Source organism: Vulpes vulpes, chromosome 9 (genome assembly GCF_048418805.1).
Source record: "Vulpes vulpes isolate BD-2025 chromosome 9, VulVul3, whole genome shotgun sequence".
NCBI lineage: Eukaryota > Metazoa > Chordata > Mammalia > Carnivora > Canidae > Vulpes > Vulpes vulpes.
The window spans coordinates 108,698,799-108,834,028 of record NC_132788.1 but is presented as its reverse complement, the minus strand read 5'-3'; the positions used below and the strand labels follow the sequence as shown (position 1 = coordinate 108,834,028).

The 135,230-nt window shown below is 63.6% G+C and overlaps 5 protein-coding genes and 3 long non-coding RNA genes across 40 annotated transcripts in view; 3 read left to right on the top strand and 5 right to left on the bottom strand.

The window, feature by feature from the left end:
• Positions 1–5,747, top strand: part of PLK5 (polo like kinase 5 (inactive)) — a 5,977-nt gene extending 230 nt beyond the window's left edge. Inside the window, 14 exon segments of the mRNA XM_072721962.1 lie at positions 485–598; positions 728–844; positions 1,305–1,434; positions 1,515–1,602; positions 1,704–1,799; positions 2,405–2,603; positions 2,701–2,827; positions 2,992–3,068; positions 3,238–3,322; positions 3,573–3,650; positions 3,997–4,109; positions 4,112–4,153; positions 5,244–5,351; positions 5,436–5,747. Of these exon segments, the coding sequence (XP_072578063.1) occupies positions 485–598; positions 728–844; positions 1,305–1,434; positions 1,515–1,602; positions 1,704–1,799; positions 2,405–2,603; positions 2,701–2,827; positions 2,992–3,068; positions 3,238–3,322; positions 3,573–3,650; positions 3,997–4,109; positions 4,112–4,153; positions 5,244–5,351; positions 5,436–5,627 (1,566 nt within the window). The 3' untranslated portion in view covers positions 5,628–5,747.
• A 14,609-nt stretch (positions 5,748–20,356) lies between these two features.
• On the bottom strand, positions 20,357–27,193 carry MEX3D (mex-3 RNA binding family member D). Its single transcript, XM_072721961.1, has 2 exons — positions 26,557–27,193; positions 20,357–21,917 (listed from the first exon to the last, which is right to left on the bottom strand). The coding sequence occupies exons 1-2, from the start codon at positions 27,080–27,082 to the stop codon at positions 20,521–20,523; spliced, it is 1,923 nt and encodes a 640-aa protein (XP_072578062.1). The 5' UTR covers positions 27,083–27,193; the 3' UTR covers positions 20,357–20,520.
• A 7,945-nt stretch (positions 27,194–35,138) lies between these two features.
• Positions 35,139–47,085, bottom strand: MBD3 (methyl-CpG binding domain protein 3). Of its 6 annotated transcripts, XM_026019190.2 has the most exons (8): positions 43,226–43,752; positions 42,590–42,794; positions 41,987–42,146; positions 40,138–40,275; positions 39,153–39,243; positions 38,604–38,781; positions 36,610–36,813; positions 35,139–36,449 (listed from the first exon to the last, which is right to left on the bottom strand). In XM_026019190.2, the coding sequence occupies exons 3-7, from the start codon at positions 42,086–42,088 to the stop codon at positions 36,615–36,617; spliced, it is 708 nt and encodes a 235-aa protein (XP_025874975.1). In that variant the 5' UTR covers positions 42,089–42,146; positions 42,590–42,794; positions 43,226–43,752; the 3' UTR covers positions 35,139–36,449; positions 36,610–36,614. The 6 variants fall into 6 exon arrangements, with proteins under 6 accessions (XP_025874975.1, XP_025874974.1, XP_025874971.1 ...); XM_026019189.2 differs by lacking the exons at positions 42,590–42,794; positions 43,226–43,752 and adding an exon at positions 46,869–47,085; XM_026019186.2 differs by lacking the exons at positions 42,590–42,794; positions 43,226–43,752 and adding an exon at positions 46,773–46,996.
• Positions 47,086–52,511: 5,426 nt separating this feature from the next.
• UQCR11 (ubiquinol-cytochrome c reductase, complex III subunit XI) lies at positions 52,512–54,613 on the bottom strand. The gene is made up of 3 exons (XM_026019345.2): positions 54,469–54,613; positions 53,285–53,429; positions 52,512–52,667 (listed from the first exon to the last, which is right to left on the bottom strand). Exons 1-2 carry the CDS (start codon positions 54,516–54,518, stop codon positions 53,309–53,311), a joined length of 171 nt encoding a protein of 56 aa, XP_025875130.1. The 5' UTR covers positions 54,519–54,613; the 3' UTR covers positions 52,512–52,667; positions 53,285–53,308.
• A 120-nt stretch (positions 54,614–54,733) lies between these two features.
• LOC140593993 (uncharacterized) lies at positions 54,734–56,195 on the top strand. Its single transcript, XR_011994542.1, has 3 exons — positions 54,734–54,950; positions 55,368–55,596; positions 55,867–56,195. It is a non-coding gene; the product is annotated as an uncharacterized lncRNA (long non-coding RNA).
• Positions 56,196–58,400: 2,205 nt separating this feature from the next.
• Positions 58,401–89,767, bottom strand: TCF3 (transcription factor 3). 26 transcript variants are annotated; one of them, XR_011994538.1, is made up of 20 exons: positions 89,631–89,767; positions 88,043–88,156; positions 85,077–85,149; positions 73,788–73,861; positions 73,489–73,567; positions 71,587–71,654; positions 70,405–70,534; positions 69,680–69,729; positions 68,661–68,763; positions 68,409–68,578; positions 68,197–68,329; positions 67,687–67,745; positions 67,507–67,585; positions 66,768–66,841; positions 66,346–66,507; positions 66,146–66,266; positions 63,046–63,181; positions 62,649–62,849; positions 60,519–60,745; positions 58,401–60,361 (listed from the first exon to the last, which is right to left on the bottom strand). XR_011994538.1 is itself a non-coding variant. In XM_072721938.1 (19 exons), exons 2-19 carry the CDS (start codon positions 88,112–88,114, stop codon positions 60,219–60,221), a joined length of 1,962 nt encoding a protein of 653 aa, XP_072578039.1. In that variant the 5' UTR covers positions 88,115–88,156; positions 89,631–89,767; the 3' UTR covers positions 58,401–60,218. The 26 variants fall into 26 exon arrangements, 20 of the variants coding, with proteins under 20 accessions (XP_072578039.1, XP_072578044.1, XP_072578045.1 ...); XR_011994537.1 differs by having other exon boundaries at positions 59,656–60,361; positions 62,649–62,884; XR_011994539.1 differs by lacking the exon at positions 60,519–60,745.
• A 4,876-nt stretch (positions 89,768–94,643) lies between these two features.
• Positions 94,644–101,071, bottom strand: LOC140593992 (uncharacterized). Its single transcript, XR_011994535.1, has 3 exons — positions 100,671–101,071; positions 98,741–98,804; positions 94,644–96,300 (listed from the first exon to the last, which is right to left on the bottom strand). It is a non-coding gene; the product is annotated as an uncharacterized lncRNA (long non-coding RNA).
• LOC140593991 (uncharacterized) lies at positions 100,039–111,596 on the top strand. Of its 3 annotated transcripts, XR_011994534.1 has the most exons (4): positions 100,039–100,121; positions 102,841–103,018; positions 103,221–103,273; positions 104,161–105,087. It is a non-coding gene; the product is annotated as an uncharacterized lncRNA (long non-coding RNA). The 3 variants fall into 3 exon arrangements; XR_011994533.1 differs by lacking the exons at positions 100,039–100,121; positions 104,161–105,087 and adding an exon at positions 111,395–111,596 and having other exon boundaries at positions 101,152–103,018; XR_011994532.1 differs by lacking the exon at positions 100,039–100,121 and having other exon boundaries at positions 101,152–103,018.
• Positions 111,597–135,230: the final 23,634 nt, after the last annotated feature.

Genomic DNA, 135,230 nt, shown 5'->3' with positions numbered 1-135,230 from the left:
GATCGCGGCCCCGGCGGGCAGGGGCGCCCCGGGTTTTGCTTCTGCGAGTCTGGGGCCTGGGGCCGGGGGCTGGGTCGGGCGCCGGGCTGTGCTGCACCGGGGCGCGGCGCGGGGCCCCCGTGCGTCCCGGGGTGCGGGTGTGCACTCGCGTGTCACCGCTGTCCGGCCTTTGTAGAAACTCGGTGGCGGGGTCCCCGCGTGCGTATGTGAACGCGCGCCCCACCCCTGCGGTCTGTGTCCCGGTGGGGAGTGGGTCGTGCTCCGGTGCTGTGGTCCCTCCGCGGGATGGATCCGGAGGTGGACACGTCTGTGTACGTGGCCTTGCGTCTTCCTGTGTTCCTGTGGCTGCAACGCAGGGATGAGGGTGTGAGCTGTGCGTCCGCGCATCTCCTGTGTGTGTGTGTGTGTACGTGTCCGAAGAGGCCTGGCTACCTGTCCGCACACCTGTGCTCGCCGCTGAGCCGCCGCCCCCCCCTCCCGGCAGGGCGCCTTCAGCCGCTGCTACAAGCTGATGGACATGTCCACCAGTGCCGTGTTTGCCCTCAAGGTGGTGCCTCGCGCTGGGGGCGCGGCCGGGCGCCTGCGCCCCCGTGGTAAGGTAGGCCCGGACCTTGAGAGCCCCGGGGCCCCACAGGTCCCCGGCGGTCCCCAGAGAGGCCCCTGCACGGGGTGGAGGCTCTGCCCCTGGGCCCGAGCCGCGGGCGGACGTGTGGGCCCACACCTGCAGGTGGACCGGGAGATCGCCCTGCACAGCCGCCTGAAGCACCGCAACATTGTAGCCCTCCACGGACACTTTGCTGACCGCGAGAACGTGTACATGGTGCTGGAGTACTGCAGCCGCCAGGTGCGGGGGGATGGGTGCAGAGGGAGCCGGCATGCCTCTGCCCCCCCCCCCCCGCGTCTGCTGTGCTCACCTGTCTCTCTGTACTTACCTGTCTCCACCTGTGTCCACACCAGGCCCATCTGTGCTCATCCCTGATGCACCTGTGCCCATCTCGGCTCTCTTGACTTGCTTGCGTCTACTCATCCCCAGTTTATTCATTGGCCCATCTGCGTCTGTGGCCCTGTGGGACCACCTTAAGGCAGTAAAGCCCACCTGAGCACACCTGTGCTCCCCCCCACCCCCGTGCCCCGCATGTACCCACTTTGGGTTCATCACAGATCCTCTGGCCCTTTTCAAACTTACCCACGGCCACCTGGGCCCACCTGAACTGTGTTCCTCTTTGGGCTCACCTGAGCGTACCTGTGTTCACCTGTGTGTCCTTGCGCTGCCACCACCGCCGCCCCCTGCCGGTCACCTGCAGTCACTGGCCCACGTTCTGGAGGCGCGGCGGACTCTGACGGAGCCCGAGGTGCGCTACTACCTGCGGGGCCTGGTCAGCGGGCTGCGCTACCTGCATCAGCGGCGCATCGTGCACCGTGACCTGAAGCCCAGTGAGCATGGAGACGGGTCCTCGTGGGGGACGGGGACGCTGGGATGTGGCTCTGCCCTCATAGCCCCTCCCCTCTGGCAGGTAACTTCTTCCTGAACAAGAACATGGTGGTAAAGATTGGAGACCTGGGGCTGGCCGCCAGGGTGGGCCCAGGGGGCCACTGCCACAGGTAAGTGAGCAGCTCTCAGCAGTCTCTCTGCGGAGACACAAGTAGGACCAGATTGGCCTGTGGGCCCCGGCCTTCCTGAGCTCCCCATTATCCCCCCCCAGAGTGCTCTGCGGGACCCCAAACTTCCTGGCCCCGGAGGTCATCTCCAGGAATGGGCACTCCTGCCAGTCAGACCTCTGGGCTCTTGGCTGCATCATGTGAGTGGGTCCTGGGGAAGAGGGTCAGGAGTACCCAGGTGGGGACAGGTGTGGGCAGGTGGAAGCATGCACAGGACAGGTAAGGACAGGCATAAGTATATAGAAGGGAACAGGCGGTGAGAGTGTGCATAGGACAGATGTGGACAGGCGTGTGCAGATGTGGGGCAGGTGGGGGCACACACCTGCCATCATGCAGGTGTGCAGGTATGAATAGTGCATATGGAACATGTATGTGCAAGGGAAGATAGGTTTGAGCATGCACAGAGGTGTGGACAGGTATTTGCAGGTGGTCGACACACAGGCAGTTCTGGGTATACACATACAGTTATGAGGTATATGCAGGAGTGGGACAGGTGCAAACATGAGTAAAAGAGAACTGGAAGGTAAAGGCAGGTGTACAGACATCTGGTGGTGTCAATCGGGTAGACAGGAATGGCCAGGTGGGAGCAGATGTAGGGCAGGTATGGGGAAGTGGATGCAAAGCCTGTGCAGAGTAGGAGAGTGGGGTGGGTATGGCCACGTGTGCATAGGTGTGCGCCAAGCCTGGACACCGAGGACAGATGCAAGCAGGCACTCAGGATCCTGCCCCCCACCCCCCGGGTCAGGTACACAGTGCTGACTGGCACCCCTCCCTTCATGGTGGCTCCCCTGTCCGAGATGTACCAAAACATCCGAGACGGCCGCTACCCCGAGCCCGCCCACCTGTCACCCAACGCGCGCCGCCTCATCGCCCGCCTGCTGGCGCCCAACCCAGCGGAACGGCCCAGCCTGGACCACCTGCTGCAGGACGACTTCTTCACCCAGGTGTGCGGTGTTCGACGGGTGGGGCACACCCTGGGATGGCGGGGCTCAGAGGCCAGGTGGCCTGCGCCGGGTGCTGACCCCGTGGGCCCCCCCGAAGGGTTTCACCCCGGACCGGCTGCCAGCCCGCTCCTGCTACAGCCCACCCTTCTTCACCGTGCCCCAGCCTCTGGGCAGGCTCTTCCGGAAGGTGGGCCGGCTGCTCCTGCCCCAGTGCCGGCCCCCCTGTGAGTACAGCACCTGCCCACCCCTCGCCTGCTCCCACCTGCCTGGCCGGCTCGCGTCTCAGCACCTGTCAGTCCTCCCACCTGCTCTGCCGCTCCCCAGCGATGGCCGAGGAGGATATGGGGGGCCAGGCTTTGCCCCCCGAAAAGCCTTGTGCTTCCCTCAGGCCCCATCACGGCTAGCGAGGCCTCGGGCCCAGGAGAAGGTGGATCAGATCCTGACCCCATGGAGTGGGGCAGTGAGGTGAGAGCTCCGGGCAGGGGAGGCTGGAGGCTCGTGGAGCACATTCTCACAACAGGACTGCGCGGAGGGGAGAGTCGGGGGGTCTCCCAAGCGAGAGGATGGAGCCTCTCACCTACCTCTGGGCTCTGGTGGGGGCCAGGGCCTCCCCTCACCCCTGCTTCTTCCCCAGGCCACCCTGTTGGACACAGGGGCTCCCCACCCGGAGGTCCCCGTCCACCTGCTCACCCATGGGACCCTCAGGAGCGACCCAGCAGGTGAGCAGACACTCCATCCTAGGGCCTGCTGGTGGGGAGCGAGGGTATCGAGGTCCTGGGGGCGATCACTGGGCCTCGCCAGGGTCGTGCTCCCTCCCTGCCTTCAGCTTTCACACCTGTAAAGCAGGAGGGGTGGCCAGAATCCTTCTGGGTTTAAGAGAAAGTTTTCCCAGATTCAGCAGTTTGGGGCAGGGCTGGTGGGGGGCATTGCGGTGGGGGTCCAGGCCTGCCCGTCCCCCTCCCCACCCAGGGCCCAAGGGGAGCCAGAGGCAGGAGGTGGAGGTGGCCATCAGAAACCTGCGGCTCTGCCTGGACCCGGGCCTCCCAGGTAGGAGCCCAGCGCAGCCCCGGGGGCCGCCTTCCTCCTGACGTCCGAGCACAGCGTCCTGCTCTGTCCAGGGACCCTGCGTATTTCTGGGGCTCCCTTGGGCGGGGTGGACAGAGCTGAGGGAGGCTTCAGGGCACAGTGACACCATCCTGCTCCCCAGAGTCTGGCAACCCCTGCCCTTCTTCCTTTCTCATCCACCCCCGCCCCAGGGTCCTGTCCCCCCCCACTCGCTGTCCTTGGAGCCTCTTCTTTCTCGTGGGATCCAGTTGGATTCTCTTATTCTTCTGTTTTATGCTCTGGGCTTCTGCCGTTCCTCCGCCAGACCCCCCTGACACCCCTTACCCAGCCACACAGGACCCCCCAGGAGAGCGGCAGCCCATCCTCTGGGCCCCCAAGTGGGTGGATTATTCCAGCAAGTACGGCTTCGGCTACCAGCTGTCGGATGGGGGCAGCGGTGTCCTGCTTCGGGATGGCACGCACATGGCCCTGCGCCCCCCGGGGGAGTAAGTCATGGGGCTCCTGTCCACCCTCCCATCTTTCTGCGCCCCTCCCTCGAGCACTTAGTGACGTGCACGCCTGTGGGCACGGGCTGCCTGCTGGGCCGCATGCGGCGCTACGCCAATGACCCAGGAGATTTTGGGAGGTGGATTTGCGAAGGCAATGAGCTGGGTGAGGTGACCGATGGGGGGCAGGTGGAGGTGACCCCCAACCAGCCTGGTAGTGGAGGGGCTTTCTGAAGAAGTGACACTCAGGCGAGACATGGAAGGTGAGAAGGAGCCCATCAGGAACAGCATCTGTGCAAAGCTCCTGACGTGGGGCCCAGCCTGGTGGGTTTGAGGGGCGGAGTGAGGTGGGGAGGCAGCGAGGACGGGAAGGGTGGGTCCAAGTCACACTTTTTTTAAGATTTTATTTATTTATTCACGAGAGACACACAGAGAGAGGCAGAGACACAGGCAGAGGAGAAGCAGGCTCCCTGCGGGGAACCCGATGCAGATGCTCATCCACTGAGCCCCCCAAATGTCCCCAAGTCACACTTTTAACGTAACCTTTCTGGCAGGAGTGACACAAGGGACCGCAGGCAGGTGGTTGGCCTAGCCAGGCAGGGAATGGCAGTGGCCAGGGTGGTGGCTGAAGGACGCAAGGGGGCTGCAGCTGGACTTGGGAGGTCGGAGCAGCCACGAGGCCAGGTGGGACGATGGCAAAGGGATGGGCTTGGGGCCAGGATCTCAGGATGGACGGGCCCCGCGGGGCGGAGGCATGGACGGGGCGGGCCTTCAAATCCCCGTCCGAGGGGCGCAGCTGGGGGGGGCTGTCCGCGGGCGTCGAGGGCCCAGGGGAGAGCCCGTGACGGCCGGCACCACCCCGCACCCCATCCCCAGCCGAGTGTGCTACGTGCCCAGCCGGGGGGAGCTGGAAACGTTCACCCCGAGGGACGTGCCCCGCCCGCTGGCCGCCAAGCTGGCCGTCCTCCGGCTCTTCACCTGCTGCCTACGGCGGCGTGTGCGCCAGGTGAGGCGGGGCGGGCGGGCCAGGTGGGGCGGGCCAGGTGGGGCCCCTGCTCTGCCCTGAGACCGTGGCTGGGCCTGTCTGCAGGAGGGGGCCCGGCCCTCGGCCCCCCCAGCGGCCCCCAGCCTCTGCTTGCTGCGCTTCCTTGTGTCCGAGCGGGCGTTGCTGCTGCTCTTCAGCGACGGGACGGTGCAGGTGAGCGCCGGGGTGCCCTGGTCCTCGGGGGCCGCGTGGGGACCCTCCCTCCCTGACCCGGCTCCTCACCACCACACCCCGCAGATCAGCGGCAGGGGCAGGGGCGACGGGGCTCACCTGGTGCTGAGTGGCGGCGGCGAGGAGCTGCGGCTCACGGTCTGGGAAGGCGGCCAGCCCCGCACCTCCTACCCCCGGGGCGCCCTGCAGAGCCCCGGCTGCGCCCCACAAGCCCGCCCGCGCCTTGTCCACGCTCTTCACATGCTGCAGAGCATCTAGTGGCCCCTGCAAGGTGACCGGGTCCCCGGCCCCAGTCCCGCTTCTGCTGTCTCCCCAGAGGGGTGTCCCTGGGGGCAGCCTAGGAGCTGGGGGTCCTTGCCTGTTCAACCCCCACTTTTCTTTGGCTTTGCTCCTTTTTCATTAAAAAGAAGCTGACTCTGTAGCCTGGCGTCTCCCTCCCTTGTGCAGTTCGAGACGTATTAGCAGGGGGACACTCAGGCCGGCGGGCTCTTGGCCCACTGCCCTTTGTGGCAGAGCCGGAAGGGCCGGGTCCCCAGGAACCCGAGCGAGAGTGGGGTCGCGCCGTGGCCAGAGAGCTGAAGTGGGTGACGACTGCTCGGTGCCCGAGCTGTAAGGAGGGGGTGTCTGGGCCAGGAGGGGACACCTCTCTCCGAGAGACCCGGATTCAAGAAGGACGCGGCCAGCGGGCAAGCAGAACGCGGGGGTGCCTGAGATCTGACACCTTGGGGTTGGGGAAACCCAACTGGTAGGAGACCGGGTTTTAAGTCCTCCAAGTCAGGTTCCCCGGGGGAGGGAGGTGACTCGGCAGGCGACAGGCCTGAGCCCCCGTCTGGGGAGCTGATGTCAGCAGGTGACCATAGAGGAAACAGGGACACAGAGACTGGACTCCGAGGGGACCAGAATGAGGGCGGAAAGGAGGTGTCGAGGCCGGCAGCACTGGCGACAGGGCACAGCCCGGGTGTGCGGGGGGCTCGTCGAGCAACCACTCCACCCCGGGCTGGGTGACCCTGACAGGCACAGCCGAGCCTCAGTTTCCCTGTCTGTAGAGGGGGGACGTGTCCCAGCGGTGTGATTCTCTGGGACAGCCAGCCTCGAAATCTGCGTTGTCAACACCCCCGCCCTGGGGGGGATCCATCATGAAAAAGCCTAAATGGCTGCCGAGCTGGGGGGTCCCGAGCCGGCTCCCCTGCCCCCCAATACAGGTGTGCACTTGCATGGGAGGAACTCATGGGAACACGCCCGGTGCACATCTGTGGAGGTGGAGAATTTTTGAAGCGTGTGATATGATATTGTTAGAGTTTTCTTTATAAAATGTGCTCATCCTTAGGCCTTCCTGACGGGGTGCCGCCCCAGGGACCCCAGGCGATGGCTCCAGACCTCTGTGGTTGTCAGGCTGGGGTGCTGCTGGCACCCAGCAGGTGGTGGGTGGGCCCAGGGAGGCTTCTCGGCGCCCCCAGCGCCCGGGACCCCCGATATCCGCAGTGCTGGGGGGAGACCCGCTTTACAGATAGAAACTGAAGCACTGACAGGCCTGATGCGGAATTTCTAAGAGCACGTTTCCTTTGGAATCGGGGGGAAAAGCAACAAAGATGCAAAGAGACGGTTTTGGGAGAAGCAGGGTGTCCGGTGCCCACGCAGCACCTCACGCAGCGTGAGCCCGTGACTGTCCCTGTCATCGTCCCTTGGTGGGGGCCCCTGCCGTGTCCATCAGGAGAGACGCCACCGGGCCTAGGGGCGCCCCTCAGAGGAAGCCGCAGCACCACGCGGGGTCCTCCACAGCCTGCTGAGGACCCCCTGCCCTGGGGGCGCACCTGCCTGCGGGGGGGGGGGGGCAGCCCACTGGGGGATGGACCGTGCGGGGCCTGGACACCTTCCAAGCAGGGCTTTCCCTTTTGAGCTACTTACCATCAATTCCAAAGTAAAATGTGGACGCCACCGATTTGTGACAAATTGCAAAAGGACAGAGCCACAGCGCTCGCCGGGAGGTCACAGGGCCAGCTGGTTCTTTTCCGTTTACCCACACCTGTGCTCCCCTAGAAGAGAAGGAAGCCATCCCCGTGACCTTGCCCCCCGTCACCCCCCGCCGCCCCCCACGTGCCTGGGCGTGTTTCTGCACCACATGGAGGTTGGCCTCGGGCTTCCCTCGCAGGGGCGGGATGAAGGCAGCGGGCATTTAGGGCCTGGGGAGGCCACGGAGGGTGGGGAGGCCACGGGCCTTGTGTGGCCTGACATGGGAGGAGAAATTGCTCTGTGTAAAACAGGGGCGGGAACTGGAAGGGCGGGTGGAGCCTCAGGGAGGGGGGGAGTGTGGGTGGAAGAGGACCGCGCAGGGAGAGGGCGAACACCGGGTGCTTACATCGGGCCTTTTGTCCTTTTATTATTTTTTTTTTAATTTTTATTTATTTATTTATTTATGATAGTCATATATATAGAGAGAGAGGCAGAGACACAGGCAGAGGGAGAAGCAGGCTCCATGCAGGGAGCCCGACGTGGGATTCGATCCCGGGTCTCCAGGATCGCGCCCTGGGCCAAAGGCAGGCGCCTAACCGCTGCGCCACCCAGGGATCCCTATTATTATTATTATTATTGATGAGAAATTCACATAACCTGCAATTAACGATTTTAAAGTGCACAACCCAGTGGCACTGAGTGCATTCACAATGTTGTGCAACCATCGCCTCTATCTAGTTCCAGAACATTCCATGAGTCCAAAGGAAACTGCCCTCCCATCAGCCGTCACCTCCCTTTGTTCCCCCCCAGCCCCTGGCCCCCCCGAGCCCCCTCCCCGTGCGTGGACGAGCTCGTCCTGCACGTGTCACACACGTGGACTCACGCCCTGTGGGGCCTCCTGTGGTTCCCTCCCTGAGCACCGTAGGCTGGGGTCTGTCCCCAGGGCGGAGTGGGGGCCTCGCTCCTGCTGGCGGCCGGGGACATGCCTGTGGGGTGGGACGTGTTGTGAACCGCCATTCCCCTGTTGATGGCATCGTGTTTCAAATGACAGGAGCCCCTCCTAACTGTGAGGACAACGTGAAGGGCTGGGTCCCGATGCAGGTGCGTTCCGGTGACCCACAGGGCTCCCCTGCCGCCCTCTTCCCCTCTTCCCCGCCCTCCCCGTCTCTTGTTTGGACAGCGGGCTCCTGCGGCCCGGTGACAGGGCCCGGGCTGGCGAGCGAGCTCTCAGCACCCTAGCGAGGAAGGGGCCAAAGCCTCCCTAGGTGCGCAAAAGTCGCTGGGGAAGCCCATTGGCCAGGCCTGGGCCAGTGACACCCCCCACCCCGGACCCCCCAGCCAGCTGGAGACCTCGAGTGAGACCCCCCGGCCCAGAAGGGGCAGGTGCCGACCTCCCGGGTCGCGCTGCGCCGCCGTTTCCCGTCACCAGATGGTCTCCTGTGTGCAGCCCGAGATGCCCCCGCCCAGTGTCCTGGCGGTCATGCTGCTGTGGGGATCCTGTACGGGGACCAGGCCTGGCTTGTGTCTCCCAGGGACCTGGCGGCCTCTGGGGTCGCTGCTGGGGGCGAGGGAGCGGCTGGGCCCTGAGGACGCTCAGGCAGTGCTTGGAGGGGCCCCGGGGCCGGGGGTCAGGGCCCCAGCCCAGCCAGCAGCCAGCAGCCCCGGGGGCGCCCGGGAGCGGGCCCTGCAGCCCCAGCCGGGCCTTCAGACCAGGCAGCCGCGAGGCCCGCGTGTAGACCTGAACCTCACGAGGCTCGGGCAGCCAACCCGCTTCTGGATGCCTGGGCCGCAGAAACGCTGACGGGAGGACGCGGGAGTACCGCGGCTTCGAGGCCCTTGGCCCGGGCTCATTTGTTAGCACGCAGCAGCCGCGGACTAGCTCACCTGCCAGCACGCAGGGGCCGCGCGGTCCTGCCCCGGCGGGTGTTTCTGGGGGGAGGGCCGGGCACCCTCGGCTTGCGCAGTGCGCAGCCTAGAGCGCCACCCGCCTGCCTGCGGAGCCCAAGTAACCGTGCACACGTGCACACGACAGAGAACGGTGCGCCCCCGCCCCCCGCAGCTCTTATGTCAGGGGGAGAACTTCAGGAGGGGGCGAGGGCCACGGCATCCCCACCCTGCGAGCTTCTGGAATCTTCCATACACAGGGAAACCGGGCCCCTCAAGAAATCAAATCATTAGCCTCCCTTTTGTGGGTGTTTGCAAAGGGGGCGCTTCGGGCAACGGCCGCGAAGGCGTCCCAGGCCGCCGCCTGTACCCTGGAGAGGTCCGGCTCACTGCGGGCGGCGCGGGACCTGGGCCCGTCCGCGCCCCGCGCCTGGACCGCGTCCCCATTGGTCCGTGGAGCGCGTGAGGCAACGGCTCCTCCAATCACCAGCAAGAGGGGCGGGCCAGGCGGCACAGCCGGGCAGACGTGATTGGCTGCTGCCATGGCAACCGTGAGGGACGTCACAAAGCGATGCAGGGGCCCGGTCCCGCGTGCAGGCATCTGGTTCCCCGGCTGCCGTTTGCGCGCCTCGGGGCGGGGCGGGGCGGGGCGGGGGGGCTCTCCTCTCCCCACTTGACAGATGAGGACACTGAGGCACAGCGGCCACGTCGGGTCGTGACAGCTGGGAGGAAAGTGTGGCTACAGGTAGGTCCGCCCTGCGCCCTCCCAGTCGAGGAAGTTTTAAAATCCGGAGGAGTGTGCGGAGTGAAAACAGGCCGGGGCCAGAGGGTCACACGCTGCATTTTTGAGATGAGAACATTCTAGAAGTGGAGGACGGAGGAGTGGCTGCCGGGGGTTGGGGGCTGTGGGTGGGGGTGGGTGGGAGGGCGGGGTCCATGTGGTGCTGGAGGCACGAAGTTCCCCAGCTGGTAAAATTGTGGACAATTCAATACACACGCGTGGGTGCAAGTAACGTGAAAAATGTGAGATGGGGTAAGGCGGGGGGGGAGCGCGGGACGCCTGATCTCGGGTGGTGAGTTCAAGCCCCACCTTGGGTGTGGGGATTACTTTAAAAAAATTAAAATTAAAAAAAAATTAAAATAGGTTTTCAAAAGCAAAATCGTCCGCAAGGACGTGCGGGGCTGGCAAGATGGGGGAAGAGGATTACGAGGTACAAACTCCCAGTTGTGAAGGAAGTCACAGGGATGCAAGGACAGCGCACAGGGAATCCACTCAGTCATATTGCAGTGTGCGGGCGCCTGCCTTGGGCTCAGGGCTCAGGGCGTGACCCCCGGGTCCTGGGGTCCTGGGATCGAGTCCCGCATGGGGCTCCCCGCAGGGAGCCGGCTTCTCCCTCTGCCTGTGTCTCTGCCTCTCTCCCTCTCTCTCTCTCTGTGTCTTTCATGAATAAATAAGATCTTTATTAAAAAGTTTTAAAAATCACTGGATTAATGATTTTTTTAAACGTGTGCACCAATATTCATAGTAGCTCTGTCCAGGTAGCCAAACATGGAAATAACCCTAAATGTCCATTGACAGATGAACAGACACAGAGCGTCCACCACACGTGCGGGCTCGTCCCTGGCTGCGAGCAGGAGCGAGGCCCACACACCACCTGGGGACGGACCCCGAGCCCCCGACACTCAGGGAGGGAACCGGACACAGGAGGCCCCACGGGGTGTGAGTCCACGTGTGTGACACGTCCAGGACAGGCTCATCCACCCACGGGGAGGGGGCCTTGGAGGGGGCTGTGGAGGGAAATAAGGGGGTGACAGCTAGTGCAGACATGGCTTCTTTTGGGGTGATAGAATATTGTGGAATGAGCTAGAAGGGACAGTTGCACAACTTTGTGAATACAGTTAATGCCACTGAATCATACACTTTGAAAGGATTAAAATGGTTAATTTTATCTTTTTATATGAGTAATGGCTACACCCATCGTGGGGCTGGAACTCACCACCCCAAGATCAAGAGTCGTGTGCTGTCCTGACCGAGCCGGCCAGGCGCCCCTTCAATGGCAAATTATATCTTCCATGTACTTTACCACAATTTTAAAAAATCCCTGCTGCCCACGTGGCTCCCCAGGCCCCTTACAGCAGAACGGGGGGCTCAGGCTTTGCTGTTTCTTTTTTTTTTTTTTTTTTTTTTTTTTTTATTATTTATTTATGTAGTCATACAGAGAGAGAGAGAGGCAGAGACACAGGCAGAGGGAGAAGCAGGCTCCATGCACCGGGAGCCCGACGTGGGATTCGATCCCGGGTCTCCAGGATCACGCCCTGGGCCAAAGGCAGGCGCCAAACCGCTGCGCCACCCAGGGATCCCGGCTTTGCTGTTTCTTAAAGCTCCCCCTGGCTCTGAGGGGAGGCCGAGGCCAGGAGCCCCCACGGAGGTGACACGGGGTCGAGCCCAGGATCCGGGAGCAAGGAGGACTGTGGGTGGGCAGCCCTGGTGGTGCGGTGGTTTAGCGCCGCCTTCAGCCCAGGGCATGGTCCTGGGGCCCCGGGATCGAGTCCCACGTGGGCTCCCTGCATGGAGCCTGCTTCTCCCTCTGCCTGTGTCTCTGCCTCTCTCTCTCTCTCTATGTCTATCATGAATGAATAAATAAAATTTTTTTAAAAAAAGGAGGACTGTGTGTGCGCAGAGGCCAACAAACCAATGCCAAAGAATAATAGTAACCCAACTGAGAAATTCATTTATTTATTTATTTATTTATTTATTTATTTATTTATTTATTTGCAACTGAGAAAAAAAATTTTTTGGAAGATTTTATCTGGGGGATCCCTGAGTGTCTCAGAGGTTTGGCACCTGCCTTTGGTCCAGGGCGCGATCCTGGAGTCCTGGGATTGAGTCCCACGTGGGCTCCCTGCAGGGGGCCTGCTTCTCCCTCCGCCTGTGTCTCTGCCTCTGTGACACAGAGAGAGAGACAAAGGCAGACACAGGCCTAGGGAGAAGCAGGCCCCCTGCAGGGAGCCCACGTGGGACTCGCCCCGGGAGCCAGGGTCACGCCATGAGGCACAGGCAGGGGCGCCTCTGCTCTCCTCTCTGCCTGGATTTACACCTGGCGTTCCCCACCCTGAAGCGCTTTAGGAATCAAGTACAAGGTGTGTTAGGGTCCTAGTGCATCCGAGGGCTGCCCCAGAGGAAGCGGCGACACTGCGGGGGGCCCCACGGGGCTTGACCCAGCCACCTCTCAGGCACGCTGGTCCTCCCCGGCCCACGGTTCCTGCAGGTGAGTGTTCACTAGGGGAGCTTCGAAGGGGACCGAGACACACGCAGAGCGGGTCACAGCAATGGGGGTGACAGAGGCCAGAGCCCTGCTGCTGGGGCGGGGCGGCACCCCAGGGAGATGTGAGACACCGTCAGGAGAGGGAAGGGGGAGCTGCCCAGCGACCCGAGGGCGGGGAGCACCCCCAGGCCGTGCACAGCCCCCAACGACCCTGGTGTGAGCGAGAGGGGTCCCTGGTGTAACAGGTTAGGGGGAGGAAGACACCGAGGAGCAGAACGTTGCCTTTCGGGGTGCTGAGTGCCCGCCGTGAGCCTGCAGCAGCCCGGCCAGAGGGGCGCAGGTGTGGGCCCCGTGGGGGTTCCAGCCACGAGCCCGCAGGGTGAGGGCCGCAGGCAGGAGGAGCAGCCTCCTGCGTGGACACTGGCCGTGGAGCCCTCAGGGGAGGCACCGCTGCTCTGAGCGGGGCTGCTGGGCCCGGTGAGCATCCTGGGGGCGCCGCCCGGGGCCCCCCATCCCTCCAGCAAGCTGAGCCCTCACCGAGCGCCCCCCCCCCGGGGCCTTTCGGCCAGGCTCTGACGTCACCACAGACCCGGTCTTCCCCGCAGCCGCGGCTGCCCCGAGAGCGTCCAGCCCCGGGTGACCGCACACCCCACGTCTCCAGGCTGCAGGGGCTCACAGGGGTCAGAACACTCACCTGCTCACAGAGGGCCCTCCAGGCCCGGGGGCTCCATGTGCCCCCCAACATTCTCACATCCCCAGTGTCCGTGCACAGCAGGAGGGCCAAGCGCCATGCGGCCACCCGAGCGCTGGGGTCGCTCAGCCTCAGCAAGAAGGAAATTCCTAAGGACTGATTCAACTCAACGTCCCCAAACCCAATAATCCAGGTAACAATGGACAGAAGACCCGGGCACGCATCTCTCCAAAGAAGGCGCACAATGGGCCACAGACGCGTGGAAGGATGCTCCGGGCCCCTCGGCGGCTGGGCAGCGCGGGTCAGAGCCACGGGCGGCCACCTCCCACCTGCCGCAGCCAGGACGCAGGTGGCGGCGAGGAGGCGGGGGGGCGCGCAGGCCGGGCCGCGGGGCGCAGGGCGGGGGCCCTCAACCAGGTGGCCCAGGCGCCCCTCGGCCCGGCAAGAGCGCTGCCGGCGTCACCCCAAAGGACACGGGGACGGGAACGGCAGCCGCCCGTGGAGGAGCCTCGGCGCCCTGCAACCTCGCTGGACAAAGACGTGCCCCGTGGTCACGGTGGGTATGGCTGAGCCTCCCGCGGGGAGGAAGGCTCGCGTGGGCAGGCGGGGCCCGGGGCACGATGCAGGGGGGCGACAGAGAAAGGCCAGCACCTCGCGGTCGCCGCAGGCTGAGCAGACGGACAACACAAACGGGCCTGGGGGCTCCGGCGGCGAGGTCATGATCCCGGGGTCCTGGGGTCGAGCCCCCGTCAGGGAGGAGCCTCCCTCGGCTCTGCCCCTCAGCCCCGCTCAGGCTCTCTGTCAAATAAATAGAATCCTACACACAAATGAGGGGAGAAGAGAGAGACTGAGGCAAAGCAAGAAACAGTCTGAACAGCGGCTCACACAGCGCTGGTCAACCGAGGGCAGTGGCCGGGGGCGGGCACACGGGATGGGGCTAAGGACTCACTCCACATAACGAAAAAAAAAAAGGGACAACTTCCTTGGTCGCATTTCTAAAGGGAACGTTTCCTTCTTCCGACTACTATACACCTACGAATAAACGTTCCATTCCTCATACGACCTCAAAAAAAGGACATTATGTACGAGGGATTATTACGCAGCCACGAAAAATGAGACCTTGCCATCTGCAACGTGGGCGGACCTAGCGGGCGTTACGCTGAGTGCCCTAAGTCGGAGAAAGACAAATACCGCAGGGTGTCACTCACCTGGGGTGTCTAAAAAATGACACCAACCAATAGACTTAACTACAGAGAACGGGGCGCCCGGGTGGCACATCTGCCTTCCACCCAGGGCGTGACCCCGGAGTCCCGAGTTCAAGTCCTGCGACGGGCTCCCCGCAGGGAGCCTGCTTCTCCCTCTGCCTGTGTCTGTGCCTCATTCTCTGCGTCTCTCATGAATAAATAAGTAAAATCTTAAGAAAAAAGAAAAGAAAAGAAAAAAGAAAAAAAGCCAACGCACCAGAGTGCTTTGCGCCACCGGGGACAGGGGCTAGGTTCTCATGGACGGGGGTGTTGGGCTTGTTCGGGGTCACCCCTCCCACCCCCAGCGAGGCCAGATCTGCTGAGTAAAGGGAAAGCTCAGTTCTTTGGCAGCGGGGCGCCCCGTCATTTATTCCATCAACAAACGTTTAGGGAGCGGCTCCTATGTGGCGGCGCTGAGCGGCGGGGCGGGGGCGGCCAAGGTGGGGGGAAGGTGCAAAGGGGGCTCCGGCTCGTGCCCTGGGGGAGCCCGGGCGAGGGGCGGGCGTGTGCGCTCCTGCGGGATGCGTCAGGGCGTCATGTGCAGACCCGGCCACACGGTGGCGACAGAGGACGCGCCGCCCGCGCCCACGGGGGCGGGGCTTCAGGGGCGGGGCCTAAAGGGCGTGGCCTAAGGGGGCGTGGCTTCCAGCTCGGCCTCCCCGCCCCGGGCACACGCGCCCCCGCAGGGGCAGGCAGGCGGCCTCGGCGGCGTCTGCGAATCGGCGGGTTCATTGCGGTTCCCGTTCCGCAGCCCCGGGGCCCGCGCCCGGCCTCACCTGTACCTGCCGAGCCCTTGGCAGCCGCGTGCCCCTGTGAACCGAGGCGTTGCCCCGCCCCCCGGCGCCCCCGCGCCCCGCCCCCCGCCCCCGGCGCCCCCGCCTCCCCCGCGGCCCCTCCCCCTCCCCCGCGCCCCTTACCAAACGCAGCAAATCAAAGCACGTCCCGTTCAGGCTGAGTTTCCGGGGAGCAGCACGGCCCAGGCAGCCCCGGCCTCAACGTAACCGCGTGTCCTGGATCCCGGGGGGGGGGGGCGCCCCGTGTCCCCGATGTGCCCCTGCGCCGCGTCCCCGAGGCTCCCGCCGCGCCCGGCCGTCAACCGCTCACACCGACGGTTCTGGGCTCCGGAGGCCGAAAACCCAGGCGTGGGCGGGGCTGGTCACCCCCAGGTCACCCCCACCCCCGCCCCAGGGAGGCCCCCTCCTGCCCCCACCTTCCAGGGTCCCCGCGGCCCCTCCTCCGTCCTCCCCGCCAGCACCGCCTCCCTGGGGGGGGACCCCCGGGAGCCCAGGGTCACCCCTACCCGGGGCCTGGACCAGCTCCCCTCGCGCTGTCTTAGGGCCGCTCTGGTCAGAACCGCGCACGCACTGGCCACAGCGCGGCTGCCTGGCCTCCTGCTTCCCGGGGTCAGAAGTAGCGCAAAGTCTGCACAGCAAACTGCTTGCCCAGGTGCTGCTTCCCCTTCTTTGTTGGTGGCCATTTAAAGTGAATTAACACGGGGGCACCCGGGTGGCTCAGCGGTTGAGCGGCTGGCTTCGGCCCAGGGCCTGCGTGACCCCGGGGTCCCGGGATCGAGTCCCGCATCACGGTCCCGCAGGGAGCCTGCTTCTCCCTCTGCCTGTGTCTCAGCCTCTGTATGTCCCTCGTGAATAAATAAAATCTTAAAAAGAAAAACAAAATTAAAAGTTCAGTTTCCTAATCACATGAGCCGTGTTTCAGATGTTCAGTCACTCAGTGTGGCTGGCAGCTCTTGCAATGGAGAGTGAAGACCTAGAACATTCCTATCATTGACCCACTATTATTTTATTTGTTCATTTGAAAGAATGTGAGAGAACATGCGCAGGGGGGAGGGCAGGCTCCCCCTGAGCAGGGAGGCCAACATGGGGCTTGATCCCAGGACCCCGGGACCATGACCTGAGCTGAGGGCAGACGCTTCACCAACTGAACCATCCAGGCGCCCTCATTGTCCCATTATTGGACACTGCTGGACCAGAACATTCTAGAGTGACACTGCTCTATGTAGGAGCCATCAGCCACCAGTGGCTGTTTACATTCACATTTAAATTTTGTTGGCCACTGCCGTCCAGCACGGGCTGGCAGGGCTCCCTCCTTGTGAAGGGAGGAGGAAGAGGGGAGGTGGGCTGTGGCGTAATGGTGCCTGCCCTGAAAGGCCTGAGAAACGAGTTCCAAGGCCACCTTCCAGGTCAGGATTTCTGCCTTTTCTCCCACTATTTTAACCTGTCTCCCTGACTGCTCTTTGTTCCCTGAATGTGACTTGTGATCCCACCACTTCCAAGTCTTTCCTACTCTGTCTCCCCCTGACCAACCAACCAACCTCTCCAGCTAGCCTTCCTCTGAATCTCTCAGCAGAATTAGTCCTTCCTCCTCTGTTCTGACTTATCCACACACCACCCATCCATCCACCCACCCAACCACCCATCCATCCATCCACCCATCCATCCATCCATGTACCCATCCACCTACCCATCCATCCATCTATAAATCCCCCATCCATCCATCCATCCATCCATCCACCTGTCCATCCACCTGTCCATCCACCTATCTATCCATCCATCAGTCCAGTCACCCATCATCCATTCATCCACTCCTTATCCGTCTTCCATCCATCCATCCACTCACCCACCACCCACCTATCCATCCATGCACCCAGCAAACGCTGAGCACCTTCCCATTTCCAGGCTCTGTTTGTTCTATTTGGTCTGTTGGTGTTTTCCTGGCCTCAGAAGTCTTGTGTCTGAATTGATGCTCCGCAGATGTATCCATCTGAGGGCAGAGCTGGAGAGAGGGGACGACTAGGGACACCTGCCAGGCTCTATACTCGGCTGCGTGTGGTTAAGCGTTGATTAAGTCCCCACTTTACAGAGAAGACAAGTCAGGGAGATAACGTGCCCAGGGGCATGCAGCAGGCAAGTGGTAGGCCAGGAGGGGACTCTCGTGTCTGTCCCTAGAGCTGCTTTCCCTACACGTGGTCGTGCAGGTGACATGTCACCCCCACTGAGCCCACTCGGTTGGTGGCTCCATCTCACAGATGCGAGCACCACAGCCTTACCCTCTTGTCTCCCTGAAATCTGATGGGACCCACAATAAAGGCTTCTCAGAAGACACTGGACGGGGGCCACCGCAGTGTGCTGAGCCTGTGAACCCACAGACACAAGTGACAAGGGCAATGAAGGTTTGCCTCGGTCGTTGGCTTCCCTGAGCGCGTCTAGTTGTGAAGCTGATTGCACCCGGTAATGGCCTTGCTTTTGCGCAGCACCCCTCACCCCCAGGAATGTAGCCCCCGTAGGTGGCTATGAGTTCGAGTGGCTCCAGCTTACAGTGGCTTAAGCAAAGCCGGAGAGCTCGCTGGCACTCATAACTGGGTGGTTGGGATCCCTGGGTGGCGCAGCGGTTTGGCGCCTGCCTTTGGCCCAGGGCGCGATCCTGGAGACCCGGGATCGAATCCCACATCAGGCTCCCGGTGCATGGAGCCTGCTTCTCCCTCCGCCTGTGTCTCTGCCTCTCTCTCTCTGTGACTATCATAAATAAATAAATAAATAAATAAAAAAATTAAAAAAAAAATAATAACTGGGTGGTTGGGACGGGCTGCCTGCAGGCACAGCTGGATCCAGGGCCCCAGATGGCAAGCACGAGAGCCCACTCTGGCCATCTCTCAGCTTTCCCCAAGGGCCGCAGCAACTGTAGCCTCTCGAGTATCGGCTTCACAGCCCCTCAGCAGGGAGCGAGCACATCCCTCAGACATTTCTGGACACTTCCAGGACGGCATGTCCTCAGATCGGGCCCACGCCCATTGCATCTTCTGAAACCCCTTGCTTGGGCTCCAGTCCCGACCTCCTTTCCCAGGACTTGGTTTCAACCTCCTGGGTGTCCTGTCTCTCCCCTGACCCCTTGGTCCCTCGAGGGGGGCTGCTTTCTCTTTGTCCAAAATGCCAGGGGGACTGGTCCCCACGCTCTCGCCTCCCACTGCCCCCGTAGCCTCCTGCAGGACGGTCTAACTTCAGTCCAGTCGCCCGGGGCCACAGCAGCCACGTCGGGCCCCCTCCCCGCATGGTGGGCCGGCCCCGCCTGCGTGCTGCCCACCCGCCCTACTGGCTCCTGCGGCTGCTGAAACAAATTGTCACAATGTTGGTGACTTAACACAACACGCCTTTGTTCTGTCACCGCCGGCCAGGGGGCTGGTCCAGGGGCAGGTGCTCCCCGCCTCTCCAGCTCGGGGGCGCCGGCGCCCCTGGACTTGCCTCCATCTTCACCCGGTTTCTCTCCCTGCTCCGGCCTCGAATCCTGGCCCGTATGGTCTTATCAGGACCCTCGTCGTGAGACTGGGGCCCGCCCTAAATCACGAGGAGCCACCCCGCGATCCTTGGTTATATCCACAAAGACCCCTTTGTCCAGATAAGGCCCACTCCCGGGTTCTGGGGCCACAGTTAACCACTTCACCCACGACCCTCACCAGAGCTGGGGAAACTCCAGCCGGAGCAGGACCCCCGGGTGGGCGGCTGTTCCACACTCCCCCAGCCCTGCCGCCGGGGGCCGCCACTCAGCGGGAGACCACGGCCGTGGGGCGCCCATCCGCCGCTCCTGGTACCCCGACCCACCTGGCGCCCTGAGCCCCTCGCCGCCTCCTGGAGGCCCTCCGGGCTGCTCCTTCCTAGCTTTCCTCGCAGGCTCTGTGTGCAGACCCCTCCTCCGTGTGCACTCAGGCCAGCAGCCTACGGGCCCCTGGCTCCCCAGCTTGTCTCGGGAGCAGTCCCACGCCTCACAGCCCACCCTCCACGCATCCGGGGCTTTCTTCCCTCCCTTGGGAGCTTCAGTGGCACCCGATGACTACAGACGGTCCAACCCATAGTCCCACTCCGGACTCTGGGCCAACCCCGCCCTGAGTTGCCTAGCGGTCCCATGGGCATCGTCCTCTGCTCCGAGACCCGGAGAGGGAGGGGTGGCACGTGTGGTCATCGCTCAGAGGTCCTTCGGGGACGGACAGGTGTTCGAACCCCTCCTGGAGGTGGGACTCAGACCCGTCTCCCCTTCTGCACAGTGAGACTGGGAGTCCCCGTCACCACACGGCAGAGCCTGGCACCCCATCTTCACAGCGGCCACAGCTGCCCCTGTGCTTGGCCGTCGGCTGGGAGCGTCAGGGGGCCCAAGCCCCAGGAAACGGGGGGCCTGGCTGCACCACCTCCCCTCCAGACCCAACACCCTCATCCTCAGTCCGAATCCCTTCTGGAAGCCTAGGGGGCACGGGGGTGGATCCGAGCTCCCCTCCCCTGATCCTCCCCCTCCCACGCCCACCCACCCCACACCACGCCAAGGGCTCACATGTAGTAAAAAGACTTTATTAAGAAGGCTTTGAAGTCAAAAAATAAAACTCTTGATACAATTTTCTGAACCCTTAAGTCAGCTCAGCAAATATATAATCAGTAATTTAGCTGTGTAAGATTAAAGGTCCGTTACTTTATTTAAAATAAAATATATTTTAGTTCTTAAAATTTATTTCATAAAGTACATATTTCCCTATAAATTCCCTACATATACACAAGAGGTAAAAAGTAAAAGTTAAAAAAAAACACAATTTAAAAAAATTTAAAAACTGACAACAGAAACCACAGCAGAAGGGGATTAATAATTAAAAACAAAAAGTTAGAAATATCTGGTTGGGCCCCCCCGCCCCCCACCCCGCCCCCTCCAGCCTGTCCCCCGCGGACGTACAAAAGGGCAACCGGTGGACCCCAAGAGGGCTCCTCGGGGGGGTTCGCAGAGGCTGCGGCGGTGTCCGGAGCCAGCACTGTCAAGTCAGAAATCCGAGTCCCAGAGGACTAGCGAGAGTTGTAAAAATCATATATATATATGTGTGTGTGTATATATATATATCTTTTTTTTTTCCTTAAAAAGATCACCCTGGGGGGCGGGGAGTCTTAAATAAAAAGTGCAAGCAGACCTTTTCTCTCTGGTTTATTTTAACCTGTCGACTCAATACTGTTTATTTGTTAGGAACTGAGATGCCGTCGGGCAGCCGTCTCCACGCCTGGGGCCGAGTTAAAGCTCGTCTGCGAAGGCTCGCCCCGCCGCCCCCCGCCCCGGCCCCCCGCCCCGGCCCCCCGCTAGGAAAAGATATGAATGGCCTGGGTGGCGGGCGTGCGGCAGGCCGGGCACTCGGGCTCGCTCTTGCCGCAGATGCGGACGGCGCAGTCCATGCAGAAGAGGTTGTGGCCGCAGGGCACCAGCGCGGCCATCGCCTCGCCCTCGGCGCACACCACGCACTCGCGCGCCAGGGCCGGGCCGGGGGCAGCCGGGGGCGGTGCGGCCGACGACGAGGACGAGGACGACGACGACGACGAGGACGCGGCCGGCGGGGGCTTGCGGCCGCCCTCGGAGGCCCCGGGGTCCAGGGGGGCGCACGGCGGGGCGGCCGCGGAGAAGCCGGCGCCGGGGAAGGAGGCGAGGGTGCCCTGCGCGGGCCGCCAGGCCAGGGCGCCCACCGGGTCGGGGGGGCCGGCGCGGCGGGCCAGCGGCAGCTCCAGGGCCAGGCCGCCGGGCTCGGGCAGCGTGGGCGAGTGGCGCGGTGAGCCGGTCCCGCTGCTGCGCCGGGCGCCCGGGGCGGGCGGCGCGGGGGCCCCGTTGACCGCCGAGCAGCCGCTGAAGGCCGGCAGCGGCGCCGCGCGCTCGAACGGGGCCCAGATGGTGGCGGCGGCGGGCACGGTCAGGTCCAGCGCCAGGAAGTCGAAGCCGAAGTCACAGTCCTCGGGGGCGGGTGGCCCCGCCGGGGCCCCTGGGCCGTCGCCACCGAACGTGAAGCCCCCGTTGCCCGAGCCGCTGCCTCCGTAGGGGCTGGTGGGGCCGGCCTCGGGCACTGGCGGCCCCCCACGGCCCCCCGCGTAGAAGGCCTCGGGGCCCCCGGGAGCCCCCAGGGCCGGGTCCCCGCGGAGGCTGGCAGTGGGCGCGGGGGGCCGCCGCCCGGGGTTGGGGGCCTTGGCCCAGAGGCCGGCAGCCGTCCCGAGCAGGTCCAGGCAGACGTCGGTGCCGTTGGCGTGGAAGTCACTGTCGGGGCCCGCGTCGGTGAAGGCGCCCGTGCGCAGCGTGATGTGCGCCTCGATCTCCTCGCGCGCCCGGTCCACGTTCTCGGGCATGCCCGTCACGGCGAACACCGGCTCCTTGTCGCGCCCCGGCGTCACGATGTACGTGTGTGTCCGCTGCTGGATGCGCTTGATGGTGGCGCCCTTGGGCCCCACCACCAGCCCCACCACGCGGTAGGGCACGCGCACCTGGATGGTGGTCTGGCCCGGCAGGTTGGGCGGACCCTGCGCGGCGCCGGGCAGCCCGCCGGCCTTGCTGCGCGTGGCGCGGATCACGGAGAAGTGCTCGGCGGCGGACAGGATCTCACGCTTGGCCATCTCCACGTCCTCCTTGCGGCCGGTCACGATGAAGACTGGCTCCTCCCCACGCACGGGCGTCTTGATGTACGTGTTTGTCTTAGCGCGCAGAGCCTTGATCTTGCACCCTGGAGGAGGCAGGAGGGAGACACTGTGAGGACGGGGACCCTCCCCAGGACAGCCCTTCCCGGGGGGCAGCTTGCAGGGCCAGCCGGCGAGGGGGGCTGGGAGCCCCCACCGCTCTGCGCACCCACCCGGGGCTGTATCCTCAGACACACATCTCCCCGTGTCCCCTCTGGTCCCAGGCTTGACGTGTCGCACGTTGCAAGGCACGTTTAACCTTGTGGGTTAAACAGCGTCTCCCAAAATTCATGTCCACCGGGTCCTTGTGAACAGGACCTTACTGGGACACACCCTACAGGTGTAATTAGGGAACACGAGGCAGTACTGCAGTGAGGTGGCCCTGAAGCCACGACAGGTGTCCCTTAGAAGAGGAAGGACATGAAGACACGGAGAAGACAGACCACCCTGTGAGCAAGGAGCCACCGGCAGCCCAGGGACACGGATGGTCTGCAGAGCCCTCAACAGCACCCCCCGTGCAGCGGTGGGGCAGCCCGGGACTGCAGCATCCACCTAGGATTCTCTCCTGACCAGCGGGCCTCCCCAGCCCACGGGGGCCCGGGCCCCCCGCACCCTGCACAGGGCACCTCCAACGGCCCAGGGGGATCTGCACGGGCGGGCAAGACGCAGGGTGTTTGGTGGGGGCGCCTGTAGGTGTCTCATACCCCCACCCCAGGGCCTTTTGTGCCACCGTGAGTCGGGGCCCAGGAGTCCAGCAGACCCCCCCTCCCGAGGCCAGAGGCACACGGGGCCACGGCGGCAAGAGAGGCTGGCACCGAGACAACAGCGCTGCTGACTTCTCCCAAGGACAACACACAGTCAGGGGCGGCCGGGGGGCAGCCTCACCCAGAGCCCGGGCACAGCACCCCCATCCCCTCTCCGGGGTCCTGGGCCACTGGCCCCCATGGCCTCACTAGCATCTCCCCCTGCCCCAGCCTCACGGTCCCCTGCACAACCTTTGCCATCTGCAAGTGTCCATCAGGTCACTGCCCAGTGCCCCCTCCTCCAGGAAGCCCACAGGGACTACAGCAGGGCCCCTCAGCTGCTCCCATTGGACCCTCCAGCTCCCCGAGGCTGGCGGGCTGTGAGGATCAGTGCGCTGGAGGACGCTGGCCTCCCGAAGGCCGGTCCCGTGCTCTGCTTCCTCGCCCGGAGAGGGGCCCAGACCCCGCACCCCGGGCAGGTGCCTGCCGCCACGAGGCTCCCAGCCAGGGGATCACAACCCCACGTGAGGAGTCCCAGGCCCCGCGGGGGCGGGCAGGCGGGGCCAGGCCACAGGGCACAGGGAAACCCACCGCGAGGGCGCCCTGGCACAGCCGGAGGGCAGCCCTGTTGGCGGTCCCGGAGCCCCGGATGGAGCCCGCGGGGCGGAGGGGACGCGTTCGTTGGGCGCACTCGGCGGGACACCCACGGCGCCAAGCCCCACCCGCGCCACGGCCCTAAGAGGTGGCAGCTGGAGAGGGTGGTGGGACGCGGCTCTGGGGAGTCGGGGCTACGGGTGACGGCGGGGCCAGGCCCCTGGGGGGTGCGGGGGGCTGCTTGCTGGCCGAGGCCGACTCCTGGGCCACCAGGACACGACTCGAGCGGGTGTGCCCGGGAGCGGGGTGACCGCCCGGCAACGTCCACCTCCCTCACACGGGGGTGGCGGGTCCCCACTCAGAACCTGAGCCTACTCACATGCCCTCATTCTGGGGTCCCAACCCCCGCATGCTTCAGGAATTCAGGCGCTGCCCCCAAGGACCCCACGGTCACCACAGGCTTCGCTGATCAACCAGCACTGGAAGTCGTGAGGGGACAAGCCTCACCCTTGGAAGGACGTGGGTCAGGGGAGGGCTCCTGGCCGAGCGAAGGGCGGGCGGAGCCCTGGAAGCAGGACGGGGCTGGGACAGACCTCGGGATGCCCCTGCCCAACCCAGTGGGGTGCTGTCCCCAGAGCAGGGCCCAGGCAGGCTGGGCCGCATCACGGCAGGGTGGCTCCGCGGGGGCAGCGGGCTCATCCCTCTAACAGGCTCGGAGACCCCCACCAATGCGGGGAGGTCGGCGGCTGCCAACACAGGGAACCCCCAACCCGGGCCCAGGGAACCCCTTTCTTTCTGGGCCCCACCACCAGCTGCCAGGCCTGCAGGGGAGGGGTTAGCGGGGGAGAGCGGTGAGCAAAGCGGGCGTCCCCGAGCTGAGGGGGGCCAGGCTGAGCCCGGCCCTGGCCACAGCAGCAGACAGAGGGGCCCGGGGGACGGCCGCCCTTCACCCACTCAGCAGGCAGGGGGCCCCCAGGGACGCCCAGTGGGGGTGCACGCTGACGGGAGCCAAGGTCACACGCGGGGCAAGCGGGCACCAGCCTCCCAGGTGACATTTGCTGACTCCCTTCGCAGTCTCCCTTCTCCTGTCTGTAAAAGGGGGCCGGCACCCCCACCCTGCAGCTTCGGAGGGCACAAGTCCTCTCCGGGGCCGCGCCCGTTCCCTCAGACAGAGCCAGGGCACTAAGGTTCGAATCGCAGCCCTGCTGACCCAGCCTCGGCCCCTCCCGTGACCAGAAGCTACAGAGGGTCCTCTCGGGGGGATCTGGAGGCTCAGCGAGGCGGGGCAGGCCGAGGCTCCCACGCAGGGCACCTCTGGGCCACCCAGCCTCAGGGAGGAGGGCACTCTCGGGGGTGGTAACCACCTGCCCCGTCCCCGGGGGCTGTGCAGACCTGCTGTGGGATGGAAAAAACAGCTCAGAGAACGGCAGGTAAAGTGTCCGGGAAAGGGGAGACCACAGGTCGGGGACTCTGGCCCCCTCCAGGGGATGGAGCGGCCCGCACCTGGGGTTGGGCAGGAGGCGGCGTTCCGAGCAGCTGTGGCCCCGCACTGGTGCAGGGACAGGCTGGAAGCCCCCAAGGTGGAGAGTGGATGGGTGACAGCGGGTGTCAGGATCGGGGCACAGAAGAGAAGATGGGAGCCACAGAAGGTCCCAGAGGTGCTCCTGGAACGCCCCGTCCTGGCACCCTCCCCGGGACCCTGCACCCCACCTCCTACGAGCCGCCGCTGGGATTAGAACCCTCTTACTTGAGAATCCTCACAAAGCACCGGAGGGAGGTGCTGTCCCCCCCAACCCGTCACAGAGAGATCTCCCCTGCCTGGGGTCACAGGGCCAGCCCAGTCTGCACCCCTGGAGGCGGCCTTGCTGTCTGCCAGCAGCAAGACCCCAGGCCGGCACCTGATAAACAGGTGGTGAAGGGCACACCCCACAGGTCGGGGCGCCCCAAGCGTGCTCCTGCACAACCAAAGGCACGGGTTCGGACGTCCTCTGCTCGACTGTCGCCACCACTGGGGTGGACTCAGCCTCTCTGGAGGGCCCTCCCGGGGTCCCAGAACACACGCACTCGCAGGGAACACGCCCTCGTGCTCCGCGCCCCAGCAGCCTGCGGATCAGCCTTGTGACTTTGGGCAACAGCCCCCAGGCCGGTTCCCGCGGCTTCTGGACCGTCAGCACGTGGCAGCAGGCCTGTCACACGTCCTGCAGCAGATAAGGGAGACTGGGGCAGGGGGTGGACGGGGCGGTCGGGCCTGGAGTCCTGCTCATGGGAGGCAGCCGACAGGGCCCAGGGAACCACCTGTCCCCCGGCACTGCTCCCAACTCCCGGTCCCTCAGCCCAGCACCACACCTGCTCCTCCTGCTGTCCAGATGTGGGGAGGGCCCGTGATTGGCTGCACCTTCACCCAAAGCCCCAGGACTCACTGGCCAACCACCCCTCCCACCCAGAACTCGGAGAGGCCAGTGCCTGGAGCATCCCTGTGGTCCTCTGACCCCCGGCGGCAGGGGTGACAAGCCACCTTGCAATACAAGCCCGCCCCACCGGGTCTCCGGCCCCTGTTACGGAGCCCGAAGGCCAGCCCGGGAGTCCTGCAGCTCCACCTCAAGCCCCGCCCAGTCCCCACCCCAGGTTCTAGAACCTGGCCGAGGAGCAGGGAGTGGTGGACAGAAAGGTGCGGGCAGGACGCAGGGGGAAGTGGGGCTGGGGCCGCCGGCTAAAGGGGGGGTGGGCGTGTGTCCGGAGGAGCTCTGCCCACCACCCTCCTGCCCGCCCGCCCCGCGGCTCCCGCTCCAGGGCCAATGAGCGGCGGCCGGCCTGATGTCACCCTGCAAATCTCAGGCTGGCTCTCTAACAAAGAGAACAATGGGGCGGCCACAGGGACCGTCCGACAATGCTGCTGCCGGGACCCCCAGCCCGGCCCCGCGGCCCGGCGCCCCCCGGGCAGGCCCCGGAGCCCGGCCCTCAGCAGGCTCGTGCGGCGGGTCCTCCAGCGCGGCCCCAACTGCGAGCGGGAGGGGACCCTCTGGGCCCGCGCCCCCGCCGCCCCCCGCCGCCGGCAGGGCCTGCAAGTGGGGACCAGCGCCCTCGGTGCAGCAAACTTCTCTGCCGCCCCGCGAGCCCCGCCCTGGGTGCGGGGCGCCCACCCCCGGGTGTCGGAGCCCCGGGGGTCGGGTGCCCGCGGGCGGCGGCGGCGCGCAGACAAAGGCCGCGGGGGCGGGGGGCGGGGGGCGCGGGGCGCGGGGGGCGCCCAACTTTCGGGCCGGCCGCGCGGGACAAAGGCGCTCGGCGGCCGCGGGGCCCGGGCGGGCGGGGCGGGGCGGGGCGGGGGCGGCGCCCGGCCGCGGCCACTCACCCTGGCGGCCCACGATCTCGGCGACGTGCTCGGAGCTGGGCACGGGCACGCACTCGGTCATGTTCACGCTCTTCTTGCGGCTGCCGATCGCGCTCATCTCGGCCAGCAGGCCCGGCGCGCCCAGGGCCGCGGGGTGGGGCGCGAAGCCGGCGAACACGTCGGGCGGCGGCCGGGGCGGCGGCGGCGGGCTCCCGCCGGGGTCCAGCAGCGCCAGCGGGTCGGGCGCCGCGGCCTCGGGCCCCGCGGGCGCCGCCACCTCCCGGCCGTCGGGGGGCGCGGGCTCCGCCGCCCCGTCCGCGCCGCCCGCGCCGTCCCCGCCGCCCGCGCCCTCGTCGTCCGCGCCGCCCGCGCCGCGCAGCCCCAGCCCCAGCCCCAGCCCCGAGAGCTGCTCCAGCGCCAGGCGCAGCGCGGCGGGGCGGGCGGCGGGCGCGGCCTCCTCGGGGCCCGCGGGCGGCGGCGGCGGGGGCGGGGGCGGGCGCGGGCTGGGGTCGCCGCCGCCGTCGGGCTGGCCGGTGGAGCCGGGCATGGCGGCGCTAGCGCTCGGGCCCGCGCCCCCGCCTCTCGCCCGCCGGCCGCCCGCGCCGCCGCCGCCGCCGCCCGCGCCGCCGCGCTCCGCCTCTGAGAGCTGGGCCGCCGGCCGCCGGCATCCAGCGGCGGGGCGGGCGGCGGCGGCGGCGGCGGCGGGGCTGCTCGGGCCGCGGGCGGCGGCGGCGGCGGCGGCGGCGGCGGCGGCGGGGGCGGCGGCGCGACTCCTCTCGCTGCTCGGCGGCGGGCTCGGCGGCGGCGGCGGCGGCGGCGCGGACGCTGCTTCCCTCCCGCGCGCCGCCCGCCGCCCTCCTCCCGCCCCGCCCCGCCCCGCCCCGTGACGCGCGCGCGGCCAACAATGGGGCGTCGGCAGGGCGCAGGCGCGCGGGGCGGGGCGCGGTCACGTGGGGCGGGGCGGGGCCCAGGTAGGAGCCCGCGGGCCCCGCCCCCGCCCGCCTCGGGGGCCCCCCCCCCCCCCTCGGCCCGCGCGCCCTGACCCGGGGGCGCCCGCGGGGGGCGGCGGGGCCCGAGCGGCGGCCACGTGGGCGGCGGCGCTTCCCGGGCCCCCGCGGCCCCTGCACGACCCCGGGCTGCGAGCGTCCGCCCGAGCCCCGCCGACCCCGGCCGGGGGCCTGCCCTGCCGTCGAGCTGGGGGGACACCCCGGGCCGGAGGTGGCAGCGGGAGCGGGCAGCGCCCCCCCCACCGCCTCCCTCACCCCGGGTCGCGGCCACCCCCAGACTTCCCGGCAGGTGCCTCCGAGGAGGGCCCCTCCCGCTCCAAGTTGTCCTTCCTGGCCGCCCAGGCCGCCTCCAGCCGAGGGCCCCCCTCGGGGTCCCGCTTCTCTCTTGTGCCCCTGAACACGCACGAGTGTGAATTACTTCGCCAGAACTGGGCCTACACCCATCCCCATGGGGCCAAGCTCCCGGAGGACCTGGAGGCACCCAGGAAGCGCCAAGCTCCGGCTCCTTATCCCCCAGCCACAGGCCTTGTCCCCGTCTGACCCACAGAACTGTCCACTGGTGCCCCAGGCCCAGCAGGACGCGTCCAGGCCACAGGCCCCTCCCCACCAGCACTGCCCCCGTGGCCATCTCGGGACCAGGTCTTGGCCTGAGCTGATGCTCCTTCCTGGCCCCCACCCAGCCCAGAGGAGCAGGTGGGTGGCCCTTCTGCTGAGCTGGAGGAGGGGGAGGGTAGGACAGAAGGGGGTGGGGGGGCTGGGGAGACATCGGAAAGAGACCACAGGAGAAGGTGTGGCAGTGACAGGTGGAGAACAGACTGGCGTGCATGCCTGACCCGGGATGCACTTTCAGGGGTTATGCACCCACGTTTATGTTCCTTAAGGCGAGCCACAGGGCTGCGGCTGTGTACACAGCTCGAGGGCCGCAGCAGCGGATTCAGGGCCACCCTGCTCCCCCATGGCATCACCTTCACTAATGACACCTGCAGGCACCCTGTGTCCAAGTGGCCATTGCAATCCCAGTGGAGAGGTCTCCAGACGAGCAGGGTGCAGGGTGGCTCATGCCCTCTCCCCTGCCTCTCTGCTTCCCAGTTTCTGCTCTGGGCCAGAGACACATGTCCCCCTGGGGGGCTTGGGAGGGGACACGGTGTCTACTGATGGGGGAGAAACAACAGAGTGGCGTGGGGGAACCTGCCACAGCTCCTGGCCGCTGCCTGGAGACACCAGGGTACCCTGGGGGCCGTGGGGACTCTGCTCACACCACAGGCATTCAGCCAACCGGAAGGTGACGGAGGACAGGCAAGGACAGGGCTTGGGAGGTAGCACAATAGCCGGCCTTTAACTTCAGCAGGAAGTTGGAAGATTCCCGCTGAGGAAATCTAGAAAGTCAGGCAAGATGAGTGGGACCTGGGAGAGGAAGGAGAAACCAGAGGAACAGTCCGTGGGTCCCAGAGACACGGGCGGCATCGGAGGCAAGTTGTCCAGCAATGACAGAAGGGGGAAGCCGGACCCCACAGCTTGTCCTGGGAGGACATGCGAGCTGCCAGGGCCCCCTAAGGGCCCCCTAAGGGCTTCCGGGCCACATTCCAGAGGGTCAGGAAAGGAAGGCCTAGGATCCAGGGGAAAGCCATGGCTGACGCCAAGGTCTGCGTCCAGTGGGACGAAGAATCAGGACGGTGCAGGCCGGCGAGGTCCTCACCAGCCAGCTTGGCATCCCACGGGACGCACCCCAGCAAAACCCGGGGGGCCGTGAGCGACACAGGTGCGGCCCTGGGAAGGGGCGCAAGGGAGCAGGCTGGGCTGCGTGCAGGGGGGCTGTGGGGCCCGCCGGCGGGAGCAAAGACGACTGGCAACTTCAGGACGCTGTTGTGAGAGCCGATGAGTCAGAAGAGGGGGACCCGGGGCTCCGGGGTCTTCACGTCCACACGGTCGGGCTGTGCGAGGCTGACCTGTTGGGTGTTCGTGCGAGTGGACAGGAAGGGCCCCGAGCCGGTGCACTTTAGACGTCTGTTCAGGGGCGCTTGGAGGGCCGAGTCGGTGATCCCGGGGTCCTGCCGCTCCCCCTGGCTCATGCTCTCGCTCGTTCTCTGTCAAAACCTTCAAGGATAAATCCCTCCTGTTCGACGTGCAAGCCGCAGCCCTGCACGCGGCGTGCACGCTGGAGAGTGTAGGAGGCAGGAGGTGGCACCTGCGTGGAGCGAGGGGTGGGCCGCGGGAGGTGGGGCAAGCCGGGCGCCAGTCTGCGGGGTGTCCTGGGCCCCCAGCCTGTCCGCCAGCCTCCCCAGCGCCGCCGCGGCCTCGGCTCCGTGACCCCCGCAGCCACCAGCGCCTCCCGCCTTCCTGCTCTTTCCTGTGCTCGGAGCGGGTGACCACAGACCCCGTGGCTTCGAGCACCAGTGTGTTGTGTCGAGGGCCCAGAAGTCCTAGGTCAAGGTGTGGAGGGCCGTGGGCTCCCCGAAGAGTCCTCCCTGCCTCTCCAGCCCTGCGCAGCTGGCTGTCCTCGGCGCCCCCCGATGTGGACGCGTCACCCCAATCTGTCTCCCGAATCAGGCGGCTTCTCCATGTGCGTTTGTGTGTACATGGCTCGTGAGGGCCGCAGCAGTGGATTCAGGGCCACCCCGCTCCCCCGTGGCCTCGCCTTCACTAATGACACCTGTAGGCACTAATGACACGCTGTGTCCAAGTAAGATCCCACCCACAGATTTAGCGGTTGGGACAAGGAGAGTCTTTTTGGGGGACACAGGGCAGCGCACAGTACCTCCCCAGGCAAGACACCTGGAGTGTCTTCGTGGAGATGCCCCAGGTGCCTGTCCCCAGGTCGAGGCCGCTTACCCCTCGTGCCAGCCCACGGGTAGGGGCAGGGCGCACGGCCGTTGCAGGGCTCCTGCAGCTCCGGCTGCGTCGGGATCCCACGGAAGCGCAGGGGCGGCCCTGGGAGGTGGCCTGGGCCCCCAGCGGCCTCCGTGACACCGGTGCCGGCGCTCGGGCTTCACTGGTCAGCGCTTCAGACCCTTCCACGATAAGAAAAAATACATTTTCATTAAAGATTTTATTTATTGTTTTTTTAAAAAAGATTTTATTTATTCATGATATATAGAGAGAGAAAGAGGCAGAGACACAGGCAGAGGGAGAAGCAGACTCCCTGCGGGGATCCCGATGTGGGACTCGATCCCCGGACCCCGGGGTCATGCCCTGAGCCGAAGGCAGACGCTGAACTGCAGAGCCACCCAGGTGTCCCCCAAAGTATTTGTTTTTAGGTTTTAAAAACTGTAAAGTCAGCTTTACCTTCTCTGTACTTTTACCGACTCAAGTCATCACGACGTAAGGGAACCCGGGAAGGACTCCTCACCAGCACCCCCCGCTGGAGCTGCCTGGCGCTGGCGACAAAGCCCCGGGGAGGCAGGGTGCCAGGACAGCACGCCCAGCGGCTCCCCCCCGCCTGCACCGGGAACTGAGAACTATCTTCAGTGTTCACGGCAGCCGGGCGAGACACACGGCCCAAGTGTCCATCGGCGGATGAGCAGGTACACACAGCGTGTCCCCTGCACACGGGCATGTCCTGGGCCACATGAGCAGGAGCACGGCACCCCCCGCCCCGTCCCGGGGATGGACCCCAAGCCCACGATGCTCAGGGACGGAACCAGGGACAGGAGGTCCCACGGGGTGGGAGTCCACGTGTGTGACATTCCAGGATGGGCTCGTCAACGCACGGGGAGGGGGCTGAGGCTGGGGACGGGGAGCAAGAAGGATAAAAAGCACGAAGGAAAATGTCAAAAGGAAGCAGCAAAACCCGCTCCAGAGGGTCGGCTCTGGGGGTTTTAGCGCTATTTGACCTCTTTGTTTTGAACTATGTGTTTTTTTTTTTAAACAGCTCCAGCTCCTTGGGGCGGCGGTGGGGGGGGGGATGCCCAGTGACAGGGAGCGGGGCGGCCCTGGGGTGGCAGGGAGCGGGGCGGCCCTGGGGTGGCAGGGGTGCCCTCCTCCTCCAACGGCATGTTTGAAAGAGTAAGAAGTCGAGGGGAAAAATTGCCCGAGAACATAAGCCACAAAGCTCCCTTGCGGGGACCAGTCCTCTTTTCAGCCTTGTCGCTCGGGAGGGTGTGGCGTGGGGCGGACTCCCCTTCTGAGAACGGGGGGTGGGGGGGGGCCGCCGTTGTTAGACACATCATTTACAGGCAAGGACACGCGCCTTCCCCCCGCCCCAGGTTTTTTTTTTTTTTTTAAATTTTTTTTAATTTTTATTTATTTATGATAGTCACACAGAGAGAGAGAGAGAGAGAGGCAGAGACACAGGCAGAGGGAGAAGCAGGCTCCATGCACCGGGAGCCCGACGTGGGATTCGATCCTGGGTCTCCAGGATCGCGGCCGGGGCCAAAGGCAGGCACCAAACCGCTGCGCCACCCAGGGATCCCCCCGCCCCAGGTTTTTATTTGAAATCTGGTTAGTTCACATCCAGTGTGACCGCAGTTGCAGAAAACGCAGCTGCTTTGCGGGTCACACTGATTGGTCAGCTCTGCTGGCCCGGGGTGGGGTGGGGCCGGGCGGCCTCTTGTGCCCCTGGCTGTGGGCCCCGGGGACCCCTTGTCTCTTCTGGAACTTCGCCCAGACGACTTGCCCTGTGCTGTCTCTTGTGGCAGGTTTCTTGAACCCAGCCCAAGTTGATTTGTCTTTTTTTCCCTTTTTTTTAAAAAAGAGATTCCGGGCCAGCAGTTGTGCGTCTGCGCTGCAGGCCGCCTGCTGCCCCCCACGGCCGTGTGGGGACCCTCAGCCTCCTTCCTGACTGGCTGGGGTCGCTGCACACGCTTCAGGTCCCCTGACACTCTGAAATCTCCTTTTGCTTGTAAAATTAAGATGTGGTTTATGGCGCATCGACGTTTGCCCTTGCAGACAGTTCAGCGGTTTTTTAGTAAATTCAAGAATCCGTGTAGTCATCACGACTGGGGATGTCAGGACACTGTCATTATCCGAACAAGAAACCCCATCCCCGCTGGCAGCACCCGCACCCCCTAACCCTGGCACCCGCGAACCCGATTTCTGTCCCTGTGGATTTGCCTCTCCTGACCTTTCACAGAAGTGGAGTCGCACACTCTGGCTTCCCAGGGAAACTGAGGCAGAGGGATCCAGGGAGAGATCTCCACAGGGAGCCGAGGGGACCGGACGCCCACGGCCTCGTCACGAGCTGGGGCCCGGGAGGGCCTGTGTGGGATCCAGGCCGCGTCCACAGGCCCGGAGGGGCAGGAGCGGACGGTCGGCTGGGTCAGGGGCAGAGAAGCTCGTTCAGCCCCGGCTGGGTGGACTGAGGCCGGGTCGACGGGACGTGTCTTCGCTGCCGGATAAATGCTCACCTCTCCCGACACCCCCTCGGGCAAACCCGGAACTCACACTTACCAGCTATGGCGGGGGGGGGGGGGGGGGGGGCAGCCTGGCAAGTTGACAGAACATTAACATCACGTTTGGGAAAAAAAAAATCACAGCCGCCTCCTGGGTCTGGGTCCCCCCGGGCGGTGTGGGCTCAGGGTCCGACCCGGGGCAGCTGCTCGCGGCCGAGCGTCCTGTGTGGACACGTGTGATAGAGCCTGATCCTACGGGCAGCGCCTCAGCGGCCCCTCCCCAGCAAAGGCTCGGAGCCCCTGTTCTAGAATGGTACTGGGCCGCGGAGCCGTCTGGGCGATGGAATGTTCTCCATGTGCTGTGGCTCAAGGGCCACCAGCAAGGTGTGCAGGGAATGGGGGTTTAGTTAGTTGTAACCAATCAAGCGGAACTAGCCGTGTGTGGCTGGGGGCCGTCCCGTTGGACTGTTCTAGAAGCTGAGCAAGCTGGTCCCTCTGCCCTGGCCCGGCCGGCCAGGTTTTGACCAGCCAACTCCCAATTTATTTTGCTGTGTTGCCGCCTCAGGTCACCCGTAGGGCCCCTTCCTCCTTGACCTACGTGGATCCTGAGTTCGACCAGTTCCCCAGCTTGTGTAGCAACTGCTCACGCTCACTCCCCTTGAGGGGGCAGCACGGGAGGCGGCGGGGGGGGGGGGGGGGGGGGGGGGGGCGGGGGGGGGGGGGGGGGGGGGCGGGGGGGGGGGGGGCGGGGGGGGGGGGGGGGGGGGGCGGGGGGGGCGGGCCCCTCGAGGTAACAGAGATGCTCAAGGCTGAGGCTGCAGGGCCAGGCCATGCCGGCTGCGCGCTGCCAGGAGACACAAGGAACCTTCGGGGTAATGGCCACGGAGTCCCCTACAGACGTCCCAGTCCTGGTCCCGGGAGCTGGGACGCGTCACCTCCTGCAGCAGAGGAACCTGGTCAAGGCCCTGGGGCGGGGGTGACCCTGGGTCCCCGGGGGGCCTCCCAGAGACGGGCAGACCCCACGCTGCTGGCGGTGAGGACGGAGGAGGGGCCGCGAGCCCCGGAAGGCGGTGGGGGGGGGCAGGAGCAGGCCTCCCTGGGCCCCGGGGAACGAGGGGGGTGACCAGTCCCGTGTGGTTTTCCACAGCCAAGTTGGTGGTGACCCGTGCAGTGGCCCCGGGAGGCTCGCACAGGTGAGGCACCCTAGGATGGTCAGCGGAGTGGGGTGCAACATGGCTCCGAAAGCCTGCCTCGGGGTGGGGGCGGCTGGGCACCAGGTGGAGACGCGGGGTGGTTCTCTGTGGTGTGGACAGCCCTGAGCTGATGGCTCCGGAATCAAGGGGCCCGGCAGGTGGCGTGGGGAGATGTTGGAGCAGCACCTGCCAGGTGACCTAGCTGCGCGGAACCCCTCCTCAGCCCTTGCCACCAGGGATCTCTTTGGGGAGAAGAGAGAATTTGGGGGACCCACGTCTTGGAAAGGTGGCCTCAGCTCAGGGTCAGGATGAGCTCTCGGGTGGGGAGGGCCCTGCTGTGGGCCTGGGGGCATCGGACCCTCACACCAGACCACTGCCCTGGTCCACGGTGCGGACAGACCCTTGGGCTGGGACCCTGACCGCATCCTAGCGTCTGAGGTCCCGAGGTCCGTGACCCCCCAAGGGCTCTCTGGGTTTGCAGTCGGGGAGACCGGAGTTCTCAGCCAGTGGGGCCCCCCTCCTGTGGCTCCCGAGCCTGTCCCCCTTCTGGGAGCTGGGTCCCCAGGAGGGCAGGCTGACTGCAGGGTGGGGCTGGTGCCTGTGGGGTGACCATGTGCGACGGGGGGGTCGGGGAGTGCAGGGCGCTCCAGGCAGCAGGGCAGGGCCCGGGGCACCCACCTGCCTCCGACCCCAGGTGGGCGGACCCTCTGCTGCTTGCGGATGCAGGGCAGGCGGTGGCCGGGCAGGGGGCAGCAGGGGTGAGATCCCACCAGCGCTGGCTCCCCCACCCCAGCCCCCCGCAGAGCCCCCACTGCAGACTCCAGATGGACCCTCGTTAGTCTTCAGAGCCAATGTGGGTGCATCCGGTGCAGAGCCCACTGGGTCCAGTCGGGGCAGCAGGTGGCCCCGGGGGCGCTGAGGGCACTTCTGGAAACCTTGGCCAGACTGGCTCTTTCCGCTGAGGAGCTGGGACCCGGAGCCCGCCCTCCCGGTCCCCTGGAGCCACACAGGGCCGGGCAGGGGCCCCCGACACAGAGGCTCGGGTCCTCGGGAGGAAGCAAGGCTGCAGACCACACTCACCGAGATGGCTTTATTCAACGGTCGCCCGCAGGACGGGTGCCTCCCGGGCCCCGCGGTCCCTCCCGCTGAGCAGGGCTCCGGGCCTCAGGCCCACGCAGGGGCCAGCCCCAGGCACAGCTCCCTCAGCGGGTGCAGCCTCTGTGAGGAGCAGGACGACATCGGCCTTGGGGGTGGCTCCCGAGGAGCTGTGCTTTGACTGGACCAGCGGGATGCTGCCGGCCGGCTGGGGCTGGCGTCCTGGGGCGCAGGGGCTCCGCCATCTGCCCACCCTCTGGGCCGGCCAGGGTGACAGCCACACGAGGCAGCAACCCGGGTCCTGCCTGACGGTCTCAGGCTGTGGGCCGGGGCCACGCGGGGACAGGGTGGCTGCCCCGCCCAAGGCACTCGGGGCTGGAGGGCGTGGGACGAAGGAACTCCACGCTGACGCCGTGCCCAGGGCTCCCAGGGGCTGTGGCTCCGGACACCGGGAATCACCAGGCCGCACAACACACCCCAGGCCGGGGGCTCCGAGGAGCCGCGGCCCCAGCGCCAGCTCTGGCCCCAAGCGAGGGGCGTCACTGTCCCTGCGACACGGGGGGAGGGGGACGCAGATGCCGGCCGCCGGCGCAGCTGCCTTGGAGCCCCGCCGGGCGAGTCAGCCGCGAGTTCTCCGTCCCGGGGGCTGGCTGCCCCTCAGGCAGGGCTGGGCGCGTGGGGACGGCGAGGTTTCCTGGCCCGGAGGCCAGAGCTGGCGTCCACGTGCAGCACACACAAAGGCTAAGCAGTCATGTGGACGTCCAGCCCCACTGGCGTCACGGCTTTATTGAAGGACGCCTGGCGTGTGCCGCTCGGAGCCACGACGGCTTCGCCCGCTGGGGGCGCGCAGGGGAGCCAGCCTGCACCTGGAGGGCTCCTGTGTCGACCCTGGAATATTGTCCCGCAGCTTGACTGTCCCAGAAAAAGTTCCTCCAGCCCCTGGGGGACCTCGCAGGCCGCCTGGGGGCAGCTGTCCTGTGTGAGGCGGCCGTGGGGACGAGGCCGGTCCCTAGTCCAGTGTGGAGTGATGGCTCCGAGGACGGCCTCCTGCAGGCGGGGCCCGGGGGCGACTGGCACTTCCGGACCCAGGCCGTTCAGAGAAGAGCAAATGTGGGGGCCCATCAGGCAGGGGCTGTCCTCCAGCCGTGCCCCCGTGGACCTGGGGGAGGGGACACGCCTGGGAAGGCCTAGGAGGGGCCGCCATCCTCCTGGGCTGGGCCACAGAGCCTGGTCCAAGTGTGGAGAAGCTGGAGTTGGCAGTGGCTCCCCGCAGGCAGGGCTCCATGGGGCCTCTGGGAAGACAGGGAGAGGGCGCCATCAGTGCCCCGACGGGGAGACCGGCACAGCCGCCACCCTGCATGGCGCAGGCCCCAGGACCCTGGGCATGTCCCTCATCCCCACAGTCACCGTCCAAGCGCCAGCTGCGGCCTGGAACCACCAGCCAGCCAGCACCTGCTCTAAACATGCTCCATCTCCTGGTCCTGGTCGGGCTCATCCTCGTCCTCGTCCTCGTCGTCCTCATCATCCTCGTCCGCGCCGGTCTTGTCCAGCGGCGCCTCACCGTCCCGGGCCAGCTCCTCCACATGGGCCAGCATGTCGGCCATCAGGGCCTCCTCCAGCCGCTTGCGCACCTGCTGTACCAGCTCCTCCTGCTTCCTGGGGACACACGGGCTGCGCTGGCCAGAGCTCGTCCCCGCGGTCCCCGCCTCCAGGACAGCAGGTGCCAGGACAGGAGGGAGGGTCCTCCGCCCTAGCTGGTGGCCCTCTGGCTCAGGGTCTGGGTCCTACACTCCACCTCTGGCAGCAGGTCCCAGACCCACATCCCTGGCTCCCTCTGCTGCTGCCCCTCCCAGTGCTCCCTGCGGGCACCGATTCAGTTAGCCCCTACCCGGGCGCACCGGTCGGCTCTCCTCCTGGGCCCAGCGCACAGATGCACGTGAATCCGTCGGCTGAGCAGAGTTTGCAAAGAGAAAGTAGACAACGGGATGCCTGAGGGGCTCAGCGGTGGAGCGTCTGCCTTGGGCTCAGGGGTGACCCTGGGTCCCAGGATCGAGTCCCACATCGGGCTCCCTGCATGGAGCCGGCTGCTCCCTCTGCCTGAGTCTCTGCCTCTCTATGTGTGTCTCTCATGAGTAAGTAAAATCTTAGAAAAAAAAAAAATGGGACAATGGCCTGCTGGGTGACAGGACCCTGCAGATGGAGCAGCTTTCTCAGGGGTTGCCCTCTGCTCTGGCCGCCTAGAAAGCGGTCAGCCTAGGCTGTGAGACCCTCAGCTTTCCTCCCTGCGGCCGAGACCCCGCCTGAAGGTGAATCCGCACCTGCGTCTGTCCCGGGGTCTGGCAAACGCTGGCTGCAGACTCCGCAACCCCCCGGCCCCAGACTCCGCACTCCCGTGCTGTGCTGCCACACTGCCAGCGCCCGTCTCCTCTCCAGACGGGACCAGATCCCCTACCTAACCCATGACACGAGCTTCTCCTTTCCGTGGCTTTTCCTATTTTTAGAAGTTCTGCTTGGTTTTAAAAATCCGTCTAGTCTTTCCAGATGGTTGTGTTCTTTCCTTATACTTTCCATCTCCTGGAGACGAGCTCCTCTGTGAGGCTGTGGGCTATTCCAGGTCTTCACCGCACAGAGCATGGGGCTCCCGTGTGGTACCGGCCTGGCTTCCACACCCCGGTGCCCAGACGGGAAGCCCACCCGCCTCCGCTCCGGGTAAGCCCCTCCCGGCCGCGGCTGCTGTGGTACCAGCCCCGAGTCTGTGTAGGGACCACAGAGCCCCTAACTGTCCTGACCTCAGCTGTGCGCTTATGCTTTAGCCCCAGAGGACGTGTGTTCCACTTTCTGGTGCTTCAAATGCTCCTTGCCCTGCTGCCAGCTTGAACTAGCTCCTCACCAGGACGCCCTTCAAGATGGTTCTGGCAGATGGACGCCTCCTGCCCCGAGCCCACCTGCACCTAGACACTGGCTCGTCGGGGAAGCCCTCTGAGGCCCGCAGCTGCGGGGTCCAGCCTAAACCTGCGCTGGCATTCAGGGCCTGGGGCGTGTCTGTGCCACCCCTCACTCACCCCGTGCTCCCCGCTCCACACGCCACTCTCTGCAGCCCCCTGGCAGGCACCTGGAAGGCCTCATGTGCCCGAGGACGGGCAGGCCACACTGCAAGCCTGTCCACACCGGTGAGGAGCCACTTTCTCTTCCTAAGAACATTCCTGAAGAGCAAGGGTGATTCCTGTTCCCTCTGCAGGCAGCCCCTGGCCTGCCCTCAACTCCAGACACACTGGCAGGCTCCTGCTGATGCTTTTCAAAACTGCCCTCGCTGGGGCTACGTCCGCCGCTAACCCCGGAGAGCGTTAGTAGAGAAATGTGACTGCAGGGAGATGGGGGGGGGGGGGGGGGGGGGCGCATGCTGGCCACGGGCAGGGCTGGCGTTGGGGGCACGTGTGGGCCAATACCTGATGTCCTCGTCGGTCACCATGAAGGCCTTGCAGAGGGGCTGGGCCGTGTTGAGCCACACCCCCGGGTTCTTCTCCACGGCGGCCGACAGCTGCCCCGTGATGGGCATGGTGCTGGTGTGCAGGGCGCTGGCGATGGCCGACAGCAGGGTCTCATCTGTGCAGCCAGGTCCCACGCCTACCAGGGCGGGCAGGGTGGTCACCATCTGGCACCTGAGGCCCTTCTCCCTTAGCCTGGGATCTCATTCCCAAACCCCCCACTATAGGCACTCAGGCCTGCTCGTGAGAAACGCAGAAGCTGAGCCTCTCAGGGACGGCGTGGTTGCATACGGCGCGGGAGCAAAACCACACACGCCAGGTCTCCTCAGGACACCCCGTGCCACACCTGCGGCCCCCCCTGTGCTCCCAGAAACCTGTCCTTCCCCGCTGCCCAGCCCAGCCCCAGCAGGGCCGCGGCGCTCGGCCCGTGGCGTGGTATTTAGGGTTGCTCCCCGTGCTGCAGAGGCCACCGGCTCCCCTGCGTCTGGCCCCCTCCTACCCCAGGGTTACCTTGCAGGCCTTTGGGGAGGTCCATGGTCTTCACGAGCTCCTCAGCGATGTCGAAGGCATTCAGGCCACTCAGCTTCTTCTCCCAGAAAAGCTGCCACCAGACACACAGATGGGGCTGACGGACATGCCTCCACAACAGGCAGCCCTGGCCAGGCCCGCCAATAGCTGGGCCCATGGACATGTGGACAGCAGGTCAGCACGACCTCTGCCCCCGACGTGCCTGAGCTACTTGCTTGGGAATGAGAGTTCTGCAGGACCCAGCGGGATTTCCGCCCAGGCCTGTCCTCCCAGCTCAGAGGCACGCAAGCCGGGATGTGAGCCCTGCCGTCGGTGCTGACAGTCTATGGTTCCCAGAACATGATGCAATCCCACGCAGGCAAAGCGCCCTTTGCTCTGAAACTTCAGGAGTCCACCGTCCTCCCACGGCTGAGTTCGAGGCCCCCAGAGGTCCCAGAGGGCAAAGGGACCTGGTCAGCACCGTCGACAGGCACCACCTGTGCAGGCAGGGGGCCCAGCGCCTCCGGGGGTGCAAGGAGCTCTGCCCGTGGACGGCACCACAGGACTCGGGGACAGGGTGCAAAGAGGCACGGTCCAAAGCACGGGGACAGATGCTCAGGTCTGAGTGGTTATAGTGGACTATGACCCAAATGCCACCGAGGGGAGTGGAAATGACAAGGGGCCTTCTCGTGAGCGGCTCCCACAGCCTCCTGCCCCCGCCAGCACCTGCACGCCAGCTATCTGCTGGGCGTTTGTAAATATGCACAAAGGTACAGATAATCCTCGGATTTTAAGCAGCAGCTTACAAGCACCATGTGCGTGACCTTACAGAACCACGCCCCACAAAACCACAAGCTCTCCCCCCAAACAGTGGCGAGAGGAAGCGTGTGGTGAGCGGGGCCAGGGTGGGGGCTTCCACTGCCGCAGACCCAAGCCCCCACCGCCTCCCTGCCCGCCAAGACCTTGTGGGGGGGGCACGTGGGCTCACCTGCCGAGGCTGCTCCACAGCCTTCTGGGGGTCACTCTTCACCTTGTTGCTGGGGTGGTTGGTGATCTTGGTCACCGGCTGCTTGAAGATGGATGCCGTCTGTCTGACGGGGAGGGCCGTGTTCAGGTCGGGCTTGCCCTGCAGAGACACACAAGCTGGTACTGCAGCCCCAGAGGCCTCCCTGGGCTCTCCCACGCAGCGGACGAGACCCCTCCCCTCTGGGCTTTGGGGAACAGATCGCTGTCTGTTGGTCACAGCGTACCCAGAGGCACCCTGGCTCTGGGGCCACAGTGGGGACCTGGACCACACCTGCCCTGTGTCTGCCTCCTGCTCCTTGCTCTCCATGGAGCACAGTCCAGACAGTGCCCTGGCTGGTGCTGTCCAGGACCAAAGTCCCCCTGGACGCACATCCATCAGACTGGTAGAGTGTCACCAGGCACCCCCATGTGGCCCATCAGCTGTGGGAGATGTGCTGCTTTCTCTCTCTGTCATTTTTAAAGAGTTTATTTATTCATGAGAGACACACAGAGAGAGGCAGAGACCCAGGCAGAGGGAGAAGCAGGCTCCCTGCGGGGACCCCGATGCGGGACTCGATCCCGGGACCCCGGGGTCACTCTCTGAGCCACAGGGAGCCGCTCCACCGCTGAGCCCCTGGGTGTTCCATAAGTGCTGCTTTCCAGCCCCTGCAGGGATGCCAGCTGTGCCAGGCTCGGGGAGAGTGTGACAGGCACACACACCGGGCACAGCTGGGGGCCACCCGCAGGGCCAGCCGCAGGCCCATAGCCTCTCTCAGGGACAAAGTAAAGAGAATTTTTTTCCCTCTTCCTACTCTTCTGTAACTTCCAAATGTCCTTCAAGAGCCAGTTATAACTCTAACACCAGGACAAGAACGTTAATTTTTTTTTTTAATTTTTTTTTAAATTTATTTATGATAGTCACACACAGAGAGAGAGAGAGGCAGAGACATAGGCAGAGGGAGAAGCAGGCTCCATGCACCGGGAGCCCGACGTGGGATTCGATCCCGGGTCTCCAGGATCGCGCCCTGGGCCAAAGGCAGGCGCCAAACCGCTGCGCCACCCAGGGATCCCACAAGAACGTTAATTGTGGAAGCCTCGCTCTCCACCCCAAACTAGAGTTGCGGTTTTTTTTATCTTACAATTTTTCTTAAAGATTTACTTATTGGGCAGCCTGGGTGGCTCAGCGGCTTAACACCACCTTCAGCTCAGGGCGTGAGCCTGGAGATCCGGGATCAAGTCCCATGTCGGGCCCCCGCATGGAGCCTGCTTCTCCCTCTGTGTCTCTCATGAATAAATAAAATCTTAAAAAAAAAAAAAGATTTACTTATTTTAGAGAGAAAGCGCACAGCAGGGGCAGAGGCTGAGCAGCAGACCCCTCAGGGAGCACAGAGCCCGCCGTGGCGCTTGACCCCAGGACCAGGACCAGGAGCTCACGACAAGACCCGACCGAGAACGTTCACTGCCATCCAGCTACCCCGTCAATGCCTGCGTTTTTGTTTTTGTTTTTTTTTAATTTTTATTTATTTATGATAGTCACAGAGAGAGAGAGAGAGGCAGAGACACAGGCAGAGGGAGAAGCAGGGTCCATGCACCGGGAGCCCGATGTGGGATTCGATCCCGGGTCTCCAGGATTACGCCCTGGGCCAAAGGCACGCGCCGAACCGCTGCGCCACCCAGGGGTCCCCTGCGTTTTTGTTCTTAAAGTAACCTCTATGGCCAACGTATGACTTGAACTCAGGGCTCCAAGATCGGGAACCGCACGCTCCACCGACTGTGCCAGCCACGCGGCCCCAAAGCGGGTCTGAGCAGTGAGCCTGAGGCCCGGAGCTCACCTTGACCTGGTTCGAGGAGTCATAGCGGACCCTCTGGCGGCTCCTGTTCATCTTGCTCATGAGCATCTTGCCCGTCCGGAAGTCGAAGGTGCTCAGGTCCATGGAGCCCCCCAGGTACCGTGCCAGCTGGGGCTTGCTCCGGAACTTCTTCCCACTGGGGCTGCGGACGGAGAGGGGGTCAGCGGTGGGCAGGCGCGGCGTGCTGGGCCAACCCTTGCCCTCTCCCCAGTGCGGCCTCCCGGCAGACACCGAGGCTGAGAGCTTGGACGAGCTCTCAGAGTAAATGCCCTGACTACGGAAGGGTGGGGCCCAGCCCCGGGAGCCCTGGGAGCCCAGCTGACATCTCAGAACGTTCCAGAAACAGAATTAGGCTGTGTTCTTGAGAAAAGACCCCAGAAGAGCAGGTTTTGAGGGAGAGCCCCTAACAACAGTCTCCTCATGGGTGCCGTGTTGGGGACTAGGGTGTCCTGGGGTGGGGGCTGTAAAATCTCATGTTAAGATTCAGGGCTAGGACCCCAAATAGCTGCTCAGGTGTGACCTGTTGGGAAATCGGAAACCAGGTGTTCTGAAGACCTGGCTACGAAGCTCTGCCGTCCTGCTCACCTTGTGGACAGCACAGGCCGCCCACCTCTCTAGGAAACCAGTGATGCCAACCCACAGGGCTGCTGTGCCGAGTCAAGGAGGCTGTACTAGGAGGAACCAGCACAGGACCAGCAGGCATTAACCCGAACAGCAACTGCTGCAGCCACTGCAGACGACAGGCAGGTGGCTCCTCAGACTGAACGGCAACCCCACACTCGGGATCTACCTGAGGGAATGAACATGTTTGTGCAAAACATACAGCCGGGTGCCGGGTGTTCAGAGCAGCGAGGCTCACGGAAGGTAGGAGGTAAAAACAGCCCCAAGTGTCCACTGGCGGGAGAGCGAATATACACTGTGTCGTCCCCCCCCCACCCCACGGACATGTCCCTTGGCTGTGAACAGGAGTGACGCCCCCCACCCGCTCTGGGGACAGACTCCGAGGCCTCGACGCTCAGGGAGGGAACCGGACACAGCAGGCCCCACGGGGTGTGAGTCCATGTGTGTGACATGTCCAGGACGGGCTCGTGCATGGATGGGGAGGGGGCTCGAGGGTGACAGCTAATGGGGCCAGGGCTGCTTTTGCTTTTGGGGACATGGAATGTTTGGAGGTTGGCCCTGGTGATGGTTGTAGGGCTCTGTGATACAATAACCACTGACTCGTGCACTTTAGGAGGGCGAGCCGTGTGCCGTGGGGATCACGTCTCCATCCGGCTGTGAGAAAGCACTTGTGGGGGGGCCCGGGGGCCTGGCGCCTTTCCGGACACGGCGCAGCTACCAACTCAGGTCACTCCGCTGCTGCTGGCTCCTCAGTCTGAGATGCTAAGTGCTTGATTTTGTTGATCTCCCCTGAAAAACCTCAGATGAGCCTCTCAAACAACGGCATGTCTGGTCCCCAAACCCCACTCGGGACAATGGAGGGCAGCGTGGAACCTGGTCCAGCCACAGCGAAACCGTCTCCTGCAGCGTCAGGACCCAAACGGCGGGCAGCCGCACTCAGCTCTGGATCCCCCCACCCCCTGCGGGCAGGGCCGGGGTGAAGCCAAGCAAGTCACGGGACCCAGTCCCGAGACCCGGCGCCCCACACAGAGCCCGAACCCTGCTCTGAGGCCACCGGGGACTCTGCGGGGCAATTCCCCCACCCCACCCCGCTGCGCTGCCTGGTGCACACAGAGCCTACCCGCCGGGACGGGCAGGAGCCGGGGTCCAATACGACAGCAAAGAGGAAGGAGGACCCCACGAACCTCGCCAGCGTCCCTCTGCCTCCACTTGCCACCCCGCACACACACTACAGGAGGACAGGAACTAGAGCAGGTAAGTAAGTGGCTGCTTAGGGACCGCGCCATGGGGTACGGGGCATTGACAGTTAAGGGCCTGGGGCTGTTTCGGGGTGAGGAAAGTATCCTAAAATTGACCGTGGAGGTGGCCACACCTGTAAATATGCTAGAAACTATTGAACTATACACTTGAAACGGATGAACTGTATTTAGTACGAATCCTAATCTCAATAAAAACTATTTTTTTTACAAAAGCAAGACAAAAAGTGAATTAGTAGATCCCAGGGGCTGGGGGGGGGGGCATTTGGGGGTGATGGAATGTTCCGGAACTAGAGGTGACGGCCACACGACTTTGTAGGACTGAAATCCACTTGACAGTACACTTGTACAGGATGGACTGGGCAGAACGCGGACTAGATCTCAAGCTTTAAAAACGGTCCTACAGATCCACAGCTCAGTATGGGCACAGGAGAACGTCCCTAAGATTTTATTGAAAACCACCACTACTCTGGACTTAATCGGAGCACACGTATAGAAGTCAAAGAGCAAGACAAGGGCCTCTCTGGGAGCAGGGCCTCACTGGGAGGGCACAGACCAGGAGCTCCAGGCATGGGGATGGGGGCTGTGGCTGGCATGTCTGGGGGCTGGTTGTGGGGCTAGGAGCCACCACTCGGCCTCGAGCCTCAGGCCAGGATGTGGGTATAGGACTGAAACACAGCCTGGCTTCTAGTCTGTAGGAAGGGCTGCTGTGCCAGTTGCCAGGACCAGTGAGTGGGCACCGACAAGAATGAGGCCTGGAGCCCGCGATGCCCCAAGGGGCCCTGACCCTGAGTCCGTCCTGCTTCTCCCGAGCGTTTCCACTTCTGACATGAGATGTCCTGGGGGAGTCCTCTCTACTTTGTACCTGTCCAAACAGCGAGCCCCGAGGTCAGGGTACTAACTTCCCACAAACCCTCAACCTCCTGCCTGGACACAGATTATCACAGTGAGATTATTTTCACAAAGAACACATGGCCGCAGCCTGATGATTCAGCCCCAGGTAACATTTGTGGGGTCACCTTGCAAAGAACACACTCCCTCCCCCACTCGCTGGAGAAGGAAACCAAGGCCCAAGTATTCCAAGGGACAAGGCTTGGACTGCAAACCAGGTCTGTTTGACCCAAAGCCCTCAAGCTCTACTTTCCTCTGCCTTAAGAGAATTAGGCAAATCCATCCACGCTGTTGCCCCGTTGCTGGTTCAGCAGGTGCTCCAGGAGGTGGAGACACCAGAGATCCACATTCTAGACAACACCATGGGTTCCAGGTCACATTCCCCCAAACCTCCCACCCACTGGGAGGGCAGGTGACACCCTCCTGCCTGGTGGGTCACCCAGGTCAGACCTGGGAGTGGTGTCGCTGATGTACACAGAGCCCAAGTGCACCACCTGCCCTCCCCGCTCCCCTCAGGCCCCACCTCTCAGTGGAGTCACCAGAAAGCTTGAATTCCATCTGTCCAGCCTCTTTGGAGCTTTTCCCCATTGCCAGACCCCCATACTCAGGTCTAGGGACTCAGAGGAAGGCCCCATTTGGCGGAGGCCGCCCACGTAGAGATGGGGACAAGAGGTGGAACAACTTTCTCCAGGTGCTCTGGCCATGCTGCCCTTGGCTCGGCCTCCTGCAGCCTCTGCACGGGATGCCCCTGCCCGGACAGCTCCCTTCAGCTCCACTGCCAGGGCCCAGCTCAGCGACACCCTTTCAGAAAGGCCCTCCTTGACCCGCCCCAGCCTCAGTCCAGCATCCCATCACTGGCCCTCACAGACCCCTGCGCTTCTCTGTGAATGTCACCACCTGTAACTACAGGAGTCTCGGGGTCCCACTGCCAGCTCCACGGCCAGGACATGCAGCAGGTGCTGCAGAGGCAACTGTTCAGTTAAAGGACTAGAGCCAGAGAGACCCGCTTCAGCCTTACGCCTAGACACGTGTGGAAAACGAGGGCCTCGGACCTCCTCACTGACCCAGCGGACAGAGCCGCGCGGACCCAGGCTTCATCGCAGCAGAAAAGGGCAGTGCCCGCCCCCTCAGTGCCCCAACAGGGCCGCTGCTCTTCGGGGAAGCCAGCCCCGCGCTGGTCCTGACAGCTGCCCTCCCTTCCCTGCTCACCGCCCTCCTGCAGCCAAGGCCCAAGAGCGACCCCAGTGCGGGGTGCACGCGCAGCACCCCCGCCCCGATCGGCCCCAGCCGGGCAGCTTCTGGGCCCGGGGCCCCAGTGCCGGCCCGCGCCCAGCACGTGGCCGGGGCCCCCTTTACGTGGTCCAGCGACCTGAACGCGCCCCAGGATCGTGCAGCAAGGGGGAGGGAACCACCAGAGCTGGCTCAGGAACAAAAGCATCTTCCAGCAGTCAGGAAGAAGGGGGGGGAGGAGGGGAGCAGCAGGTGGCCGCCGGCCTGCCGCCCACGACTTGTCTCCCCAGGCCGCGGCGGCGAGCCCGCAGCCCCCGCTCCCGCGCAGCCCCCGCTCCCGCGCAGCCCGGGGATGGCGGCGGGCCGGCCCTCCGCACACGCGGCCCCGCCGCCCCGCCCTCCGCGCCCCCGCCCCCGCCCCGGGCTGCGCGCGCCCGGCCGATCCGAGGGACAGCCCAGCCCCCACCCCCGCCTCCCAGCGGCGTCTGGCCCGCGCCCGGCGCCCCTCGCCCCGCCAGCCCGGCCGCCGCGGCCGCCGAACAAAGGCCGCCGCCCGCCCCGCGCCGCGCCGCTCGGAGCTCCACGCGGCCGCGGGGGGGGAGGGGCACGCACGCGCACTGGCCCGGGGCCGCCGCGCGCCGGCACGCACGCACGCACGCACGACGCACGCGCGGGGCCCAGGCCGCAGCCCGGGTCGAGGCGCCCAGGCCGCCGCAGAGGCCGCTGGGAGGCGCCCGTTGGGGCCCTGCCCGGCCGGCACGTTCATTCACCTATAGTAAAAGACATCCCTGTGGCCGGCCGACAGCCCCGACCTTCTGGGCACTTCTTCCCTCTCCCAGCCCTGCGGGAGCGCCGGGCACTCCCACCTCTTCCGCTCCATCGCGCCCGGCTCCTCGGCCCGCCGCCGCCGCCGCCGCCGCCCGGACCCCCGCTCGACGCCGCCGCCTCAGCTGCCTCCGTCGCCGCCGCCGCCGCCACTTGCCGCGGCTGTTCCGGCCCGCGGGCCCCCGCCCTCCGCCCCCAGCCGGGCACGCGCCGGCTTTGCCGCCCTCTCGGCCCCCTCCCCGCGCTCGCCAGCCCCCGCTCGGGGGGCCGCGCTCCGCCCACCCGCCCGCGCGCGGGGCCCCGTGCTGCGCAGGCGCCGCGCGGGACCCGCCCCGTGGTCGCCAGCCCCGCCCCGCGGCGGCGGCTCCAATCAGCGCGGGGCTAGGGGGCGGGGCTGGGCGTAGCACCGCCTCCCTGCCCGCCCGCCCCGCGCCTGCGCCCTGTGCCCCGCGAGCCGCCGGCCGCCGCACGGTCCCGAGGTGGCCGCCCGGTACCGCGCCGTCGTCCGTCCCGCCGCGCGGCCTCCCAGCCTGCAGGCGTTGTTGGTGACCGCCGCCCTGCACGCTCCGGGGCCCTTCCTCCCCCCGCGCCCCCGAGAGCCCGGCGGCTTCCCCTCAGCCCCTCCCCTCCCCGGCCCAGGGCAGGTGCTCGGGACTTGGGGTGATGGAGCCGAGGTCAGTGCCCGGAGACCGCTGGGCCTCCTGTCCTGGCGCCGGGGGACGCGGAGCGCCGGCCGTACCCCCGCGTCTCCCCTGCAGGTGTCTCCCCAGCTCAGGTCCCAGCGGGGCCCGGCCCCCAGGACCAGCGCGTGGGGCGCAGGTGAAGCTCGACGGCCTGCTGCAGGTCTTCAGGTGCACGGCGACTTCTCACGATTCCCCCCGTGCCCTGGTCCTGGACTCACAGATACAGGGCAGAGCGGCCAGGTGGGCGCCCGAGCGGTCACCGTGCGAAGCTGGCTGGGGGCACTGCATTCCCTTCTGCAGAGTTGAGGCCAGAACCCAGAACTTCGGGACACTGACCTTCGTGGAGGCAATGCTGGGCGCTGCTGGGCTTGCATTTCTCCAGCTTGAATGGTTTTATTTAACTTAAAAGTTGTAGTTATAAAGAAACACTTATTGTCAGTGAAACCACATAAAGACACATAAAGGAAAAAGTATTAAGGTTCTTGCGTCAGGGATTCCCATGACCACTCCCAGGTCCTGCTTTCAAGTCTTTGGGTGCATACCCCGAAGTGGAATTGCTGGGTCAAGTGGTAACTGTTTATTTTTATTTTCAGGACGCCTGGGGGGCTCAGCTGTTGAGGGTCTGCCTTTGGCTCAGGGCGCAATCCGGGAGTCCTGGGATGGGGTCCCATATTGGGCTCCCGGCATGGAGCCCACTTCTCCCTCTGTCTCTGTGTCTCTCATGAATAAAATCTTATTTTCAAAGATTTTATTTATTTGACAACAGAGCACATAAGCAGGAGGAGCGGCATGCAGAGGGAGAAGGAGAAGCAGTTCCTCGATGAGCAGGGAGCCCGGTTGTGGGACTCGACCCCAAGACATTAGATCATGACCTGAGTCAAAGGCAGATGCTCAACCCACTGAGCAACCCAGGCATCCCTGCATTTAATTTTTAGAACAGCCACACTTTTTTTTAAGTGTTTATTTATTTATTCATGAGAGAGAGACAGAGAGAGAGGCAGAGACACAGGCAGAGGGAGAAGCAGGCTCCATGCAGGGAGCCTGAAGTGGGACTCGATCCTGGGTCTCTAGGATCACATCCTGGGCCAAAGGCAGGCACTAAACCACTGAGCCACCCAGGGGTCCCCAGCCAAACTTTTCGACAGCACCTGCCCCATTTTACATTCCTGCCAGTGGTACATGAGGAGGAGGCTGGGCCTCCTGGCACCATAGATCCATCCACTCTTCAGTCACCTTTTCCTTTGCCCCGGGCCAGCAAGGGGAGGGGTGAGAAGGGAAGCCACCTGGTCTTTTGAGCTGGGGGGTGGAAGGGGTTGGGGGGAGGGCTCATTTCACCACATTGTCGATGTTTAGTTTCTGGTTTTTGTTAGTACCATGTTGATGGATGTATGGTGTAGGTCATAAGATTTGACCCTAAGAACCACTATTGGAAACGCACCCTAGGAGCCTCCTCTCCGTTCTCAGGCATCCAGCTAGCTGGACCTCACTTGCTTCTGTGGGAATTTGACCCCCTGAGGCCTAGAATGTCTCCAGAACGTATTCAGCTGGCCTGTGGGCATTGCCTGATCACGAGGGGCCGGTCCGGGTGGACATGATCAGGGGGCCAGCAGGGATGGGAGGCCAGGAGCCCTGGGAGGGGGCAGCAGTTGCTGGCACTCCGAAGCTCCCTTTCCCGGGCTGGCTGGCTCAGGCCGCAAGCAGACACCCTCTCCTGCCCATGTACACGAGCTAAGAAAGAGAAACGAAATCTGATGACATAAAGAGCCACTTTGACTGACAGGGCCTCTCCCCTCAGTATTGTGGACCTTGGGGATTGGTGATTGCGGGCGTCCTGGGTGCTGTGGGGGACTGAGCAGCACCCCTCGCCTCACCCACTCAATGCCAGGACTCCCCCAGTCTTGACAACCACAGATCTCCCCAGTCAGCGGTTCCTGAGTTCATGGGAGGCAAGCACGCCACTCAGCTGCGGCACAGAATGTAAAGGGTCCCAAAGACCTCAGCATCAAGATGAATGGCATTTACTGCAGTGCTGTAACAACTTAAATGCAAAAGATCCATGATAGACAAAATGTCAAATTTGTACTTTTAAAAAAAGATTTTATTTAGAGACAGTACGTAGTAGGGTGGGGAGATGGAGAATCTTAAGCAGATTCCAAGCCCAACAGGGGGCTCGATCCAAAGAACCGGAGATCATGACCTGAGCTGAAATCAAGAGTCAGCTGCTTTGACGACAGAGCCACCCAGACGCCTCCAAGTTTGTTTTCCTTTTATTTTTACTTAAATTTTACTTTTTTCTGTAAATCTTGCTATACCCAACGTGGGGCCCAAACTACTAACCCCGAGATCCAGTGTCACATGTTCTCCTGAGCCAGCCAGGAACCTCAATTTATTTAAGATTTTTATTGACTTGACAGAAAGGGAGAGTAAGAACACAAGCAAGGGGAGAAGCAGGCAGAGGGAGAAGCAGACTCCATGATGAGCAGGGAGCCCAACATGGGGCCCCATATCAGAACCCTGATATCATGACCTGAGCCCAAGGCAGACGCTTAACTGAATGAGCCACCCAGGCACCCGACAGTTTACTTAAGTAATCTCCATGCCCAATGTGGGGTTCAAACTCATGACCCCCGAGATCAAGAGTTGCACATTCTACCGACTGAGCCACCCAGGCGCCTCCAAGATGTGAGATTTTTTTTAGAGGTGTTAACAGATTTTTTTTTTTTTTAAGATTTTTATTTATTCACAACAGAGAGGCAGAGACTCAGGCAGAGGGAGAAGCAGGCTCCATGCAGGGAACCCGACGTGGGACTCAATCCCAGGTCTTGAGGATCACACCCCGGGCTGAAGGCAGCGCTAAACTGCTGAGCCACCTGGGCTGCCTATATATGTTTAAGATTTTATTTATTTATTCATGAGAGACACATAGAGACACACACAGGCAGAAGGGAGAAGCAGGCTCCTTGCAGAGACCCCGGGATCATGCCAAAGGCATGGTTGAGCCACCCAGGCATCCCCCAAAATGTGAAAGTTTTAAATAAAGGGTTTCATGGCATCGTGCTGAGCCATTTCGAACCGGAGACAACATGAGAGCTGTGATCTTTTACAGATGTTTTTAATGGTTAACTTTCCACCCAGACTTAAGTGGTTGGAAAGGTATTAAAATACTGGGGGGGAAAAAAAATACTGAAAATTTGTATTAAAGCTCACAGTAGGGGCAGCCCCATGACGCAGTGGTTTAGCGCCACCTGCAGCCCAGGGTGTGACCCTGGAGACCCGGATGGAGTCCCATGTTGGGCTCCCTGCTTGGAGCCTGCTTCTGCCTCTGCCTGTGTGTCTCTGCCTCTCCCTCTCTCTCAATAAATAAATAAATCTCTAAAAAAAAAAAAAAAAAAAAAAAAGCTCACAGTACTTTCAGTTTAATGTATAACAATCTGAATTAGAATTTTACTTTTCTGGCTGTCATGGAAGCAAGCTCACCTGTATTTTCTTTAAAGGTATTCAGCATTATCAAATCACAGTTGTGAGAAGGGGGCCGAGGGTTTCCTTCCACTTCAGGCCACAGGGCTCCAGCTCGGTACTGCCTCGGGGCCGTGGGACCGCCCAGCCCTGCAGGGGCTGGAAACTTAAAAACAAAACAAACTTAGGAGCAACTCCTTTGTCTCGCGGCCCCTCCCTGGTTAGGTTTTAAGCAGCACATCTATTTATAAATCGCTGAAAAGACATCACTGCAGAGAACAGCGAGTGACAGGATTTATTGAGATCAGTTTGAGGGTTGGCACGTGGCAGCCATTTCAAAGCGGAGGACCGGGCCTCAAGTGGTGTGAGCCCCAGGAAAGATAAAGATGCCTTTGGGAAAAAAAATGATGTGCAGAAGGGGTGTCATCAGTGCCACTGCTTGTGTTAAAATCACCCCTGTTGGGCAGCCCAGGTGGCCCAGCGCTTTGGTGCTGCCTTTGGCCCGGGGTGATTCTGGAGACCCGGGATAGAGTCCGGCATCAGGCTCCCTGCATGGAGCCTGCCTCTCTTCCTCCGTCTGCCTGCCTGTGTCTCTGCCTCTCTATCTCTCTGTCATGAATAAATCTTAAAAAAGAAAAAAATAATAAAATAAAAGAAAAAAGAAAAAAAGAAAAATCACCCCTGTTCCGAACACCTGACCCCCTCCACGTGCATCCAGTGAAGCCCCAACCCCGAGGGCGGCTGCTGGAGGTGACCCAGGATGTTAGGTGAGGTCAGGAGGGTGGGGCCGTGTCCCCAGAGGATTAGTGGCCCAGGACACCGGGAGCACGCACCCTCCGCGCCCCCCACAGGGGAATCAGGGGAAAGCAGGATGCAGCAAAACCCAGAATCTTGACCTCAACCTTCTGCCTCTAGAACTGATCTGCTTAAGCTCCCAAGTCTGTGGAGTTTCCCTATGGCCGACTAACACGGGAGTGGGTTTCACAAGTATGCTCTGACACACACGTAGCTTCTAGAATTTTCAAGAACAGGGCAGGGGCCAGAGGGAGGAAAGGGAGTGCCAGAGGTCCTCGTGTACCTGCTCGTTTCTGTATCCTTCAGGTGAGGGCTTCACTTTCCTACAAGTTCTGATCTTTGTTCTTTTAAAACGGAGCCAAGGTCTCCGTACCGTGAGTGTGGGCTGGATGTGGGGGTGTGTTTTCTAACAGTGGAGAAAGTGATGGTGCAAGACTTTGGGGGGAAGGTCCTAAGACACGCAGCTTCCACCCGCAAAGATGCTAGGAGAGGCCCATGCGGCAAAGCATGAACAGCTCCCACCCCCGTCCGGCCTTCCGACCAGCCACCCCGGCTGACACCTTGACTGCATCCTCCTGAGTAACTGGAGCCAGGACCACGTAACTAAACTTCTAAATTCTCACCCCCAGATGTCGAGCAGTAACGGAGGTTTGCTGTTTGACACAATGCCTCCCCCCACCCCGGGTCATTCAGGCCACCAGAGTTACGTCATGGTAACCACATCCCCAGCATGACCACGTCCAGGTGGGGCAGGTTTCAGAGCAAGGTTTAATGCTGTGCGCACTCAAACATGAAAGCTATCTTCAGAAAGAGTCCTCGGTCATGCTATCCGTGCCCCTAAGGTCCATCCTGAGGGCGTGGGCAGTCCAGGCACGGCAAGGGCTCACAGACAGCACCCGCCAACACCTGGAAGGGAGACAGGGCGGGTGGGCATTAGACTCCAGACTCCCGTCCTTGCAAGGAGGGAGGCGCTGAGTGATGAGGTCTACACACTGCAGCCAGCCTCCAAAGTCAAAGCCGGCTATGCCATGTAGTTGCTGCATGGACAGAGTGCATGGGCACTCCGGCTGTCAGGCAGGCGGCAAACCAGAACACCGCCAGGCCACGTGGTCAGCACAGTTGACCGAGGCCAATGGAACCATCCAAGGGGTCGTTAAGGCTCAAGCAGCGCCCCTAGGGAGGCCAACAGCTGTGGGCCAGCTTCCACTTGCCCCGTGAAGTGGGGCACCCCTCCATGACACCCGGGGCTGGGCAGACTGGGATGGCAGGCACCGTGTGGGATGCGCAGTCAGCCTCCGGGACGGGGCCCCTGGGGCACTGCCTGTTCATCAGCCCCACGAACCAGGGATGCTGGTTGGCAGCTTTGTGTTGACAGGCAGGGTTCTCCTGGGTTAAACATCCAGGTGAGCCTTCCAGACCTGCCGCCCTAGCTCTCGGGGCAGGGAAAACCAGCCTCATGGCAGCCCCAGTCCTCAGCCACGTGGGAATCACAGGATTCACCTGCTAACGGCCGCCAAACTTACCAGAGGCGTCCGAGGAGGATCCGTTTAATTGTCCTTCTTAAACTTGCCGTTGATGTAGGGCACCCAGTCCAGAATGAGCCGCCAGTCCGTGGCCCACACCAGCCCCACAGCGCCCACGGCACCCCACATGCCTGCTGTGGGGATCCTGCCAGAGGACAGCAGGGGTCAGGTCCTGATCGGGAATCACCCTTCCAGCTGCATCTCTGGGTCTCTCCCCCTCCCCCTTATCCAGCGCCCACCACACACACCCCCTCCTGCCCAGGGTATGAACACAAGCCTCAGACAACTCCGTGGGGTGGCCGCAAAGCCAAAGACCCCGAGGCGACTTCACTCCCGCCTGCTTTCACACTGGCAGGTTTTTTTGTGGAATTTGCTCAAAAAATTTCAACAATGCGAGCTCATAACCACCCTCATAGAGCCCAGGTGTGCATGCCCGTCGGCTCTGCAGCTCGCGGTTGATCCGTGACAGCTGTGGGACTGAGAGAGGGATCAGGAGCGCACACCTGCCCAAGGACACCCAGGTGCTGGGTGCAGGCACAGGCTGAGTGCAGCTCTCGCCCAGGGGCGGCCCCTCACTCGTGTGCGGTGACGGACTAGAGTCCTCAGTGGCTCCACCGGCCTCATGCGGGTCAGACCCCATGCACCTGCTCCCCACGAGCAGGAGCGGGACCCAGTCTCTAGCGTAGCGAGCGAGGCTCGCGGAGGTGACCTTGTGAACCCAGGCGCTCTGGCTCGTCCGTCCTCTGCAGGAAGCAGGGCCACCGGAGCTGCCCCGCAGGGCTCCGCGACAATCAGGCCTGCGCCGGGAACGACCGCAGGCAGAGCCCCTGGAGGACGCCGCAGCCTCCCGGCGTGGGTACCTGCTCGCGCTTCGGGGCTGTGCGGGCCCACGTGCCCCGCGGCCGGGGAACCCGCTGCAGCTCCCGTGGCCGGCCACGAGCCTCACGGCGGGCGGGGGCTGCAGGCGCTACTTCCACCACCACGGCTCCGAGGGTCCGTAAGGCCCCAGGAACCCTGCCCGGCGTCCGGCGGGAGCCCGGGGCCTGGACAGACGGCGGGCGGCCGTGTCGGTCCGCCCAGGCAGGGGTGAGGAGCCCGCCCCGGACGCGCGCGCCGGACCCCTCTGGGGCCTGCAGCATCACAGGTGCCGACCGGGGACGCGGGGGCCGGGGGCACACGCTCACCAGTTTCTGGCCAGTTCCCGGTAGCGCGGGCCCAGGAACCTGCTCAGCATCGCGACGCGGTCCGCAGCTCAGGGTGACCCCGGCTGCCGCCGGCCGCACAGCGCAGGCGCGGCGGCCGCAGCGCGCAAGCGCACGCGGAGGCCCCGCCCCGGGCAGGCTGCCCAGTGGGCAACGGGCGTCGGCGGTTGCTGCGCGCGCAGACCCGGAAAACCTAGCGGTCACTTCCGGGGAGGGTCGGAAGTCGTTCCCGCGAGGCCGCGGGTGGGCGGGTCCTGCCGAGCGCGGGACCGGGAGTCGCGGGGGCGTCCTCTCGCCGGCGGCCAGGGCGGCTCCCCGCGGCCGCAGCTGCACCCGAGACGCCTGGCTGCTGCGCGTGTCCTGCCAGGGGAGCAGGCCCGGAGGGCAGGGCCTGGCCGGGGCCGCCGGAGGAGCGGCGCGGTCGGTTGGACGCCGCCAGTGGGGCCATCGCCCCTGGGGTCCCGGTGCGGCCCGCGGGCGGACCTCCGGGGGCGGTCCGGGGCCCCGGCGTCGGGTGCAGTCCGGGGCTCGCCTCCCCCCTCGCTCGCCTCCTGCAGGGCGGCAGCTCCGGGGTCGCGGGTCCTGGGCGGGTCCTGGCCCCTCCGCGGGGGGGGGGGAGGGGCAGCTCCCGGGTCCTGGCTCCTCCGCGGGGTGGGGGGAGGGGCAGCTCCCGGGTCCTGGGCGCGTCCTGGCTCCTCCGCGGGGGAGGGGGGCAGCTCCCGGGTCCTGGCCCCTTCGCGGGGTGGGGGGAGGGGCAGCTCCCGGGTCCTGGGCGCGTCCTGGTCCCTCCGCGTGGGGGAGCCCCCCGCCCCCGCGCTGATACCCCGTGGCCCGGGGGGAGGGGGCTTGTTGCTACCGGTGTAGACACCGTGTCTCTGCAGGTGCCCTGGGGCCTCCGCTTGCCTCCGAGCGGCCTGCAGGGAAGGACGGTGGCTCCGCGTCCCGGTTTCAGGCTCTTGGTCTCAGCTCCGGTGCGATCTCGGGGTCCTGAGATCCGGCCCCACGTTGGGCCCCGCGTTCCCTGCAGAGTCGCCTTGGGCTCCTCTCCTGTCTCTTCCTCTCTCGCCCTGCCCGGCTCATGCTCTCACTGTTTTCCTTTCTCTGAAACAGGTAAATAAAACCTTTAAAAAAAAAAAAAAAGTGGAGCTGGGCATGGGGCCTGAGGGCTGCAGGTCTGGACCCAGCAGTTCCGGGAGCCCTGGCTCACTGCCCCTCTGCCTAACGCACCTCAGCTCATAAGGCAGAAGGTTTTCCTTTCCAGTGATAACAAAAACCAGTTTAAGTTAAGAGGTTTTTCGGCATGTTGGATGGCTTCAGGCACCGCGGGATCCAGGAGTCTGGCCATATTATTAGAATCTCCCCCGCATTTCTCCCAATAAGTGCAGAAAATGCCCCGGGGCCTGCTGTGGAAATGGGGCAGGTCAGCCTCTGCCCCTGCGAGGACATGGGCTGGAACTGGAGGGGAGGATCCCCAGAAGGGAGTCGCCAGGATCCTGATACCGGATAAGCAAGAACTGTCAGCGGTTCCCACATCCCAGTGGTCCTCTGCCCGGGGCGCCAGGATTCCCTGTGATACTCCCATCTGGCCTTTGGGGGAAATGGAACTGCTTTTCTTGTTTTTACTGCTGTGAAGTCCCTATAACCAACAATTAGCCATTTAGAAGTATTTCAGGGGTTGAGCATCTGCTTTCAGCTCAGGGTGTGACCCCGGGGTCCTGGGATTGAGTCCCGCATGGGGCTCCCCCGCAGGGAGCCTGCTTCTCCCTCTGCCTGTGTCTCTGCATTTCTCTCTGTGTCTCTCATGAATGAATGAATAAAATCTTTAGGGATCCCTGGGCCGGGGGGGCTCAGTGTAGCACCTGCCTTTGGTCCAGGGCACAATCCTGGGGTCCTGGGATCAAGTCCCACGTCGGGCTCCCTGCATGGAGCCCGTTTCTCCCTCTGCTTGTGTCTCTGCCCCCCCCCCGTATATATATATCATAAATAAAATCTTAATAAATAAGTAAAATCTTTAAAAAAAATTTCAGCAGCGCCCAGTGCATTCACTTGTTGGAACCACCACTCCTACTTGCATCACTTCGGAAAGGTCCGTTCCATCCTCATCAGCCGTCACCTCCCGGGCCCCTGGGCCCCCTCCCTGTCCGTGGATGAGCCCGTCCTGCACGTGTCATGCGTGGACTCCCACCCCATGGGGCCTCCTGTGTCTGCCTTCCCTGAGCATGGTGGGCTCGGGTCCATCCTAGGGCGGCACGTGAGGGCCTTGCTCCTGCTGGCAGCCCGGGGACGTGGCCGTGCGCAGGGGACACACTGGGGGACACGCTGTGTGTACCCCTCACCCGCGGATGGATTCCTGTAACCTCTTGACAACGTACTGAGGTGTGTTTGACGTGTACAAACTCACATGGTGATCGCGTGCAGGTTGCACGTGGACGTGCGTGCCCGTGGGCGCAGCGCCAGGGCAGCCGGGGCAGCCGGGGCCTCGGGCTTCCTCCAGCCGCTGGGCCGACTCGCGGCCCCTCCAGCCCCCGCAACCGCTCAGCTGATGTCTTCTGTGAGTTAATCCAAATTTTCTAGGCCTTTCTACCCAGGGAGGCGCCCAGGGTGTTGAGCTTGCGTCTGGCCTGCCCCGTGGGGCCAGTGATCCCGAGCCGCCGCCTCCTGCCGGGTGGCGCTGAGTCGCTCCTCCGCGGGCCCGTGTCCCCCCCCCCCCCCCCCCCCCGCCGCGCACGAAGCCACGGAGCTTAGCTTTCACAAGCCAAGGTGTCCGTGACCTGCGCCGCTCGGCATCCGCCACCAGGCCGTCGGGCTCCTCGCACCTGCGGCCACGGGGGGGCTCCTGCCCGGGCAAAGAAAGGATGCGGGCCCCGTGTCCCACGGTCACACCTGGTGACAAATAAGGGCCCCAGGGGTGTCACACGGTGCACCCCCTCCGCCCCCTCGCTCCTCGTCACCGTCTGGAGGCTTCTCTCCCCAAGTGGCCACCGAGGCGGCACCCAGCCGGCGCCCAGGGCCCCACGTCGGCCCCTGCCCAGTGGGGCGTCTGCTTCTGGCCCCCTCGCTCCTGCGCTCTCCCCCGCTCTCTCAAATAAATAAAATCTTAAAAAAAAAAAGAAACGTCCACGGAGCTGGTGTCCCGGCCGCGGGCCTCCCTCCTCCCGCTACCGTTGGACGCCCCTCCCGAGGGCCACCAGGCTGGCGAGTGGGCCGCGCGCGTGCGACCCTGGATGTCGGGGTCATGAGCTCGAGCCCCGTGTCGGGTGTGACTGCTTAAAAATAAACCAAAAAAAAAAAAAAAAAGATTTTATTTACGTGTGTGGGGAGGGAGCGCACCAGGGGCGGAGGCAGGGGGAGCGGCCGACGCAGGCTCCATCCCAGGACCCCTACTGCAGGGGCAGGTTCCCTCCCGACCTGAGGAGCTCCGGCTCTGGGACGTGGAATCGCCGTGGGCCTTGTCACCGCGGTCAAACTGCTGTGTGTCCCCCAAAGAGCCATGTTGAAGCCCTGCCCCCCACCCCTTGGGACCTTATTTGGAGCCAGGATCTTTGCAGATCCTGGGCTAAGACAGTCGCACGGGAGGAGGGCGGCCTTGCTACAGTGACAGGTGTCCCCATAATGGGAATCTGGACACGGACACACGGGGAGGTGGCCACATGCCACGGAGGTGATGTGGCCACCAGCTGCGCGACGCCCGACACCCCTGGGAGTGGGAGAGGCAGGAAGGGGCCTCCGGAGGGACCTGGCCCGCTTGGGGGGACTCCTGACCCCAGAATGAGGGAGCGTAGATTCCAGTGGATGTTTACAGCTGCCCCAGGCCCGGGGCCCTGTCCCTGCCTGTGCCCCGCGCCCTGCGCTACCTGCTGCCCGACGGGCACTGCCTCCCCGCCTCCCCCGCCGAAGCACAGGGGACAGCAGAGTGTGGTCATCAAATGTCACCTTTATTGCTACAGGGCTGTTCTACACAGGACGGGGCTCCAGATCCACTTCAGAGAGGACCGTTTAGAACATCCCAGAGAATCCAGCCAGCTGTGTCGACACTTGTATAAAACCATTTTTCTTAAAAAGGTTTTGTTTGGAAACCAGTTATCTTGAGGCACTCAGCACAATTTTCCCGTAATTGTGGCTCTTCCCTCCCTCAGGGCCACTTACATGTAATACAGAATCCAGCAGTAGTCTGGGGGTGGTGGTGGGGGGGCGCAGAGGCCCCTCGTAAGGCCAGAAGCAGAGAGGGAAACTGAGGCAGGTTCCCCAAAAGACACACAAGACCCGCACAGACCAGGAGTCACTGGGGATGGTCCCTCACAAGCCCATGGATCCTCACTGCTCCCGACCAGTCTTGGGGGTGTGGAGCAGACCCAACGGGAGGACCCCAGTGACCTCAGGGCTTGGTTGAAGCCTGGAGCTTCCCTCGGGGCACCCAGCTTCCTGGCCCGGGGAGTTCCAGGCTGGGCTCGGGGGCACAGGCAGCCCCACTGCTCCGGAGCGAGTGGGAGGGGCTGGGGAGACACTGGACAGACTGGTGTGCTGGGGGCGAAGGCGGCCACCCTGGAGTCCCTAAGGCCTGGGTGTTGGGGGGTACGGGGAAAAGCAGCCCCGGAGCCCAGCAGGCCTGATCTGGGGCTGGGAGACCCACGGGGGGGCCACTGTCCTGGTTTCCCAGGAACAGCAGGAGCTCCAGGGTCAAGGACTTTCAGTTTAGGCCTGGTGACACGGGGAGACCTCCCTCCTGGCCTTGCGGGTGATCGGGTGCAAAGCCTGTGGGCTCTTTGGGTTTGGGGGCAGTCAGTCGGGGTGGGGGCTTATGCTGGTCCTCTGCCAGAGGTGGGGACGGGGTGCCAGGGAGGCCCCCAACACCATGCTCCCGTGCCCAGGGACACACGTTGGTCCCAATGAAATCCAATGTGGGGAGGTCTGTAGACCCGAGGAAAATGGGGCGATGGGTTCCCCGAGGACGCCCCCCACCAGGGAAAGGCCTGCCCACCACTCACACCTGAGCGAACCCGGGACACCTCCCGACCTCTGGATAAGCAGCTAGGAGACAACATCCTCCTTCGCGTCCAGGGGCTCCCAGGGTGGGGAGACCTCAGGGTCCAGTGGGCCTTTTTAATACAACTTTTAATAATCTGGTTGATCATGAAATGCAACGCTCAAGTCTAGAAACAGCAGCAGAAATAGCAAGAGACACAAGACTTTTATACAAAAAATTTGTTGCTTACAAAACATATGCAAAAAAGCTTAAAAAAAAAAAAAAAAGAGACCAAAGGCATCCTCCTTGCTAATTTTCTAATACGTTAAAAAAAAAAAATCTTGTAACTAACGTTCTTTATTTTCCTTAAGACAAATGTCAGGCGTAGGCACGATTCACGGCGGCTCCTCAGGAACGAGCCAGTCTTGCGCAGCTTCTCCCTCCAGCGAGTGGTAGGTTTGGACTCTCCTGCGTTTTATACTTAAGGCATTTTTAAATCTTTTCTGACAAAGTGTATATCTTGCTTGCGTTCTGGTTTTGTTTAGAAACAAAACGAAACAAAACAAAACACTGCCCCTTGGGGTCTGGGCCGGGGCCGCGGTCTCAGGATCCATCAGCAAAGTCCCCAGGCGTCAAGGCGGTGAGGCCCAGGGCCGGACAGCCCCGCCCTCGGAGGCCCTGGGGTGGCGCGGGTCCGTGCTGACCGAGGACGTGCGGCGGGGACCGGCTGGGGTCCCGGGTCCCGCATGGCGCCCCTCACATGCGCCCCTCACATGTGCCCCGCGGGGTTGTGGGCCTCGCTCAGGCCCGGGTGGGCGGCCGAAAGCACCATCTGGGGGTCTCCGACCACGCCTGACACCTTCTCCTCTTCTCGCCGCTTCAAGCAAGCCGCTTTGGGGTTCAGGTTACGCTCTGGGGGGAGGGGGAGAGCAATGTGGGAGAGGGTCCCCGCGGGGGCGGCGGGCGTGGGGGCCGTGAGCAGCACGTGGAGCCGGCGCGGAGTCCCCCGCTGTCTGCGCACGGGGAGGGGCGGGGGCGCGGCGCGGGGGCACCTGGCCTGGGAGCCTACCTCGCACCTGCTGCTCCAGGCCCAGGATGACCTGCACGGCCTGCTGCAGGATGAGCAGTTTGGTCTGTGCCTTGTCCGACTTGAGGTGCATCTGGCACATGCGCCCCAGCTCCCGGAAGGCCTCGTTAATGTCCCGCACGCGCACCCGCTCCCGTGCGTTATTGGCCATGCGCCTCTCCCGGTCCCTCAGGTCTTTCTCCTCCAGGGACAGCACCTCCTCCGTACTGCTGGGTCACAGCACCGGGGCCTCTGTTAGTCATGGGCCGGGGCTCCCGCTGTGTGCGTGTGCGGGCGCATGTGTGTGCATGTGCGTGTCTGTGACAACGTGCTCACCTGTGCTCCCAGGGCTCGGTCCTGGAGCCCGGCCCCTGGGCACTGTGCCTGCCCCTGTGCACCCCTGGGAGCCAGCTGTAGGCTACAAGGTTACATCCAAAGGAGGCCAACGTGGGAGGGCTCCCGGGGGGCGGAGGAGGGACCGAGGTCCCCGTGTGCGTATCTGTGCAGAGCTGCAGGGCATCCCTCGCCCCCTGCCCACTCCACACGCCCCAGGACTGGCCAGGAGGGCAGGGGAGGCCCAGCGCCCCTCCTGGGATGGTGTCCCCCGGGCAGAGCTGTCGCTGGCTGGGCTAAGGGAGTGCTAGGCCTGACCTGACGGTGTGGGGGAAGAGGCAGAGATGACTTCGGCTCAGGAGGCCAAAGCCTGGCCCCCACCCCCAACCCCCGCGCTGGCTCTGGGTGGCTCTGGGCTGGAGCATCGGCTCCGCAGGCCCCTCCTCACTGCCGCCAACAACCCCATTTGGCCCTGGGTGGGGGAGGCTACCAGGCCCTGGTCACAGAGACTCTGGGACAGCTCAGGCACCTGCCAGGAGGTCCAGACCCTGGCTCGAACCCTATGGACTGTGTAGCCACACGGCTTGGCGCAGGGGACTACTCTGTGTCCGATCCTCGGTGGGATGGGGGCAAACTGCCATCAGGACACCTGCACATCTGGTCTCGGGGACCGTGGAACAGTGTGGGGAAGGCCCGGCCCCGGTGTGCGCCCCGGAGGCTGAGGAGGGGCCGAGGCACTTGCATGTGAGCAGCTTCGGGGTGCCCTGTCCTGCTCTCGCAGCGGGGGGGCTGCTGCTGCCCCTGCCCGCCCACCCGCCCCTGGGCCTGAGCGGATCCTGCCAGGTGGCGGCGGTGGCCCCCGGAGCCCAGGACAAGCGCGCAGACCAAACTGACAGGCCTGAGGCTGGTGCACCCCTTGGTCCCTTTTCGTCCCTCAAGTCCCAACTGGGGGGCTTTGGGGGAGGAAAGACCCCAAGGTCGCAGCCCTGCCATCCGGGGCTTGGGCAGCAAGTGCGAGGTAGGGAGGGGCTGCCGTGGAAGCAGAGATGGATGGGCTGGGATGGGGGGAGCGCGAGAGGCAGAGAGCAGAGAGGCGGGCGCGGGGAACACGGCGGGGTGCCCACACCACCACGGAAACACGGAACCCTCAGAGCTGAGGGGACAGCAGGCCGGGTGGGCTAGGGCCCCAGCTCCGGTCCAAGCGACAGCGCTGCAGGAGAGAAAGGGTTAACGGGCGCGCAGGCAGGGGAGGCGTTAAGGAGCTGAGCTGGGGAGCCAAGTCACAGGGGGGACTTTCTGGATCCTCACCCAGCCCTGGGAAATGGGGGCAGGGGGACGAACCCCACCTGTAGATGGGGGCTGATGGGCTCAAGTGGCCCCACAAGGATGTGTCTGCTCAGAGCGACAGTGACCTTCGGCTCCGGGGCACATGGGCTTCAGGCGAGGGACTACAGCCTTTCCCAGAAAGGAGGGCTGGGGTGGGTGGGAGTCCCTGGGGTCCAGGGATGGCATTCAGAGCCAAGTGCCCACGTCTGCAGAGCTAGGGGGCCAAAGAGTGTCATCTTCCCATCTGCAGAGGGGACACTGGGGCCAGGCTAGGCGGCCCAGTGGTTAGAGAGGGAACAGGGACTGTGGTGGGGGAGGTCACAGCAGGCAGGGTGGTCACTGCAGGGAGAGGCCACAGCAAGGAGGACGGTCATGGCAGGAGGGGGATAGTCACAGCAGGGGAGGCTGGCTCCAGGAAGTGGGGTGAGAGCGAGGGCGGCAGTGGCGGGGGAGAGGAGCGGCGCCCCCACTGACCTCGCACCTGCTGCTCCAGATTCAGGATGACCGACACGGCCTGGTGCAGGATGAGCAGTTTGGTCTGGGGCTTCTCACTGTTGAGGTGCAGCTGGCACATGCGCCCCAGCTCCTTAAAAGCCTCATTGATGTCTCGGACCCGCAGCCGCTCCCGCGCGTTATTGGCCACCCGGCGCTCCTTCTCCCGCTCAGCCTTCTGCTCTGGGGGGAGAAGGTCGTCCTCGTCCTCGTCCGGGCTATGGGGGGGGGGGCCCGGGGGGCCAGAGGGAGACAGTGAGGCGGGGGGGCAGGCGGGGGGCCCGCCGACAGCCTCGCGGTGTGGGCGCCGTGTGTGTGCGTGTGCGTGTGCGTGTGTCCTGATGGGTGGGGCGGGGCGGGGGCTGAGGAGGGCTGGCACCTGGTCCGGGTCCGGGGGGGCTTCAACTCCTTCTTCTCCTCCTCTGAGTTGTCGGCCACTGATGCATTCTCCTCGTCCTCCTTCTCCTCCCGTTTGATCTCACTGGCACCTGAGACGGCCCCAGCACGCCCAAGTCCTGCAACAGGCCTGGGGTCAGGGTCTGGGGCACCTCCAGGACCACTCAACAAATCTCACTTGGCCCTTAAATGAGGTACAGTGACCTCTTGAGAAATCCAGGCCTTCACTTGCAAAAAAAAAAAAAAAAAAAACAACCATAAAACAGTTGTAAAACAGAGAACACTCCTGGAATCAAGTCCCTACCTCACGCTACACAGTCAACAATTCCAGATAAAGATCTGACAACCTTTAGAAGAAAAGTAGAAATTTTGCTGTGACTCAGAAGTCTGGACTATTTTCTAAAACACTAAATGGGCTGTTTTCAGAAGAAACAAACTAAGAATTTTTGATCACAAAAAAAAATTTTTTTTTGATTACCAGGATACCACCAAGAAAATAAGAAAATACACCACAAGAAAGAAAACACTGGTAAACAAGTGAAGGACTGATCTTCACAATATGTAAAAACCTCCTACAAATAAATAAGAAAAACAGGAAAATAGGGAAAGTTCCCAAGCAGTCGATTCACAGAAAAGGAGGCAGATATGACCCCGTGGAAATCTGTTTACACCCAGAAACTAGGAAATGCATATTGGGATCCAATAAGTCAGTGAGTTGGTGAAACAGCAGAGCCCAACAACCTGAAGTCCTGCCCGTGGAAGGGAAGTTGGCACAGCAAGTTTGGGAATGCCTGGCACCATCTGGAGAAGGTGCATACACACGTACCCCCAGACCCCACCACCTGGAATCGCACCGGAGAAGCTCAAGCACACGCACCAAGAGACACAGTCCAGAAAGCACCTGGCACAAACGTAGAGTTGGAAACAACCTAAGGCTCCACATCAGGGCCTGGGCCCACCGCCTCAGCCACCAGCAGCAAGAGGGTCCTCACCCCGAGGTGATACACACCAGCCGACGCCACTTCTACAGAAGCCCTTCGTTTTTGTTTTGTTTTGTTAAGATTTTTATTTATCTATTCGTTAGAAACAGAGAGAGAAGCAGAGACACAGGCAGAGGGAGAAGCAGGCTCCACGCAGGGAGCCCGACGTGGGACTCGGTCCCGGGTCTCCAGGATCGCCCCGGGCCAAAAGCAGCACTAAACTGCTAAACCGCTGAGCTGCCCGGGCCGCCCTACAGACGCCCTTTGAAAGTGATGCTGAACTCCGCACTCTGTGATAATAACATCGGACCAGGAATGGGGCCTGGGCTTGGCAACAGATGACCCGGAAGGACAGGGGAGGGAAGGGGAGGGGAGAGGATAGGAGTGAAGTGGAAGGGAGAGGAGGGGAGGGGAGTGGAAGGGAGGGGAAGGGAGGGGAAGGGAGAGGAAGGGAAGGAAGGAGAGGGGAGGGGGCAGCCCGGGTGGCTCAGGGGTTTAGCGCCGCCTTCAGCCCAGGGCCTGATCCTGAAGACTGGGAATCGAGTCCTACATCCAGCCCTGCAAGGAGCCTGCTTCTCCCTCTGCCTGTGTCTCTGCCTGTGTGTGTGTGTGTGTGTGTGTGTATCTGTGTGTGTATCATAAATAAAATCTTAAAAAAAAAAAAAAGGAAGCAGAGGGGAGGGAAGTGGAGAGGGAGGGAAGGAAATAGAAAGGAGGGGAGAGGAGGGGAAAGGACGGGAGGAAAAGGGAGGAGAGGAGACGGGAGAGGAGGGAAGAGGGCAAGGGAGGGGAGGGGAGGGCAGGGGAGGAGGAGAACCTGGGGTAAGAGGTTCAGGTCAGGGAACCCTGGCCCCATACACGGACACAAGGCATCCCGGGCAGCGTGAGGGGTCAAGGAGCAGGCCTGCTCCCACCCCGAGCTCCCCAGGGGTGATGCCTGTGGTGGCTGGAGGTGCCCCAGAAGAGACCCTGGGTGCAGACCAATGCTGGTGTCAAACTCAGGCTGGTGCTGAGCGGGTGGGGGGTCCTGAGCAGGACGGAGAACCCACGGGAGCATCTGGGGGCTCCAGACACTGGGCAGCATACACGTGCCTGCAGGGAGGCCCCGAGCCGTCCCCCACCGCGGCCGTCAGCGTCTGCACCCCGCGGCCCCGCTGCCACGAGCGCAGCCCCAGCCCCAACCGAGGCCCCCGCAGGCCCGTCCCCACCTCATCCCTCCAGCCCTGTGCAAAGTGGCATCACCCGCTTGGGTCTTTTCCCCGTAAAATTTGTGCCCACGGCGACCGGCCCCCACCTCAGGAGCCTGGCAAGCCTGCCCGGGGTCCCAGCTCTGAGCCCTGCCACGTGCCCTGGACGCCCGGGCCTTGCCCTGAACCCCAGACCCGAATCCACCTGCATGGGCTCTATGCCTGCAGAACAGGACTCAACCCGCCACTTCTGGTGCCCACGTCACCAGGCTCCCCGGTCTCCCCGTGGCTCCCAGAGGGCGCCTGTGAGCGTGGCAGGTCCCTGTTCTGCCCGCGGCCCTCCAAGGCACCCAGGTCCTCCCCTGTCCCCAGGACCCCGTGTGACCTGCCCTGTCACCTCCCTGACCTCGCCATCTCTTCCCATTTCCCTCACCCAATGCAGGGCCCTCACTCCTCCTCCAGCACCCGGGACGTGGTCCTGTCCCAGGGCCTTTGCACAAGCTTCACTCAAGAGCCTGTCCGCTCCTCCCCAGCCCCACCCAAATGTCACGATCTTGCCCACCACCATCTTTACATCTTTACACCATCTTTAGCACCCCCGCAGCCCTCCCCGTTCCCCCCAGCACCCCTCTTTACGCAGTCCACTGCTGGCCACCCCTAGGGGCAAGCTTTTTCCGTCCCTGTTTCCCGCCCACTGCCTACAGAAGCACCAAGCGCGCAGCGGATGCTGAGTGGAGAACACTTCAGTGGTGAGGCCGGGCTCCGGCTCCTTCAGGAAGGAACCGACGGGCTGAGCTGACCCCTCAAGGGCCCCCACCCAGCATCTGGCACAGGGCAGCCCCAGCCGGGCCTGCATGGGGTCAGGGCGCAGGTGACCCCCAGGCCAGCTGCCCCCCGGCCTCGCGCGGAGGCTTACCGCTGTAGGAGTCCGGCGGCCGGGTGAGGTCAGGCAGGGCACCGGGCTGGCTGGGGAGGCCGACGTGGTTGTGCAAGAGGCCACTGGCCGAGAGGGCGTCATCCGAGTGGCTGCCTCCCACCTGCAGACAGGCAAGCAGGTGCATGGTCAGGGCTGGCCGGCCGTCACCCCCGCCCAGCCCGGCCGCAGGCAGCACTCACCAGGCCGGTGTGTCGCCCGGCCAGTGGCATGACAGGGCCGGTGAAGCTGGGGGCCAGCGCTCCGTGGCCAGGCAGCAGCCCGTGCACGTCCGCCGCGGCGCCCACCGCGTGGCTGCGCAGCACGTGGATGGCCTCATCCAGGTGGTCTTCCATCTTGTTCTGCTGCGGGCCAGGGGGGCGGGAGGTGGTCAGGGTGTGGGCCGCGGGTCCCCGAGGCCACGGTCACGGCTTCAACCTCACACCCGACGAGTACCCATCAAGGGGGCAACTGCCCGCCCGTGAGCTCCGCCCGCCCCCTCCCCAGGAATGCTGTCCCTGGGCCCACACGTACCCCACACCTTGTGGCCCAGACCGCACCCTGGGCGCAGGCCCGCACCAGGGACCGCCCCCACCCAGCCCTGGAGCCGGGGCAGGAAGCTCACCAGGCTGTGAAGACCCCCGTCATAGCTGGGCGATAAGGCACCGGGGGCTCCTGGTCGGGGCCACTGCGACGTCCCTGCAGGGGAGGGGGCCAGTCAACAGGGCCTCTGAGGCTGGCAGGGGGCGCGCGAGGGGCCGTGATGCCTAGGCCCGCCACACGGGGGCTCCCCTGCCCGCAGGGCCCCTGGGCTCAGCCCTGCCCAGGCCAGCCAGCTAGGGGAGCCCCAGGGAATCGGGTTCCCCCAGCCACGACCCACACCCACCTCCCGGGGAAGGCAGCCCAGCAGCACAGCGGTAGGTGTCCCAGAGGCCCGCCTGCCCTACCAGTGGTGCGGCCAGCGGAGGGCACAGGTTCACCCCAGGGGCCCCACATGGCTCAGGGAGGGGCCAGGATTTTTGCCGCAGAGGTGAGGGCCTGCAGGGCTTCTAGTAAAACCACCTGGCCTTCCAGAAACTTCCCCATGAGCTGATCCCCAGGTAGATGGTCTCGGGGATAAGAGAACCTTGGCCCCTTTGGCAGAACTAAAGGCAGGGCACGCCGTTGGTGCTGACTATATACGGGCTGGACAGACGCCAACGTGTCCGTGCTCCGGAGTCCTGTTAGGCTGGCTCCTGGCCCCTACGCCCTGCCCCTGCTGGATCCCACAAGCCCGGGGACGGCTGGTCCACCCAGCTCTCCACCCACCCAGGGCGGCAGGCACCAGATGTAGACCCTGCCCCTCCCCAGCACCCCACACAGACCTGCTAGGCCCTGGGGGGAGCCCACAGGGGTCGAGGGGCTGGAGGAGAAGTTATTGCTTGAGTGATCCGGGGAGTAAATCTGCAACAGGGAGGAAGCAAGGCCACCAGACAGGCGGTCAGGGGCCAGCCTCCTGGGCTCACCAGCCTAGCCACCCTGCCACCCCCAGTCCCACGCCTCACCGAGGCCAACGCCTTCCCGAGGGCATCCCCAGAGCTGCCGGCAGTTGTCCCGCGGGAGCCTGGGAGGTAGAAAGAGGTGGAGCCCAACCTCAGGGACGTAGCGTCCCAGCAGCCTGGCCCAGCTGGCGGGCAGCTCCTGAGCTCAGCTGGGTAACGGCCTGGGGTCCTGCCTCCTGCCTCCACGGAGGCTCCAGGGACAGGCAGGCGGCAGGACCCGAGAACGACTTCCTTTGGAGCCCCCGAGCCAGGGACCCCAGCAAATCGCCTTGTGTCCCTGTGACTCAATGGTGGGAGCATGGCTCTGGGAGCCCCTCCCTGCCCAGATGCGAAGTGGGGACCCAGTGAAGAGGGCCATTTGCAAACATCACAGGTACGGCCTGAGAAAGCCGGGCTGGTGTGTAGGGCAGGCCCAGGGGAGGAAGGGCACACGTGATAAGGCCCAACGCCTGCACCCTGCCAGGGGTCCAGCCCGGGGGCTGCATCTGGAAGTGGGGTGAAGGGGGCCAGTACCCATGAGGCCGTCGGCCCCGCTGACGGGGGGCGTGTGGCTGGAGACGCTGGCATAGGCGGCTGCGGGGCCCGAGGAGAAGGTGGACACTGCCGGGAGCCCGCCGTTCACCTCTGCTCCATGTAGCTGGTAGCCCTGCGGGTGGGGACGGGGTCACAGGGGCCCGACGGGGCGCTGCCCACACGCCCGCCCCCGCCCCCTCATGCAGGCCTACCATGCGCTCGTGCTGGTGCAGGCTGCCGAACCCTCCGCTGCTGCCACTACCCACGGAGCTGCCACCAGCTGGCGGGAGGGGCAGGGGTGACGAGCCCCCACCCAGCATGGGGCCAAAGCCCGCCTGGCCCGAGGGACTCCAGAGCTCGGCCGAAGGGTGTAGGCTACCATCTGTGGGGGCAGACGGTGAGGTGGGCGGGGGGCAGAGGGACCCGGAGCCCTGCCCCAACCATCTCCGGGGACCCCCACAAACCTGCCATGTAGAAGGGGGTGGGATAGGCGCTGCCGGGGGTCTTGGCGGACGGGTAGGCAGCCGTGTCCCTGCTGTAGTCATCACCTGAGCTGGAGGGGTACACCTGCCGGCGGGCCCATGAGGTCAGGAGGGGGCTGGGAGGGACCGGCCCCCGCACCCAGGCCTGCCCTCCACCCGCCACGCGGTCCTCTGCTGCTCTAACACGTCCCCTGGGCCAGCACGGGACGCTCTGGCAGCAGCGGCTCTCCCGCCCGCGCTCCAGCCCTGGGCCTCCTCGATCCATCAGAGCTGCGCTGTGACGCTGCAGCCCTTCCCTCTGCCCCGTGTCCTGGGACCCCCAGCAGCCTGGACGCGGGGCCCCACGTTCACACTGTGCCCTGGCTGCTCCAGACCAGCAGGGAGGTTCCAGGATCCCGCCAACCGGGGCTGGCACGGCCTAGAGCTGAGGCCGGTGGGGAGCGCCTGGCCTGGTGCTAGAGCAGGACGGGGTGGGTGCGGGGGGTCCGGTCAGGCTCAGACAGGGAGAGCAGGGGTCAACGGGATCCCAAACCAGATCTTCAGAGCCCGACCGGCACCACGAGCTGCAGAGCAGAGCGCCCACCTAACTGACCCTGGGCCGACTGCAATCCGGGTCACACTCGGGGCCGAGCCCGGCGTGGGGGCTCGGGGTCCTGGAGGCCAGCGGAGCCAGGCGGAGCGGTGGCTGAGCCGGGGACCCTAGTAGACCGCCTTCTCTCCCCATGACCCTATCTTGGGACCCAATGCCATGCACTGGGGCTGACACCCTGCCAGGGGCCAGGCAGCGGGGCAGGGATGCGGGGAGGGGTGGGGACCCCGTTCCCGAGCTGCTTGGCCACCAGTAACATCCCGCTCTCCTACAGCAGGACTGTGAGCTGGACCGAGGGGAACTTCCCAGGGGCCCTTGGAGCCACAGCCCCGGGGCAGAACTCACCCCCAGCGGAGAGGTCCCCAAGCCCACACCCCTGACCTGCAGGACCCCACTGCAGCCCACCACTCACCGAGGACGGGAGACCAGGCGGCACCTTCCGGACCTTCTTGGGCTGTGTGTCTGTCGGGGCCAGAGGAGCGGTGAGGCGGGAGAGGCTGGCTCCTGCCCCCCAGGCGGGACGCGGGGTCAGGGGCCCACCCTGTGCCTCGGACAAGAGACCCTGAGCTTCCCGGGAGTGAAACAACCAGAGTGAGGTCTCAGGGGCGTCCATACGGTCTGCAGGGTGGAGCGGGGTGGGGTCCGCGGCCCGAGAGCCAGGCCTCCGTGCGGCCCTCCCTGTGCTCCCACGGCCATGCCTCACACCTGCCTGTGGGGCGTGGGTCCCGTGCTCGGCAGGACCCCTCCACGCGGCCCTCCCCAAGGCTACTGGCCGAGCTCCGGCGGCCACTGGCAGGCAGTGCAGCCGCCGCCCCTCGGGTTCTAGAAGCCAGGGCCCTCCTCGTGGACTATCGAGGCCCTGGTTCCTGCGTTTGCGTAAGTGCCGTTTAGAATGCCCCCCCCCCAACACACACAAAATAGAATGTCCCACGCACGGGGCCGAACCCAGGGGAGAGCCCGTCCAGCGTGAGTCCCAGCGTGACAGCCTCGAGCAGAGCCAACAGCGGACAAGGACAGCAGAAGGCCACCGCCAGAGCTCACACGACCCCGCCTGGCACCTCGGCTCCTCGCTCCCTGAGCCCCGCGTCCCCCACCAGCCTGCGCGGCCAGGCCCCCCGCCCCGGGCCCCCCACTCACCCAGTCCGCTGTCCGCGGCTCTCCGCCGAGGGTGGCCGGGGTAGGAGTAATACTGGGAGCCGCCCTTGGTGCCTGAAGGCGACAGGGGCCCGGGGCTGCCGAGGGCCAGCTCGCTGGGCAGGAAGCCAGCCTGGGGGACGAGAGGGCGAGGTCGTCAGGATGGCGGGGCTGCCACACCACGGCCAAGGCGGGGGCTGCTCACACCCTTGCGGGGGGCGACGGGCACCGTCTGCAGGACCCCACCCTGCCCGCCCGGGACGTTCCCGTGACGTACGACACTCCCGACCACAAGCCACCGGCTCTTTCCCTGAACAAAGCCTGACAGAGGAAAACTCTCGTGACAGCCTTGCAACCTCCACGGCAGGAGGCTCAACACGCTAAACCCGTGTCGAGCTGTCGAGCAAACCTGCTTGCCTCACTGCACGTCTCTTTTAAGGTAAGTGGTTTGGCCCCACTAGCTTAATGTGAGATGAGCTTCCTTTCCTCGGGAGCAAAGGGAGTGGCGCCCAAGCCAGTCCTGCAGCTCGACTGAGCAGCAGCGCCATGCCGCAGCCTCCTGGTCTACAAGACGGGCACAGGGTGTTGTGGAGACAGGGGGCACCTTGGGGGCTCCCTTCGCACAAGGCCTGTACCCGGTTGGCACTTGATCCAAGCGCTACCGCTCTGGATGCGACACTGTGAGCAAACAGGTGGCGCCTCCTGGGACGAGGCCTGGCCACACCAAGGGGATCACGCTGATGAGTCACTGTCCACCCCCCACTCTCCCCCCATCAGCCTCTCCGCCTGTGGGGTGGGCTCCCTGGGAGGGCACGGGGGGAGGGGTCAGGGCCTTCGAGCTACCAGGCTGGCCTCGGCATCCCCATCTGCCCCTCGGGGGTGGGCACGGTCTCTCGGGCCCCTCCAGCTGTGGAGAGCCTGCAGCCTGGACCCCAGGTCTAGGAGTCCCGGGGTGGGGCTGTGGCCTCCCCAGCATTCCCCTTGCCCCGTCCACGCCCAGCTGGCCAGCCTGGCCCAGGGCCCGTCCTCCCGCAGCAGACCGCACTGGGCTCGCCGGGGAACCTGCTGCAGATCAGAAGAGGGGGAAAGGCGGTGGGGAAGGCGAGGGACTGCAGCCTCCGCAGCCTCTCCAGACTCAGTGGACCCAGGCTGCCAACGGGCCACGGCCGCAGACACGGGCCTCACCTGACTCAAGCCGCCAACACCTGTGTCTCTCCCGAAGGTGCCGTACGCGCTGCGCTCACTGCCCTTGCCTGGAAGAGGAAAGACTCACTGGAGGCCGACCCCACACCAGGCACCAAGACGACTCTGGTGGGACGCTGGCCTCCCCCTCAGCCTAGGCACAAGCAGGGGTCAGGACAGACACCGTCCCAGCGTGACCTTCAGAGAACTCGCCGAACCACCAGGCCCCCACGTGTCCTGCCAAGGCGCGCACAGCAGCAGCTGATCCTGCCGCCCCTCTCCTCATGCAGTCCTGGGGCATCATTCCCCAGGGAGCTGGGCTCCCGTGCACCCGTGAGGTCCAGCACCTGGGCCCTGGGCTGCACCCCCAGCTCCCAGCCAGCGGTCAGCTGGGTGAGAAAGGGCCTTTCCTCCGTGTGGGCGGTGAGGACACAGCCCAACCACCAGCACCAGTGCAGACGGATGCCTGGATCTAGCCTCACCTGAAGCAGAGGCCCTGGATCAATCAGCACCAGGGGATTCAGCCTTAAGACAGGTGCTGGTGTCCGCAGAGGGCGGACCAGTACCAGCATTGACGTGAGCAAGAAACTCAGGTGCTTGGCCAACTTATTACAACTGCTCTCAAACTAAGAGAGAAAATCTCCCGATTCTTTATCATGAAATTACAATTTTGGCCAAACTCTTAGAGCAGGTGCTGGTGGGGGCCCGGGGGGCAGGGCTTCGTGGGCTGTGCCCCAGTCCCACGTCCCATGAGCCTCCAAGGGCAGGCAATCCTGGGCCTATGGAAGAATCAGCAAACCAGGGAGTAAAGGGCAGTGGGGGACAGGGGGAGGCGCCCGCGCTTCCTTCCTCCCGGGGTCAGCATGCGACGCAGGGCAGGCGCGCTCAGCCACAGCTCTGGGCTCGGTCCAGGAAGGTGGCTTCCCCTCCCAGACTCTTAGCTGCAAATGTCGGGTGTTGGGGCTCAGACCCTGTACACAGTGGGCACCAAATAGGGGCTTCCTGAGCAGCAGGATGAGGGTGGCAAGGAGAGGAAGCGGAGGTTCCACGGGGGGACCCTGTGCAGCCTGCGAGCCTGGCACAGAGAAGGTACCTAACACACGCGCTGGGCCCCACGTCAGGGAGACCACACGGGGGGGCGACGGTACAAAGCCCAAGGGAGGCCCGCACTGCGCCCACCTCCCTGCCAGCCCGCGGGCCGGGCCTGGATGCCACGGGGCGGGCCTGGGACCCAGCTGGACTCTGGGCCCTGCTGACCAGGCCCGGCCGTGGGAAACTGCCCACACCAGGAAGGAGCGGGAGGAAGGAACAGGCTGAAGGGAACCGGAGGCCCTGCAGGTGTACAGGCCACCCCAGGCCACCCGAGGGGCCGGCCCTCGCCCTCTGGGTCTGGCCAACCAATGAGCACAGGCTCCTGCCACACAGTATGTCCTCGGACCCTGCCCCCACCCCCTCCCCCGGGCACCATGCCTGCCTATCCAGCTCCGGCCCCACACGCAGTCACGGGGACCTGCTCAGCCACCCACCCGGGCAGGCCCCGATGGTCCCAGAGGCTGAGCCTCCGCCGGCCCCAACGAGCACAGAGCCCTGGACACGTCCCTCCGCGCTGACCCTCAGCCTGCCCGTCTGCAGGTGGGGGAGGCTGCGGGGCCCTGGGAGCTGGGCAAGGCCTCGTCACCTGGCACACAGAAGGTCCTTGCGGATCCTGGTGGGAGGGACTCAAGCCCAGGCCTGCCTGAATCCTGACTCACGGCCGGCGGCTCTGACCACCTCCTGGGGCTGCCAGGACTCCTGAGCCCACGCTCCCGTGGGCAGCAGGCCACGGCCTCCTACACCCAATGCTCTGGGAGAACCCAGTGAAGCACGAGCACGAGGGGAGGGGGCCGCACCGCGCCGCGCACTCACCTCCAAGCCCGGGGCCCAGGAATGTGGATGAAGAGAGGCTGCCGTGGGGCTCACTGAAGTGAGTGCCGTCACCGTAGGTCTGTGGAGGCAGACGGGCGTGAGGGGTGCTGGGGAGACGAGCTCCAGGGGGCAGGCATGCTCTTGAGTGTCCCAGGCAGGACCTGAACCCACGTCTCCGAGCCCGCTGCCCCGGGAGACCAGATTGGCATCTGACTTCCTGCCCATGAGCCTCAGTTTCCCATATACGCCCCACACCAGAGCAGTGAGCCCAGGGCTCGGGCCTCCTGGAGGCTCCTTACCCGGCTGGGGTCAAAGGAGGAGCTGTTCTGGTCGCCGGCGCCCCAGGAGCCCGAGCTGGGCCGGTCCTCCAGACCTGCGGGCCAACAGAACAGAGTTAGGCTCGCCCTCGCTGCCTCCCTGCTCTGAAGCCTGCTGTGGCTCCCGGCACCCCAGGGCGAAGCCCTCCTGCAACTGAGCAGGCCTCCTGGGTCCTCCTGACCCAGCCTGGCCTTGGGGTCCCTCTGGCCTCACCCAGCCCCTACCCTGCTCGTATTTTAACTGTCAGTGGGGCGCCAGGCTGGCTCGGCGGAGGAGCGTGCAACTCTTGACCTAACGATTGCTAAGTTCGAGCCCCAAGGTGACTGCAGACCTCGCATAAAAATAAAATCTTAAATCTTAAAAAACACAATAAAACAAACAACTATCATTGCTGAGAAGCACCTCAGACACCCCATCATTTAGCGTATCTTCAGGCCCACAGTTCCAAAAACAATCTTACCAGCTGCCTGTGCTGGCAAACTCCTACCCGTCCATCAAAGCCCCAGCCACGATGCGCACCCTGGGCGGAGCCCTCACTCTCAGAGCCTGCTCCCCCCAGCACCTAGTTTCTCCCTCTGGTCCAGCCATGACCCCAAGGAACCGGGGCGTCTGTATCAAGCTCAATCTCTCCTGACCCTACAAGAAAGGGCATGAGGGCGCCATGAAAGGGTGAGCAGTGATTAAAGTCTAACCTCAGGGAAGTGGGAGTCTCTCCCTTCCCGTCACGAGTGGGGATTCAGGAGGTGGAGTCACTCCATTGTTGAAATAACAGCACAGCTGCCACTACCTTCCAGGCCCAGGCTGCGGCGTGTCGGGGAGCAGGGAGCAGCGGGGCCCCGGGGAGGAGAGGCCCACGGCGCAGCGGGGGGTGCAGCAGCGGGGTGGGGGGGCTGGGGCTGGAGCAGGGGGTGGGGCAGGGTGGGACCCTTATCTCCCTCAGCACTCGCGGGCACCACCCAGGGCTCCACACCCAGTAGGCAGAGCCAGCGGGGGCCGGGCTGGCTCCATCCACCAGACACAAGGCCACACGGCCTGACACCCGCGGAGCAGACCCCGGCCCCCCGAGGGCCCCAGCGCCACGCCTGGGTCCTGCTTCCATCCTCTGCGGACAGGGGATGAACACGGCCCGCGTCAGGGTCAGGCCAGAGAGGGATGGGCTGGAGGAACCCGCGCCAGCCCACAGTGCGACCCCACCAGCGGGACTCTGGGGAGGTGGCCAGCCCACCCGCCCTCCCCCACTCAGCTTTGCCAGAAACTTCATTCAAATTTCATACTGTTATGATGCCTTTGTGTTAATCATCATCCCCACAAACTAGTGTTTAATTGCTGCCTGATTTGCATAACTGTGCATATTAATCCCTCACCCTAATGCATATTCATACATCACATTTAGATTTTATTTTCTAATCAAAAATTTCCAACGTGTTTGCAGTGGGGGGCTGCCTCTGCTGGAGCTGGGGGGGGCCATGACCCCGGCAGGGGCTCCTGTGGTCCTGGGATCTATGCAGTATTTGCCACCAGGTTTGGGGCATGTGCACAGGGAACAGAGAGGCCGGTGAGGCACGAGTGACCCTGGGCACGGTACCCGCAGGCAAGCCTCAGCCTCCCCTATACCCACATGCCTGCTGCCTCTTCTGGAGCAGCCCCCACCCCGTGGCCATCCACAGTTCACCCCTGGCGGTGCCACGGGGAAGCTACGTCGCAAGAGCACAGCAGACCAGGTCTGAGGACGACTCCAACTGGGCACCCGCAGCCCAACCCCAGGGCCTGGTGGCATGAAGGGCACCCCAGGGCCTGGGGACTCCCACCCACAGGGGCTCCCAAGTTCCCGGCAGACGCAACCAGGTCTGCCGCGGCCCATGGGGAGGAAGCCCGCACCAGCCCCTGGCCTCCCCTCTTCTCAAGATGTCAGAAATAGACGGCCCCGCCCCCCTCACTCCACCACCAGTTATTAACCCCCCCACCGATTAATTGTACATTTTAATAACCACTATGAATATTCATACAGAATATTCACATTCCATATTCATGCTCTAATTAAAACGTACAAATAGAATAAAGCATTGCTGTCGGGATGTAATCTTTCTGGGCCTTTTTTCAAGAAAGGCTGCGTGTTTCCTGCTGGCGGCGGTGGCGGCGGCGGCGGCCAGGACAGGGTGCATAGAGGGTGCCCTGCCAAGGCCCACGCCACGGAGCTCCAGGGCCAGTGAGGGGGAACAAGCCAACCACCTGCCCAGGCTGCTGTGACAGAGCAGCAGGGACACTGCAGAGGGGGGGCACCGCCCAAGCCTGGTCCCTGGTCCCAGCCGGCCCTTGCCTGAAGACCTGGGGGCTTGGGGCTGGGCTGGGAGGCCCCCGTGGCCCGGGCTGGATCCTCCCGGGCCTGGGGGGACAGAGCGCAGCGCAGACACCAAGCCGCCCCGGGCCCCCTGCTTCTCTGTAAGTAGAGTGTCACTGAACACGAGTGTGCCCATTTGTTCCTGCAAAGACAGAGCAGGGGAGCTGCTGGCCCTCTGCAGGGACGTCCAGGCAACCCCAGCACTGGGGGGGATTCCTGAGCGGGTCCCCTGAACAGGGTTCCTCCAGTACTGGGGGCCCGGGTGTGGACCAGAGCCCGGCTCTGTGAGCCCCCTCAAACCCCTCAGGCCGGTCCGCTCCCTGTCGCCTCCAGTACAGCCCTGGGTCCTCCCGCAGCAGCGGCCCCCCCACCCCCGTCCCTGCCCACGCTCCAGCCCAGGGAGCCCAATGAGGTTTCCCAAAGCGAAACCTGGCTCTGCCCCCCCCCCCCCCCCGTCTGGCAGCCCTGTGGCTCCCCACATCCCTCTCTGCCCACCCTCCCCCTGCAGCTCATCCCCTCCACCCCCACCCACTCGCCCGCCCCAGTTCTGCCCCGTGGGTCCCACACCTGCAGATTCATCACCTCCCTCAGGAAAGCCGCCCTGCCGTCCCCTCCCAGCCCAGGGTCCCCCGTACCCTTAGCGTTGCCCACGCGGGGCTGGCCCCCCGCAAACAGCTTCAGCAACATCCATGCTGCACATCCTCGCCCCAGCTGCCACTACCCGGGCCTGTGTCCAGGAGCCCCATGGCACCCATCCGGTCCCATCCGGTCCCCACGCCCGACCCGGTCACACAGGGCTGCTCGGCCTCTAAGTGGGGCCGGCATGACTGATGGAAGGTACTTCCAATCCTGTGGGATCTTTAAAACACGTAAGCGTGGGTGACGACATGTGGCTTGCAGCCGCGGTGCTGGACACCATGACCCCACAACCCAGAGACCGAAATAGTAACAACAAAACCATCACTTCAGGCACCGCAACTGCATCTAAAACATGTTGACGACGTCTGGGAACGACTCCCCAGCGAGTGCTCAGAGGTCTCTCTTCTTGCAGACCTTCAGGAGGCCAGTGGGACACACAGCTCTCCCTCTGGCCCTTCCCTCTCACAGTTAAAATCCCCCCCAAATCCAGGGGGTGGGTCAGCCAGCCCCACCTGCATGTGGCACTGAGGGGCTTGTGGAAGGGCGAGTGCAACACCAGTTTGCTTTTCGGGGCAACCCTTCCTCGGCTGGGGCTGTGGACTCCCACAAGCCAGGGGAGGCCTCTCTTCCAGGATTTGGGGGGGGGTCAACATTTTCTTTTAAGATTTATTTATTTGGGGTGGGGGAGAAACTTGAGCCGACGACACGCCGAATGTGGAGCCTGATGTGGGGCTCGATCCCTCGGCCCTGAGACCACGACCTGAACTAAAACCAAGGGTCAGATGCTCAACCTACTGAGCCTCCCACTCCCAGGTCCCTGGGAGTCAACTTTTAAATTCCTGTATCATTTCGAAATTAGGAGGGAAGCTGCAAGGGGCATGGCAGGCCATGCCCGGAACCCGGCTCACTCGGCCCGTGTTCCTGCCTCTCTGCTGTCCTCCTGTGCCCTCTGTTCACACGCAAGAATGCTTCCCTTCCCGACGTGCGTGACTTCAAATTTCAGTAAGTTCTCCATGGCTGGCCATGGCCAGGACAGGCCCCCACCCCCTGGGGCTGGCAAGGATCAGAAGCAGGTTCGAGAACATCAGCGGCGAGGCTGGAGACCCGCAGCACGCACACACCGGGTGCTGGGAGCTCCCACCGGAGGTAGGTGCCCAAGGGGCCCGGAGCCCAGGCAGCGTCCACCCGAGCCTGGGGGGCCCGGCAAGACCCGTGAGCCAGCAGATCGCAGGCAGGACAGGAAATGAGCAGAGGCCACACCCGCCCTAAGAGCAAGAGGACCTCCAAACCTGGGGCTTTGCTCCCAGCCCAACCCCCGGGGCCCTGGGGCAACGACCCACAACCCCAGGGGCTTCCCAGCGGCAGAGGCAGCCTCAGGAGGGTCCCACAAAGACATGTTAACTCACAGAGAACTGGGCCCCCGCAGCTACAGAGGGGCCCTCCCCTCCCCCGTGAACTTCAGATCCGTGACCCAAGTGCTTCAGCCCGCTTCAGGCTCCAGGGGCCCCTTGTGGTCCTGAGTCGGGGTGGGGCAACCTGCCCCCAATGAGCTCAGAAGCCAGGCTGGGGCCCCTGCAGGGAACGGAACACAGACATGCGTGGGACACCAGAGACGGACGGTTCCTCCCGCAAACAGGGGACTGGAGAGAAAACAGTGAGAAGACGGCAAAGCACGCAGAGCGGAGCCCACAAACCCACAGGAGACGGCGAAGGGCAGCAACCCGCGGGAAGGGCACTCGGGCCGGAGGGACAGGGCCCCGAGGCCACACACGGCGGGACCCAGCCTCACTCCGGGACCCAGCCTCACTCCGAGCGGGCAGAGCGGACTGCGCATTTGAGCGGTGGTCACCAAGGGCACCAGGGGGGCACCCAGGGCGCTCCGCCAGCACCGGCTGGGGTCGTGCTCCCGGGATCCTGGGATGTGGCCCGCATCGGGCCCCCTGCTCCGCGGGGAGTCTGGTCTCTCTCCCTCTGCCTGCTGCTCCCGCGCTCTCTCTCCCCACGTACATAACATCTTTAAAAAAAAAAAAAAAAAGGAGGATCCCTGGGTGGCTCAGCAGTTTGGTACCTGCCTTAGGCCCAGGGCATGATCCTGGAATTCCAGGATCGAGTCCCACATCGGGCTCCCTGCATGGAGCCTGCTTCTCCCTCTGCCTGTGTCTCTGCCTCTCTCTCTCTCTCTCTCTCTCTCTCTCCCCCTCCCTATCTCTGTCTCTCAAGAATAAATAAATAAAATCTTAAAAAAAAGAAAAGGAGGGAACAGAACAGGAAACACGCACACACGTGCTCCTGACTGTCGAGGCCGGGTGAGGGCACACAGCCCCGCGCTGCTCGGCCAGGAGGGAGAAGGGAGGCGGGCGGGCCGTGCTGGGCGCACAGCTGCCTTGACGGGAGGGCGCTGCAGACCGCGGGGCGTGGGTGGCCGCCACGGAGCCCGGACGTGGAGCCAGAGCAGGGAGGCTGGCGAGCCGCCCTCCCCGAGTCCTTCCAGCAGCAGCCCTCCCGGCTCTGCAGACGAGGGAGTGGCGATGGAGAGAGGCAAGGTCACCTGCTCAGGGCCCCTCTGTGGCCACGGGGTGGACGCACCAACCAATGGGCGCAGATTGTCAGGAAGACAAACCCTGTGTCCTGCAAGGGGCGGTCTATGTACGCCCCTCAGCAGGCGGACGGGCGCATCCCCACACCACCTGCAGGACACGGGTCTGACCCCCAGGTGGAAGCAGGAGGCTCCTGCCCCATTACCCCCCAGCCTGAAAACCACCCCCCGCAGAGCTCGCCCGGGGAAGGCACACACATAGCTCCGGCCCAGCGCCTCGGCGGCCCCGCGCACACAGCAGGCAACCCGGTGAGAAGGGGTCGGAAGGCCCGCATCCCAGGCCCAGGCCGAGGGCCACGCTCTCGCGGATGACGGACTGGACCGGGAGGGACACCCCCCTGCCCTGAGCTCCACGAGCCCGGGGCCCCTGCACACGCTCGTGGAGATGGGGCGCTGCTCCTGCTGACACGGGACACAGACGTCACGGCTGCACGTCCCACTGAGCGAGGACACGTGTGCGGCAACAGCAGGCCCCCACCAGGTCGGCAGGCTCTGGGTCTTCCCATCAGGGCCAGGGCTCCAGCCGCGCCCCGACTCTGTACTGATGACCTTGAAATGACGCAGGACACAGGCGCTTGCCCCCAGCCCAGAAATCTCCAAAGGAATTGGGGGACTCGACAGAAACATTTTTTAAGAGAAAGTACCAAATGTGTCTCAAAACTAACAGAAAACCACGTTACTGCAGCCACCAGGCCCCAGCGAACAACACAGCTCCAAAGGAAAAGCGTGACCCGCACAGCAGGCCCCAAACAGGAGGCACCGGTGCGCCGGCCCTCGGTGCAACGCCAAACACCAACCAACCACAGGTTTGGAGAAGGGAGGAGCAGAGCCGTTCGACAGACGGACGCCAGCTTGGCCAGGAAGCGTGTTCCCCACATGAAGATCGACGGAGGGGCTCAGAGGCAGCCGAGTCAGACAGAGAACGGGACGTGGAGCTGAGCGTGCACCGTGCCACCCGTGGCTCAGGGGCCACGAGCGTGCATCCCAGCCACGTTACCACGTGAAAACACGGCGTTGACCAGAGGCACAGACAAAACGGCGACTGGAATCACTGCGGAAGACAGCGCAAAGGGTAACAGGGTGGCGGGCCGGTCCCCGCGCCAGGGACGTCCTGCTCCTCGCTCCTCAGAGCCTGTTCCCGGGAGGCGGGGTCAGGAGCACTGCCCAGGGACCCAGAGAAGCCCCCGGCCCATGGGACCCAGGCCACGGATGGCGTGCAGGGGGCAGACCACACCGGGCCAGAGGCACGTCCTGCGGGAGGACGTGCCCGGGGACAGTGCCAGGACGTGGAGAGGACAGCAAGAGCACACTCACTATGGACGCCAGCTGGGACCAGAGGGAAGCCACCCGACAGGAGGACCTACCTCCAGGCGCCCCCTGCCCCCCTGAAGCATGGTCTTGCCCTCAAGCCCAAGAGCACACACGGGGTGCTTGCTTCTGGCAACACCGGTGGCTGTGCAAGGGCCAGCAGGGCCTGCGTGGGGACGGCCGCACCGGTCAGCCAGAGAAGCACACCCAGGAAGGGCGCAACAGTGAAGGGACGTCAGGAGGAGCCAGGCAGCGGGCGGGGCAGCAATGGCCTCGAGAGCACAGCAGGGAGGCTCCTTGAGGCCCTAGGGCACCCCAGTGCACAACTTGTACTTCAGTTTCCAGGGTTTCTCCTCAAAGCTATTTGGGTTAAAAGAGAACCTCAACAGACGCGGGAGAAACCGGATTCTGACCTCAGGAAACTGCAGTGGAGACGGACAGTTCCTCCCCAGTCAACTGCCAAGTGGACACCGCAGCAAACCCCAATAGGCTTTCCCTTCGGGGCAGAGACACGCAGGATTGTCCCCACGATCGCGACACCGAACCTGCGGGTGTTAACACGTGGGGGGCCCTGCGAAGGCACAGGAGGGGCGGGACTCCGACACTCCACAAACGGCCACGGGGGGCACCGGGCAGGAACAGACCTGAGTCTGTCTTACTCCTGTTTTCACTGTGACCCACACGCGTGTGCTTCCCTAGAGGGGGTGTGTCCGGACACATGCTTCTGCGGAGGGCAGGCGCGCCCCGGAGTCACCGGGGGCACTTCCTGCAGGCCCCCGCCCAGCCCCGCCATCAGCCGTCAGCCGTCAGCCGTCAGCTGCAGGGCCGGGGAGCCGTCCTGCGCACACTATCGTTTCCCAGGTGAGGTTGTCTGCCTCCCACTTATCTTATCTCTCGTGTCTCCACTGTGCCAAGGCCTCCCGTCGTGTGCTCCTCGCTCCTCTGCCCTCCTGCATCTCGTGTCGTACGCTCCTCTCTCCTCAGCCTGAACTAACAAGGAGCAGGTGCATTCGTGACGCTCACAGCCACACTCACTGCTGAGTGAAGATTTGATTCCTAAAGATTTTTCAGAAATGGCACCAAGGCTGGAACGCCATAAACAAAAAAATGTGACACCATAAAAATTTAATCTGTGAAACACCACGAGACGGATTAAAAATCTCCATCGTTAACAAGTTACAAACAAAGTTAGGAAAAAAACTGCAACACAGACCACGAAAAACTAGTAACATCCTTCCTAAGTGAAGAGCTCTTGCAAATCAAGAAGAGCAACACAGGACAGGAGTAAAGGACGCCACAGGCAGCCGTGCTGGGGGTGACTTGGGATGGGTACGAACCTCACCAGAAGCGCAACAACAATAATCTTGCTTCTTTCCCCAACCTGTGAGGACTGAAGACTCAAACAATCCCGGTTTGGTGCCTGGAACACGTGCTCAAGAACCATCAACGTAAATCACGGTTGATACGTAGCATTACTGCTGTCGTTAATGCTCAGCAGGCAGCAAAGCAGCAGCACCGCGGACACAGCCAACAACCTGCACGGGCTCCGGGGAATTCTCAGCGAGGAAAGCCAGTCTCACAGGGGTACACGCCACGTGGCTGCACACATTCTTGACAAGACAACACCGTCGAGCTGGAGATCAGCAAGTCGGTAGCCGCCAGGGTTGGGGGCGGGGGCGGAGCTGCCAGCAGTTCTGCATCTGGACCGCGGCGGTTAACGGCGCTCCACGTGGGATGAGACTGCGTGGAAGCCCCATGCGCACGTACGCAGACACGAGCAGAGAGAGATCTGAACCACGTCTGGAAGGTACCAGGGCGGCTCCCATGCTAGGGGCAGGCAGGAGGTCACTGCTGGGGGCAGGGGACCTGACCTCTCCCTACAGGTCTTTGTAACTTCCTGTCAATCTGCGATGATGCGGCAAAAGCCCATCGATCCCACAAAAAGGGAGAAATAAGTGAGGCTCAAGATAATAACACAAAATTCATCAAAAAAAAACGCATGACCGATAACCTTTTGAACACAGGTCACCCGTTGTCGGTGATGCAAATGGCCCTGAAACGGCATATCCTTGTCACGGCTCCAGCGGGAGGACAGGTGTGAAGACCTGTGCTGGCCAAGGGGCCGGCCCGGAGGGATGCTCACCAGAGCCCAGCCCGCGTGACGAACTCGCCCGACGCCGGGGCAGACAGGCCCCGCAGAGACCCCGGGCACCACGGGGAAAGCTGCCCAGAAAGGACCCCCAGGAGAGGCCCCTCTTCCAGGCCCGCAGGCTCTGCCTGGAGTCCTGGTGGCCTCAGACCCCGCGGCGACTGCAGACAATGCAGTCACGCGACCCTGTGCCTCGAGGTCGCCCAAGAGGGAGGGACCAGAAAGCTTTCTCCCTGTGTGCGGCCCCGAGGCAGACACCAAGCAGACCCTCCGGCTCCGGGGCTTCCACCTCTCCGCGCCCGGGCATCCGAAGCAGCCGGGCCGCCAACCTCCGGACCCCGGGCAGGGTCGCCTGAGCTGGGAGCCGCCAGCCACACAGTGGGCTGCTGACTTTCTAACAGGAAGGGCCCCCTGCGACCCACGGGGCGGAAGAGCCGACCGTGAACAGCCACCAGACCCTGGAGGGGCACCAGGCTGGCGGGGACCCCTGTGAGCACATGCGACCCCAAGGAGGATGACCGGCCTGCTCGGGAAGGGGTGACCGGACCCAGGAGGGAGAAGCCATCAGGGCCCAAGCCCAGGGCCCGAGGCTCCCAGGCCTGACGCTGGGCTCAGGCAGGGCCAGGAGGGCTCCCCCAAGATGCCCCCACGCCTCCAGCTGAGCGGTACGCACACCCCCAGACTCGCTGAATCATCTGGCCGCGGGCAAGCACCCTTTATGAACGAAGAAACGGAGGCTCCCGGTCACACCACCTGGCACAGGTGACACGGGATCTGGTGCCTGTGGGGCAGCGAGGGGGGGCCCTTGGGCTCAGGCAGGGGTTGACGGCTTAAACTGGACCTGGTTGGTGGTCCCCAGCGGCACACCACGGGGGTCTCCCAGGAACCACCACACCCCGTCCCTCCTAAGAAAATGCAGCCCGATGTTGGAGGGGATGGGGAACGATAAGACGAGCTGTCCCCAGCCAAAGGCCCCGGGCAGGGCCAGGCGTGGGGCAACTTGGAGGGCCCCTCCCCAGGAGCCATGGCTTTAGTCTTCGGGGCCACCGCCCAGGCGGACCCTGCAGGAAGACAGAGGCCCGGGGTAGAGACCCCCATGGCCCGACCCTCTGCCCGATGCAGCCAAAAGCTCGCACCCCAGCTCCTGGGAGACATTTCCAGGGGGAGGGCCAGGCCTGTGGGGATTTCCACAGCTCGGGCAGGACTGTCCAGCCCTGCGGCCACTTCCTCAGGCGGAGGGGAAGGCCGGCGTGGGGGGACGGACATGACACAACGTCCCTCCCCTGCGGGGGTGCCCAAACACAACCCACCCTGAACCCCCCCCAGAGCCCAATGGACACCCCCAGCGGCACCCGCAGACAGCTCTGAGAAAGAACCGTCTGTTCCGAATCCCAGGGTCCCAGAACACCACACACCCGATACTGAGACCCCAAAGAGATGCGGGGTCCACAGGGTGGCAGGAGGTCCTGGGCTCCCCCAATCCCACCCACAACCAGGGTGGGCTCCCCGAAGTACCCAGGGCAGCCCTCTCTGCCCACAGCCCTGCAGGACTCCCAGCTCCCTGGGATAAAAGCCCAAACCTTCCAGACACCCTAAGGCCCTGTAGCACTGCCCTGTCCCCTCTCTGCCCTCTCCTCCTTCCTCTCACTCACTCTGCTCTGGGCACACAGGCCTCCTTTCTCTTCTTCCCACACACCAGGCCCGGTTCTGCCCCAGGACCTTTGCACGGGCTATGCCCACTGCCTTGAACCCCCCTCAGGGCTCTGCTCAAACAGCATTTCCTCGGAGTCGGCCCCCAACTCCCTTGGCTCTGTGGCAGCGTCCCCCCTGCTGCTGTGCGGCCTGGCCCCTGAGCTAGGCCCTTCAGCAGGAAGAAGCGGCCTGTGCTCTCCCTGCCGTGTCTTGGACCCCCTGTGCCCAATAGGGGGGGCTGATCCATCCAAGTTTGCCAGAGCTATTCCTCGAATGAATGCTGAAAACCGCAGGGCCCAGAATAACCCTGGGTGCTCAGCAGGATGCTCCGTCAGCCCGGCGCCGGGTCCCGTATACAGCAGGCACATACTACACACCGGAAGTAAAACCAGCCAGCAGCTGGGCCTCTCCCTGACATGCAAGTAGGCCCAAGTCAGGAGGGCTGGGTGCTAGCACCCCCGGCTCTCAGCTTCCCCTCATGCTGGAGCCCACAGCCCCAGCCCCGCCCCGGCCGCCCAGCCCACCACACCCGCACCCCACGATCCTACCTGAGCCTCCAAACTGGGTGCCAGCCAGGGAGGCGGGCCGGCCCTTGCCGTTGGCCACCGGCAGCGGGAACATCTGTGGGGAGAGAGAGAGATGCTGGGCGCGCGTGCCAGGATGGGCCCCGCCTGCGGCTCCCGGCCCCCCCGGAGACCCCGGAAACAGCCTGCTGCCGGCAACGGGAAATCGGGCACAACTCAAAACCTCGCGTGGAGATGCCGGCTGGCCACCATGCAGCGTGCGACTCTGGATCTCGGGCACAAGTTCGAGCCCCACTTGAGCAGAGTTTACTTCAAAAATAAGACTAGAAAATAACTCTGCCGTTTCGGGGCCAGAGTAACCGACTCCAGCGCCGGAGACCGTTTACCTGCTCTTGGAAACGATGCGGTTCCGCGTACCCCTCAGCGTTAGGGAAAGTTTACGCTCCTGGGGCCACAGCAGCGAATCGGCTGCAAGAACCGCCTCTGGCCCGAGCCCCGGCGCTGAGTGCGGGCATGGGGGGAGGAGCCCGTGACCTGGCTCAGTGTCCCCCCCGGGGTCCTCGTCACACCTGCCTTCGGAAGACACTGAGGCCCAGAAGGACAGGAAGCTGGAGGGACCTGGGAAAGGGTGCCCCCCCACCCCCGCCCCGGTTTACCCAAACCCACCGTGTTAAGTCCCTCGGGATTAAACCGCTTAGCGGCTCAGGCTGGGAAACCGAACATCAACAAGCCCCGCGGCCACACGGAAGCACACACGCCCCCGCCCTGCCCCCGCCCTGCCCCACGGTCCACGGCTCTGGGTGGCTGCCGGGAGGTGGGGCACGGGGCCCGTGGGCAAGCCCCGGGAGACCCAGGATGTGGGGCCCTGCGCCCACGGACCGTCCACAGGAGGGAAATGGAGGCCCCAGGCTCACCTGGCCCGGCAGGCGCAGGGGCTCATGGGAGGAGCGCAGCCAGGCCGGAAGCAGGTTTGCACTGGGTCTGCACCCTCTCGGGGGCGTGGCTGCGCTCACTCAACTGGCCCAGCCTCCCCAAGGCCCCGGGCTCCCAGTTAGGGTCCGGTCCCACCGGGGAAACTGAGGCCTGCACTGGGGGGAGGGGTGGTGGCCTGAACCATGACCAGAACCAACAGGACGCCAGGCCTGGGGGTGTGCGGGCCCCATCCCAAGCCTCTGTTTTGTCCTCTAAGATACCAAGGACCATGCTGACGTGGCACCTGCCACCAGGGACACCGGGCCACGTCAGCCCTGTCACTGCCCCTCGTCCTCAGGCCCTCAGTCTTCCCCTCTGTGACATGGACTCAGGACCCGACTCCACGGGACCCCGAGCCCCAAGCGCACAAGGGCATCGTGGGCACACAGGGAGGTGCCTCTGCAGGGGGGCAAGCGCCCAAGTGGGGTTGGCCAGCCGCGGCCCCGGGGAAGCGCCCCAGGCAAGCACCGGCCTGCAGCACCACCCCGGCCAGTCCCGAAGCCCACGCGCCCTCTGCACCCCACGAGCTTCCGTCCTGATGGGGGCTCAGGGCCTGGCCCGAGCAGCTCGGACGCCTCGGTGGAGCGGCCGCCCTGCCCACTGCTCACGGGACGGGTCCCCGCAGCACCGCCCTCCACGACCTCCTGTCTGTCTGAGACCGAGCTGTTTTACAAAACAATCCACTCGGGTTCTCTGCGGCAGGACGCAGGGAGCAGCGACAAGGGGACGGAGATGACGAGAGAGAACACGGGGGGGGGGGGCAGGGGGGCTGCCTCTGGCACCAGCCAGGCCTCCCCCGTAACAAGGGGGTGAAGGGAATCCAGCTCCAGGTTCACTCTGCGGGAACACGCGGAGCACCTTACCCCTCGGCCTCCGTTTCTGCGGCTGGGAAATGGGCGGCGGGTCATCAGCGAGGTCGGACAAGCCAGTGGGACCCACCAGACAGAGGGGGGCGGGGGTGCCCAGGCCCTCGGACAGGAGAGGCTAAGGGGCCTGGCCTGAACCCGCGCCCACCCCCGCCCCAGCCTGTTCCGGCTCAGTAGGCTGTGACCTGTCAGTTTAACAAAAAAACAACCGAGCTGTGCTCCAGGTTACTCAGCCGAGGAGGCAAAAATAAAACGAGGCTTAAAAATACCAGCGCGGCCCTTCCGGACCGGAGCCCCTGTCCCGAGGGCTGTGTTTCCACAGGACGGCAGTGCCGTTTCGCTTTGGGGACTTTTGTTTTCGACAGGCCTCAGTGGCCTGGGCCTCGACCCGGTGGAGGCTGAGGTTCACACCGAGAGTGCCCTCCCCCAATTGGCTTCACACCGACACGGCGGCTTCCCGGAGCAGGGAACTGCCCGGACTCGGGGAGCACAGTTTGAGGACACACAGACCATGCCGACACCGGGGACAGACAGCCCACCCCACAGACGGACAAACGTGGCTCCTGGTCCTTCACGATGACCCCTGTTCCCAGCACCGGAGGGGGCCCCGTGGGGCCGTGATGCCCCTGGCAGCGTCCTGGGAGCTCTGTCCAGCCAGGCGGGGGCCGGGCCTCTCGGGGCCCAGAGGAGGACAGCAGTGACAGCGGCAGCCCCCACCAGCTCGGAGTGTGCACTGCCCAGGGACCTCCACCCTCCCAAGGCCTCCTGCCGCCTCCCGCCCGCTCCTGACCATCCCCACGGCAGCCACCACGTGGCTGAATGACTGAAGTGCTAGCCGCCACCGCCTGTGTTCCGGCTCACCCTCGGGCCCCCCGCTGCTCCTCTTCGCGCTGGGTGCCTCTTTCCCTTCTTTCTTTTGCACCCACGCCGGACGACTAACCCCGCTCGCGCCCACCCTCCAGGTCAGGAGACGGAGACCACCGCAGGCCCGCAGCCCATGCCCCCCAGCGCCCCCCAAGGCCCCCTCCAGCCCAAGTCTGAGGCCTGGCTCCCAGCTGGGGGGCCCTTGTGGCAGGCATCCTGTCCCAGGGACCTGGGGCGCAGACCCACCCCGCGGCAGGGCGGGAGCCTGGGAAGGTGAGCCCGGCTTACCATGCTGAAGTCCAGCAGGTCGCTGAGCTCCTTGTCTGTGCCCACGGGCGCCATCCTCTGCGGCTGGTTCATCCTCCAGGGGCCAAGGTGGGCACCTCAGGCCTGCAGACGGCCCTGCAGACGGACGGACACGCGGGGAGGAAGGAGGGGAAGAAGAGCTGAGTGGCTGGCAGAGGCGGACAGATGGGGAGTAAAGAGCCCGGCTCCTAACGGCCCTGAGGGCGCAGGTCTTCCCAGAAGGAGCCCCTCCGTGACCCCGGCGGTGGGGGCAGGGCAGCCAGGACTCCCTGCTTCGGGCCCCCGGAGACCTCTCCCCAGAGCCCTCAGGGAGGCGGAACAATGCGGGGGGAGGGGGAGGAGTCCGCAAATATCCCTTCCCTAAACTCCCTCCAAGACCACCAGGGAATCAGATTGCAAATTTTAAACGGGATGCGGGGTGGGAGTGGTCCCTGCCCGTCCGCCAGGACCCGCCCCCGCCCCCGCCCCCTCCCAATCCCCCCTCCCGGGCTTGGCCCCGCTGGGGAAGGGGGAGGGCGGCCCAGGCCCCATCCCCGGGGAAATTCTGTGACCCCCGCCCCCCAGCAGCTGTCACAGCGTGGTGGAAACCAGGTCACCCCCAAATTGAAAGCTAAAAAACAATCTTCTCAACGGGGGGGGGAGGAGGGGGGGTGCCCAGGGTAGGGACTCGCAAGCGAAGCTCCCTCCACTCTTAACGTCCCCCCAACGAAAAAGGAAAAAAAAAAAAAAAAAAGTCATAAGAAAAAAAAAAACAACAACCACCTTAGGTTGTTTTATTGTCACGACGTATCCGGGAATTATTTTTCAGCAACTTTGAAAACATCCCTCGCCTCCCGCTGGGGGGGGGGGGGGGGGGGTCCCCGAAGCGGGGTTTCCCCCGCAGCGCCCCAGGGGCCGCCGGGGCCGCGCGGGGGAGGGGGGTCACCTGCGGGGCCGCGAGCCTCCCCCCCAGGAGCGCGGCGCCGCGGGAGGCTGCGGGGTCGGGCCCGGGGAGACCCCGCTTTGTTCGCCCGCCCGGGCCGGTGCGAGCGGCGCCCCCGCGGCCCCCCGCCCCCGCCCCCGCCCCCGGCGGCCGTGCGGAACTCACTTGGCGGAGGACTACGAAACCGCACTTCGTGGGGCGGCCGCAAGCGGCGTGGAGGCCGCGGCGGGGCGGGGGTGTCCCGGGGCCCGGGCCGAGCCCACGGCGCCCCCCCCCCCCGCCGCGGCCGGTGCAGCGGGCGGCCCGGGAGCCTTTGAAGCCCGCCCGCCGCCGCCGCCGCCGCCCCGGGCCGCGCTAACGCGGAGCAGATGTTCGCGCCCCGGCCCCCCCGCCCGGCCTCAACCTGCGCCCGCGGGCCGCGCCGCACCTTCCCCGCCAGACAAAAGGCCGCTCCCCGCCCCCGCCCGGCTCGGCGCCCGCGGGGCCCCCGCCGCCGCCCCCCGCCGCGCCCGCCGCAAACTTTCGCCAAGTGCGGCCCAGGCCGGAAAGTTGGAGAACAATGACGGCGAGCGGGCCCGCGCCGGCGGCGCCCCTGGGTCCCGGCCCGCGGGGCTGCGCGGGGCCGCGGGGCCCGGGGCGGCGGCTCACCTGCTCGGCGCGGCCCGGCCCGCAGCGCGCGGGGGGCGGCGGCATGAACGGCCCCCCCCGGACAAAGGGGTCGCGCCGGGCCCCGAGGGTCGCGCGTGGGCGGCGGCGGCGGCGCTGCGGCCGGGCCTCCCCGCGGCCCGCCCCGAGGGGCCCGTGCGCGGCCGCGGCGCTGGCGGAGGCGGCGTGTGCGAGCTCGCGCTGCCCTGCGGCCGCGTCGCTGGGTCGGTCCGGCCCGCTACGCCCGCGGCCGCCGCCGCTGCCTCATCTTCCTGCGGCGGGAGACATGTTCCGCCCCCCGCCCCGCGCGCGGCCCCGCCCCCGCCGGGCCCCGCCCCCGCCCCGCCCCGCGCTCCGCCCGGCGCCGCCGCGGATCCCTCCGCCGCCTCCGCTCGGCCGCCGCCGGGCGCCGCGGCTCGTCCTCCGCGCGCCCGAGGGGCCCGGCCCGGGCTGGCGCGGCCTGGGGCCTGGGGGCAGGGGCGCCCGGGCGGGGCGGCGGCGGGGGGCGCGGGGAGGGGCCCCGGACTATCTTCCGGCGCGGACGCGCACGCACGGCGGGCACGCAGCACTGACGCAAGAGGGCAAGGATCGTGAGATGGAAAGATAAGGCAGGGCAGCGGTAGCCAATCGGAGGCTGCGAGTCGTTGATTGACGCGCCCGCCGGCCATTCGTGGCGCGGCCCCGCCCCCGCCCCGCCCCCTCGGCGCGGCCCGGCGAGGAAAGAGGTGGGACTTTCGTGCGCGCTAGGCCCCGACAGCGGTGGGGGTGGGCTTTCGGGTTTTATTGTCAGGTTTGCGTGGCCGCCCGCGCGGCCGCGCCGGCCGGGTCGTGTCTCAGTTCCTAGGGCCGGTCCCGGTCCTGGCCGTTGAGAGCGGGCATCTACCCCGGAGGACGCGGTGTGCACCCGTTTTGCTGGCAGGGCGATGGAAGCCCGCTCGGTTTCAGGGTCAGAGGCCACACGGGGCCGCCCTGAGCCTCTGACTTGCTCATCGGTAAAGCGGAGTCTGGACCAAGCCTTTAGATTGTGGGCGGCCTGGTCTCCCTTTGGGTCGGAACCTCTTCCCACATCCAGGGGCTCCCCGGCTTTGGAGGATCGCAGACCCTACCGAAGGGGAGGGATAAAATCACAAATTAAAATGCCACAGCCTTGGGGCGCCTGGGTTGGTGGGTTGGTTTAGCGCCTGCCTTCAGCTCAGGTCATGACCCCTGGGGTCCCCCCCCCCCCAGGGCCTCAGGTCATGACCCCCCGGGGGCCTCAGGGGCTCAAGTCATTATCCCAGGGTTCTGGGGTCTCAGATCATGATCCTGGGGTCCTGGGACTCAGGGTCTTGGGATTGAGTCCTGCATGGAGCTCCCTGCAGGGAGTCTGCTCCTCCCTCTGCCCCCCACCATTTTCTCTGTCTCTCAAATAAATAAATAAAATATTTTTTTAAAAAGAAAATATCACAATCTTTCGTGGGTTCCTGTGTCCCCAGGAAGCTACACTGCCTTCCAGGCCTGGGAAGAGGCCACCGTCCTCCTGACCCACTAGGCTCTGGCCACCAGGGCCTCTCCGCTGTTTTGGAACCTGCCAGGCCCATGCTCACCTCCAGGCCGTTGTCCTTGCTGCCGCCTCTTCCACTCACACCTGGAAACCGCCAATCACCGTAGTTCAGGGCTGCTCCCAGGCCAGGAAGCAGAGTGGTGGTCCAGGGTGAGGGGTACAAGGAGCGGCCAGAGGCCTCGGGGGCCACCCGACATAGGCACAAGCCCCTCGTGCTACCCCAAAGTAGGCTGGCCCTCACCCCAACCCGTTCTGGCTCAGAGAATTTCCCTGTGCTGCACGCCTGGAGAGGGAGGTATGGGTCTTGGGGTCCGGGTGCGGATTCCTCCCGCCTCCCAGCCTCACTGTGACCTCATGCAAAGTCTTGACTGGCCCTGGGCCTGTTGCCCATCAGGACGTGGAAGGCACCGTGATGGGCACAGAGCCGGTGCCCTCAGCTTGTGCCTCCCCACTGCTGGGCCTGTGTCTCTGGCGGCACAGAGGTGCCCTAGGTCCCCAGCCATGCCCTGTGGCCTGACCCTGCCGCTGCGGCCTCCCGCCAGCCTGGGTCCAGGCCCAATCCCTGCTTCCCCGAGAGTGCTAAGGGTCTGAACCATGGCGTTGGGGTCACCGTTCCTGGAGTGGCCCTCAACACACTCCCTGCAGTGGGGGACCATGCAGCTACTATGTGCCTCGCTCCTGGGCATTGGGCCATGCAGTGCCTGTGCCCTACCCCGAGTCCGCCCTCCGAGGCAGGATGGGCCATCAGAGGCCCCCTTGGCATCCCTACGTGTGGTCATCAGGTCACCATACCTGAGCCATGAGACCCATTGTACAGATGAAGAAACTGAGGCTTCCAAAGGCCCTCCCCAGGGCCCAGGGCGCCCTGGGGCTCACACCTGCCGGGAGGCCCTCTCAGCCCCCGCAGGCCACTGCGGTCCTCCCTGGGGGAGGCCCAGCCTGGGCTGAGTCACTGGGTGGAGTAGCACGTGGGGGCCCCCGCACACTGACACCTCTGCCCAGCCCGGAGGCCTGGGTGAGCCCCACAAGGCCCTGGCATGGGGACAGGCAGCCAGTGGCTGGTGCCAGGGGCCCCTCGAGGCCCGCCCACCCCGCCCGCCCGCGGCCTTTGTTCTGTGGGTGCCCGCCCGCCCGCTTGGCCCCGTGCAGACGGGAGCCGGGCCCCTGCCTCCCCCACCTGCTTCCTCCTTCCACACAAGCCACACCTACTGTGCGCTGGGCCCCGGGCCCGGGGACCCCACACACCGAGGGAGGTAACCCTGTTTCTGGTGGGGCAAACACATGCCAAGGATGCTGGCTCGCCAGGCAGTGGGGGGACAAGGCATAGGACATAGGCCTCGGGTGGAAGCTTCCGGAAGAGTCACCCTGGGTGTGCAGGCCGGGGGCGTCCACGGACAAGGAGCGCAATGGAGTTTGGGACTCTGGGGCCCTCCTCCCGACATCTGTTTTCCTTTGTCTCCAAAGTGGGAAGGTTGTCTTGGGGTGTGAGTGCAGCCCCCGCCTGCTGCCCCCCCACGCTCAGGGCGCTCCCCTGCCTTTCAGAAGCCCTGGCAGGAGGGAGGGGCCCTTATCACCGGCACCAACGGTCTCCGTCTCCAGACGACTGCCTCTGGGGCCCCGGGCTCCTGGGTCCCTTCACACCCCCGGGGGGGGGCGCGGGGGCTCAGCTGGGCGGCCGGTCAGGCTCACTCCCTCCCTCATTCCTTCATCGTCCCTGCTTCGGGGAGGGCCCGGTGTTTGGGCCTGGGGCTGCCAGTGTCCCCGGGCTGCAGGCCACCTGGGAGCAGAGCTGGGACAGGAGCTGGGGCCACTGGCCCCTCCCTAGGCCTAGCAGCGGGAAGTAGCAGGAAGGGGGGAGGGGACCAGAGGCCATCTGACCCCTGGCCCTCCAGCCCCCCCACCCCGTCCTCTGGAGCCAGGGACCGGCACCTCAGCCTCCCACCCCCCACTGCTGGGCACCAGGCCGAGATCCAGAGGGCTCTGAGTGGGCCCCACAGGACCCTGAGCTCGGTGGGGTGGGTCTGGGGGGCAGTGACACTCGGGGGGTGACCAGGGGACAGGCGAGAAGTGCGTGACAGAGGCTGGGAGGTGGAGCTCAGGGAAATGGAAGGTGAAGGAGCCAAGGTCAGAGGGTGGGGCGGGGCCTTGACGGAGAGGGCACTAGGGAGCCACAGCGGGACTGGAGCCCGAGAGGGAGGGACCCCTATGGCTGCCCAGTGGGCGAGGGCTCCTGGCAGGAGGAGTGGAGGTAGATGGACATTGTGAGGGGACAGGGCTGGCCCCTGGGGTGCGGAGAGGGGGGATGGGGACAGGTGATGGGGGACGGGTCTGAGGGTGGCCGGAGGCTTTCCAAGGGGCAGGGTGAGTGCTGGGTGTGGGGCCGGGGCCTGGGCATGTTCATGCTGTGTCCTTGTCCAGGCAGGGACATCACAGGGCTGGTGGCAGGAATAAACGGGGCGCAGGGGGCTCCTGGCTCTCCCATATGAGGCCCCGTGGGACGGAGCCAGCGCTCCGGGGGCAACAGGGGCAGCAGCGAGAGACGAGAGGGTGAATGAGCCCTGACCTGGGGCGAGCCCCAACCCGGGGCTCCAGCGGCAGAGCCCACCCACCCACCACCCTGGACCCCCGACGTGCCCTGTGCCGGTCACCCCAGGACCAGTGCCACCTGCCAGGGCTGGCCCTCCCCGTCCTGGCCTGGTGCCCGTGGTGCTGACTCAGGGGCCCCCGGGGCCTGTCCCACCACATTCCGGGGTGGCCTGTGCAAACACGGGGTGCCTCCCCACGGGCATTGTCCGGCCCGGTTCCCGGGGAGGGGTGCGCCCAGGGGATGGGGAGCCGCCGACCGCTGCCTGCCCACGCGCCCACCCACGGGGCGGCCTCGCTGACCTTGCCTGTGGCGCCCGGGGGCCCCTGTCAGCCCTGCCCCGGCCGCTTCTCCCCGCCTTCCTCCGCGTCCCCACTGCCCAGACAGGGAGACTGAGTCCTGGTCCCGCCCCGCCGGGAGGCCGGCGAGGCTGCACACCTGGCGCACCGCCCGCCCGCGCCATCACCCACGCCCCGGGGCCCCTTCCAGAAACGCAGGCAGGGCGCGCCCCTCCGCCGGCCAGGAGCCGGGGGGCGACGTGCTCTCACGGGTGGCACAGCGGCGCTGACCCGGCAAGGCCCGGGCTGGCGGGGGCGCCCCAGCCCTGTGCTCGCTGTGCCCGGCGGCTCTTGGTCCTCCTTCAGCTCTCAGCTCTCAGCGCGGGGCCGGGGCCGCCCCCTCCAGGAAGCCTCCCTGGTCCCCAGCGGAGCCAGACCCCCGCCCAGCTCACAGCCCCTCTCACCTTCTGCAGTTTCTGGGTACCCCCCTCTGCCAGGCCAGCGCCCCCAAGGGCAGGGAGCGAGGTTTCCGCCCTCCACGCGGTGTGACGCACAGTGGGTGCTCATCGGCCCGGGTGGGGTGAGGGCAGAGGCAGTGCGCTGCTCCTGGTTCTCTTTTTATTTTATTTTTAAAGATTTTATTTATTTATTCCTGAGAGACCCAGAGAGAGCAGGGAGCCCGATGTGGGACTCGATCCCAGGACCCCAGGGTCACGCCCTGAGCCCCAGGTAGACGCTCACCCGCCAAGCCCCCCCTGGGCGCCCCGAGGGCTCCTTGTTCTGAAGGCTACGTCTGGGGCCCAAGAGACGGTGTCCAGAGGGAGGAACGCACAGAAGCCATGGGCCCGGCTCTGCCAACAGGCCTGGGTTCAAGTCCCGGTCCCGCCCTCATCGTGACTGTATGACTCGGGCAGAGGCTTTCCCCTTCTGAGAGTCGGGGCTGGGGGCGGTCATCTTCCAGGTCAGCTGGCACCTCACCTTCCCTGCAGTCGCCGTGCTGGGTCCCACTGGGGCCCTGGGAGGTGGTGGCCATGGTGGCGCCCATTCTGCAGGTGCTCACCCAGGAGGCCCAGGGAGGAGGCAGGCCCCGCTTCTTTTCCTCCGAGGGGTGAGGCCCGTTGCTTCCTGGGCGCCCAGGCCTGGCCCCAACTTGCCCTCCAAGGGCCCGGCAGGAGCGCGTGAGACAGGGCCCGGGGCGCGAGGTGCTCGGACTCCTCTGAGCTCCCTGTCCTCCTAGGCTGGGAGGCCTCGTCCAGCCTTTCCACCTCCTCGCCCTCTCCAGGAGCGGAAGAGGCACAAAGCCAAGACGTACAACAAGTAGAATCATCGTCGTGCTTGACTATGTAACAACTAAACACTTTGGAATTGAACAGACACACAGAGGAGGTTAGAGGAGGTGGGAGGATGGGGCGGCAAAGAATGGCAACATTGTGACAGAAGGATTTATATCCTTCACATACAAAGAGTTCCTACAAATCAATAAAAAAAAATAGGGACGCCTGGGTGGCTCAGCGGTGGAGCGTCTGCCTTTAGCCCAGGGCATGGCCCCCCGGCTCCCCGGATCCAGCCCCATGTTGGGCTCCCTGCAGGGAGCCTGCTTCTCCCCCTGCCTGTGTCTCTGCCTCTCTCTGGGTCTCTCATGAATACATTTTAATAAATCTTTAAAAACAAAAACAAAACCAGGAAACCCACACCAAGAAATGAACATTAGTTCTTCACATAAGAAATACGAACGGACGGACGGCAGTTAAAGGGACAGAGAAAAAGAGCCTTGACGTTGCTCGTGGTGAAAGAAATGCAAACGAGTACGCAAATAAGAAAACGCACACCGACCTCGTGGTTGGCAGGACAGTAGAGACGGGTCATATCCTGCGGTGACGAAACTAGGCGTGGGGTCCACCGGAGGGTGTGTGTCCCAGCAAAGGAAGTCGGCCACACCCCCTTGAACGCCCCGTCCAGTCCCAATCCTGACGCCAATACACCTAATAAAACACGGTGGCACAAAAAAAAAAAAAAAAAAAAACACGATGGCACAAACAGGGATGTCCCTCAGGAGACGGGCTGCGGCAGGGCAGCGGGCGCTCGGACGTGACCCGTGGCCAGCAGAAGGGGACGCACGAGGCGATGACAACACCGGCGTGCAAGGATTGTGGCCCTCGCCTTCCAGCGCTCGGGGTTCGCCTGCATGTTGAGCCGGAAACACGTCTCGGGGGGACCGTTCAGACCAAAGGCCGGGTTGAAGGCCGGGCTGAGACCCAAGGCACTGTTCTGGGGGGAGAGAATTTGTAAAGGAAAAAAAGCAGGTATCGAAAAAGCACAGGAGGAAACGTCCCCGGGGTTCAGTGGTTACCCTGGGTGGGGGGGGACTTTCAGTTCTTACTTTATATTTATATTTAAGAAGTGGAATTAGCTGAGAAGCTGGACTTTCTTTTCTTTTTTTTTTTTTTTTGGACTTTATTTTCTGTGTGCGCGTGCGTGCGTGTATGTGTGTGTGTGTGTGCACGAACTTTTTACGTTAAAAGAAAATGGACTTTTCCACCCTACGGCTAGAGCTCTGCAGCCCCACAGAGCCACGGGGTGGGGGCACCCTCCCACTGGGGGTACGCCCCAGCCCCCTCAGGGACAGTGCTCCCCGGGCATGCCCTGGAGGGGACGTGGGGCTGGGGGGGAACCCTGGTGCTCCAGGGGGGTCCCCCAGGGCAATCCAATCTAAGGGCCACCACCCAGGCCGGTGAGGTCATTTCCCCCTGGGTAACGGGGATGGGAGCCCAAGCCACCCAGCCAAGTGGAGGCCGAGCCTCCTGGCCTCCGGGCAGGTGCCGGGGACTGCGGAGGGACGGCCCCTTCCCTGAAGGCAGGGGCAGCCCCAGGCCCTGCCCCGGAGGAACCGGCTCCTGTGAGGTCAGGGACCCTCTCCTGGGAAGGCCGCGAACCTCGAGCCTCCGTTTTCCAATTTGTATGGAGGCCGCAGAAGAATCAAGGCCCCGCGTCCACGCTTTGTGCCCCCCCCTTCTCGGGCCTGGCTGTCCCCCGCCCCTGTGCCCCTGTCCCCACGTCCGGGGGAGGGGCCAGTTCAGGCGGCCCTGACCTCTCTGCTGTGCCTCATTCTGACAAAGGCCGCCACACGTGCGGTCACCCAGCGGCCCCGAATTCCCTCTCTGCCTGGGGTTGGGCTGCGGTGGGGGTGCGGGGGCCCTGGGAGGAGGCCCCTGAGGGCCAGAGAGGAATCCAGGGAGGAGCAAACCGAGCAGGCCCCGGGGGGCCTCTGCGGGGGGGGGGGGGGGGGGGCTCTGCCTCTTAGGTCAGGCTATTAGCTTCCCCGCACCTGTCCCTGCTGGGGGCCGCCCACCGCCCCTGCCAGGTCAGGCCTCGGCTGCACCCCCCTCGCGCCCGCCCTGGCTGCAGCAGGCGCTCAGTGGACACTGGTCCCCACTTCACAGGTGGGGATGTTGAGGCTCAGAGGGCGGGCCTGAGGTCAGGTAGACAGGGGACCCAGGCAGAAGCGCTGCTGCGGCCCAGGGGCTGTGGGGTCGGGGACAGCTGGTGGGGCCCGGGCTGAGGGCTGGCTGTGTGGCAGCGGCAGCTGGGGCTCCTCTGGGGCCCAGCCCCCACCCTGCGTGCAGAGGGGGAGGCAGCAGCTGGCGGTGGCGGGGCCAGCTCCGTCCTGGGCGGGAGGGGCCCTGCGCTGGGGCGGCCTCTCCCTGCGACTCTCACCCTCTGTCTTTGTCTCTGTGCGTCTCTGTCTCCTCTTTCCTGCACCGCCCCCCCCCACTGTCAGGGCTGAAGGCTGAGCCCCCTTCGTGGCGTTGGAACGCAGCCTTCACCTCCACCTGCCGGCCCTGCACAGCCCCCCTGCCCGTTATTGTCTCTATTCCTCACCCCCAACCGTGGGAGACACCTCCCCTGGGCTCACGGCCCGGAGCAAGTCTGTCGTGAGCCTCAGTTTCCCATCTGGGGAGTGTTTGTAGAGTGTTCCCATCTGGGACCGGACACGCTGGGCACCGGCGCTCCGTGGGACCACAGGCTGCAGGTCCTTGTCCCTGGGGAGCAAACAGTGACCAAGGAGCCGCTTCATGGGCATGTGAAGCTGTCCTGGGGGGCCAGAGCCACGGGGCCTGCAGGGTCTCGGGGCGGGGGGATGGAGGCCAGGAGTGACCCCGGTTGGCTCCGGGCCAGCGCAAAGGCCCTGAGGCCCAGGGCCAGCCTCAGCCAAGCCGCTGGGTGTCTGAGCTGACGACGTGGGGACCCTGAGCCCCTGCTCTCCCATTAAGGGCCCCCTGGGCCGGCCTGGGGGGGGGAAGGTGGTCAGGAGGGGCTGTGCTTGCAGCCCAAGCAAAGAGAGCACCGGGTGGGGGGAGGGGGGGTCGGCCAGCCCCCCAGGAGCTCTGCGGCCCAGCTCCCAGCTCCAGTCTCCCCCAACCCTGCCAGCTTGGCAACCAGGAACCTCCCTGACAATAGAATCCATCACAGCAGAAATATCCTGGGGCCTGCTGCTTAATCACCCCTTGATTTGCATTTTTGCATATTAATGACGGCAGACCTGCTAATTTTGCCGCATTCTTTTAAAGGTGCAGAGACTCTGGAACTGTGCAGGGGGGCGGGGACGGGCCTTCCTCCGCAGGCCTGGGGTCACCTCTGCCCTGGCGTCACAGGGACCCCACCCTCTAGAGTCCCAGGGTCTTCCACCCTGGAAATGGGAGGCACCAACCTCGGCTTCAGCCAGGGGAACAGGATTCTGGAATGTTCTGCAGGTGGCTCCAACCTCAGCACCCCTGACCGGGAGAAAGTGTGGGATCAGGATGTGTCTTAAGCGTCTGCACCCTGTCGCTGACCAGAAGCCCCGGGGAGGGGGGCTGCACCCGCTCTGGCCCCGGGGCTCTCAGGCCTTTCAGCTCCCCCCACCTCCCGGCCTTCCCTGTGCTCCTGCTCTCCGCGGAGGCCCTCGCGCGCCCTGCACCACGCACGTGTCCAGGCCAGCGGCCTCCACGTCCCCATCGCGGAGCTGGGACTCGGGCGGGACAGGCCGCGCCCCGGGTCACACGGGCGCGCTCGGGCTCGTGCTGCCCCCTAGTGGCGCCCTTGGGTGAGGCCGCGGGTCTTCTTGGGGCCCCGCCCGCGGAGCCCACCCTGCCCCGGGCACCCCTGGGTCGGGGATACCGCACGGGCTGGACTCCCCGGACCCGGGCGCGCGGGCCACCACGGGCGGGACGAGGGTGGGGGGGACGGAAGTGGGGTCCGGCCCGGCGGCCCCGGCTGACCCCGTACCCCTCGGGCCGTCCCCGCAGAGCCCGCCCGACGCGCACCGGGGCCCGCGCCCACCAGGGGGCGCCCGCGCTCCGCGGGACGGGGCGAGACCGCCGTGTGCCTCCGCGGGCTCGGGCACGTGCGCACGCGCGTCCACGCGTGGCCTGGGGGCCCGGGCGCGCGCGCATCTGCGTGTCCGCTCGCGTGAGGCCTGCGTGGGTCCGCCCGCCGCGCTCGGGCGTAGTCGCGCGTGGGTCCGCATGTTCTGGCGGTTTGCGCGCGTCCACGCGGGTCCGCGTCCCCTCGGTGGGCGCTGGCCCGCCTGATCCTCCCCGCCGGCGCCTCGGTCCTTCGTGGGCTGATGCCGTCCTCCCGGGGGGGGGGCGCTGGCCCAAGGCACCCTGACGGCTGCACCCCTGGGCACCCAGGAAACAGGCTGGGCTGGCTGCGTGACCAGCCCCCAGGCCACGGCAGTCATGGGAAAACCCTGTGGGCTCCAACAACCCGGGGACAGTTTCCACCGTTACTGAGGCTGCTGAGCATGAGGGGACCCTCCTCCATCGCCCACATCATCTCTGCTCATGGGGCAGACAGGGGCCGCCTCCCCCCACCACTCCCTGTCCACCCCCCCCCATGAACTCCTATTCATCCTGCAGGGCCCTGTGCTCTTGGCCCCTCTTCTAGGACACGTGCCTGGTGCCCTGGGTGTGAGGGGAGGAGGGGCCACCGTGAAGGGCAGGCAGGGTGCTGGCTTCCCCCGCTCAAGGACCTGCTGGGGGCCTCAGGTGGGGTCATGGCATGGAGGCTTCCGGCCCGGCTCCTGGAAGGTGGGCGTCCAAGGGTGGGTGAGTGTTCACGTGGCTCAGGAGGCTCTGCTGCGAGCACCGAGCACCGTGCCCCTTCCCCGGGCCCCTCCCTCTGTGTCTCCCTCCTTCATGCTCTCCCGCCCCTTCCTTCCTCTCTCCCTGTCCCTCTGTCACCCCCTGCCCCTGGCCACCCCTCCAGCCCCCACGGACCATCTCCTTGGCAACGGCGGCCACAGGGTCAGCCACTCGATCAATCTCCTCTCACCCCGGCGGCCCCAACCCTGGACCCGGAAGGTGACAAGGAAGTGGGGTCAGGCTTGGGTGTCCGGGTGGGGGGATGCCGCGGGGTTAGGACCAGGGTCACTCAGGCAGCCGAGCGGGGGTGGCGAGACTTGGAGAGGGCGAGGGGGTCCCTGGGGGCAAGGTCAGCAGGGTCAGAGGTCAGGTGAGCCTTGGGCTGCACTGATGGTATGCCCCCCAGCCCCTGTGTCCCCAAGCCGCGGCCTCTCCGACGTGCAGAGCCTGCGTCCGCCGGCTCCTCAGAGCCCCGGGTTTGCGTGGAGCGCCCCCGCCCGCGGCCCCACGTACCGCTCACAGCAAGGCCCCCTGGCCCGGCGCGGCACGGCTGGCGGTGGGAACGGGGCCTAGGCCCCAGCCCGCCGGGCCGCAGGGCCTGAGCCGGCTGCCGCCACCGTCCTGGAACGTTCTGTCCTGACTGCTTCTAGCCTAGTCCACCGTCACTGCTTCCGGAATATTCCTGCACCGTGGCCTCTGGAAGAGCCCAGCAGCTCCTGGCGGCTCTCGGCTACTCCGGGCAGGCAGGAAGCCATCGGGGCCTTTCGGTTTTTCCCTTTCAGGCGCAGAGCAGGCAGGCGGGGGAGGTCTGGGCACCAGGAGGAAGCGCGGGGGTGGGCAGGGCGCAGCGGGCAGGGGCAGTGTGGGGCCTCGGGCCCTCCGCGGTCGATCGCTGATCCCCGGGCCCTGCAGGGACGCGGATTGCTAAGTGCGTTTGTATAGATCCCCGGACAGGTAGCCTGGGCCTGAGAGGGGGAGGCAGGGCCAAGGGGGCCTCGGGGGACCTGGGGGGCTGAGTGCAGATGCGGGTGGGAGAAGTAGCACCAGCCTGCTGGTAGCATCTGCTCCCTCCCTGCTCCGAGCCTCAGTTTCCCCATCCGGCGGTGGGGGTGTGCAGTGTGGACCAGGTCTGCAGTGGCGGGGGCCTCCCGGGAGTCCCCTTTCCAGAGGAGCCCACTCCCCGCTCCGAGAGGTCGGCCTGCTGGTGGGGCCACACAGCCTGGAGGGGCCACGCTGCTGGGGGGCCAGTCTTTCCCCAGGGGCCGCCCCCCTCCCCGCGGCGGGCTCTGGGGGAGGCGGGGCGGGGCTGCTGGCCCTTTAAGAGCCTCGTTTTGGCGCCGCCTCGGGTTATCGATCGCAGCCTTGGAAACGCGATTAGATTATCCGGCTGGGACCGGCAGGCCGGCGGGGCAGGGGGGTGCGCGGGCTTCTTGTAAACGGCTCCCCGCGGGCAGGGTGGGCCCCGAGCTCGTGGCCACGCGGTGCCCCCGGGGCTGGGAGGCGGTGGCGCGGCCCTGGGTGTGCAGCCGCGTCTACGCGGTGTGCCCGTGCCCAGCGTGACACGGGGGGGACTCGCTCCCTCCGGGAATAGAAGCGGGTGTAACGTTATTACTATTACCAGACAGTACCTGCGGCTCCTGCTTGGCCCCTGGCACCCCTGGAACCCGCTGCGGGAGTCGAGGTCCCCTGAGACGGTCGGGGAAACCGAGGCTGGAGGGGCCCAGCGTGAGCCCGACCCTGGGGAACCCCCTGTGAGGTCACCTGCAGGGTGAAGGCAGAGAAGCAATTTGGGGGAGCAGCCCCGCCAGCAGCCCTACCCCTCTCCGCACCACAGAGGCCGCTGGGAGGTGCTTGCCCTGGGCGGGGCACAGGTGCTGAAGGGGCCCCCCCGAGAGGCGCTGGCCTGGGGGGGGTGGCTGGGGCCGCCCCCTGGGGCCACAACAGCCTCAGCCCCTGAGCACCTCTGCACGCTGGTCCCCAACCTCTGTGTGCAGCCTCTGTGGGCTGGTCCCCTCAGCGCCCCCAGGCAGGAGGTGGGGGCAGTAGGACGGGGAGACGGGGAGAGGGGCCTCAGGAAGGTGGACCACCGTGTTCACAGAGCCCAGGGCGACGAAATTCTCAGCCTGATTCCTCTGTGTCCCACCAGCCTTGGGTTGTCTCTGGGGGAAGAGGCTTGATCAAGGATTTTGGAGGCCCTGAATGTGGGGAAACTGAGGCCCAGTCACAGAGGCGCCGGAGGATCTCCCAGGGCTCCAGGGAGGGGCCAGGGGCTACTTCCAGGCAGAAAGTGGAGATGAGCCCCATTTGGCCCCGAAGGCACAGTGTAACCTTGAGCACCTGGTTAGGGGTCACCTACCTGGCTCTGCAGGGGCCTGACCACCCAGGGGGGTGGCAGAGAGGAGGGGCCTCAGTAGAGGAGGGTGTGGGGAGCAGGCCCGGCCCTTCCATGGGGATCCCACACCTGCCAGCCAGATGGGCCCTACATACAGCAGGAGCTTAATAGATGCAGAGCAAAGGGCTGCCCAGGGCTCTCAGGCCGTGGGGTGGGGAGGGCAGAGGAGAGGTCCAGCCAGGCCCCTGGACACTGTCCCCCCTGCGGGGCCCTGCTTGCTCTCTTTCCCTTCTTCCCCTCCTCCCCTCCCCCCAGCCCCTCCCTCCATCCTTGCCCCCCTCCGCCCCACAGCTCTCCCACTCCTTGGGTCCCTCTCAGGAGCCATTAGCAGCAGCCTCTCCAGCTGCCCCGCCCACCCGCCAGGAGGAGCTGGGTCAGGACACGCTGCCACCCGCCTGCTGCAGAGTCTGCGTCCTGCCCGGGCCCTAAGGGCCAGCCGCTGGGTGGGGAAGGGGAAACAATGAGCCAGGCAAGCCTCCTGTCTCCTTTCCCTTCAGCCAAAGCCTCCAGGCCATTCTCAGGAGGCACAAGCAGGGCGGGCAGTGGGGGGGGGGTGGTGGTGGTGGGGTGGGGGTGGTGGGGGGGTGGTGGGGAGGGCCACAGACCCTGGGGATGATAGAGAAGCCCCAGGTGGGGCACCTGACACATCCCTACCCCATATATCCCCCCAGGTTTCCTCCAGGCCCCCAGGGACCCCCACCGCCAGAGGGGCCTGCTGCTGGAGGTGAGCAGGGTTTGCCCAGGCCCAGAGGGGAGCTGGAGGTCTCGACAGAGGGAACAGTAGGGGCAAAGGCCCTGGGGCAGGAAGCAGTGTGTGGGAGGAAGGAGGAGAGGGCGCTGATGCTGGCTGGACACCAGCCTCGTGGGGTCTCCTGGGCTGCGGGGAGGCCTTGGGTCTTTCTCGGGGGTGTACTGGGGGAGGGAGGAGGGAGGAGGAAGGCGGCAGGTTTTGACCTGCTTTGACCGGGCCCTCTGGGTGCTGGGGGCAGGGAGGAGGCCGCGGCCAGCAGAGCCTGAGCTCAGGCAGGGATGGAGAGATGGGCCGGGTCCCAGAGCCCTGGGCGGGTGGCGGGTGGGGGGAGCCAGGTGGCAGGAGGGGGTCCGGGGCCAGGAAGGGGTGCCGGGCCGTGGCCGTGGGCCTGCTGGCCCCTCCAAAGCAGTAATTAAGGGCTCCCGGCGTCCCCGCGGCATGATGTATGTGCGCCTTAACTAATCATTTATTAGGTCACTGATGTTTCGTCAATATTAATTCATTTATTTAAACAACTCGGCTCCGTAATGAAGATGTTGCCTGAGAGGGGAGGCCGGTGGGTGGCGGGCCAGGGCTGCAGGGAGGGGGCTCAGACCCGGGTCTGGGGGTGTCCAGGGTGCCAGGGGCCAGCCGAAGGGGACATGTCCCGGGAGGTCATCCCGCTGGGCCGGTGGGGAGACTGAGGCCAGAGCAGAGTTGCCCCGAGGCCCCTGGGTGGTCCGTGAGGGTGGGTGGGACTCTGCGGGACCCCTCCCTGCCGCCCTGCCCCGAAAGGCAGACAGTGGCTGGGTGCCCACTGCCTAAACTGCTAAAGGGTTGGCTCTTTTTTTTTTTTAATATTTTATTTATTTATTCGTTAGAGACACAGAGAGAGGCAGAGACCCAGGCAGAGGGAGAAGCAGGCTCCCTGCGGGGAGCCCGACGCGGGACTCGATCCCGGGACCCCGGGGTCACGCCCTGGGCCGAGGCAGACCCACCGCGGAGCCCCCCAGCTGCCTGAGAGGCTGGCTTCTCCTTTACCCGCACCGTGCGGGGGCACATAGAGGGGACGTAGAGCAAGCGCCCACGCGTCCGTCCTCTGCTCGGGAGCTGCCGTCTCCCCAGCGCCCGGCGAGGGGACCCACCCCTGTCTGCCCACCTCCCGAGCGCCGCCCGCCCCCATCACGTCCCTCACTCCGCTTGTCTTGAGGATCGACCTCCCTCCCGTCTGTTCCCCGGTCCAGCCTCACCTTGGGTCTGTTCCACAGTGTGGGTGACACCCGGCATCTGCCCCCCTCTCGGTGCAACAGACCCCGTGGGGCCCCCGCAACCTCAGCACAGCTCCCCGCTCCTGGCACCCCGGGCACCTGCTCGGAGGCGGCTTCTGGAGGCGCCCGAGATGCAGGGACCTGATGGCTGAGCGGCAGCCCCGTGCCCTTGGCCGTGACCACCCCACGGGGTGTCCCCAGTGGCCCCTCGCCTCGAAGACAACCCACCTCACCGAGTGAGCTCCGCTCTTGGCCTCAGCTTCCGGGGAGCCCGCACCGCGACACCACGGTCGGGGTGTCTGAGGCCCGCGCGTGTGAGCAGGGACCGCGGACCTCGTCCTTCCTCGGGACTCTGCCGTTTAAACTCCGTGTGTAGGGGCGCCTGGGGGGCTCCGCAGTGGGGTGTCTGCCTTCGGCTCAGGGCGTGACCCGGGGGTCCCAATTCGAGTCCCGCATGGGCTCCTCGCAGGGACCTGCTTCTCCCTCGGCCTGTGTCTCTGCCTCCCTCTGTGTGTCTCATGAATAAATAAATACAATGAAAATAAAATAAGCTCCGCGTGGAAACCCAGGCACCTCCTGAAACCTGCATCGAGGGGCAAACACACGTGAGGGTGGGGAGCGGGGGGCCCTGGCTTCTGGATGTCGGGACCCCCGGGTATGGACATTGGGCATTTTAGGGTCCGAGATCTCAGGATCCTGTGAACTCTGGAGGCAGAGGGCACCTGTGTCCTGGGGCATCCGCGGGCCGTGGGCACTGGGCGGTCGGGGGTGGACGCCGGAGGTGACGTGGCCACCAATGCCCAGGCCAGGATTCGGACGCCTGCCTTGAGCTGGGTGGGATGCCTGGTCTCTCCCACGTGCATCTGGCAGCGCCCTGTCCCGCCCACAACCTGCCCGGCTCCCCTGCCCACAGGTCAGACCCTGCGCGGCTGGGGTGCTCCCCTCCTGGCCTCGGCACTCGCCTCCCTCCACCTCCCTCTGCAGGCGGAGCTCAGGCCCCCCCGGGACCGGGAGTCTCAGCTTCTGCTCACGGGGCACATGCAGGGGTCCCTGGGGAGGCGGCCAGTGGCCCTCTGGGCCTCCCTGTGGGGTTGTCACGAGAGGAATGTCGGGGCGTCACTCCCTCACTCGCTCCGTCCAAGGAAGGGGGTGTGTGTAAGGGGAGGGCGTGCCCGGCAGAGGGCGGGGTGGAGGGCGCCCCGGGATGCTGCGGGCTGCGGTGGCGCGGTGACCCTCAGGCCGAAGCCTGGGTTCCGGGGCCCGCGGGGTCCGCGCCCCTCGGCGAGGGCCCTGGGGAGCCTCGGGACGGCTCAAGCAGGGGACGGACGTGCCCCTGACTCGGCTCCGGGTCTATAAGGCCACCCTGGGTGCGAGCGGGAGCAAGACTCGCTGACTGAGGGCCCCGAGCTCAGGCCCTTGTCACTGGCCCTTATCACTGTCCCGGGCACAGCAGGGGGGCCCCCGTGGGCTCCATCTGTGCGCCCCCGAGGGCCTCCTGCGCCTTGTGCAGCGGGAAGCCATGAAGCTGGCAGAGCCGGTCGGTGGCCGGTCCGGGGCCGTGGGGGCTGCGCGGCGTGGTCCCCCCTCCGGTGGCGCGGGCGGCGGGCGGGGCGTCAGAGTTAACTTCCCCTTAAACAGACCTAATCAGCCCGTCCAGTCCCACAGGAATGGCCGCGGCGGCCGCGGGGGCTGCAGCCGGATGGGTGGGCGCGGGCCGCGGAGTCCCCAGAACACGGCTGGGCACGGCAAATGACCCCAGGCCTGGGGGTGCGCGGCCCCGCCCCAGCTCCGAGCCTCAGCCTCCACCTGTGAAATGAGGGGAGACGCCAGGATGTGCCAGGACAGCGGCTCGGCGACACCCGCCCGCCCGAGGAATCCCCCGCTGACCCCCGGCCCCGGCCGCACCTCTGCTGGGTGTCCCCGCGGCCATGGCAGGGCCGGGGCCCCAGAGCCTAGTTTCGCCACGTCCTGGGGGGGCCTCCTGCTCCGAGGTCACCTGGGGCACTGATTGTGCACCTGCTGTATCTGGGGAGGAGGCCAGGAGGGGCTGAGAGTCCCCAGGACGCCCTGCACCCCAGACTCTGCGGGAGGAAGGCCCCAAGTCCTCAGGAGTCACTAGGCTTGAATAGGATGCAGGGGGGGTCCCAGGAGGCAAATGTGCAAGCCGCTCACGGGTCACCCCCCGGACAAGCCTCGTCCGGTGGACATGCCCTCCCAGGGGGTCAGTGGGGGTCACTCCAGGGCCAGGACCCAGCATGCTGCACGTCTGTCTACACCCAGGTACCGGGTGCCTCCCGGGCACTGACCCCTGACCTCGGTGCTGGGGACACGGTGGCGGTGGCCGCACGCCAGTGACCTCTTCCTGTTGGTAGAGACAAACTGACGAATGTCTAAGTAGAAAACTGGAGGGCTCGGGGGGAGGGCTTCTTGGAGGCGGGGGTGTTGGCTGAGACCCGGGGGGAGGACTGAGGGAGAGGGAGGGGTGGTCAAGGGGAAACTGAGGCCACCGGGAAGGGACAGAGAGCGGGGGAGCGCCGAAGGGGCTCCAGAAAGGCAGAAACTTGGAGCCGTCCTGGAGGAGCCTGCGGGAAGCCCGGCGGGTCAGCAGCCGGAGCCGGCAGGGTCCCTGCGGTCCCTGCGGGGGACCTGGGGTCCGTCAGCAGGGCCTCTCCCCCAGGGAGAGTTTGGACAAAATGGAGACTGATCGCCACCAGCGTTGTGGGGCCCAAATGAGGCCTGAGAGAGGGAAACAGGGCTGGGGGAGGCCCCGGAAGGGGCGACGGAGGCTCTGCTTGGGAGGCGGGGAGACCTCCCCAAGGAGGGGGCTTCGGAGAAGGAGAAGGTGCTGGTGCGGTGACGTGCCAAGGCCCTGAGGCAGGCACAGCACAGAGGAGGCTTGCGGGGCTGGGGGCTGGTGGGGGGGGCGGGGGGGTTCAGAGATCAGCTGGAGAGGTCGGTGGCTGGGGCAGGGACGGGGGGAAGGGCGGGAACCTTGCGGGCTCGGCAGCTGTGGAGGGGGCAGGGCAGCCCGGGTGGCTCAGTGGTTTAGCACCACCTCCAGCCCAGGGCGTGATCCTGGGGACCCCGGGATCCAGTCCCACGTCGGGCCCCCCACAGGGAGCCTGCTTCTCTCTCTGCCTGGGTCTCTCTGTGCCTTTTGTGAATAAATACATAAAATCTTAAAAAAAAAAAGAAATCGGGGAGGGGGCAGCCTGGCCCAAGGGGGCAGTGGTGGGGAGAGGGGGCTGGGGGGTGAGGGACACCTCCCTGCTGGGCGAGGGGACATGGAAGGCGCCCATCCCTGACCCCCAACACCCCCCAGCCTCCCCCTCAAGCTGTTTGGAATATTTTTCTTTTTTTTTTTGGAATATTTTTCACTAATGCACATCAGGCCCAGCCTCTCACGCCCGCCCCCCGCCCCCCCGCAGGAGGTGCTGCTGACAGGGCTCTGGGAGCTCCAGGCCTGGGGTCGGGAGGCGGCTGGGGCAGGCATGGGGGTCCCCTTCTCTGGCCTCAGCGTCCCTATCTGGGTGTGGCTGCGCACCAGGCAAACGCACTAAGAGTGAAGGTGACGCTGGTGGGTCCCCACGACGGCCGCTCCCTGGGCAGCTCGGCTTCCATCCCTGGGCCCCATGGGGGGGGGCGGCCTGAGGACCCTGCCAAGACCCGGCTCGCCCCTCCCCTGGAGGCCCGTGTGAGCGACTCCCAGACAACCCCTCCCAGTCTCACCAGTCTGAGTGCGGCTCCTCCCCCTGCCTGGCCCCCTACAGGCTGCTTGCACCCCCCCAGGGACAGGGAGCTCACCCTCTCCCAGCTATGGGGGAGGGTGGGGGTATGTGTCAGGCTGGGGCCTGGGGACAGAGCCGGCGGGGGGGCAGTTCTGAGAATAGGTGGGAACAGTTCTCAGAAACCTCGAGACCCTGAGGGACTCCCCTCCCTTCTCAGAAGTGCCCCCCCCACTCTAGAACTGTGGGTGGTCAGGGCACCAGGCGGGGACCCCCTGGCCTCCCCCTGCACAGCACGGTGCCCCCGGGGCAGCATCCTCGGCCTCCCAAGGGCCCACCCCACCCTCCCGCACCCCTCGCCAGTGTCCCTCTCCCTTGCCCTGAGCTCTGTCCTCCCTCCCTGGGGACGCTCACTGCCGTCCACGTTTCTCTGCCATCCCCAGATTCAGAGGCTCCTCTGGCCCTGCGTCCCCGCCGTCCAGCCAGTAGGAATGGGACATTCTCCCCACCCCCCGAGGCCCCCCAGACCCAGCTGCCCAGGCCCCAGGGTGATGCTGGACAGAAGCAGCCCCTACGGAGTGGGACATCTCTGGTCCCCTCCCCAAGAAACAGCCTCAGGCCGGGGACCCCCAGGTGCCTTGGTTGGCAGCCCTGGAGCGGTGGGGATGCCTGGGTGTCAGGGCCGGGAGGGGCCCCACCACGCTCCCTGCTGTTCTTTGTGCTGGGGGGGGTCTCCCTGGGGCCTCCCAGGATGGGAGGCACTTATCCCCATCCAGGTGCAGACTCAGCCAAGTCCTGATGGGGTCACCCTGGTGGTCACGGGGGGGGGGGGGGGGGACGGTGGGGCTCCCGGTGCCTGGGCAGCAGCAGGGGCGGGGGGAAGAAGGGGCATCACCGGCCCCGCTCCTGTGCTCCACTCAAGGAGTCTCCGGGGGGAGGGGTGACCCGACTCCTCGCATGCTCGTCCCCCCCCCCACAGAGCAGCCACGACCCCCTCAGGATGGGCGCCCCTAGGACTCCGAGCCTGTCGAGCTTTCATAGCCTAAAACTTCTCCAGTTTCGGAGTAAACACCGGGCCGCGCACCCATCACAGCGTCGTCAGGCGGGGGACAGCCCGAGGGGGAGGGAGCCCGCGTGGGCGAGGACCGCAGGCTGGAGCGGGCGGGGCCCCCCCCCCAGGCCGATGGGCCCCGGGCCTGGGCAGGCGCAGGTGCAGCCTCAGGGGCAACCCTGGAGCTTTGGAAAAGTGGGGTGACGGGCACCTGGGCGTGGCCGTCGGCTGAGCATCTGCTCTTGAATGGGCTCGGGTGCTGCTCTCAGGGTCCAGAATGTGCTGGGGGTTCTGTCCCTCGGCCTCTGCCCCAGCTCACCCCTGCTCTACATAAATAAAGACATAAATACCTAAAATCTTTTAAAACATAAAAATGAAAAGCCGGGTGGAACTGCCGTGATGTAAAGCTCTCCGCGAGAGCCCACGGCTCAGTGGTTTTTAGGGCCCTCGGTCCCGTCTGCCGCATCTGGGAGCAAGCCGTGCGTGCTCCCCCACGAGGACACGGGTGGCTCCCCCCCCAGGGCTGGCAGGCGTCCTGCTGCGGCCAACGGGCACCCCGCGGGCTCCTGTTCCTTGGGGGTAGGTGGCAGTGGGGTCGCTGGGTCGCACGGTGACCTTACATTTGTCTTTCGTTGGACCTGCCTGACCGTCGCCCAGGCAGCGGCCCCACCAGGGCTCCTCCATTTCACCCTCGCCCTCCGGGGAAGAGCGCGTGGGGGTTAGGGTGACGGAGCCAGGAGGCTTGGGGCGGGGGCCCGCAGCCCAGCCCGACCCCTGCAGACCTCCGCCAGCCCTGCTGGGTCTTCTGCCCGCTGACCCACGGTTTCGACCATGGGTTTCGGATCTTTGCCCGGAGCCGCAGAACGCTTAGTTCGGGGGACCGATCTGCGGGGGACCGATCTGCAGGAGGCCGGTGGTCGGAAGGATGCAGCAGGGTCCTCTCCTCCAGCTGCGTGCGGGTTTCGGGGCGTGGGGGTTTCCTGGTGCTGCTCTAACAGGTTGCTACCAACTTGGCCGCTCACCAACCGCTCACGCGGATGCTCTGATGGGCTCAGAAGTCCTAAAACCCAGGTGCAGGCAGGACTGGTCACGCCCAGGTCAACCCCTCGGGGCCCCAGGGAGACCCCCTCCTGGCCTCCACCTTCCAGGGGTGCCCCCTCCCCGGCCCATGGCCCCTCCTCCGTCCTCACCACCAGCAAAGTGGGGTGTGCCCGTCTCTGGGGCTCCCCCCCTGCCTCCCTCTTGGGGGGACCCCAGGGAACCCAAGGTCACCCTCACCCGGGGGCCTCGACTAGGCCCTCTCTCCGCGGGAGGTGACACGCCCCAGGTCCTGGGATCATGGGTGAACGTCCTTGGGGCCACCGTTGGGCCCATCACAGAGGACGCCCTCCCGCACTACACCTCCCTCGCCCCCAATCCTACCGTGGAGCCAGGACACTGTTCACAGTCTCTGAGGCTGTGGGTGCAGTCTGAACCCCCCGGGGACTCGATGCTCTCCAGCCTCCTCGGATCCCTCGCTTCCTGAGTGAGCATTTATTCAGCGCCTGCTGTGTCCCAGACCTCTCCAGCAGGGTGGCTTTGTGGGCGCATGACCTGTGCAGCTGCCCGGAGTCCACCCTTGGTCTAACGCTGTGCTGTCACCGCCTTGAAACTCCTGCTACTTTGCTATTTGAACACATGTTCACTAGTGGAGTCCGATGGGACGAGGGAGCAGGACGCGGGGGGAGGCCGCGGGCCCACGTAGCTCGCCCTTGCTCCTTGCTTCTCCGTTTGCACCCACCGGCTTCCGCATGTCAGCAGCATGTTTGCACGTCCACGGCGACACATGGTGACGTGAAAGCAGGTCGGTTTTGCACAGTGCAGTGTTTCAATCATTCTGGCAAGAACAAAATGCATAGGCGTGAACAACCTGCGCGATGCGACGGTGCACTTCCGGGGACCGCGTGGACGGGCTGCGTGCCCTCCGACTCGCAGACACTTAAAATTGGCATTGCGCTGCAGAAACGGGAACGTTCCCGCCCATCGTCCTAATGTCTGGTTTTTCTTTATTTACATGACGTGCGCGGAACAGCAAGTGGAGGACGCCGTGACGGTGGAGGGAGACAGAGCCCGGGAGAACGGCGAAAGCGCCGCAGTTTACCGTCTTGGATGACTCTCCCTTTCCTGCTTTTTGAACAAGCGGCGAGCCCTGCGTTTTCACGTCCCAGGGAGCCTTGCAAATCCTGTGGCCGTCCCGTGCACGGGGGTCCTGGGGACAACGTGAAAGACAGGGACCAGACCTCCTAGTGCGGGGAGACGGGTGAGAAATAAACGAGTATTTTCAAATGTAAGTTATGCAAGAAGGTGGTGTGAGCCGTGGGCGAAGTCAGGCGGGGGGGCAGTCGGGGAGGCGCAGGGTGTCTGTGTGCGACATCCGTTGAATGCCCATTATGTGCTCGTGACGTCGGGTTGTGTGGGTAGAAGCGGGGCCTGCTTCTCTCTCTCAGGCCAGCCTCCCCGCAGGTTGGGAACGCGTCCCCACAAGGCCGAGCCCACGGCCTTCTGGCTCCTCAGCTCCTCCCTGCAGCTGAGGGAAAAAATCCCAGGGAAGGTTTTGATTGGCCAGCATGGACCACATGTCTATTCCTGGACCAATCACCACAGCCGGGAGGAGGAGCTGCCACGTGATTGGCTGGTACCCATGGTCACGGCCAACACATGATTGGGAAGGATCATCAAGATTGGGAGAATACAAGGCTGGACACCTATTTCCAGGCCCAGACAGTAAGGATGGGGTCAGGGAGTGGAAGGGCAGAGGCCAGGGCGTGGTTAAAGGCTATGCTTGGGACCCAGATGCCAGTTCCCGAGAAGGGGGTGTGGGGGCTGGGGCTTTGAGGGATGACTAGGAGTTGGCCCAGTGAAGGTGTTGGGCAAAGGGAAGACCGTCAGAGAGAGAGAGACAGAGAGAACAGCTGTAAAGGGGGTTGGTGTTGGAGACAGGCTAAGTTTAATCCTTCCACTCCAAGCCAGGAGAGGGGGACGTTTTTCCCCAGGCCGTGAAGAAGCACAGAAAAGTTTTAGAGCAGGGAGGGTATGTAGCAAGTCTTCAAGTGAGAGGGACGCCTGGGGTCTCAGTGGTTGAGCACCTGCCTTCGGCTCAGGGTGTGACCCCGGCGCCCTGGAACGGAATCCCGCATCGGGGTCCCCGCAGGGAGCCTGCTTCTCCCTCAGCCTGTGTCTCTGCCTCTCTGTGTCTCATGAATAAATAAAATGTTTTTAAAAAGTTCTTCAAGTGAGGAAGAGCCTCCTGAAGTCAGTGTTGAGGCGCTCTAGGTCAAAAGTCAGCGAACTATGGCCCAAGGGCCAAATGAGGCCCTTGGCTCGTTTTTATAAATAAAGCTTTATTGACACACAGTCATGCCGAGTCCTTCGTTCACCATCCGTGGTGCGCTGACAAGGACAGAACGGGGCGCTCCTCAGAGGCTGCCGCGCCCAGGAATCCAAACGTATTAGCGGCCAGCCCTTCACAGGCTGCTCTGGAGGCGAGGGCAGAGGTGGGAGGCCCGGGGGGACGCGGGGCCACCGGGAGCTGCGGGGGAGTCTGTGCCGGGGGGACTCGGGGCTAGATGGAGGATGTTGGAGACTGAAGGTGGGAGCCGGTGGGGGGTGAGGAGACTGCGCGTGTGGCTGGGAGGCGGGTACACGGAGGGTGGTCGCAGATGGGGACACGGGAGAACTCCGAGCCCAGGTGGCCGGCCGAGTCACGGGCCCAGGATGAGGGAGGGGCTCCCGGAGAGGCCTGGGGCGGCTGCGGAGGCCTGGAACCTCCCGTGGGGCCGGCGGGGCTGGGCACGGCCTGTGGGGAGCCCCGGGGGGCTGCCGGCTGTGTTCAGAAGGGCCCCGCGAGGCCGCGTGGGAGGCAGACCCCGGTCCAGGAGCTTCTCAGGCAGCCCCGCTGCTCCGGGGGCTGCTGCGGCCTCAGGGAAGGCCTGGGGTGCCGGGACGGTCCCACCCAGGCCCCCCAGCCACCCGCCGCGGTGCTTTCGGAGTCTGTGCAGGCACAGTCCAGCGCCAGGGCCGAGGCGTGGGTGCCGGGCGCCCACGGGGCTTGGGCGCAGCCGGGCAGAGCTCTGGACACCCACCAGAGGCCAGGGGCCGGGCCCACGCACAATGGGGACCCTCGGCCTGCACCAAACACTCGCCGGCCCCTCCTGTGCCCCGTGAAGGCTGCCGGCACGGGGCCCCCCAACTTGTCCGGGCGGCCCAGCGCACAGGAGCCTGGCTGGGCCCCCGCGGGCCTCCCTGGGCGCCCCGCGCTCTGCTTGGCACGGGCCCTGGTGTTCCGAGGGTGCCCGGGAGGACGGGCCGGGGCAGGGCAGCGCGATCAATAGTCCCGGCAGCCGCTGGGGCGGACGGAAGCCAGACCCGGGTGGCCGCCTGCTGTCCCCCACTCCACCCTCCAGGAAGGCGGCTGAGACTCGGAGACCCTCTTGAGCGAAGCCGGGCACCCGCCTGCCACCCGGCACCCCTATCTGCCGCCGAAGGGCTCAGTTCCTGAATTGCTCCCCCGGCCGGGCCGCAGGCCTTCACCGGAGCCTCTAATAGCCTGGGCCTAATGTTTTATTGTTGGTTTTAAAAGTGTAATTAGTTCAAGTGTAAACAGAAAAACCTGCTTAATTAAGAATTTTTAAACAGGGGCATAAAGCGCTAGCGGAAACGTTGGCGAACCCCAAGCTGCTTTCATAAAATCGATCGCAAGAGGCTCCGCGCGCGGCGGGGCAGGGCGGGGGTGCGGGGGGAGCCGCCCGGCCTTCCGGAGGATGCCGCTGGCGCGGCGCGGGCCCCGGGGACCTGCTGCTTTACGATCGGGGTCTCGGCCCGGAGCCTAATGATTTTTACGCATTATTGGAGAGGACAGGCGGCCGGCACAGACTGCTTGGGAAGCCTTTGTGGGTGTCTCGGAGCTGTCCGGGGACCCCGAGCCTGGCCGGTGGCGGAACCTCCACCCTGGCCCTGGAGGCCCTGGTCCCGGGTGTCCGGCCCCTGCAGGGCGCCCTCCGCTGTGGCGCCTTCTGGGCGAGCCTGTGTGCACAGCCAGGGACGCAGGCCACAGTCACTGGGTCCTCGCCCGGCCGGCCAGGCCTGTCCCCACCGCGGCTATCGTCCTCCCCCGGCCTCGAGGGCTTCCACTGCTCCCTTCGTGCGGGCAGCGCCGCCTCCCACCAGAGATGGGGCAGTGTCCAGGGCGGCGCTGCAGGGCTGCGGTGAACCGGGCCACGGAGGAGATCCGTGGGACCGACACCGGGGAGGCACGGGTGGGTGGGACTGTCACCTATTGCCCGGAGGTCGCAAAGGCCCCAGGTGCAGCGCAAACCCTCGCTCCACCTGGGAGTCTGGCTATTGCAAACAGCACAGGGCTTGAGAAGCAGCAGAAAGGTTCCAGGCGGCAGAGTGGCCAGTGGCACTGCACCCGTGGGGACCGGAGCCAGGATCCGCGGTCCTGGGGCTGGGGGCCGAGCAGGCAGGGCCTGGGGCGTGGGCTCAGGCCCAGTCTCGCTCTGTCCTCTGTGTCCCATCCCCTCTTCCCACCCCCGCCCCAGCCAGTTTGGGAGAACAAGAGTACCTGGCGCTGTAGATGGGTGCGCAGGTGGAGGCTGGCGGCTGGGGTCCCACTTCCAGCCTCGGGGCCTGGTGCATGGAGACGGCTTGGTGGTGTTCTTCACCTCCGCCCCCCAGGACCCTCCTCGGGTGTGCCCAGCCCTGCTCCTGAGGATGGAGATGGGAGGAGCCGCCTGCCTGAGGCCCCTGCACGCCAAGCGCTGAGAGAGGCTGGTGCCGCTCTGGCTGCATCCCAGGTGTCGGATCCACCTATGGTGGCTCCAGGGCCTGAGCTTGGACCCCCAGGCGCCCTGGAGACCACTGGAGAGAGTCCAGGTCCAGGCCCCAGGAAGAGACCCTCTGTTTCCAGAGCAAATCCCTGGAATCTGGGAGGAAGGGGCTCGGGGGGACACCTCTCGAGCCATGACAGTGGGTCAGGATAGGGGCCCAGGACCTTGGCCTTCCTCTGTCCCCACTTCTCTTCCTAAGAAACAGAGATGAGGTGGGTCCCCCTTGGCCCACCTGCCCGCTAGTGTCAGCAGTTGGCCCCCCAGGGCAGTCGCTGCTCCCAAAGAATCCTAACGATTACAATGCAGGGGGGAGGCTGGTGGCCAGCACTGAGGCCTCTGCCTGGAGCCCCGCCTGCTCTCAGCGGCGACCGAGGCAGATCAATAGCTGGTGAGACAGCCGGAGGGGGGCTCTCTCTCCCCCGATTGGGAGGCGATCGCCGGGGCCGGGGGCGCTGGGTGCCCAGCACGACCTTGGGCCAGCAGTCGGGGTCAGCCTCCCCGGGCCGCCCTCTGTGGGTCTCCCTCGGTTCCTGTCCCTCCCTGTGTCTCTCCCGTCTGCCTCTCTCTCTCTCTCTCTCTCTCTCTGTTGGAATCCGAACCAGGCCCTGAGACGACCCTGAGACGGCACCACCGGGGCCTGCGTGCCCACCCCGCAGGCGAGCCCACCCCAGGAGCATCCCCTCCCGTGGTCTTCGGGCCCCCACCCTGGCCCTGCTTGGGTCTCCTTTGTCTGCAGTGTTCAAGTCTGAGCAAGCTCCCCACACGATGAGGCCGTGACATTGCCATGGGAAATCCCACTGGCCACGGGGCCACCGCGGCCACTCTGGTGTGTCTGCCCGGAGGGGGTCCCAGTCCCCCGGCACCGCCTGGCTCCCTGGGCACAGCCTGTTTGGACCGTGGTCATGTGTGAGGTGGGTCTGTGCTGCGGACGGACCAGCAGACCCAGGGCTCCCCCGCCTTCCCCTCCACCCCCACCCCCGCTCCAGCCCCTCCCAGGGGGACCCTGGCCCTGTCCTCAACCCTGTGGAGCTTCAGGCCTCTCATCTGCAACGAGGGGGCGAGTTCCAGGAAACGAGCGGTTCCCTGACATGAGCAGGGCTCCGTCCTGTGGCGTGAGAAGCAGGAGCTGGATTCCAGGGGCCCCAACAACGGAACCCCGGGATAGACAGCGGCTGCAGGTGAGGCTTGGGCCAGTAGCACAGCCTGGTCACCGGGACCCCGAGATGGTGGCCAGTAGCCTTGCCTCCCTCCTGCCCAGAGATAGAGAGAAGGAGAGAGAGAGACACATCCCTGTGTCCGTCTAAGCAAGGCAAGGCCTGGGACGCTCTCTGACTGCGGCAGCCCGAGTCACATGGCCACCCGGGCCCCTCCCGCAGCCCCAGGATGGGCAGCTCTGACTGGCCCTGCCTGGGGCCTGTGAATTCCCAGGTGGGGACCCCTGGGGGGGATGAGGGAGTTGGGAGGGTCTGCAGCCAGTACCTGTGCCCCGGGGTTCCTTCTTAGAGGGGGTGGACGGAGGGGCAGCAATGCCTGCACCCCTGGAGCTGTTGGGGTGCCGACGCGCCCACCGCAGTGTAGCCCCCACCTCTTTGCACCCCCAGTGAATGTGCCCCTCCTGCACGCAGCCTTCCTGACTCCTGCAGGGGCAAGGAGGCTCAGAGAGGCCAGGAAGGGTGCTGGGGTCACGCAGCAGGTCGAGCAGTCTGGCCACAGAGGTCCGAAGAGGGGGCCTCCCGGAGACAGGTGTGATGGGAGCCTCCGGGCGGCCCCACGCTGGCACCCCGGTCTCTGCGTCCCTCCCACAGCCCCACCAGGTGGATGGCTCCGGGGTGTTTGCAGCCCAAATGGAAGCAGGTGGGAGCAGGGGGCAGTGTGTGGACGCGGAGCACAGGCGTGCCAGCGTGTGCGTGTGTGCACGTGCGTGTGCCGGGGCAAACAGCGAGGTTGCGTGGGGCACCTGCACGTGCCTGTGTCGGAACCTGTCTGCACACCCGTTGCCCGACGTGGACGTCCATGTGGTGCGCGCAGGTGTGTGTGACTGTCCGTGCTCGTGTGGGGGGGTTGCGCCCCTGGTGCATGCCCACCGACTGGCTCGGGCTCCGGTCCGAGGGGGAAAGGTCACCCCTGGCCGTTGGCGGTGGCAGCGGGACACCGGACGGCACCGCCCCCGTGGATACCAGGCTGCTGGTCCTGCCGGGACAGGAAGGGGCAAGGCCGCCGGGGCCTCCCGGGGCCACCGGGCCACCACCCCTGCCCACATGAGCTTCGGCTCCACCCGCAGCTGCAGGAGGGGTCGCGCAGAACCCCCAGGGTCCTCCTCTGCCAAGGGCAGACTTTTCTCCTTGCTTTGGGAGCCTGGGCCTGCCTTCTGGCCAGCCAGTGCGGGGTCAGGGTGGGGGTCAGGGTGGGGGTCAAGGTGAGGGCCAGGGCGGGGCCAGGGCGGGGTCCACAGTGGGGTCAGAGTGGGGGGAGGCAGGGTGAGGGGGGCAGGGCGGGGTCACGGTGGGGGTCAGGGTGGGGAGACCCCACAGCCCATGGACGGAGCCCCGTGTTTGCCCCCCAGCGGTTTCCAACCTCATGCCCAGAGTGTGCCGCTCTCCTGAGAGCCTCACAGGCTCCCCATCACCCTCAAGATCAAACAGGGACACCCCCCCTGCAGAGGGCCTCAGCCCCACCTCCGAGTCAGGCTCAGCTCCTCAGCTCCGAGGGGCGGGAGAGGAGCTCCTCTTGGTCCAGGACCCCCGCCCCCCCCAGGACAGGGAAGCCCAGGGCGCTTATTCCCGGGAGAGCCCTGCTCCTGGCCTGGTGACTCGGCGGCACACGGATAGGCCTGCGCCGGAGTTGAAGCTCTTAGTTCCAGGGTGCAAGTTCCAGGGCAGTGGGGTCCGTACGTGCTGAGGAACTGGGGGCAGCGAGACGCGGCTGTGACAGCGAAGGAGGGACGAACAGTGTGGACACAACGTGGACAAATGATGTCCCATTTGGGCCACTTGGCGTGGAGACCAAAAGGACCACAGGACCTAGGCGTCGCTGCATTCCAGCAAACTGACCCTCATCCGGGCCCCACTTTATCCAGAAAAGTCACAGTCCATTCCATAAGCCTTTGTTTATGTATTTATTTTTGTATTTATTATCATTTTTTTTAATTTTTTTATTTATTTATGACAGTCACACACACACACAGAGAGAGAGAGAGAGAGAGAGGCAGAGACACAGGCAGAGGGAGAAGCAGGCTCCATGCACCGGGAGCCCGACGTGGGATTCGATCCCGGGTCTCCAGGATCATGCCCTGGGCCAAAGGCAGGCGCCAAACCGCTGCGCCACCCAGGGATCCCAGCCTCTGTTTTCATAGGTCAAATCTGATCAAATCTCTGTCTCTGTTTCTGATTTAGTTTTATATATTAAAATAATTTGGCCTTTATTCTCATTACAAAGGTAGTATCTTAACATAGCAGACATCTTGGAGAATCCCTGTAAAATTAGCAGAGAAAATAAAAGAAAAATCAATGCAGTCTTTCTGTTGTGGGTTGAATATAGTGTCCCCTAAAATCCACGTCCCCCTGGGACCCTCAGAACGTGACCTCATTTGGAAATAGGCTCTGTGCAGATCTTGAGATGAAATTGTCCTGGATTTAGGGTGAATCCTAAATCCAAAGAGCCGTCCTCGTCGGTAGGAGATGAGAAGGGACGCAGAGACACAGAGACGGTGATGCGGCGGCGGAGGCCGGGGCCGTGGGGCCACCAGGAGCTGGGAGCGAAGGGCCTGAGGTGGCTTTTCCTGCAGAGCCTCCAGGAGGAATTGTGGTAGTTGACGGGGGGGGTGGGCGGGGGGGATGGAGAGACAGCCGCACGGACAGGGACAGAGGTGGTAAACAGGCCGCCCAAAGGATGGGCTGGTGGGTGGAGGTGCGTGGGAGCAACGTGGGAAGAGCTTCCAACAGGGCCAGCAGAGCGTTAGCTTTTGGTGGGGCTGGAAGGAGCTAGACAGCGGAACAGGTGAACGTCTGGGTGGTACCAGGACTGATGAATGAATGACTGAAGCTGTGATGGACAGGCGAACGCACAGGTGGACCAGACGAGGAAATATGTGTCTGTTCAATATGTAAGTAAATGCTTTGGGGGGGCCGGGTGAATGGACAGACGGGTGGATGGTGGACGGCTGCCTGGTTGGCTGCATCAGGATGGATGGATGGACGGTTGGATGGGTCTATGGGTGGGTGATGGGTGACATAGGAATGTGTGAATGAACATATGGGGAGATGGATGCAAGGACGTATTATGGATGATGGACCGATGGAGCTATGGATGGGCGGATGGGATGGATGGGTGGGTGAGCAGAAGGGTATGTTGTGGATGATAGATGGCTGGATGGATGGATGGATGGATGGCCGGATGGCTGGATGGCTGGATGAATGGATGGCCGGATGGCCGGATGGATGGATGGCTGGATGGCCGGATGGCTGGATGGCCGGATGGCTGGATGGCCGGATGAATGGATGGCTGGATGGCTGGATGGATGGATGGCTGGATGGCCGGATGGCTGGATGGCCGGATGAATGGATGGCTGGATGGCTGGATGGATGGATGGCTGGCTGGATGGATGGCTGGATGGCCGGATGGCCGGATGGCTGGATGGCCGGATGGCTGGATGGCCGGATGGCCGGATGGCTGGATGGCTGGATGGCCGGATGGCTGGATGGCCGGATGGATGGACCACAGATGGACGGAGTGTAGGGGGATAGATGCAGGATGTAGGCTAAATGCATAGACAAGTGACGGAGGGGTCTATGGATGGATGGAAGGATGGAAGGATGAAAGCCTGCACGGATGGTGGCTGGACAGATGGGGAGGTGGCGAGGTGAACAATTGTCCCCGAGAGTCCCACATCCAACCAGGCTACAGGCCATCCCTTCCAAGGCCATGCTGGCTGGCAGGTGCTGCTCCTCCAAGACTGGACGCAGCCGCGGCCGCCCTCTGGGTCGCGGTGTCTCCTCACGGGCTCCCCCCGGGGAGGAGACACAGGGCCCCGGGGGTGGCTCCACGACCCCCTGCCACAGCACCCTGCCTTCCTTCCCCCCAAGAAGGGTAGGTCTGGGAGCAATAAACGGGGTGAAGATGTAGAAAGGTAATTAATCTACGCAGGGGGAGGAGTGTTAATACCTTGAAGACACGGGAGACACACTGTCAGCTCCTACCAATTAGTGGCCTAACCTGTGTGGGTGCTTTCTGTGGCGCGGCTGAGTTGATTACTCTAATTAATTTTGCATCGACCTCATGGATCTGCCGGGAGAGCACTGACTGGCCCGGGAGACGGATGCGGCCCGCCCGCCTGCAGCCCCCCCGCCAGCCTCCCCTGCACCGAGCCGCTCGGGCTTCCCTCACCGCCCGGTCCCCAAGGTCACGCGCGTCCTCACCTGGCCTTCGAGGTGCTGGGGACACCCGGACCAGCTTCACTGTACCCCTGCGGCCCAGGCTCCTTGTCGCAGTGGTGGATAGGAGGCGTCTCCCGAGGAGGGGTGGGCCAGTGACCCCTCAGCTGGCCTGGACACACCCGCGGCCTCCGGGGGCTGCCCCATGGGACGGGGTTCGGGAGGGGGCGCCCCATGAGTCAGATGCTGGTAGCTCATAAAGCTCCTCTCCTGTGGCTTTCGGCCACAGGCACCTTCCTGGAGCCCAGGGAGCTTCCCCTGCGTCGGGGGGCGGAGGGGGTCCTTCTTCCACAACAGATCAGCACAAACTTGGTGGCATAAGAGGACCCCACGGATATATTTTCTGATGATTCTGGAGATCAGGAGCCTGACATGGGCCTCCCGGGGCTAAACCCAGGGGCCGGCAGGGCTGGTCCACCTCTCCCCCCTGAGGACCCCGGGGAGACCCCCTCCAGCCTTGTCCCGCATCCAGAGGCGCCCCCTCCCTGGCCTGCAGCTCCCCCCCCGCCCTGTCCTCACTGCCAGCAGCCCGGGGCCTGCCCGTCTCTGGGGCCTGCCTCCCTCTCGGGGGGACCTGGTGAGGACGCCGGGCCCCCCAGGAACCCAGGGTTATCCCCCACCACCAGGCCTTAATGTCACCTGCCAAGTCCCCTCTGCCACTAGGTTTCATACCGTGGCCCCCAGGGCTGCGACAGGGATGTTGCTGGGGCCGTTACTCGGCTGAGCACCCGGGCACACTCACTGAGGCGGGCCAGGCCCCCAGCTCCGTGGGCAGAAGCTGGACGCAGCCGTGCCTGCATGGACCTTCGGACATGGGGTAAACAGCCGCACGTCCAGGGAAAACGTGGGACCGGCCCCGTCCCCACAGCACCCCGGGGTCAGGTTCGCGTCACCAGAGGGCTCCGTGTGGTTTACGGCTAAAAGGGTACACACAGGCACGCCCGGTGACCTCCACCCCGAGGAAGACCTACGGCGTTCCCTTCACCCCAGAGGGCCCCCTCGGGCCCCCAGCCTATGCCCCCTGGAGGTGATCACTGCCCCGACCGCCATCGCCAAAAGTTAGTTCCACTTGTTCTTGAAATTCTTATCAATTGAAGCTTACGTGTGTTTTTTTTTTTTTTTTTTAAGATTTTATTTATTTATTCACTAGAGACACACAGAGAGAGGCAGAGACACAGGCGGAGGGAGCAGCAGGCTCCCCGCGGGGAGACGATGCGGGACTGGATCCCGGGACCGGGGTCATGCCCTGAGCCCCGGCAGACGCTCACCCGCTGAGCCCCCCGGGCGCCCGCGGGTGGTTTCTTTTCGCGAACACTCTGAGAGACGCTGTCATGATGCGGGACGCGCCGGCGCCTTGGCTTTCCCATCGCTCCGCAGGATGCCCTCATACGACCCTCGGTTCGCCCATTCACGCGTCCCCCCCCGTGGGCATCGGGCGGACGGACGGATGTCCAGGCTCCGTCCAGCCTGGGGCCATGGTGAGGAAATACGCCGCGATGGACCCCGAACAGGCTCCTGTTGTGGACATTCGCCCTCCTCCCTCGGGGTGGAACTGCCGGGGCGTAGGGCGAGTGGACGCGGCCAGTCTTCTCCGGTGGCTGAACCAACTCACACCTGCACTGGCGTGGATGAGGGCTCCTGGCCCTCCGGTCCGGGAGGGATGACGAGCAGCCAGGACACCCCCGAAGAACCCACGACCACCATTTGATAACAGAGAGTGATCTGGGGGGCTCAGTGGTTAAGCTCTGCCTTCAGCCCAGGACGTGACCCCGGGGTCCCGGGATCGAGTCCCACATCGGGCTCCCCGCAAGGAGCCTGCTTCTCCCTCGGCCTGGGCTCTGCCTCTCTCTGTCTCTCTCATGAGTAAGTAAATAAAATATTTTTTTAAATTAAAAAAAGTAAAAATGACAGTTTAGATGGGAAAGCAGCGCGTCCTGGGTCCCATCCTAAGGTAGGACGCAGCGGCCACAGGCCTCGGGCAGAACTCAGGACAAGCCCCACCCATTTGCCCTTCCTGAAAAAAAAAATGAAAGAATGAGAGGCTGCAAACAGATGCAAAATAAAGAAATCCCCTAAAGAAGCCATGGCGGGTACCTGCTGCTCTTAAACATGAATTTGGAAAGGTAATAATGGCTGCAAATAGGGCAATGAAACAGTAAATATAATTTTTGAGAGATGACATATAATATATAAACAAATAATTTTTTGAAGATTTTATTTATTTATTAGAGAGAGAGAGAGAGAGAGCACGGACGGGCAGGGGGACAGGCAGAAGGAGAAGCAGACTCCCTGAGGGGCAGGGAGCCCGACACAGGACTCGATCCCAGGACCCCGGGATCACGCCCTGAGCTGAAGGCAGACGCTTCACCGACAAACATAATAATTTAATAGCAAAGAAGAGTGGGACGAAATCCCTGATTGTGCCAACCCACATTGAGAGTTTTAGGGACACCGCAAAAGGTTAGTGATGGGTGCGGAGCCAGTACACGCTGTTCCATTAATAAAATTGCTCATTCGAAAAACACACGGTCGCCGTGGTGCTCCTCTAAAAGTGACTCCTGGTAGAACACAAAATGCTGTTTCCTTCCAAATTATTGGAAAAACATCCAGGAAGACATTGGATCCAAAGAAAGAAAGCAATCTGCAAGAGGCGTTGATGGAAGAAAAAATAAAATACGGTCACATTAGCAGAGTAAAGCGAGCAATCTCTGATATGCAAATTAACATAAACGAGATACACTCATTTATTTATTTATTTTTAAAGATTCCCAATTTGAGGCGGAGGTGAGTAGGTCACAAAACAAAATCCACTTTCACGTGCACAGAAGGGACCGAGGGGACTTGGAAAGATTCAAAGCATGCGACCGCTCAGTGCGCATTTCAGGGTTGTGAGTTCGAGCCCCAGGCATGGAGATTGCTTAAAAAATGAAAGAATTGAACAATATTGGTTTCTTGGTTGCGACAAATGTGGCGTGGAAAAGTCAGATATTTGCATCAGGAGCTATCAATCATTACAAGTCTCCTGTAAACATAAAATGATTCCAACATAAAAATATTATTTTAAAACCTGAGAGAGGGGATCCCTGGGTGGCGCAGCGGTTTGGCGCCTGCCTTTGGTCCAGGGCGCGGTCCTGGAGACCCGGGATCAAATCCCACGTCGGGCTCCCGGTGCATGGAGCCTGCTTCTCCCTCTGCCTGTGTCTCTGCCTCTCTCTCTCTCTCTGTGACTACCATAAATAAATAAAAATTTAAAAAAAAAAAAAAAAACCTGAGGGAAAATCTAGATGCCCTGGAGTTTGGAGATGACTTTTCTGACGTTACCCTGAAGGCGTAACCCAGGAAAGGCATCTCTGGTCACCTGGACTGTATTAAAGCTTGAAAACTCACACTGAGAAACGCCACTAGAAGGACAAGAAGACACTCTGCAGACCAGAAGAAAATATTTGCACACGACGCCTCTGATAAAAGACCATGATCCGCAACACACAAAGAGCACGGAAAACTCAACAACAAGAAAACAACCTGATTGAAACATGGGACAAAGACCTGAGCAGACGCCCACCAGTGAAGATGTTCAGATGACAAATGAGCAGGTGACAAGGTGCCTGCTTCATGGGTCGTCATGCTTGGCACAACCAAGAGGTGAGCGGACACGCAGACTGCGCTCCACCCAGACGCGGGAACATCATTCAGCCCCGGAAAGAAGCGAGCCGTGGAGCCAAGCAGAGACGCGCAGAAGCCACACACGCGTGGCTCCAGGTCTAAGACCTTCTGGAAGCAGAGCCACGGAGGAGGCGTGACAGGGTCCACGGTGGCCAGGGTGGGGGAGGGTGATTCCACGGAGCAGGGGGTCTGTAGGGCCGGGGCCGCCTCTGTGCAAGACCACACGTGACATTAGGCAGCGAAAGCCGTGGCGCGCGCATCAGCAAGGGCGAGTGCGCGTGGACCACGCAGGCTCACCGAGGGTCACAGACGTGCCCCTGATGGGGGACACGGGTGATGGGGAGGCCGTGGGCGTGTAGGGGCTGCTCATAGCTTCCGCTCAGTTTTTCTGTGAACCTACAACTGCTCTAAAAAAACTAAGTATATATTAAAAAAGAAAAAAAGGCAAAAGACTGGATAAAGCCCAGAAAGGGCCACAGTTCTGACATCGGACAAAAGCAGGCTCAGAATAAAAAGAGCCCAACACCAAAGGAAGGCCATTCGCTGCTGTTACAAATATAATCCCCACGGAACGTGGCGTGCGGCTGTCACCGAAAGGACAGAGCTTCAGAAATGCAGGAGGCGGTGGCCGGAGGCCTCGCGGCCGTCCCCGCACTCCTCAAGGTTAGAGCTACACGGATCAGCGGATCAGCGTAGTCTAAGTAACGAGATCGAGCTAATAAGCACGTCAGGCTCTGCTGGGACAGCGGACAGACTTCCTCCCCGAGACCCGGGGGCGCGGCGTCGGGAAGGCCGGCGGCCTCCTGGGGCCCGGGCGGTGCCCCACAGCCCTGGCCAGGAGTGCAGGCCGCCAGGAGCAGCACCAGAAATAAAAACAAAGACTTTTCTTTTAGATTTTATTTATTTATTCGTGAGAGACAGAGAGAGAGAGAGGCAGAGACACAGGCAGAGGGAGAAGCAGGCTCCACGCAGGGAGCCCGATGTGGGACTCGACCCCAGGACCCCGGGGTCATGACCTGAGCCAAAGGCAGATACTCAACCACTGGGCCACCTGGGCGACCCAAAACAAAGTCTTTTTAAAAAATATTTTATTTTATTTATTTTTTTAAAATATTTATTTATTTATTCATGATAGAGAGAGAGGGAGAGGCAGAGACACAGGCAGAGGGAGAAGCAGGCTCCATGCCAGGAGCCCGACGTGGGACTCGATCCCGGGTCTCCAGGATCACGCCCTGGGCCAAAGGCAGGCGCCAAACCGCTGAGCCACCCAGGGATCCCCTAAAAATATTTTATTTTTAAGTCATCTCCACACCCAACGTGGGGCCTGAACTCACAACCCTGAGATCCAGAGCTGCAGGCTCCCACCGGCCCCCCTCGACTGAGCCTGGCTGGGCATTCCTCAAAGAAAGTATTAAAAAGAACTAATTTTTGGGTCAACATAATTCTAGAGTATTTAGGAATAACAATAATGGGAATTCTCTCCACCAAAATATACAGGTGGTGGCCGGGCACAAATCCATTGCCTTAAATGCTTTCATCGTTACAGAAAAAGAAAAAAAAAGTGAATATAAATAAAGTCGGCAACTCAGGAGGAGAGCAACAAGCCCAAAACAGAACTAATGAAAGCAGAGGAGCAAATTAATAAAGATAAAAGCCAAAATTAATGGCTTAGAAAAGGGGAAAACAGCAGAATTAATAAATAAATCCCACGGCTGGTTTTCTGAAGAAAAAGAAAAAAAAATAAAGCACCCTAAAATAGATAAACAGGCTGTGTAATCAAGAAAAACGGAGAAAGAAACACAAATGAAAATTAGGCATGGAAGAGCCTACGCAACCATAAATACCAGGGACGTTCAGATGCACCAGGATAAAGGCCTCTGTGCTAACGAACTTGAAGGCGGGAATGAATGAAATGCACGATTTTCTTGCAAAAACACAAATCGCCAGAATGGACCCCGAAAGCGGCAGGACGCAGAAGGGGAAACATGGGAGGTGCTTCCTTTTCTTGAGGCTGCAGGTCTCTGCCCAAAGCAACTGGGAAGAGGGGTAGTGACAAAAACCTGCACACAGAGGACCCTGAGCCCACGGCGCTCCGGGGGGGGGGGGGCAGACACAGGAGCCCCATGGGCTGTGAGTCCACGCGTGTGACACGTGCAGGACGGGCTCGTCCACAGACGGGGAGGGGCCTCGGGGGGCCGGGAGGGGGTGACGGCTGATGGGGCCGGGAGTTCCCTTGCAGTTAAAGAAAAGAGAAACACCCTTGATTCCACTCACCATCCTGAAGCCTAGAAAAGGGGAAACACCCCGTTCTGGGTCCATGTCCTGTCTCCCCAGCTCGTGTCCCCTCAGAACCTCAGCAGGTGACCTGATTTGGAAGAAAGGTCTTTGCAGTTGTAACGCGGCTACGAGGTCATGCTGGAGCAGGGTGGCCCCGAATCCAACGACGGGGGTCCCCGCAAGAAGGCCGCGGGGGAACCCAGAGAGCCTCGCGGGGGAGACAGCCGTAGCAGGACAGAGGTGCAGGTCCGAGACCCCCCCACGGCGCCCGGGGACTGCCAGCGCCTCCGGGAGCCCGAAGGACGCAGGACAGACTCTCCCTCGGAGCTTCTAGGAGGAACCAGCCCCCCGGAACCGCCAGGGGTAGACGTTTCTGTTGTTTGAAGCCTCTGCACCTGTGACTCTGTTACGGTCGCCCCGCGAAATTAAACCAGCCCCGTCCCCCGTTACAGTATCCTACAATACCAGCAGACCCCAATACCCAAACCCTGCCGGAAACAAGACGACGAAGAAATCTGCAGGCCGCTTCCATCCATTAAAAGATAAAGGAGCACAGTCAAGTTCTTGTCTGGACGAATCCAGAGATATTTGAAGAAAAAGCAAAACAACAACAACAAAAAAAAACCACCGTCATCAAATAAGGCAGAAGTGGTGGTCGGCGTTAGGACATCCGTTCCCGCACTTCAATATCCCAGCGGGTAGGAGGAGATGAAGTAAAGGCTTCGTCGGCAGGTGCCAAAAGCCTTCCACAGAAATTCTAGGTGAGACGGGAATAGAAGGCTCTGCCCTTAATGTGATAAAAAAAAAAAAAAAAAAAATCAGCCAGCCTCGCTATTAATCACAGGAAATCTTCACAAAATCTTGCAGAAAGAGGTTCTTGAGGGGACGCCTGGGTGGCTCAGTGGTTGAGCATCGGCCATCGACTCAGGGCGTGACCCCAGGGTCCCGGGATCGAGTCCCGCATTGGGGTCCCTGCATGGAGCCTGCTTCTCCCTCTGCCGGTGTCTCTGCCTCTCTCGCTGTGTCTCTCAGGAATAAATAAATAAAATCTTTTAAAAAAGGGGGTTCTTGATAATCTCTTCCACTTTCCCACTAGTGACTTGTAAGCGCCTTGAACAGGGACGCAGTGGCCATGTGGGAGCTGAGAGTGGGACGTGAGGTCCACATGGGACGCTGCCCCAAGTGACTGTCCCAACTCTTTGTTTTTTTTTTTTTTTTTTTTAAGTGGTTTTATTTATTTTTTTTTAAATTTTTTTTTATTTATTTATGATAGTCACAGAGAGAGAGAGAGGCAGAGACACAGGCGGAGGGAGAAGCAGGCTCCATGCACCGGGAGCCAGATGTGGGATTCGATCCCGGATCTCCAGGATCGCGCCCTGGGCCAAAGGCAGGCGCCAAACCGCTGCGCCACCCAGGGATCCCACTGTCCCAACTCTTTGAAGTGCAGGCCCGTGGACGGTGAGTGCCGAATGGGGACCCTCTGGTGGGGTCAGCCTCCTTCTATGTGTTTTCCAGGAAGCCTTTTGGTCAATGCCTGTTACCGGAAGGGAGTTGGCAACTTCGCCAGCGTGTTTTCACGCCCACTGGAGGTGCCAGCCCACGTGATAAGACAGGATGATGAAATAGTCTGGGTTAATGATGGAGCAGGTGAGCGGATCTCCTGCCGGGGCTGTGAAGTCCGTGGAGGGCACCAGTCCCCCACCCCTCATTGTTTCCAGAGGGTGTCATCCTATCAGGGAAACACCAGGAGGACTCAGGAAGACGAACCAGGGATCCCTGGGTGGCGCAGCGGTTTGGCGCCTGCCTTTGGCCCAGGGCGCGATCCTGGAGACCCGGGATCGAGTCCCACGTCGGGCTCCCGGTGCATGGAGCCTGCTTCTCCCTCTGCCTGTGTCTCTGCCTCTCTCTCTCTCTGTGTGTGACTATCATAAATAAATAAAAAAAAAATTAAAAAAAAAAAAAAAAAAAAAAAAAAAGGAAGACGAACCAGCAGGCAGCTTATTCGAGGCGTTTACAACGTAAATATACAGCCTCCCCCAGTCTGGCAGCCTCCAGGGAGAACATATGTTGCAAAAAATAATAAAAACAATTCATCCATGACAACAAGATGAGAACAAAAACTCAAAAAACTCTTCAGAAAAAAAAGAAAAATGGGCACCCCCAGTGGTGCAGCGGTGTAGCGCCGCCTTCAGCCCGGGATGTGATCCTGGAGACCCGGGATCGAATCCCACATCGGGCTCCCTGCATGGAGCCTGCTTCTCCCTCTGCCTGTGTCTCTGCCTCTCTCTCTCTCTCTCTCTCTCTCTCTCTGTCTCTATGAATAAATAAATAAAATCTTAAAAAAAAAAAGAAAAGAAAAAGAAAAAAATCCCACTTAAGGCACATGCGGGCTGTTGAAAACATATCAGCTCCTGAAGGACACACACAAAAACAGCACGGAATAAACAGAGATGCCCCAGTCGCTGAGCGGAAAGACACAATAATGCAAAAATGTCGATTTCCTCTAGATTAATCCATACATTTTTATTTCAATACCAATCAAAATCCCAATCAGTTTTTTCGTCTCCCCCCACGGGGTGAAGGAGAACTGAACAAAATGATTCTAGAGTTCGCGTGGCAGAAAACACACTTGGGAGTTGCCAGGATTTTAGGAGCCGTGTAGTGTCGGGGGGACTTGTTTCTGCGGAAAAGAAAAAGCAAGGGGGAAAGTATTGTGAAATTAGAATAATCAGGGAGTTACAATAATCACGAAGCTCCCCTGTCAGTGGCCTGAGAAGCACGTGTCTCGCTAGTGTCGCGAGGATCGAGGCGTCTTCACTTGCAGTCGGGGGGCTGCTGTTGGCCCAGCAGGTAGGGTGAGGGGGCTGTTTCCTTCGTGACTCGGAAGAAAACCCGCTCCCGAGGGCCTGGAATCTCTCCCAACCGCAGAGATCGTTGTAGGATGATCTTTGCAGCATATTCTTTGACTCATTTTTTTTTCTTTTATTGGAAAGAATATAAATGTCTGCATCAATCAGGGTCTCCACCACAGCAGATTGATCGCAAAACAGGCTCAATCTTCAGACTTTCTTTCGAGAGCTCTGCCTCGGCGGGGAGGGCCAGCAGCCCCCACCAAACCGTGCCAGCTGCGCGGGAGGTCGTGAGCCCAGCGGCTGCATCAGCCTTAGCGTCGCGGGGGGACTGTGTCGTCACCGTGCTCGGGGGTGCGAGGAGGCCACCCCCACGCAACAGAGGACAGCGGCGTGAGGGCCCCGGACGACCCCCCCCGGGGACCTCGCAGTTTCCTGGGTGGGATTCTGGGCCCCGCCAGAGCAGCAGTGGCCTGGTCACCCGGCCATGCTCCTTCTGCAGCCCAGACGCCTCCTCCAGGCCCCTGCTTGTTGGCAGGAGCCGGATCCTCACAGCGGGGGTCGCGGGGACCATGGGCTTCCTCAAACCAGCAACCGGGACAGGGACAGTCCCAGCCGCAGGACTGGCCATAAGGAACACCCGGGCCCCCTTTGCATGAGGGCCCCGGATTAGGTGAGGCCCACCCCGGGTCACCTCCTGGTCACAGGTAACGGGCCAGGTGGGTGTTCAACGGGAGGTGTCTAGATGAGGCTGTGACTCCTGGGGGGGTCACCGCTGGTCTCCAGAGCGCGCTGCACACCCCGAGTCACCCCGGCCGTCCCGTCAGCCTCGGCAGCGCAGACAAGACCGGCAAGCCCACCGTCCTGACCGAGTCAGCGGCGCGCCGGCCCGTGTGTCGGTGTAAGTGCAGGTGTCGTGCAGCATCTCTGAGACGCCTGGGGACTGACGGACCCGCCGAGGAGTCTGTGCCGGGGAGAGACGGTGCATGCACACGAGGAAACTGAGGCACGTCACTACCCACCACCGTGGTTCAGTTTTCGTGTCTGCTTTTACGGAGGCTGGACTACTTGGGAAGCCGCAGGGACGGTGCCTCCCTGCGCGTCTCCTCGCCCCTCCCATCGCCCGCGAGAGCTCCTTGGAGGCCGAGCCCAGATGGGAACCGGGGAGCACAAAGCCCCGGGGCCGGCCTCCCAGGGCGCGGAGCAGGCTGGCGAGGGGCCCCCCGAGCGGGGAGACAGGTTTGTCCAGTGTGACGTCCGTCATACAGCAGTGGCTGCGTCCCCGACAAGGCCTGCACACGCACACGCAGGCACGCGGGCCGGTATGGGGCCGCGGAGCCAGACGGCGCTGCCTCCCTACCTACAGGACAGACGCACCTGCCCAGCATCTCCCGCGAAGGGACGAAGCCGGGGACGTGAGGCGGTGTGTGTGTGAGCCTCCTGCTTGTGTGAAGTCACACACACCCACATCCTCTCCTTATCTGGGGGGTAGGAGTGAACAGCTGGGTGACCTTCAGCAGGTGGCTTGAGCTCTCTGTGCCTCGGCTTCCAGACCGGGATGCTGGCTAGTGAGCCCAGGGCACGGGTTCCTGTGAGGATTGCGCGACCCTCTGAGCGAGCACTCAGGGCAGCCGCGGCACCGACGCGAGCACTGCGGGAGCACGGGTCTCCCTCCTACTGAGGGCACGTCTGCGCTGTTTGGGCTCCTTTGTGAGGAGCGTGCAAGACCATGAAAGGGGGTAGATCCCCATAACTAAGGACAGTACATCCAGCCACACTGAAGGACACGTGGGATCTGGGGATAATTGAATGTCCGTACCTCGGGGGTGGAGGGAGACTTTTACAGCGAGAAGCCCAAGGCAAACGGTATAAGGCAGAAAGTGATAAGTCCTGTGACAGGACATTTAGGCAAAAATGGCAGCAAATGATAAACCTACGAAAGTGTTTAAGAGTGAACGTCAGGGGCACCTGGCAGGCTCCGTCGGTGAGGCGTCTGCCTTTGGGTCAAGTCATGATCTCGGGGTCCTGGGATTGAGTCCCGCGTCAGGATCCCCACTTGGCAGCGAGTCTGCTCCTTCCTGTCCTGCTCCCCTTGCTTGTGCTCTCTTTCTCTTTCTCTGTCAAATTAATTTTAAAAAATCTTAATACTGAATGGCAAAGTTAATGTCCTCAATTTACAAAGAGATTCTCTACCTTGTTAAGAAAAAAAACATAGGCTCCCCGAATGAAAAATGGGCAAAACATCAGAACAAGCAACTCACAAAGGCAGTGACAACGAGACGATGAAGATGAGATCAGCAGAACTGAACAGAGTGACAATCCCTACTGTCCCGGTGGAGGTGGGTGTCACCGGCACTCCGGTGAGAGCATGGGGCGCACAGCCCTTCACAGGCCCATGTAGCGATCGTGCTCAGAAGACCGCTTCTCACTCGGCGGCACTTCAGTTTGTGAGGCCATCAGAGAAGATGCAGCACAAGGTTGCTCATCACGGTATCACAGCGCTGCTCTTCATGAGAGAAAACTGTAGAGGCTTAAATGATAGGTGGCTGAGGAAGTGAACCATAGGGTCACCGTCTGACCCGCCAAGCCCACGCAGAGGTGTAGACCCCAAGAAATTGAAAACAGGTGCCCAAGCACGTATGCATACACACGGGCCCACAGGAGCAGGACTCACAAGTCGAAAAGTGGAAATGAGCCAAGTTCCCATGCACACCTGGATGGATACACACGATGTGGTCCATGTGCCTACAGGGGTGTCCCTGGGCCACGAACCGGAGTAAGGCCCCCACGTGCCACCCCTGGGGATAGACCCCAAGCCCACGACGGTCGGGGAGAGAACCAGACACAGGAGGCCCCGCGGGGTGTGAGTCCACGTGTGTGACACGTCCAGGACGGGCTCGTCCACACGCAAGGAGGGGGCTGGGGGGCCTGGGGGAAGGGAAGGGTGGGAGGTGATTATTGATGGGGATGGGGCTTCTTTCTGGAGTTTCATAGCAGACGTGATTGCATGACTGTGACTCTGATAGAAACCATTTAATCGTACACTTTAAGATGTTTAATTTTATCATATGTGAATTTCACCTCAATCTTTAGAAGAAGGAAAAGGGAGATAAATAAACTCGGTTATATTGGCAGACACAATACAGCTACCGAAAGCTGTGAAAAAGATGTTTATCTACGGGCCGAAAAATGTTCACAATATTACACTAATTGGGGAAAAAAAAAAAAAGAAGTCACAAAACAGCGTTTCGATTGCCTATTTATAAGACAGGTGTATTCACATCTCCGAGTATATCTGCGTGAGAAAAGCCCTAATGAACATGGATCAAAACGCGATGTGGAATCCTACACGGGATTCTGAAAAACCTGGCAAAATCCGAGTCAAGTCCGAAAGCTGTAACACGGAGCTCGCTTCTCACTCGTAACACACACACGGTGGGAGTGTAAGATGCTCCCGCGGGGGAAGCTGGGGTCGCGGGGGGCCGTCTTATCTTTGCAACTTCTCTGTGCATCTAAAATTATTGCCAAATATAAAGTTCATTAAAAAAAAAAAAAAAGAAAAAAAAGAAAAAAATAAAAAAATTTAAAAACCAGAACAAACTGCATTTAAATTTTTTAAATGTAAAACTAAAGAAAGAAAAAAGAGAAAAAATAACATAAATTAAAAAAAAACAGAAACAGCAGCTCTCAGGAATGAAATTATCAATGATCATGTTTTTCTCCATGAAATTTTTAGCATTTGCCAATCGTTTGTGACCCGGGTGATGTGTTTTTTAACCAGAAAGAACAGCCAACCTCTTGGTCGCGACGTTTGAAGCCATATTTGTAAACTTCTTTAATATTCAAGTACGATTATTTTTACACAAACACGTATAGGGTTGCGTCTGAGAAATCTCAAGGTTTCTCCCCGGAATGGCAGCACAGCCCTTTTTCACGGTGGTGGATGCTTCTCGTCATTTTACTACAATTGTGCCACCGTACACAGGCGGGCGGTGTTTATGCAATAAAAACTAATAACGAGATTTATTTTTTTTTCTACCCCTGAAACTTCCCCCATGGCCTCGTGGGAATTTGCCCAATGACCTTTCCCGATACCCGCAATAATTGATCCTTAATCAAATATTCAAATGGGTGCTTCGGGGAAAGACACAGTGATTCGGCAACTTTGATGATAAATACTATTTCCCTGCCTTGCTCCCCGCCCCCCCCCGCCACTCGCTCCCCCAGCCCCCACCCCGAAGTCTAGCCCCAATGTTGCCCCCCGCCCCACTGGAGTCCTGCAAATATCTTTTGGTTTTAAGAGTTCCCCGGGGAAGCCTTGTTCTAAATGAGGTGTAAAAATCTAAGCGGCACAAAAAAAATAGCGCGAGGTTGGAATCAATATTCTCTTCACAGCTCCATCGATTAACAACCATATTCTTCATTTATTAATTATGAAGGGGGTTTCAGAGCCGCTGCCTCCTTCTTTCGCTGTGACATGGCAGCTTTCCCCATCCCTGCTCCCTGCGGCTGCCTCCCGGCTCCGGGCCGCGGTGCTGGGGGTTCGGCCTCCCCAGGGCCCCGAGGGGCAGGCAGGCACCCGTCCCCGGGGCCCGGCCAGCCACGAGCGCAGGGCTTTGGAACAGCCTCGCAGCAAATGATGCTGCTTCTCTGCTGGTTTTTGTTTCGTTTCGTTTTGTTTTTTTACTCTGTCTCCCCAAGTAAAACATAAGCTCCACGTGGGGCCTCACCTGCTTCCCCCACCTCCCGTTGTGTTTCAGTAAAGATTTCGGGGGCGGGGGGCGCAGGCGGAGAGAGAAGAGGGACAGCAGCCCCGGGTGAGGGCAGCCAGGAGGAGCAGAGTCAGGGAGCGAGCTTCAGCCATGGTCAATTCTTGTGGGGTGGCCACAGAAGTCCTGCTCTGACCGCCACAAAGGCGACAGCTGGCCGCCCCTCTCCCCAACTGTGCAGGTTTCAATTTGCTCTTCTGTAGGACAGCACCTCCTTCACATGAGGGGATACCTCACGTCAGCCCTTGTCTGGGCTGGACCTAGTTCTTCGTGCGTGGGTGCCATGTCCTTGGTCTTGGACTCATGGCATAGAACTGGGTTGGACTCACCCTTATCCCCAGACTGCAGCATCAGGATGGCCCAGAAATGACCACAGAAAATGCATGTGGTAGACATGAGGGCACAAGTCGATTGGTAAATCAATGAGTGGGTAGGTGGGCGAGTGGATAGGCAAGTGGATGGGCAGGTGGACAAGAGGGTGAATGAATCATTGGATGTATAAGACGGTGGTTGAATGGGTGGTTGAGTGGAAGGGATGATAAGTAAGTGGGTGTGTAGGTGAGTGGGTACATAGGTAGGTACGCGAATGTGTGGAAGGGTGGATGGATGGGAGAGAGGATGGCGGACGAATGAGTGAATGGTGGATGAATTGGCGAATGCATGGCTCAGGGGGTCAGTGGTTTGGTGGATGGACGGACGCAGGGATGAACCATTGGGTGTGTTGGTGAATATACGGCTTGTTGACTGTGGGTAGACGGCTAGAAGGATCGCTATACGGATGCGTGAATGGACGGGTGAGTTGGTGAACGCAAGGGTAGCTAGGTGAGTGGTTTGGTGGTGGGAGGGTGGACGGTTGGCTAGACGGCTGAGTGGATCGGCGGATGAATGAATAGGTGCGTGATGTGTGGAAGACTGGACGTATAAATCGGTGTGCGTGTGGGTGGGTGGACGGATGGATGGCTAGAAGGAGAGAGAAATGAACGGATGATGGGCAGGAGGATGGATGGGCGAATCGATGAGTGGGTGAGTGATGGACGGATGAGCGAGTCGCTG

Coding starts and splice junctions, on each gene's coding strand:
- MBD3 (XM_026019186.2), bottom strand. CDS start 46,882: ATGGAGCGGAAGAGGTGGGAGTGCCCGGCGCTCCCGCAGGGCTGGGAG. Junction 38,782..39,152: donor CCTCCCCAAAGGCCTGCAAG/GTAACCCTGGGG, acceptor CCGCCCTGGTAG/GCGTGGGACCTGGCTGCACA. Junction 36,814..38,603: donor GTGACCGACGAGGACATCAG/GTATTGGCCCAC, acceptor GTGTGTCCCCAG/GAAGCAGGAGGAGCTGGTAC.
- MEX3D (XM_072721961.1), bottom strand. CDS start 27,082: ATGCCCGGCTCCACCGGCCAGCCCGACGGCGGCGGCGACCCCAGCCCG. Junction 21,918..26,556: donor CGAGATCGTGGGCCGCCAGG/GTGAGTGGCCGC, acceptor TGCCTCCTCCAG/GGTGCAAGATCAAGGCTCTG.
- TCF3 (XM_072721938.1), bottom strand. CDS start 88,114: ATGAACCAGCCGCAGAGGATGGCGCCCGTGGGCACAGACAAGGAGCTC. Junction 70,535..71,586: donor GTGTTGGCGGCTTGAGTCAG/GTGAGGCCCGTG, acceptor CTCGTCCCCCAG/GCTGGCTTCCTGCCCAGCGA. Junction 60,362..62,648: donor TCTGGAGCAGCAGGTGCGAG/GTCAGTGGGGGC, acceptor CCCTCCCCCCAG/AGCGTAACCTGAACCCCAAA.
- UQCR11 (XM_026019345.2), bottom strand. CDS start 54,518: ATGCTGAGCAGGTTCCTGGGCCCGCGCTACCGGGAACTGGCCAGAAAC. Junction 53,430..54,468: donor CGGGAACTGGCCAGAAACTG/GTGAGCGTGTGC, acceptor GTCCTCTGGCAG/GATCCCCACAGCAGGCATGT.